Source organism: Pyrus communis, chromosome 3 (genome assembly GCF_041283825.1).
Source record: "Pyrus communis isolate YQ-2024b chromosome 3, ASM4128382v1, whole genome shotgun sequence".
NCBI lineage: Eukaryota > Viridiplantae > Streptophyta > Magnoliopsida > Rosales > Rosaceae > Pyrus > Pyrus communis.
In genome coordinates, this window is record NC_142567.1 from 9498289 (window position 1) to 9600445 (window position 102157).

General features: G+C 37.0%; 5 protein-coding genes, 2 long non-coding RNA genes and 4 pseudogenes across 32 annotated transcripts; 5 read left to right on the top strand and 6 right to left on the bottom strand.

Annotated features, from left to right (window-relative positions):
• Positions 1-10261: 10261 nt before the first annotated feature.
• LOC137715748 (uncharacterized) lies at positions 10262-11909 on the bottom strand. The gene is made up of 2 exons (XR_015960640.1): positions 11707-11909; positions 10262-10878 (listed from the first exon to the last, which is right to left on the bottom strand). It is a non-coding gene; the product is annotated as an uncharacterized LOC137715748 (long non-coding RNA).
• Positions 11910-26754: 14845 nt separating this feature from the next.
• On the top strand, positions 26755-30411 carry LOC137715533 (inactive beta-amylase 4, chloroplastic-like; annotated as a pseudogene).
• On the bottom strand, positions 30400-34944 carry LOC137715744 (uncharacterized). Of its 3 annotated transcripts, XM_088690934.1 has the most exons (6): positions 34806-34944; positions 34086-34583; positions 33831-33902; positions 33093-33452; positions 31009-33009; positions 30400-30912 (listed from the first exon to the last, which is right to left on the bottom strand). In XM_088690934.1, exons 2-6 carry the CDS (start codon positions 34384-34386, stop codon positions 30542-30544), a joined length of 3105 nt encoding a protein of 1034 aa, XP_088547060.1. In that variant the 5' UTR covers positions 34387-34583; positions 34806-34944; the 3' UTR covers positions 30400-30541. The 3 variants fall into 3 exon arrangements, with proteins under 3 accessions (XP_088547060.1, XP_088547058.1, XP_088547061.1); XM_088690932.1 differs by lacking the exon at positions 34806-34944 and having other exon boundaries at positions 34086-34784; XM_088690935.1 differs by lacking the exon at positions 34806-34944 and having other exon boundaries at positions 33093-33509; positions 34086-34784.
• A 2576-nt stretch (positions 34945-37520) lies between these two features.
• LOC137714445 (inactive beta-amylase 4, chloroplastic-like) lies at positions 37521-42202 on the top strand (annotated as a pseudogene).
• A 1033-nt stretch (positions 42203-43235) lies between these two features.
• Positions 43236-47607, top strand: LOC137714732 (inactive beta-amylase 4, chloroplastic-like; annotated as a pseudogene).
• A 53-nt stretch (positions 47608-47660) lies between these two features.
• On the bottom strand, positions 47661-65262 carry LOC137714730 (uncharacterized). Of its 23 annotated transcripts, none has more exons than XM_088690938.1 (22): positions 64959-65262; positions 63246-63395; positions 63026-63090; positions 62629-62764; positions 61926-62030; positions 60988-61236; positions 60774-60817; positions 59887-60294; positions 58572-59069; positions 58322-58393; positions 57849-57920; positions 56501-56860; positions 56327-56398; positions 54983-55342; positions 54808-54879; positions 53463-53822; positions 53288-53359; positions 51950-52309; positions 51775-51846; positions 50423-50782; positions 48326-50326; positions 47661-48229 (listed from the first exon to the last, which is right to left on the bottom strand). In XM_088690938.1, exons 8-22 carry the CDS (start codon positions 59909-59911, stop codon positions 47853-47855), a joined length of 5133 nt encoding a protein of 1710 aa, XP_088547064.1. In that variant the 5' UTR covers positions 59912-60294; positions 60774-60817; positions 60988-61236; positions 61926-62030; positions 62629-62764; positions 63026-63090; positions 63246-63395; positions 64959-65262; the 3' UTR covers positions 47661-47852. The 23 variants fall into 23 exon arrangements, with proteins under 23 accessions (XP_088547064.1, XP_088547069.1, XP_088547081.1 ...); XM_088690943.1 differs by lacking the exon at positions 64959-65262 and having other exon boundaries at positions 60988-61082; positions 61182-61236; positions 63246-63556; XM_088690955.1 differs by lacking the exon at positions 64959-65262 and adding an exon at positions 59367-59528 and having other exon boundaries at positions 59891-60294; positions 63246-63556.
• Positions 65263-65745: 483 nt separating this feature from the next.
• On the bottom strand, positions 65746-68571 carry LOC148697907 (uncharacterized). The gene is made up of 3 exons (XR_015960666.1): positions 68152-68571; positions 67031-67557; positions 65746-66924 (listed from the first exon to the last, which is right to left on the bottom strand). It is a non-coding gene; the product is annotated as an uncharacterized LOC148697907 (long non-coding RNA).
• A 9373-nt stretch (positions 68572-77944) lies between these two features.
• On the top strand, positions 77945-83310 carry LOC148697908 (uncharacterized). The gene is made up of 8 exons (XM_088690327.1): positions 77945-78275; positions 78578-78861; positions 78979-80270; positions 80900-81159; positions 81569-81688; positions 81771-81848; positions 81930-83102; positions 83201-83310. Exons 1-3 carry the CDS (start codon positions 77945-77947, stop codon positions 79885-79887), a joined length of 1524 nt encoding a protein of 507 aa, XP_088546453.1. The 3' UTR covers positions 79888-80270; positions 80900-81159; positions 81569-81688; positions 81771-81848; positions 81930-83102; positions 83201-83310.
• LOC148697909 (inactive beta-amylase 4, chloroplastic-like) lies at positions 79954-82982 on the top strand. The gene is made up of 6 exons (XM_088690328.1): positions 79954-80270; positions 80900-80986; positions 81569-81688; positions 81771-81848; positions 81930-82029; positions 82866-82982. Exons 1-6 carry the CDS (start codon positions 79954-79956, stop codon positions 82980-82982), a joined length of 819 nt encoding a protein of 272 aa, XP_088546454.1.
• Positions 83291-87704, bottom strand: LOC137714111 (uncharacterized). Of its 2 annotated transcripts, XM_088690962.1 has the most exons (6): positions 87572-87704; positions 86862-87359; positions 86638-86709; positions 85997-86356; positions 83900-85900; positions 83291-83803 (listed from the first exon to the last, which is right to left on the bottom strand). In XM_088690962.1, exons 2-6 carry the CDS (start codon positions 87160-87162, stop codon positions 83433-83435), a joined length of 3105 nt encoding a protein of 1034 aa, XP_088547088.1. In that variant the 5' UTR covers positions 87163-87359; positions 87572-87704; the 3' UTR covers positions 83291-83432. The 2 variants fall into 2 exon arrangements, with proteins under 2 accessions (XP_088547088.1, XP_088547087.1); XM_088690961.1 differs by lacking the exon at positions 87572-87704 and having other exon boundaries at positions 86862-87520.
• Positions 87705-95005: 7301 nt separating this feature from the next.
• Positions 95006-99011, bottom strand: LOC137714731 (uncharacterized; annotated as a pseudogene).
• Positions 99012-102157: the final 3146 nt, after the last annotated feature.

Here is a 102157-nt window from a genome sequence, read left to right on the forward strand (position 1 = left end):
AAACGTCTTAGGTTGAGATTACATATACAAGGTTGTTATGTTTACATAATGAGTTGTTGATGACTACATACACATTGAAAATTTAGCTTATGCATTTGTGTCCGATGAGGAAGTGGGGTTTTTTTTTCCTTTCTTTTTGTTTTTTTTTTTTTGTTTTTTTTTTTGTTTTTGTGGTTTTAGTGAGTAAGAAGCAACGAGAGAAGGAAATCTATCAAATTTCAAATTTTTGCACTTTGCGTGTTCTTATAAGAAGGAAATCGATCAGCTGTTCCCGTTTTATCTTCCAACTCTCTACTTTGCAATTGTATTTTGTTGTCATTCCATTTAATCTTAGTTCCTGTTGGAAGACTATAAATAAATTCAAAATGACATGTGTACCTTTTATGTGGAAGCTTGAATCTCAACATGCTTCTACAAACACGAACAACTGCTCTGACCCTTTGTGCATGTATAGAACCTTGCAGGTCGTCGGGTTGGCTATGGTATGTCGAGTTGCCCCTTGGTTTTCTCTTCCCAAGACCTAGAGCCGAAAGTGATAGCTCTAAAGACCTAACTAGAATATTTGAACTGTGGAAAAGCTTTTGTTTCTTATATTTTCTCTCTTCCCCAAAGCTTTCTTATATAATGGTTGGGAAGAGTGTACAAAGACTGAAAAGCCCATGAAAATCCCAAGTATATTCTAATATGAATATCTCTTAAGATAATTAGGAGGTTAATATCCTCATGTGGGTGGAATATTCTTTGATATTTATTTATCCCATAAGATAAATCCTACATCTCCCACTCACCCACATAAGGTGTGGCATAGTCTCAATCAACACAGTTAGTTCACATCCATTCTAGTATATCTCCTCATACAGGAAATGGAACGCACGACCTCACGAGAAAGAACGTACATAACCAGGAGCACTACCATTAAGCTTTCACTAAACTAACAACAATGCATCACTCGGAAGTTTATCGCTTTGTACCCCAGACTATTTGTCACACAAGTTGACATTCCTTATCCCATGTTAAAAACAATGTCATGTCTCACAAGTATAATGTATCCATGTCTTATGTTTGACAACAAATATCAAAAGATGTCGCGCATCTAATGAATCACATGACATGGTGTTATCTTCGAACTGTCTTCCTTAAGCTCTCATGTCAGTCTAATTTGATTTAACTACTTGCCTAGACACGCCTCTTGGGACAATAGCTAACTTGACCACCTTAGATAAACACGCTAAAGTAACGATCATTAAACCTCATCTTTCTAACGTAGACTTTAGTTCAAAGGGCATAAAGGGTGGAATTGTATAGATTCCTTATGGTTCACATAGTGATTAAAACAAGGACTAATTCATCATTCCCACTATCAGTTGGTTATAGCACATACAGTATGATTTGTATGCTATGGTGTATCCTCATTTCAATAAGTGTGTCACATGTCCATTGGAGATACACCATACGGATCTTAGTCTAGTCACTACACAAGCGCCTAACCTGAGTCTTCCAGCCTAGTCACCATCTCGACACCCACCTAGATACTCATATGTGGCTTTACAAGCTTCAACATGAAACAAATCTCATGTTCGACTTATGTTAAGTCTCATCTTAGACATTTCTAAGGCGATGTTTACCTTGTGCATATTGGTACGTTCAACATACATATGTCCGGTCTCGTAGTCTAATGCATTGAGGACACAAATGTCTCATTCTACTCGCTATCTCAGTGCCAGGGTGAATCGTTCGCGTGAAAAACTGATTCTAGCTTGGTGACACTCGTAAAGATGTGTAAACAATCATTTCAAAAATAAATATGCAATGAAAAACTTCAATGCCTTTTTATTCAATAATAATGTCAAATACAAAGAAAAACACATCAAACCCTACATAAACCCATTTTCTTTACATGAGTCAGAAACCAGTTTCTAATTATGGGTTTAGTCATGGGATCAGCGAGCATATTGCTGGTCGAGATATATTTCAACACCAATTCACCCTTGGTAACCTTGTTCTTAAAAAAAATGATATCATGTATCTATGTGCTTAGATTTGCCATGATACTTAGGATCTTTATTGTATGCTAAGGCTGAAGTACTATCACAGCAGACACGTACAACTTCTTGAGCATAAGCCGAAACTCCCATCTGTCGTAGAAACCTCCTAAGCCAAACAGCTTCTTGAACAGCTGATCCAAGGGCAACATATTCTAACTCCATTGTGGACAAAGCAATAGAAGTTTGCTTATTTCTACACGAAGAAACAATTCCACCTCTAAGGACAAAAGCATAACCTAAGGTGGACTTGCGTTCATCTATATCGCTTGCCCAGTTTGCATCACTATATCCTTTCAACTTTAAATCCCCTTCTTAGTAACATAGGGCTAAATCTTTTGTTCCTTGCAGGTATCTTATAATCCTCTCGATGGCTTGCCAGTGAGCTTGTCCAAGATTACTTTGATAGCGGCTTACCATGCCCATGGCATGGCATATGTCCGGACGCGTGTAAAGCATCGTATACATTAGACTTCCTATTACTGAGGCATATGGGACGTTTGTTATTTGTTCTTTCTCTTTCTTAGTCTTTGGACACTGTTCTAAGGACAATATCACGCCTCTTTCCATGGGAGTGTCCATGGGTTTGGAGTTCTCCATCTTAAATCGTTCAAGTACCTTCTTAATGTAAGTCTTTTGAGATCTTAACTCCAAGCACATAATGTGCTTCACCTATATCTATCATCTCAAAATGGGATGACAACCACGCTTTCGTGGTTTCTATGGAGGTTTTGTCATTTTTTGCTATTAGGATGTCGTCAACATACAAAGAAAGTATGAGAATACTTTTCCCAGATTTCTTAAGATACACACAGTGGTCTTCCTTAATCATCTCAAAACCAAATGAAGTGATTGAATTATGGAATCTAATGTTCCACTGTCTAGATGCTTGCTTGAGGCCATATATGGAATGTTTTAGGCGACAAACTTTGTGCTCTTGTCCTTTAACCTCGAAGCTTAGAGGTTGATCCATGTATATCTCCTCGTCTAGTTCTCCATTGAGAAATGTTGTCTAAACATCCATTTGGTAAAGTTCCAAATCTAGTTGAGCAACAATAGCTAAAATAAGGCGAATAAAGGCAAACCTCACCATTGGGGAGAATGTCTCTTCATAGTCTACACTCAATTGATGAGTGTATCCTTTCGCCACAAGGCGTGCCTTATATTTGTCAATTGAACCATCCACCTTGTGTTTGATTTTTAAAACCCACTTGTTTCCAATGGTTTTATGCCCAGGCGAAAGGTCAACTAACCCCCAAACAATATTTTTGTCTATGGAGCTCATCTCTTCCTCCATTGCAGTTATGCATTTTTCTTTGACCATTGAAGACAACGCTTCTTTGTAAGAAGAAGGTTTGTCTTCCTCTGAAGGTATGCAAATGTTAGCCTCCTTATCAACCTCAAAATGACATTTGGGAATGTGGCCTCACTTGCTTCTTCGAACTATGTGACCTTGAATTTCAAAGGGTACGCTCCCATCATTGGGTGTATTCTCTTGAGTGTTTATGGATACATTACTCCCACTGGGTTGTGTACTCCCGCTTGGATCAAGTCTTCCTACATCATATTCAGCGACCATCGGATTGGAAATTAATTCCCCTATTTCGTTTAAAGATGTTACGAGTTCTTCATCTTTCTCCAACTCATGGAGATCAAGGTCTTTAATAGTATCGCCAAGTTTTGGGAATTCATTCTCTAAGAATTCCACATCACGTGAATCAATCTCAGTTTTCCCTCCATCTGGATGTTCACCATACATCACATAACCTTTGGCGTTTTCACAATATCTTATAAAGATATGTTTGTTTGCTCTAGGACCCAACTTTCCAAACTTATGTGATTGATTATGAACAAATCCAGCCCAACCCCAAGGACACAAATTACCCAGATTGGGTTTTACATCATTCCAAAGTTCGTATAGGGTTAAGGGAACTGTCTTTGAAGGCACACGGTTAAGTATATACGTCACAGTCTTTGAGGGAGATTTGCCTGCGCCATCATAGACCTGACCATATCTAATAAAGTTCTGTTTCTCCTTTCAGCAACACCATTTTGTTGTGGCATGTAAGGAACAGAAAGCTGTCTGCGTATCCCCTTATTTTCACAAAAAAACTTGAATTGGTCAAACAAATACTCGCGTCTATGATCAATGCGAAGAGCTTTTACAGTCTTCCCTTTTTGATTCTCAACCTCAGCTACGAAGCATTTGGAACAATCTAAAGCTTCATAGCGATGAACGATCAAGTACACATAACCATTATTGTGTGTAATCGTCTATCAAAGTCAGAAAATAAGAGGCGCCATGACGAGCCTTCACACTCATTGGTCCACAGATGTCAGAGTGGATTAACTCTAATGGTTGAGTAGCTCGAACAACCTTTCCAAAAGGCTTTCTAAAAGCTTTGCCAGCTAAACAAGGCTCACATACATGCAGATTGACATTAGTAAATAACCCCAATAAGCCTTCTCTAACTAACCTTGTCATTCTATCTTACCCTATATGCCCTAGTCTAACATGCCATGTTTCAGAATTAACATGTTTAATAACAGTTACTAAAGAAGTAGAAGAACAAGAATCAATTAAATCCAAGTAAACAAAATCGTTCTTTATTGAACCATATCCAATTTCAACTTAATCCAAATAGATCACAAGTCTAGACGGGCTTAAGTAAAAACAATATCCTTCGTATAAAAGTGCAGTAAATTAAATTGCATTCCAAGGGCGTGAAAACATCATGCAGAAGTAGTTGACACCCAGTACTTAGTTGAAGTCGATACGAACCAACTCCCAAAGCTTCTGTATGACTTCCTTCACCCACGTATACCTAATGTGACTTTACTGGAAAGCATGGATAATTTTTGAACCATCTTTTATCTCGCATCACATGCTTGGTTGCTCATGTGTCTACAATCCAATTGTCAGATGTGTGAGCAACATGTATATGAAAACATACACAAACAATGACAGATTTAGGGTTAAGGATTACCCTTCTATTCGGCTCAGTGCAATTACGTGCGAAGTGTCCATTCTTTTTACAGTTAAAACATGTTGACTTGGATTCGTCTTTCTTGCCACGTTTACCTCTGTGGGCCTTGATCTTATTAGAATTAGGAGCAAGCTTTGCATCCTTTTTCTTAGACTTGGTCTTACCATTTCCTTTGAACTAGTTACGCTTTTTGGACCCACCTTGAGTAAAAAAGGCAATACTCTGGGTCGCCACTCGGCGTTCACCTTCCAGTTTAACAAGACGTGAGATGTCATGAAAGTTCTTAATCTGATCATTGTGTGTCATGATCTGTTTAAGGGCATCCCACGAATCTATGAGGGACCTAATCAAAGCTTGGACTTGTTGTTCATCAGTGAAGATACTCCTAGCAGCTTTTAAATCTCATATCATGCTAGACATCTTCCTAAGATGTTTAGATATAAAGTGCTTAGGATCCATCCTATAAACCTCAAACTTCAACACTAGACTTCTCAACCTTGTAGTTGAGGTTCCACCAAAAGCAAATTTCAACTGGTCCCACATCTCCTTGGCGGTCAAGTACCCTTCATACTCATCAATAAGATAATCATGCATCCTGCTTAACATAGTAAAGCGCGCACTTCGATCTTTCTTGAACCGAGATTCATAAGACCTTACACTAGCCGTATGCTAAGTCGCAGTGGTTCCATCTCTCTCAAGATCAGGCTCATCCTCCGAAGCCTCCAAAGGCTCCAAGAGCTCTTGTTCATTGAAAAGATATTGGATCTTCCTATGCCATATATCATAGTTGGTTCCAACCATCTTTTCTCCTTTAGTCAAATCAGCAACAACATTTTTGGCAGCCATTTCTTTCTACTAGGGTGAAATAATTTTAACATTATTAATTACACATCCTATATTTATTTATTTCAAAAACTCATTAGAAAATATTTCACTTTTTCTCCTAGGTTGAAATTGAAAAATCCGCTAAGTCGCTCGTAATTACCATTCAATTCTAAGAGTCAAGGTCATATTTTCTAATTATTTTCGAAATAAATCTTATTTAAACATTATTATGTTTTAAGCTTATCCATTTTTCATGCAACATCCAATTGAGTGCACAACGATTAGGGTTTTTAGACAATGGGCTCGACATGTGGGCCTCTGTAAGTGCAGCCAGGTTAAATCCGGGAGGGGTGGTAGCGCGAAGCTTTTAAAAACCGAACCTATTTGACACCCAAAGTGTCTCCTTAAAGATTTTTCCTAGACACCACATCAAATAAGAGATGACCATTAGTGAACCCCAGTCTAATGAACCACCTACATATCCATCACAGTAGCCAATGTCTTCCTCTCTTTTAGCAATATGCAACTCCCTAATCTGCAAACAATAATTTGGAATCTTGAGATGAATTGACTTCAACAAGGTTTGAAGGTTGCATTTTTCATAAAATTTAAAAACTAAAAGCAACAACAGTATTAATAAGTGAGCACTCACCAAAAAATAAAGGAATGGAAAAAAAGTTGATATTAGCACTGCTACAAAACGATCATCAAACAATAGATCAGGGTTAAAACATTTATAAAAAAAGTTAGAAGATGGTGCAGATATAAACATTACTTAACAAAATTGATAAATGATTTCGAGTGTGACAAAGCAATCAAATTACAGGATCAGCTCTTCTGCCTTCAAACACGCTCATCAACACCATATTAAATTTCACATTTTTAGGCGAGGGCAAACTACCAGAAACGAAAAGGATTTATACCTTTTATCAAAGATCTACAATCTTGGTTCCTCCGCCATTGTTGTTTCTCCAGTCTGGGTTTCCGCTTCAGAAATTTGTTGTCGCATAGCCAAAAATTAGACAAAATAAGCTTTGGTTCAGAACTTACTCACTCTCTGCAGACATGGGTTCCTCCTCAATTTTTGTCATCCTCCTCTTTCTGCGATCTCTCTATCTGTCTCTCTCCTTGTCTCTGTGCAATCGTTCTCTCTCTCTCTCTCTCTCTCTTTCTGCGTTCTTCCCTCTGTGCAAGCCCATACTCACCAACGCCCTCAATCAACTCTCTCTCCCTTCTCAGTCCGTGAATCCCTGTGCATCAATAATCTGAAAACCCAGTTCGATTTTTCATTGCTCGGATGTAGAAAATTGAGGAATGAAAGAACAAATTTAGGTTAGGACTAAAGTTGAGAGAGATGGAGAGTTGGGAGAAAGGGAGAGTCTGAAAGAGAGTGAAAGAGAAAGAGTTAGAGAGAGGTTGAGTATGACAGAGATGAGGGGAAAACACGAGATGGGATTACCAATCTCTGAAATCACTCGCCCTACCCACAAATCCCTGAAATCACTCATCTGAACGTGCAACAGAGCATGGTCCCATCGACCCCATTCCGGTTCAGAAACACAGGAAATGAAAGTTCCCCTCTAACCAATGCTTGTTCAATCACCGACACCAACAATTGATTTGAGGAGAAAAAATCAACCCTAACCCCCTTTTTGGCAGCCTCACTCTTCCCTCTCCCTTCCGCTCCCTGTCATCCCACGCCTCTCTCCCACAAATCCTCCCATATATCTCTCTCTCAGCCTAATCCGTGACTTTTGGCTGAAGCACAGCCACACCAAATTTAGATCAAACCCTAATTCCAGAATAATGATAAAAATCGACAAAAAAATATATACAAATGGCACGATACCATTGATTCGAGTTCTGGTAAGGAGTGCGACGGCGAGGGGTAGGCGAGGTGTGTGATGATGAGTCGCCGAATCGACTTTGTCGTTGAAGAGCTCTGGAGCAAAATGGGTTTGTCGTCGAAGATATCTCTGGAACAAAATAGGGTTTGCTTCCATCCCCCCACCCTTTCTACGATGGTCGACATGTGCACGGCTGAAGGGTAGCAATTTGGTAAATAAATCGAAATTTTCAATCTGAAACAGAAGAGGCGGTGGCATTTTTGTAAATAACTCAAAATCCACCCCATGTCACTGTTCACATGAATAGTGCAATCTCCCCTCATACTTTAGACTAAAATAACGAGAAAATATACCCGCTCGTTGCTTTGGGAATTGAATATATTAGTTGCAACAGACATGAATAGTTTATACCAATGTTTTAAAAGGCTCGCCTCAGGACGCACCTAGACGCCCTATGAGGATGGGCTTCAGGGTTGCCGTCTCTGTTTTGAGGGTGTGGGCAGAAGACACCGGAAGGCGTCGCCGAAGCCTCCTAGGCAGCGGAGGGTGTCGCAAGGGTTTCTTTTTTTTTTTTTTGTTTTTAACTCCCAAACCCAAATTTTGGGTAGGCTTTTAACTGCCTCATACCTCTTCCTTGCACTATCGTTCTCTACCTTTTTTTTTTTTTTTTTTTTCTGATTTTAATTTTTTTATATAATGGATGTGGCTGTCTGCGTGCATTGTTATATGTGTGCTCATTGTGCTTTTCATCCTCTATTTATATATATATATATATATATATGTATGTATGTATATATATGTGTATATGTATATATGTATGTATGTATATGTGTATATGTATTTATCGCCCACGCCTCACGCTTTTAATGCATTGGTTTCTACATAAGCAACTAAAAAGATGTAGCACCTAAGAATCAATGAACAATTGGGACATCTTACTCATATGTGAGTCTCAATCCCTATTTCAAATCCCTATAGAACAAAAGTCCTATTTCTTCTTCAAATTGAATCGACATCATTGATCAAGCAATTAAACATTCCTACTAGCAAATAATTGACCCAAGAGTTGAGCAGATATATAGGGATTGGAAAAAGGGGACGCAATTATACTATATAATTTAACAAAAGTAAAGGTCAACACAACTCTTCAAATTAAACTATATATCTAATTTTGCCAGAAAACTTTGTAAAATTGATAGTTTACCTGATATAAGCACTTAATTTTCCTATTTAAAACAGTTTACCCATTCATAAGTAAAATATAGCTTAAGCTTAATTTATTAACAGCTTAATGCAGTTCAAAAGTATTTTCTGTTGTGGCGAGAAGGAGATACTACAGCCAACCCGCCTTAACTTTTTACTTTTTCCATATGCATATGTACAGTTTACCTGCACCCTCATACCATGTGTCTTGAGCTGTTATCTATCCTCCACTAGCAGCATTTTCGCTCTTTTCTCTTCCTTGCACTATCGTTCTCTACCTTTTTTTTTTTTTTTTTTTTTTTCTGATTTTAATTTTTTTATATAATGGATGTGGCTGTCTGCGTGCATTGTTATATGTGTGCTCATTGTGCTTTTCATCCTCTATTTATATATATATATATATATATGTATGTATGTATATATATGTGTATATGTATATATGTATGTATATATATGTGTATATGTATTTATCGCCCACGCCTCACGCTTTTAATGCATTGGTTTCTACATAAGCAACTAAAAAGATGTAGCACCTAAGAATCAATGAACAATTGGGACATCTTACTCATATGTGAGTCTCAATCCCTATTTCAAATCCCTATAGAACAAAAGTCCTATTTCTTCTTCAAATTGAATCGACATCATTGATCAAGCAATTAAACATTCCTACTAGCAAATAATTGACCCAAGAGTTGAGCAGATATATAGGGATTGGAAAAAGGGGACGCAATTATACTATATAATTTAACAAAAGTAAAGGTCAACACAACTCTTCAAATTAAACTATATATCTAATTTTGCCAGAAAACTTTGTAAAATTGATAGTTTACCTGATATAAGCACTTAATTTTCCTATTTAAAACAGTTTACCCATTCATAAGTAAAATATAGCTTAAGCTTAATTTATTAACAGCTTAATGCAGTTCAAAAGTATTTTCTGTTGTGGCGAGAAGGAGATACTACAGCCAACCCGCCTTAACTTTTTACTTTTTCCATATGCATATGTACAGTTTACCTGCACCCTCATACCATGTGTCTTGAGCTGTTATCTATCCTCCACTAGCAGCATTTTCGCTCTTTTCTCTTCCTTGCACTATCGTTCTCTACCTTTTTTTTTTTTTTTTTTTTTCTGATTTTAATTTTTTTATATAATGGATGTGGCTGTCTGCGTGCATTGTTATATGTGTGCTCATTGTGCTTTTCATCCTCTATTTATATATATATATATATGTATGTATGTATATATATGTGTATATGTATATATGTATGTATATATATGTGTATATGTATTTATCGCCCACGCCTCACGCTTTTAATGCATTGGTTTCTACATAAGCAACTAAAAAGATGTAGCACCTAAGAATCAATGAACAATTGGGACATCTTACTCATATGTGAGTCTCAATCCCTATTTCAAATCCCTATAGAACAAAAGTCCTATTTCTTCTTCAAATTGAATCGACATCATTGATCAAGCAATTAAACATTCCTACTAGCAAATAATTGACCCAAGAGTTGAGCAGATATATAGGGATTGGAAAAAGGGGACGCAATTATACTATATAATTTAACAAAAGTAAAGGTCAACACAACTCTTCAAATTAAACTATATATCTAATTTTGCCAGAAAACTTTGTAAAATTGATAGTTTACCTGATATAAGCACTTAATTTTCCTATTTAAAACAGTTTACCCATTCATAAGTAAAATATAGCTTAAGCTTAATTTATTAACAGCTTAATGCAGTTCAAAAGTATTTTCTGTTGTGGCGAGAAGGAGATACTACAGCCAACCCGCCTTAACTTTTTACTTTTTCCATATGCATATGTACAGTTTACCTGCACCCTCATACCATGTGTCTTGAGCTGTTATCTATCCTCCACTAGCAGCATTTTCGCTCTTTTGCACAGGAACCTCGACAACAAACGATTTCATCTGTCACCGGTTAATGGAGATGTCTTCTGCAAGACTGGACTACAAAGAGGGAGAAAAACAGTATTAGGAAAACACATTATACTCAAAATCATCACACTAAAGATATTTTCAAACAAATCACAATCCATTACACAAAGTGCATCCAACTCCAAGGCAAGACTAAGCAAACACACAAACGGTATAAAAAACCCAATAAAAGTAGAAGTGTAACAATATTGTTATGCATCTGGATTTATTCTCACAGATCACAAATATAAGAATTTGATGATCTTGTTACTCAAGCTCCAAGGAAAAATGAAATAAAATTCAATGGTTAAAATTAATCCTTATGTAAATGAATTCCCCAAATCTATATCATTCAAGTACAACGAAATTCAATGGTTTCAACCAAACAAAAAAATTTAAAAAAAAGTACATATATCCTGATTGACTTGAGTTCAGGATATTCTTGTACAACGTAATTGAAATTTGTGCAAGAGATTCCATGAAAACATAAAATACAAACAAAACTTAATTAAAAGTAGAAAGAAAAACTTGGACATGAGAACCGAAACTAATATTTGTAAGGGGTATAATTTACTCCCATTATCATACTTTCTTTCTCTCACTGTCACAATCCCACCCACCGAATCGAAGATCCGCACGAATAGGTGACATCCTCACTCACAATTTTTCTCTTCTCTCCCTATTGTATAAACACATTGTACCATAAAATGGCTTTACATTAGAGAGGGAGCGAGGGAAGAAAGAGAGTGCAGAGAGAAAGCGCACAGAGTCATAAATCTTGAAACATCCCAACGTTACAAAAGCAGTAGTACAAAGTGAGCACCAATGATACCGCACCAGTACAAAGAGCATATCATTCACCAGCTAATCTAGCTTGAAATGATAGGGAAAGAACCTTGACTGAGATCTTCAATCCACTGAGACAGCCCAAATGAATAGAAAAAAACAAAATTAATAAACACGAGGACAAAGAACTTGAGAAGTAGAAACAAACTTATATGCACAAAAATTTTGTGCAAGTAAACAAACATCCAGTTGTACTGAGACTTGAATGATCCATGTTTTCTAATATAAGTTAAACCCAACCATGAATTTACAAAAAATTTAGGTAGAATTATTAACATAACTCAGAGAAGAAGAAAAAAAAAAACCTCAACCTTGCATTTAAATTTCTCACATCACTTAAACCCGACAAATTTAACTAATTAGATTCATTCACAAAATAGATTTTAACATAACCTCAAAGAGTTTCTTCTAACCAAGTAAACCATTACTCAACAAAAAACATGTAGACAAAGCTCTTATCAAAATCACAATATTGTAATGAACAGGAACTTCAAAATAATCTCAGAAGTAGCATCTCAAAGCAAAAATGTCAAAATCTTATCCTTTTTCTCAATTTTCCGTTCAAGGGAAACCCAACCTAAATTTAAGGTAAAAGATTTGACAAACTAAAAAAATGTAAAATTACGAAATTATCTGACCCTTTTTTTAAATCACAGAATAAACATTTTTCATCATCGTCACAATCATTTTGGGGAACCAAATCTCAAGAAATATAAATATCATCCTATTTAGTTCACTTCTTCATAAGGAATAAAAGAACTCGAAACGTATTCAAGGTAGAGCAAGCAAAGGATTTAGAAGATAAAGACCCTTTTTTAGCAACATCTAATTTAAGCATTAGTCTATACTGCATGAATACAATATATGATACTACCAAACAAAGGAGTTGAAGTGGAGAATGAAACACATAGAGACCGATTAACAGAATAAGAATCATTTACCCTTCCCTATGCAAAAAACATAACCAAAATCCCAACCTTCTCAGAAAACTACAGTCATTTTTACAAATTTCCATGAGCCAACACTGGAAAATGAAAATGACAAAGCAACATAGAAGGAGGCGGACAAAAGAAATCAAAGAATCGAACACTCTTCATTAGCAAAATCGTTTGAGAAATCAGACGAAAATAAGCCAAAGAAAAAAAAAAATCAAATCTTAAAAGGACCTTGTTCCGGAAAGGAAGGATGTCGAGGCTAGTGGGAAGCTCCACCGATTCCGCCATATTTGCAATTTGTAGAGAGAGGAAAGAAGGAGAAAAGGAAAGGAGAGTTAGAGGAGGTAGAGAACACAGACATAACCAAATAAGTGCCTAAACCAAAAACCAAAAAAAATAAACACTTAAACACAGAATAATGGATGTCGTTGTAGACCATTTTAATGAAACGAATAAATATTGAGAAGTACTAACTGTCAAACTAACCTGACGAACTTCTCTTGCTGAAAATTCATGACCACAACTTATTTTCAACAGAATCTCCAAACGGAAAGTTAACCTCTGAACGTTTGAATTACCCGAAGAACTTCCTCATGCACCACCAAATTCCGAAAAGCAGTCCTTTGACAATGATTCAAAGTGAAATAAAGTGAATTCAACATAGAAACTTCTGTAATTTCACAACATGTTTCCTAAAATTACTCGCCTATAGAGTACTGTCAAACCCACTTATAAAAATCGATTGCCCCAACTAAAATTCAACATGAACACAGAGAGATTAAATGGTTAATACCAAAATCTTGCCCCAACTGTAATTGATAACCTGCCCCCTTCCAGTTTAAACTTTATAGGATGCTTTTCTTTAACCCTAGTTCTTGTCAATCAGTGAAGAGTAATAACACATACAGATAGGTCTGGCAAACGGATCGTGTCTATTGTGTTCGTGTCGTTTTCTTGTAACACCTGTTATTTTAACGGGTCGTGTCGTGTCACACCCATTATCTTAACGGGTCCTTAACAGATCGGGTCACTTTACCCAACGACTCGTTATGACCCGCTATGACCCATTAAGAAAAATGTTTTTTTTCTTAAATTTGCACATACCACACATTACCACATAAATATTACTTCAAATCATTAAAACACATTTTTCGTTTAAGTACTACATCTACACTTGAAAATAAGAGCCTAATAAACAAACATTCATACACTACTAATCTATTACAAAATATCAAATGTGCAAGGATAAGCAAAATGAAAGAGTTTTTGTTTTCAAGGTTGTGAAGCCTTTCTCAAAAGTTTAAACCTTACCAATGGAACTCAAAAGCTTGCATGTTATTCCTTTTACAAAATCCTCAATTTTCATCGATCATCATGACATAAGATTTTGTGGTATCCACTAGTGTAAATATTTTAAATTGAAGATCGAATTCATCTCTGAATGTTTGTTTTTTGCGATTTTTGGCGTATGCAATCATGAAACATATACAAACAAGTTTGACGGTTGGATCATTGAAATTATTTTCATAGAATGCGTATCTCATCAAAACGATAGATTCACTAACACTTGGAGTTTATTTATACTTTTATTAAGTATAACATAAGATTTTTTGGTATCTACTAGGGTAAATATTTTAAATTGAACATCGAATTCATTTATTGTATTCATATAGGGTCAATGACTGTAGCTGTTAAAATAATCAAAATCGGAGTTAAAATAATCGTTAAATCGTGATTTTTCGTTGATAACCGTTGAAAAGTTTTGTCTCATTACTTGATCTCTGAATGTTTGTTTTTTGAAATTTTTGGCGTATACGATCTCGAAGTATATACAAACATGTTTGACGGTTGGATCGTTGAAACTAGTTTCATAGAATGCGTATCCCATCAAAACAATAGATTCACTAACATTTAAGAGTTTATTCATACTTTCATTAAGTATAACATAAGATTTTGTGGTATCCACTTCTGTAAATATTTTAAATTGAAGATCGAGTTCAGTTATTGTATTTGTATAGAGTCAAGGAGTGTAGATGTAAAAAAATCATTAAAATCGGAGTTAAAATATCCGTTAAATCGTGATTTTTCATTGATAACCGTCGAAAGGTTTTATCCCTTTACTTGATCTCTGAATGTTTCTATTTTGCGAGTTTTAGCGTATACGATCTTGAAGCATATACAAACAAGTTTGACGGTTGGATCGTTGAAATTAATTTCGTAGAATGCGTAACCCATTAAAATGATAGATTCACTAACACTTGAGTTTATTCATACTTTCATTAAATATAACATAAGATTTTGAAGTATCCACTAGTGTAAATATTTTAAATTGAAGATCGAGTTCATTCATTGTATTCACATAGGGTTAAGGAGCGTGGCTGTAAAATATCATCAAAATCGGAGTTAAAATAACCATTAAATCGTGATTTTTCAATGATAATCGTCGAAAACTTTTGTCCAGTTACTTGATCACTGAATATTTGTTTTTTGCAAATGTTTGACAATTGGATCGTTGAAATTAGTTTCATAGAATGCGTATCCCATTAAAATAATAAATTCACTAACACTTCAAAGTTTATTCATACTTTCATTAAATATAACATAAGATTTTGTGGTATCCATTAGTGTAAATATTTTAAATTGAAGATCGACCCGGGCTCTACCAACATATTTCTCAAATAGAAGCATGGTAGCATGATTGACAAAATACTTTTCGATAGCATAATAACAATGAGTGGTCTCATCTGTAGCATAACTCTACAAACGCTCAAACTTTTTTAATACGCATGTACAAATTTGAAACATAAGCACCAACCTCTGTGGCAATAGCACAATTCAGAACTCCTCCATTCAGTAATTGGAGAAGATGCACATCATCAACTACTACGAGTTCCCCAACTCTCAGAGTCCCTGTTTTAACAAAAAACAACCATTTTCACCTGCAGGGATCAAACACGTCTGTAAACATCCAGACACCAACAAAGTGTCAAATGCTAAGAAACATATCAACCTTCATGACTTAGGTAACGTTTGTTCAGCTTTTAATTTTGGAAAGAACAAAAACCCCAAAAAGAACGAAACAATTATTAGACTTGTTATAAAAAAAGGAGTTGGGGTAAAGAGAACTCTCCTTCAGTTAGAGCTGTCATCTACAATAAATGGGGATTTAAAACTTGGTGACTTCGGCTTGGTGACTTGAACAAGGTGCATGCAGCCATCAATCGTCCAGACCAAGGGATCATATGAGACAGATTCCAACTATGAAATAATAGTTGCATGTTCAATCCCAGTATATGCATAAAGAACATCCTCCATACCCAATGACATAGATTGTATTTAGTTTTATGTCAAGAGCCTAAACGTTGATCGAACCGAGGCATAGCTTTTTACTGGTCAGGAATGAAGTGCATAACTTGTTATAATACGGAACCTTAACACAATGTATGTTGGTAGCATAGGGGATAACATGAAATGACCGAGGCAGAGAGTTTCCCTGTTGAAACCGTTACCACCGTAGAGCTTGCTTGATACAGTCCTCTTAGGGGCTGCAGAGAATTGGAAAAGGCAGAACAAAACGCAAGCTTGGAATAAAGAGAAGCTTGACAACTAACTCTATTGTAGTAATTTCGTTCAAATCAGACTTGTCTTCCAGCATTCCAAGTACAAGTTATTTATACAATAAAAGGAACATAAACTAGTACATGAAATAAACAGCGAAACCCAATAGACATAGCAGTTTTCAACATTATTAACCTTCTTAATCTTGGAATCTGATGGGTTTTGTAACCACCCTCCTAGGACGTTCCTCGGCAATAGAATATTCATTAGATGATGCCCCTTTAGACTTTAATTCTATGTGAGACTCCTCAGATGACCCTTCATCATTGCCAGTCCCAAGGCACAAGGGTATGCAACCACTAACACTGAGACCGAACTGTAATGCCAGCTCAAATTTATCCATGCCTTTTGGTATCCAGTTTTCAGGGGAAAGGCCAAATTCTCCAAGCCATGTCAAAAATGCTACAATGACAACCTGATGTAAGAAAGAAAAAAGAATCGACTATGCAATTGAAATATTGTCAATATAAGCGGTGTACTAGGTGGAAAAAAAAAAAAAACCAAAAAAGTTATTGGACAAAAAGAAAAGGAAAGAAGCCAAAGACATATAGGAAATGAAATGACCAGAAACTTTACAAGATGATAAGAAGAAAAGCAAACCCTAGAAATAGGCTGCTGATCTTTTAAATGAAGAACGGCATTTTCATTAAGAAAAATCATCTCCTGCTGACAGTCAGATGCAGCTCAATGCTTTGAATAATTGTCCATATCCAATTTTCAGTTTTAGATTGCCCTTTGGTAAAAGTATGAAGGAAAAAAGCACATAAAACTTCACTCGCTGAAAAAAAGTACTCATTAATTTATCTTACACGAAGCAGTAATGCGATATGGAAAGTTTGCGTATTAAAAAAAAAAAAAACCCACTGTTGGAACAAAAAACTTTGAATCTGGTGAGCTAGTTTCTGAACAAGTGCTCTGGTAAGCTGTGGAGCTTCAACAAGTAGAGCTATTTGGGACAGTGCAGTCTCCGAACCAACATACAATGTGCTGGTTAGTAAACTAGGGACAATTATGGAGTATAAGTGGAAAATTAAAATAAGGACAATTAAGAAACTGCAGTAAGTTCTTTATCATGCAAGACATGGCTTGACTAGTGGTAGGTTGCTCCGTCATGCAGATGATATTCTTGCAAAGGCAGCTAACATTCTGAAGAAATATCAAGAAACTAAGCAAACTTGTATTCTATTGGCGGCTAAAATTGGTGGTACCAGACGTATCTATTCTACCAAGTTCACATGCTAAATATCTTATTGCAGCTGCTTAGAAATGATGGATGGTGATAACCTGGCATCCTATCTTGGCAGCCCAGAAGGATTACTCCAACAAGTACGGGGCCTCTTGATAAATAATGCTTCCTTAGCTTGTTGCTTTGTTGCCACTTATTTTGAACTTACTTAGCAACACCCCCACAAAGCCGCCTCCTCGCCAACCCTCTCCAGCTTCTTCTCCGACCACTTCTCCTGCAACTCCTCCGGCATTCCGTCCGAGCCCTCCGACTCAGTACCCCAACTCCTTCGGCGGCGACCCCACCCACGTCTCTCCGGCGTCCCCTCCCACATCGATTTCTCCAGCGAAGAGCCCGTCCAAGAGTGTGCCTCCACCGGCTCAATCACCGGCGCCCCCTACGCCCACCGTTGCCTCTCCGGCCAAAACTCCGGTCAGCACTCCTAAGAAAAGTCCGGTCGGTGCTTCGCCAGTTGCAGAGGGTCCTGAGATTGCAGCGACCCCATCGTTACCAGTGGGCATTCCTTTGAGTTATGCAACGCCGGCAGGATCCCCGGGAAAGTTCCCATCAAGCGGTAGCCCACCGATTCCGGCGCCGGCGAGTCTGTCACCGGATAGTTCTGCCCAGGGACCATCAAGCGATGAATCGTCTGCTTCGGGTTTGAATGCGGGTCGGGTTGTTTTGAGCGGGCTGTCTATCTGGGTTGCTTTGGCTCTCCAAATCAATCCACTTCATTTCCCGTTCTCAAGAAAAGATATATATAATTTTATTAATTAGTGTTGAAAATAATAGTGGGTAATGAATGCCCACATAGAAACTGAAGACATTGGGTAGATTTTTAATGCCCATAAAATTAATCTTGACTTGGGAGATGAAGAAAGATTATATTGTCAAAGATGTGTGCTTGGAGTTGCTCTATAAATAAAGCACTCCGTATGCTTCAATATAGAGCAGAGAAAGAAAGAGAGGAAGAGGAGAGGAGAGAATAAATAAAGTTATCTTTGTACTCCTATTATTCCAAATTATAATGAAACCACCACTGTTGCCCGAGGACGTACTCCAGTCACACTGACTGTAGAGGAACCTCGTAAATTTTGTGTCTTATTTTATTTATTCCACTACACACACACCGTCGATTTTACAACACGTTATCAGCACGAGAAACTCTCATACCAGTGGAAAGCACAACGCCATAAATCTGGGGAAGCACTATCTACCTCTCACCTCTGTCATCTAAAATCTCACAGAATAAAAGGTATGTCCATTTTTCGTCTCTCCCACTGAGCCAGAAGCGTCCCACCGAATTCCTGTGAGAATTGAAATTTACGAATTGAAGTCGTCACGAGATGAGAAAACTCGTACTGACAACTGGTTTCCAGAGATCCAGAAGAATCTCATCAGACTTGGAAACCCAGATCACGTTGTTTTCGACGGATCTTGAGAACTCCCACGAATACTTGGTTGTTTGAGATGGTGATGGCAAGAATGAATCCACGCAGGTCTCCCTCTCTTGTACCTTCGTCAACCCCACTGTCATCTATGTCTCTGTAGGGAGGTTCTTACTTAATGATGCCATTTTTCCTGGGTCATGCAAGAACAACGCCAGTCTCTAATTGCCTTTTGGATTGAATTGAATTTGGGCAACCTTCACAACTACCCAGCTGGCCCTGCGTTTCGAGACTGGCAAAGACAGAGAAGGAAGAAAAATAATAGAAAATAGGGATTGATGGAATGGTAAGGCACATGTGAAGAAGAAAAAAAAGGTGTTGACTGCACCCTAAGAAAAAAATATATAAAAGGATTTGAATGGTGCATGACACCATTTGGTCAACATAATATAAATGGTTTCTATTGGTGCATGGCACCATGCTACAGAAATAAGAAAAGAAACAATAATAATGTTTGAATAAGTGCTGACAAAAGAAAGAAAAATAATAAATAAAAGAACGTATGATACTTCTTGTTATTTATGTGAATTGGTGTTGGTTTAAAACCCTTTCACAAGTTCTATTTAAAGCAATTTATTTATCATAGACGGTTTTACTGCCTACTGTTTTAAGTTTTGATTTATGTGAATGGTGCTGAATTAAAGCCCTTGTCACAAGCTTTATTTACTTAAATGCAATTTATTCATTATGGCTGGAATTACCGCCTATTGCTTTAATTTATTTATTGTATTTCTTTTTGTTACGATGAGTACATACAGAACCTGAAGTTCCTTGATCAAATTAGAACCTAAAATAAAAATGATTGGACCTGAAGTTCCATCAAACAAAAAGATCGGGCATGAAGTCCATTGATCCTCAAGATCAGAACATAAAGTTCCTTGATGAGTACCTTAAGTTTGAAGAGCCAAAGTGCCTCAACTTAATTGCAATAAAAGCCATAAGAGTCTCAGTCTTCAGACTATTAAATAAGGACCAGAAGTTCCTTATGTCCATACTCAAAAATGGTTTAGCAGAAGCATTTATTAAGCGGATAAAATAGATTACCCGCGCTCTGCTCACGAAAACAAAATTGCCAGTTTTTACATGGGTACATGCTATTTTGCATGATGCATTATTGATTTGGTTGAGACCTGTTGACAACCATCAATACTTCTCAGTGCAACTCGTGTTTGGGCATTAACCAAACATTACACATTTACGAGTTTTTAGTTATCTATGTGCCTATTGCACTGCCACAACATACTGAAATGAGGCATCATCGTGGATTAAGTATTGATGTTGAACACCATTTATCGTTCAATATTTATAACCCTTGACTGGGGATATATTTACCGTGTGGTTTGTAGACTGTCATTTTGATAAGACAATTTTCCCGCCGTTAGGGGGAGAAAATAACTTTGTTCTAGAAAAACGATGAACAAATATCATTCCAAAAGAATGATGCAAAAAAACCGTTTCATAAGAACGAAGAGAATTTGTCTTATTTTGATTCACAAAGCAATCAATGTGAAAATGAAGTAAGAATAATTGAATAATGCAACGATATGCAAATCAAATGCCAGATGCATTTAATGATGTAACGAAAGTGATGAAATCACATATACTTGCTGTAACTGTGCCAACAAGAATTAATGTCCCTGTTGGACAAAATAATATGGCAGCAAATGATTTATCTGTTGCATGCCTGAAGCGTGGCAGACCCTCAAACTCAAAAGGTTCAGTCATTTGAAAGAAGAAGAATATGGCATTACTAAACTATTGCATTCCCGAAGCATAACTGTTACATGCCGGAAGCATGACAGTCGCCGCATGGATACCCGTCCCAGAAAGGACAGTCCGCGGACATGGGAATGTTGATGTCTTATGCATGAAGCATGATAGACTTATAGGTTCCAATGACTCAACTCCTGGAAGTGGAGATTAAAATCCCAGCTTTATAACGCTCAAGAAGAGGTTATGATCTGCATTCTCTAAATTATAACTATCCTGTAAGAGATAGTGTAATGCCCTTAATGAGGTAATGGATATCCCAAAAGAAATGAAAAGCTTTTATGCATGCGCATGCACATGAGAATATGGGATCACAGATTGATGATAACCAATGGTAATTTTGGTTTTTACAAATAGCTACTAAATTCATCAATGAGTTGTGGTGATATTGAGTCCCGTTCTTTTTCCATCAACAAAATTATGGGCCAAAATGGATAAAGGCAAATCCATTACAATTTTGTAAGAACGTGGAGAAATAGACCTATATACTTGGATACAATACAAATAGCCAAAAGATGTTGAACCTAGAATGTTACATATGGGCATTTGTAATACCATGAAATACACTCACATGATATGACACAAGGTTGTAAAGGAGTTCATATAAATGGAGAATTATATATGAAGGGTTATGAGTCGCCCATATCATATTTCCATAAGTAAATCCCTCAAATATACATGGAAGCAAATTGCTCTGTATAAATTCTAAAGGAAAATGTGTCATGAAGTGTAGAAAATCCCTGAAGGATTCAAATTGCTTGAAGAAAGCCCTGGAAGGGTAAAGCATAAAATATGTACTCAATACCAATGGATGGTATAAATTGCCTTAGTGAGTACTTTCAATTATGATATTGTTGTAATATACTAAAATCTCTTGCAAGAGTTGATGATATTAAATTGGGACTCCTGAAGAGTCAAGAAAGATTATAAAGTGTTGAGAGAAATATTGTATCGAACTGCAGAATCGAACAATATGACAACACGAATCTTATCCATGATATTTATGATATTAAAGAATCATATGGATTGAAGAGTATGAGTTGAATACTCAAATGATTTAGACACTAAGAATGATCATTTATCTTCGCGAGAGTAAAGATAAATTGATATTTGGTTCAGAAATACCACATCTTAGTGAAGTATATGCTTTATTGTATTTAACACAATACACCGAATGAAATAAAGCTTATATATTAATATCTCCGAGAAATTACATACACATGAGTTAAAACAAACAAATAGGAGGGAACCTTCACAAAGGTTGCTCATGTGAAGCCTCAGTACTCGGAAGTACCCCAAAAGGGGGAGACACCAGAGGTTGATTATTTGGAGTCTCAATACCTGGTGGAACTCTAGACAGCTGAGACAATGGATGTCTTTGGAATAAAGACTCGAACCCCCGATTATCATTTTGAGTCCGACCTTCGGATTCTAGTAGCTGGTCGAGCTTTCTTTTCATGCTCGTAGAGTAATTATTTGCAAGCATGTGTAACACTCTATTCTCATGCTTGAGCCCTCTAATCTCTTGTTTAAGACTTGCCACCTCAGCCATTAATGATTGAACTTGGTGAATTCGAGCAAGTAGGCGTTGACCCATATTAGATATAGAGCCTGCACATTGAACACTGAGAGCCAATGAGTCTTGAACGGCCGCTTCATCAGACCGGTTTGAAAGGATTCTGTTATCCTTTGGAGTGAGAAGATTCTTGGCTACCACTGTAGCGGTTATGTTATTCTTCATCACAGAGTCCCCAACCGTAAGAGGACCATGAGAAGATGAAAAGGACGGGTGCCATATGTTATCTTGACGCTTCTCATTTGTATCACTCCTGAGACTCAAATCTAAGCAAATGTTAGATGGGCAATCCATTTTCAGAAATGATGAAGGAAGTCAGATAAAATCTCAGAAGTGCAAGAAAGGAAAATTTCTGCAGGCAACAATTTTCTGAGTGTTTCTGAACAAAATTGATATCTCTATAAAATGAGGGGCAACAGGACCACTTATTCAAAAATCGAAGAGACACCGATTTTCGAATTTCAAAAGCTGGATTTCCTTGCATGACGTCTGTCAACATTTCTCAGACGCAATCTCAGCTCTTGGATATCACGTGCAACTTTGTCAAAGATCTTTGATAAAGTTGAAAACGCGTGAATCTTATTGTTCTAATTACACCACAATTGCTGACAAGAGTAAAGGCACAACACTACTATCTGCTATTGGGAAATCCCTATTTATGTCAACCTCTGTCCTCCATGGCAAGGCAGAACTGAAAAATATCTAACTCTTCCTCATCTCCGAGAATGCATCTTTCACTCAGTTTTCTTCCTCTCCGAGAATACCTCCACAAACAAGTCACACCAGAGCAAGAGTATCTCATATCATCAGGGACGAGAGCAAGAGTATCTCATATCATGCAATCTCCCTGTCCTTTTCTTCGCCCTTGTTCTTACCTGCCAAGACAAGGACAAAGAAAGCAATATGTCGGAACCTCCACTTAAACTTTCGCGGCCACCAAGAAGTGATGGTCCATTCAAATGCAAGGTTTGCATTTAACTCCTGCATCGGTGAGCAACTACTACAAGAGAAGATGCCACACATGCATGGGGAAAAACTAAGGAACATACCACTTCTGCAAAGGGAGCAAGTAAGACAAGTGAAAATGATACATTGAAGCATATGGAGACAAGCACAACAAACACATGTCAGTTCATCCCCGACAAAGTCTAAGATCACTTGTCACATGAAGCTCCTCATGGTCCAATTTCATTCAAGATCAAGCCTAGACGGCCTTTGAAGAAATCATAAGTTCGATTCAAGATCAAGTGTCCCCCACCCTTGAATCAAATTCAGACCTTTGGAGGAAGTCTAGCAGAAGACCCTCCAACCCAGTTCAAGAACAAGTCTGTGGAAAGTTAACAACAAGTAAAACACCTCATTCGGCAACTATCACCGCTAAGAGACTAAAGCAGCAGGATTAATGATCAGCCTAAAGAACCACTGTTACCCGAGGACGTACTCCAGTCACACTAACTGTAAAGGAACCTCGTAAATTTTGTGTCTTGTTTTATTTATTCCATTGCACACACACTGTCGATTTTACAACAATTAGGACTTAATTCTTTTTTTTTTTTTTTTGCTCTGTGCTGATTACTCATTAGTGTACTTACTATTATTTTCTATTGAATGATAAATATTCGTTTATTATCAGTATTTATTTACTCCTTAATTTGTTTTGATTTAGTATGTGTGTGTGTATATATATATATATATATATATTTTTTTTTTTTTTTGTCTATAGGATGGAATTTTTTTTTATTTTTTTTGGGTCAAATAGATGGAAATTTATTATAGTTGCATCAGTTATAAAAATAGTAAGAAAAATCCGAGCCAGTCTCATTCCAAAGGAACTCACCACCATGCTTGGTAGAAAACGATGTCAACCCGCGAGCAGCAAATTAACCTTCTTGTGGAACGAACCGGAACTTAACAAAATCAAAATGCATAGCTAAAGAATCAACATCAAACATCACCCCTTCTAATATTGCATCCGGTTCCATTTGTCTATTAATCATACGAATCAACAATATTTTGTTTGCTTTGCATAAGTTCTATAGGACGAAATAAATATATCTAGAGAAAATCAATACAAATTAAGAAATTGAGGGTGTGGAAAACATTTTCCTACTTTCTTAGTGCACTATAGATGCCTTTACAGTTGCTACGACTAAGGCTCTAACCTATTTAGTCCGGCTTCTCTAATGCAATGATATTTCAAGTTAATCATTTATTTTTATGTGAAGAAAGTATTACACATATGACCCAACAGACTATTGTGCGTAATTGAATTTGAGAAAGGGCTTAATGTGGTGAACAAAATTTTGGAATGGTGTTCAATATTCAGGCACAAATGGTGAATAAATGGTCCATCCATATGGATTTTCAGAACAAAAACAACTGAAAAAAGCAGACATAAAAAGCAGATTTCTCCCCAAGAATTTGGCAACTTCATCCTCCTCCTCTTGCAGCACCTTGTATTTGCATTGCTCCCCAAAACCCACTACAAGGCCTCAGTTTCACTCAAGTGTTCCTTCAGTTGGATTTACAAGCTTTCATAGTCCCCGATGTTGTATTTCCGTAAAGCATAACACATTGGTGAATGTAAGATTAATTAATTGGAGGTGTGAGTTGAATGTTGGTGATATATTGTATGAATAATGATTGAACTTAATGATACATGTATGCGTAGAGACGATTTTCGTATCAAACTGAATGTTTAGGAAAATGTGATTGATCAAGTACATATAGAAGGAATTCGTTTTTGTAGAACGTGTAAGTTGTTCGAAGAAATAAGATTGTAATATCAAAGAGTTCATTCAACTAAGTCGTTGTGTGGGAGCTCTATGCAGCCCTTGGAATGTTAATCTCTAGAGTTTCGTTCGTAGAATGCTTCTGCCCTACTTTTTCTAATGTTTCCCTTTGCTTTCACATGAATATACAAATTTCCAACACTTTTGCTGATATTACTTCTGCTTTTAAGTGAATTGTTAATTTCTTTTATGTATAAGAATATGAACCTCCTAGTCGTATAAATTGGATTTTCCTCTTCATAATCCTCTTCATAATTCGACATTTTTCGTCAGGCAAATTCCGCTGAAATGAGTTCAAAACTTGCAAAACTTGGGTTGGCAGATGTTCTCGCTTATGGTCTGTTTGATGCGGTTACATATATCGCCTTTTTCGTCCTTGCATTTCTCGGGTACAAGAAAAGTACTGGGAACAATCCAGCAGCTAATATAAAGGCACTTTTAGGGGTAGCAAATGCTCAATTGTCTTTTGAACTCTTTTATGAATTTCATTTGGATGGGAATGGTTAGGTGACATTACTTGTTACACCAGAAAAGGTCTGGTTTTGGTAGAAAAGCTTAACTGCAAAAACATATTTGAAAGGTTTCGTTTAGCTACTGAGAAAGTTGGGGAGGGGTCAAACGTCTTAGGTTGAGATTACATATACAATGGTGTTACGTTTACATAATGAGTTGTTGATGACTACATACACATTGACAATTTAGCTTATGCCTTCGTGTCCGATGAGGGAGTGGTTTATTTATTTATTTATTTATTTTATTTTTTTCCTTTCTTTTTTTTTTTCTTTTTTTTAGTGGTTTTAGTGAGTAAGAAGTAACGAGAGAAGGAAATTGATCAAATTTCAAATTTTTGCACTTTGCTTGTTCTTATAAGAAGGAAATTGATCAGTTGTTCCCATTTTATCTTCCAACTCTCTACTTTGCAATTGTATTTTGGTGTCATTCCATTTTAATCTTAGTTCCTGTTGGAAGACTATAAATAAATTCGAAAGGATGTGTGTACCTTTTATGCGGAAGTTTGAATCTCAACACGCTCCTACAAACACGAATAACTGCTCTAACCCTCCGTGCACGTCTAGAACCTTGCTGGTCGTCGGGTTGGCTACAGTATGTCGAGTTGCCCCTTGGTTTTTGCCTCCCAAGACCTAGAGCCGAAAGTGATAGCTCTAACGACCTAACAAGAATATTTGAATTGTGGAAAAGTTTGTGTTTCTTATATTTTCTCTTTTCCCCAAAACTTCCTTATATAGTGGTTGGGGAGAGTGCACAAAGACTAAAAAACCCATGAAAATCCCAAGTATATTCTAATATGAATATCTCTTGAATTTCGTCTAATTATCACACAAATAATTACGAGGTTAATATCCTCATGTGGGTAGAATATCCTTTGATATTTATTTATCCCATAAGATAAATTCTACAATTCCATTCAAATGAAGACATTTGAAGAACCTAACGTAAAACATCCGTACAAGAAAAATGTAGATTAGCAACGCCAAGAAAATCATCTACGAGAGTTGATCTCACACAATTACGGTTTTTTTCCGTTTTCTTTTGAGTTGCATGGTCTGTTTGGTTCCTGAGAAAACGCAGGAAAATTTATAAAATTTTTGAGCTTCTGTAGAGTTTACTGAAGTGAATACCTGACTAGGTTCAAGGGTTGCTAATAAATTCAAAACAATGAAATTTAGACGCAAATGCTTTTAATCGATTTGACGAGAAGTTTCTGAGCTAGTTTATTGCTTTTGAATGTTCAAATTGGATGGTATAAATGTGTCTGTGTGATAATTAGATGATTTGGTGCTTGCCATCTTCCCGAGATAAGAGAATTCCCATATATGTGGTGATGCCTGTCGATGCCTTCTGCAGTGATGGTACGGAGCGTCCAAGGATTAGGACGTAAGTTTTATTATGACTTTCTGTTGATGAGGCTATGATGCATTTTCATTCTTAATTTAATTGTTATACTCTTTTAAACGACGGAGTATGATTAGCTACAAGGGTGCAGCAAACTATTTTGATCTCTTCGCAAATCAAGTTATATAAACGTACGTTTCAACATGTTTCAAAATTTATTTATTTTTAATTCAGTTTCCTTTCAAGTGAGACAGAAACTCCTTACATGTTGCTCGATTTATTGTTGTTTCAGAATCAAGGCCTTAATTGTGGCTCTAGAAGCTCTCAAGTTGGCAGGTGTCCACGGAATCGCAAAGTGTAGAGCATTTGGTGGCGAATCGTAGAGTGTTTCTCTCCTCTTGCATATGATTGATCTCTATATGAAGAGCTTTTCGAACTGATTTCTGACACAGGTTAGGTTTGAAGTTGCATGTTGCCTTGTCTTTTCACTCAAACGTTAACTCTTCTTCTAGCAGAAAATGGGGTGTAACTCTTGCACTTTGGATCATAGAGGTTTGTCTTCTTTGACATTTTGAAATCCCATTTGAAGTTATTAGTCTAGTACAATGCACATGGCTGTATTGGAACGCTTAACCCATTTGCATGACTAGAGATAATATCAATGTTTCTTCAGTTTCGTGCTCTGCAACATGCTATGGTACTGTGTTCCCCATTAGCATACTTGATTTTAGCTTTGATGTGCTTAAAAAGTTTATCAATGCAAAGGGATGTGGGGTATTGTTGGAACTTGTGTTATGTGGGACTGCCAGTCCCACATCGCCCATACACCCTTCACACTAACTCTTTATAAGTGAGTTCACTCACTTGTAGTTTGAATTGAATTGGGCCAAACACATGGACCTTAGGCCTTAGATTTGGAGGGTTTGGGTGTATATATTAAATGTCAAAGATGGGCCTTGGTGCTCGGATGGACGAAAAACACAAGTTACGTTTTTGATTTTTTGGATTCAGTTTTTTCCGAAGGGATAAAACTGATTGAACAGTTATGTTCAGTTTTTAAATTGATTGAACAGTTGCATTCGGTTTTCTTTTTAAAAAAAACTGATAAACATGAACGGTTGGATAAGTTCAAATTATGCCATTATATATATGGCAATAAAAATCAGAAACTAGAATCAATTTTTTCCATATTCATTCCTCCATATTTCGCTGAGAACCACACAACCAATTCGCTAAGAATCCAAGTTCGAGTGCAAGAACTTGGATTAGATAGTTGTATCCTGCAAGATAGACGTCCATTGAACTGCTGCACTGAAGTAGGGACGAATTTCTGTCTTAGGAGATTGCTTCTGCAAGCCTCTATCTTCAAGAAACAAGTCAGTGATTTGTGATTTTATATATAATCTCATTACGTGTTTATGTTTTAATATATTGTATTTGTCGTTGAGTTTTTTATATTTGAAATAAAACTGTGCAAATTGTTATATAATATACACTTGACATTTGATTGGTTCTAACAATAAAAACTATAGTTTGGCCTTAATGAAACACCTATCAGTTTGAATCTTGAATCTAGATAAAGAAGTTGACCTTTTTTTTTTTCCTCCCAGATTGGTGATCAGAATAAGCATATATATTATTGGGACCAAAATGGATGGATTTTCCAATGATGATTATCTTACACTGGGAGTTGACCATGTTCCTCTCTTTTGCGGATGGACTGCCCTCCATTGTTATGAAGATTTTATGTCAAGTTTTGCTAAGAAATTTGAATTCTTAATTGGAACTGTAATAGAAGAAATTAGTGTTGGTCTTGGTCCTTCTGGTGAACTTAGGTATGTTACAGTTACACTAGAAGTACGAGCATGTAGCCAGTCCAATGATTTCTTGTGCAACATTGTTACATTGCTCACACAGATATCCTACACATCCTTTTGGTGATCGTAGATGGAAGTATCCTGGAATCGGTGAATTCCAGTGCTATTTTGAGTACATGTATGTTAAAAATCTTTCATTCCTCTGATGGAAATTTAGTTGCTATTGAATTTTTACTATTTACAACCTCGTTCCTTTTAGGATTGGTGACCTAAAGATGGCTGCACGCAAGGAAGGAAAACCTCAGTGGGAAGAGAAGGGACCACAAAAGGCTGGCTGTTACAACAGTCTCCCATCTGAAGTTCTTTTCTTTGGAGAGGGAGAGGAAAGCCTTCTTTCTGATTATGGGTGTTTTTTCCTTGAATGAAACTGATGAAAGCAGCTTGCTTAATTATTTCCCATGAAAAATTTCTGCATACCTAAAGCCTAGTGTAACTTGCATGACATAATTGCTTTTATCGTTTTGTTCATGCACATTTCATCCTCGAACTACCACTTAGAATAAAATGCAAACGCTGAATTGAAGTTGTGTTTCTTTAGCCATGCAACATTTCTGTGTAGGTGCATGTAAATAGTATGGGCTTGCAATATATATTTTCAATCTTTACTGGAACTTTTCTTATAACTAACTCTATTTGCTTCTAGGGGTTGTACTTGCAGACTGTTTGCTACTTAAATCTTAACTACTCTTACGCAACATGATTAAAAAGTAGATATGTTTTAATGATTTAAAATGAAGTCATGACAAGGGAACGGGTTTTTAAGAAACTGCACCAAGTTAATGCGATTTGATTTAGAATGAAAATGCATTGATGCTTGTCTTCTAGAGAGAGAAAAAAAATCAACATAGGATGTACTGGTTTGTAAACTAAGGACAATTATGGAGTATAAGTGGAAAATTAAATTATATTATGGTTCTTTATCATGCAATACTTGGCATTACATGATTAAACTTATTGGAAAACACTATGGAGCTTAGGATATCTGACAGTGGCTTGACTCATTGTAGTAAGTTCTTTATCATGCAATACATGGCTTGACTTGTTGTATGAATGGTACAATGGTAGGTTGCTCCATCATGCAGATGATATTCTTGCAAAGGCAGCTAACATTCTGAAGAAATATCGAGAAAACAAGCAAACTTCAATTGTATTGGAGGCTAAAATTGGTGGAATATATTGGTGGTATCAGGCGACAGCACACCCTGTTGAGCTTATAGCAGGATACTACAACACTGCTGTTAGAGATGGTTATGATCCTGTTGCTTCACTTTTGTCTCGTCATGGAGCTGCTTTGCATGTTCGTAAGATTCTAAGTTTTAAGAATGAATGATAAGATCTTTAGGGCTGAAAATTGGAGTAACTTCGTTCCTTTTGTTAAAGAGATGAGCACAAATTGGCAAAGCAGCCAAAAAACCCAACTTACCGGTAAGTTTATTGAACTACCTAGAGGAGCAGCCTCATTGCCTTGAGCTGGAATAACTTACTGATATTTTGACTGAAATAACCTTGTGTTCCCATGACAGGCGTTCTTGAGCTGGAAGTGTAAATTTTTTGAAATGGATTTGGTTGGCTGTAGAAACTGCATGCTTTACTACCAAATATGGGAAGAATAATTGGAATTGCAATTTTTGTACTACTGGTCTCATTGCATTGACAAATCCAGGTACGACATTTCAATTTTAGGAATATTGTCATATTCTCATATAGAAAACAACAATAAGAAAATGGATCCGAAAATATAGAGAACAAAAAGAACTAAGAGTTCATTCCTCCACAGTCCTTCATATACTTAGTCTTGATTTTGGTGAGTGTGATTGCAGCATCTTTCATGTTAATCCTCTCTCCCGGCAATGCTGCAGAGCAAGCTAAAGCTAATCTCATAACAGATAATAAGCAATCCCTTCTGCTCACGAAATCACCATCTTCCTCCACCCCAAGTATATCGGCTTCCACAACTTCACCTATTGCAGCATCTGGAAATAATGAATCTGCAATCCATTGCTTTAAATCCATTTCCCCAACAAACATCTCGTCTGTTGGCTTCCTTTTTGTGAATGTCTCCATGAGTACAATACCAAAACTATACACATCCCCTCTAGTCGAAACGCTACCTTCCATCCCATACTCTGCAAAATTTGTAGTGAATTTAGTTAGTACATGATAAAAAGAAAACTATAACTCCTAATAAGGCCAACATATACAAAATTGAGAAAATACATCACCTGGAGCCATATATCCAACTGTGGCTAGGGTCATGGTTTCTGTCATCGAATCTCCATCGCCGATGAGTCTTGCAATGCCAAAATCAGCAACATGTGCAACCATATCATCATCTAGTAGTATATTGCTTGGTTTCACATCACAATGAACGATAGGTATTGAGTAATCGTGATGAAGATATTCTAGTGCCAATGCAACATCTTTCGTTATGTCTAACCTCTGTATGATAGTCATGGAGCAGTTTGGAGAATACAACCAGTTTTCGAGGCTTCCATTAGGCATCAATTGAAGTATCAGGGCTTTGAAATCAAGTTCATCACAGCAACTTATGATTTTAATAAGATTCCGGTGGCGGATATTGCTTAGCATTTCACATTCCTTATCAAAACTCTTGAATGCCCCTTCTAGCTGTAAATTGAAAACCTTGACGGCGATATCTATCCCGTCTGAAAGTGTTCCTCTGTATACTGAACCAAAACCCCCTGTGCCTAATAAGTTACTCTCATGAAATCCATTTGTTGCCCTTACAAGTTCTAGGCGCGAAACTCTTCTCCAAAGAACTTGATGTAGCGAGGCAGTTTCTCGTACAACTTCGACATTTCTTTTCTTGTGTAGTATCAAAATCAATGCAGCGGCCACTAGGAGTATTACTGATATGACCCCTGAGATGATATATTTAGCTTTCCTCCAATTTGGCTTAACTTTTGTTCTATTTTTGCACAATGGAACATGGAGTCGGGAAGCACCGCAGAGTGCACCGTTTGATACAAATGAATCAGCAGAGAAGTTTTCGAAAGGCCCGCTGGTTGGAATTTCTCCTTGGAGTTTGTTGAAAGACAAATTCAAATGCTTGAGATACAAGAGTGCTTCTAATGACTTTGGGATCTCTCCAGATAGATTGTTTTGGGACAAATCCAAGAATTCTAGGCTTAGCAAGGTTTTAAATGAATTGGGAATAGGGCCTTCTAAATAATTGTTTGCCAAGGACAAATTAATCATATTTTGAAGACCACCAATGCTATCGGGAATGTTTCCGGAGAAATGGTTATGTGATAAATCCATATCCACCACATCTCTCAACTTTCCGATATCTTCTGAGAATGGTCCATCGAGAGAATTGGATGACAAGTTTAGATGCAATATATACTTGAGTTCCCACAAGGAAGATGGTATTTTAGAAGTTAACAAATTGGACCCTAAGGATAGACTTCTTAGAGCTATTGACAAAGTACCCAAGCAGGAAGGAATAGAACCAGAGAGAAGATTACCATCCAAACGTAACTCGGCTAGGTTGTTTAGTTGACAGAGTTGATGTGGGATATGTCCTCGCAGTACGTTATTCTTCAAATACAAAGCTTGGAGATTTTGTAACCTTTGTATTGAAGTTGGAATTACTCCACTCAACTGATTGTTTCCTAGGTCTAATGCAATCAAGTTGCTCAAGTTGCCAATATCAACGGGAATGTTACCCCTAATGTTGGAAATGCTTAAATCAATAGTTAGGGGTGATGTAGAGAGGTTCCCACGAGAAGGTGGAATCGTGGTGTTTAGTGGATTATCTGCCAAGTATAACTCTGTCAAATTTCTAAGATTAAACAAGCAAGAGAGAATGCTTGCTGCTTGTGGAGTAGAAGCATCAATCGTCAAATGATTTGAGGTCAAGACAAGCGACTTGAGGTTTTTCAAGGAACAGAGTGTGATAGGAAGAGACCCGGTAAATGAGTTTACACTCATGTCTAGGAATTCTAGCTTGGAAGCATTGGAGAGGTTAGGGAGTAGTCCGGCCACGAGGTTATTTGTGCCTACACCTAGGAATTCTAGGTTTGGAACGTTATGGCCTATGTTTGTTGGGAGGCTACCTGAGAGCCGATTAATTGAAAGCGCTATTTGTCTTATCCTGGAGCTATTGAAGAGTTTGGATGGGATGACCCCATTGAGATTATTACTGACCAGTGACAAAATCTCTAACTGTGGAAGATCACAAAGCTCATCCGGTATTGTACCTGTCACAATTTTTAACTTTGTAACTTCAGTTTAACTAAAAACTAAAAGCGAAATGATTGTAAAACGCCCCCAAATTTATTACCTTGAAAATTATTGTCGTAAAGAAAAAGCATGTTTAAGTAGGTCAAATTGCCAAGACTTTTGGGTATGCTTCCACGGAAATTGTTAGACGCTAATGAGATTTCACGAAGCTCTTTGCATTGCCACAGTTTGGAGGGAATCGCACCGTCAAGCTGGTTTTGAACCAAATTAATTCGTCGAATACTCGAAAGATGCTCACACATATTGTCCGGAAGACTGCCACTCATGTTGTTTCCGAATAGAGTGAAGGCAGTCAAAGAAGATATGTTGAGGACAGGCAAAAAAGCAGAGCCTTTAAGGGCATTGTACTGCACAAACAACTCTTCCAGCTGACCTAAACTGCCTATCTCGTTCGGAAGTTCTATAAAATCAATCGGGTATATTGTTAAAATCATGTATACATTTATAGGAGCAGCTTCTTAGTGGGAATCCCTTTGTACCGTAGCAAAAGTGGGATACATTCTAAGGACCATGTACTCACTATATAGGATCTCTTTTTTACTCTAGAATACGAGAGTCTTACACGGTAAATATACGATCCTACGATAATCCTCATCTCAGTTTTTGCTGAAGTTGAACGAGATCCCAGCTAAGAAGGGGCCTCTGTGTGTGTGTGTGTGTGTGTGTGTGTATGTATGTATGTATGTATGTATGTATGTATGTATGTATGTATGTATGTATGTATGTATATGTTCGTGTGTGTGTGCGTGTGTAACAAAACCTAAGTCATACAGTATACCTTCGAACTTGTTGTCGTTAAGGTATATGCCCTTCACCATTGTTAAGTTGCCTATTTCTCTGGGTATGCTACCTGTTAAATATGTGCATGCACACCAACAAAAAAGAAAGATAAAAAAAATGAGATGATTGTTATTCATCTTATATATAGATGTTAAAATGAAACAACGACGTTAAAATGTAATCATGAAGCAAGCAACACTAATTTATAAGGAAAACTAATGAGAAGTTCCCTTTAATGGTGGTATGTACGTACCTGATAGCTGGTTCCTGCTCAAGCTAATTATTTCGAGTGCAGATAAGTTGAAGATAGCAGCGGGTATGAAACCAAAGAAGCCATTACCGAGCAATATGAAGGTTTGAAGTTTAGGGAAGGACCCAAACCACGAAGGAATAGTTCCCATAAAGTTGTTGTTTCCAAAGTTAATCGTCTTCAACCGGCGCAAACGAGACAATTCTTGGGGTAGTGGACCATGAAAACTATTATTCCTAAGGCCCAACTCAACGAGAAATGAGAGGTTTCCTAGATGCGGAGGAATAACCCCGACAAGACCCATGTATGAGAGATTTAAGGCCGTGACTCTGTGGTGGCGAGCACCGCAGGTTACGCCAACCCATTTGCAAATGTCGGAATTGGAGGCAGAGGACCAGTTGGCGGTCAAGATGTTTTGAGGGTCACTAGTGATGTGAGCTTTGAAAGCAAGAAGCGCAGACTGATCTGTGCTGAAATTGGTATAAGCTATTGCTAATGCACCTGCAGTAAAGTAATTAGCCATAATCATGGTATAGATATAACACAAGCAATGTATCATCGACAACATTTTGACAGTAGGAAATGACTTCTCTCCTCCATATGTACACAGTGCATATATACTCTCCTTAATTCTATTAGCTTTCGTCTTTCGTCTTTAATTCGATAGAAAACTTGAACTCATTACATTCACATAAAATAGGGAAATAAGTTGCGTTACCAAACCTTGTGCACGACTTAGATTTGCCCAGCTTCCACGTTGAAGTGAGGAGACTTAGGCTAGTCGAAAGAAGACTTGTGATTTGGATTTTTTTTTCAATCAAACACACACCATTCATTTTTTTCGCTGATAGTCTAAGCCCGGCTTCTACGTCGAAGTGAGGTGACTAGACTAGTCGAACGAAGACTTTTGACTTTTGCATATCAAACACACACCATTCAAGTCTAAGCCCGGCTTCTACGTCGAAGTGAGGTGACTAGACTAGTCGAACGAAGACTTTTGACTTTTGCATATCAAACACACACCATTCATTTTTTTCGCTGAGAGTCTAAGCCCGGCTTCTACGTCGAAGTGAGGTGACTAGACTAGTCGAACGAAGACTTTTGACTTTTGCATATCAAACACACACCATTCATTTTTTGCGCTGATAGTCTAAGCCCGGCTTCTACGTCGAAGTGAGGTGACTAGACTAGTCGAACGAAGACTTTTGACTTTTGCATATCAAACACACACCATTCATTTTTGGCTTATTTTTGGCTATATCTTAGAACTCGATTTTAATCTCATTTTATTTCCTGGAACTCAATAGTCGTCACTTTACTTTCTAAAACTCAAAATTTGCTCCAATTTGCCCCCTGAAACTCAATTTTGATCTCATTTTGCCTCTTAAAACTCAAAAGTTGTCTCTATAAATCTCTAAATTCGTTCCACATTACCTTAGGTCTGTTAATTTCTTATGTGAGTTTGATTTGGGTGCACCAGGCTAATAAATTTTTTTTTTATTTTTTTCATTTTGTCAATTTTATTTTTTTTTATTTTTTACTTTCCGATTGTTGGATGGTAACATGCACTAGAGATTTATAACTAAATTTATTGCATATGAAACATAGTTTTATTGGGAGTTGAATCCCACATTTGTTTCAAGAGGCGACTTATAAGTGTAAGAGAGAAGAGAGAGTCCACGAATCAAAGTGGAACGAATTTTGAGTTTCAAGAATAAAGCTATAACTTTTGAGTTACATGGGCAAAATGAGATCATAATCAAATTTTAGAGGGTGTAACTAAAAATAAGCCTCCATTTTTTGCTGATAGCTTAGCTAGGTGAGGAAGAATGGTGACGACAGTGGGACCAATGTAAGTGAGATTCAAGGACATGACTAGAAGGTGGCGTACACCGTAAGTAACACCAACGCAGTTGCAACTTGGAAGTGAGCAATCAGCGGTAAGGATGTCATCTTCATTCACCTTTACTTTGGGTGAATCATCATCATGACCAAGCATCATCATTGAAATTTAACAATATTGGTAATGTTGGAACTTGTGAAACTTGTGGGATCTTTAGTCCCACATCGCCCATTCCTCTTTTGAAGATCCACTTTATAAGTGTGTTCCCACACTTATGGTTTGAAAGAAATTGGGCCAAAGCCATAGACCTTGGGCTTTAGACTTGGAGGGTTTGGGTGCATATATTAAATGTCAAAGATTGACCTTGGGCCACACTTGTGAAAGATATTCCATTATGGCCCAAGCCTGTGACTGCAATATGTATACATTGTGACAACATGGCTGCACAAGATCGAGCCAAAAACGCTGAATATAGTGGGAAGTCGAGACATATAAGGCGACGACATAAGACCATTAGACAGCTACTCAAGAATGGAACTATTTCCATTGATTATATTAAATCTAAGGAGAATATTGCCGATCCTTTGACAAAAGGCCTATCCAAGGATCAAGTGGCATTTACACCGAGGGGAATGGGTTTAAAGCCAACTCAATGAGTTATAACTTAACGGAAACCTAACCTAGCTAATTGGAGATCCCATGGTCTAGGTTTAATAGGCAAACTAGTTGAGGAAAAATCAAAGTAAGAAACACACGATCTTTACTCATTCCTATGATGGAAAACAATGTGTTGCTATAAGACGAAAAGGGTGAATAACTATTCTTAATAATGCTAATATCTTATGGTTGAGATGAATAGAACATGATATTCTTTATTAGCATTACCTATATAAGATTGATGTGGGGTCGCATCTTTGAGAATTGGTATGGCTACAATTTTCTAAAGGTCTCATGAAATCAGGATATGTTCAGGACCAAAATGAACACAACCGTATGAATTGAAGTGTGTCAAGATGTGTTATGTGTGATACTTATTGTTTCGATTTACTACTAAGAATGATCAGTTCAAGATATTAAATTCACTGCTTCATTAACTAAATCTGATAAAAACTCACTAGAGAAGGTTCAAGTCCAAAAGACACCTATCCCAATGCGTATCATATCTCAGTTCTCTGGAAAAACATTACTATTTTCGTTAGTATCTTATTTTCTATTCAAATGCGGGGTATTGCTAGAGTTTGAATAGAAAATGTGGGGTATTGTTGGAACTTGTGAAACTTGTGGGATCTTTAGTCCCACATTGCCTATTCCTCTTTTGAAGATCCACTTTATAAGTGTGTTCCCACACTTATGGTTTGAAAGAAATTGGGCTAAAGCCATGGACCTTGGGCCTTAGACTTGTAGGGTTTGGGTACATATATTAAATGTCAAGGATTGGCCTTGGGTTTTTGATTCCCACACAAGTATCATTTTTACGTTTTTGATTTTTGCATTCAGTTTTTTCCGAAAGGATAAAACTAAACATGTGAACAGTTACAACCGTTCTTAAAGATAAACATGAACGGCTTTAACTACTCCATTAATCCATTATAAATATGGCCGTAAGATCAGAAATTGAAGAACAATTCCATCTCTTCTTTTTCCATACTTCACAGAGAAACACCACAACCAATTTGCCAAGAATCCAAGTTCGAGTGCAAGAACTTGAAGTAGATAGTTGTATCATGTAAGATAGACGTCCATTGAACTACTGCACTAATGTAGGGGCGAATTTCTGTCTTAGGAGATTGCTACTGCAAGCCTCTATCTTCCTAACCAAGTCAGTGTTTTGTGATTTATTATTCAATTTTATTAATTGTGAGATATATTGTATCTTTATGAAATTTCTATTCGAAATAAACTATACAATTGTTATATATTATATACTTGACATTTGATTGGTCATAACTTGTGCTACACAGCTAGTCATGCCAAATGTGGAATTGCAGTCTTCAGTTCGCACTCATCAAAACAAACAATATACCTTGATCAGCAGGCTCAATATATTTGGATCCGGAGGGGATCCGGTTTCATCTCTACAATGCCCTTACAAAAGTATACTAAAGTTCTTTTTTTTTTTTTTTGATAATTATTTCGTTTTTAGTTTTTTATTTTTAGGCTTTCATTTTTTGAAAACTGAAAACTTGTTCTATAACTACTTTTACTTTTCAAAATAATGAAAACTAAAAACTAAAGGCTGTTGTAGGCCTATTTGATTAAACAATCTAGGGTTTAGAGAGAGAGAAGGGGCCGTCTATGGTTAGAGAGAAGAGAAAGTGATTTAATTGTGAGGTGTGTTTGATTCACCCCATTGTGCCTTTATTTATAGTACTAGGATAGGTAAAAACCTTTCCCTTTAGGATTACAACATTTAATAGGTAATCTACTCCTAATAGGAATATAAGATACATTCCTAGATTCCCTAGGATTTACACAATCACATTCATATTCTAAATATCCATGCAATATCCATTCAAATTACAATCCATAATTCAAAACAAACCAAAACCAAACAAATTATTCCAAATACTTGGAAAAATTGTTCAAAAATTAAATCATAAACCTAGAAAATAAGGGGGTAGGGGCTGGCCACTCCTAGTGGGTTCGGCCACTAAGGGTAAACACCCTAAAAACATGTCTAATTCATTCATCCATAGGCGTTGACACCTCCCTGAAAATCCGATATCTCCATTGATGTAGTTGCATCTTCCGGATGATCCACATGTATAAAGTTAGACTCACGATGGGAATGATACTTGGCAATAGCCTCAGGGGAAGCTCGGCATACGTGTGACCAATGATCCCTTGATCCACAGTGATAACACATGTCGAGTTCAGTAGAAACAGGCTGAACGGGAGCTTTGCCCTTGTTCTTGAAGTTTGGGGCCTTAGGGGCGAGTGGTGGACGCTGCTGGCCAGAAACAGTATTCTTAGGTTTATCTCACACAATTACGTTTTTTTTCCATTTTTTTTGAGTTGCACGGTCTGTTTGGTTCATCAGAAAACGCAGGAAATTTTTTAAAGTTTTTGAGCTTCTGTAGGGTTTACTGAAGTGAATACTTGACTAGGTTCAGTTGGGCTGCTGATAAATTCAAACAATGAAATTTAGACGCGAATGCTTTTAATTGATTTGAAGAGAAGTTTCTGAGCTAGTTTATTGCTTTTGAATGTTCAAATTGGATCCTATAAATGTGTTTGAGTGATGATTAGATGATTTGTTGCTTGCAGTACGGATGCATGAGAGAATTCGAGGTCCTCGATATTGTCATCATCCCTAGATAAGAGAATTCCCACACATGTGATGATGCCTGCTGATGCTTTCTGCATTGATGGTATGGGGTGTCCAAGGATTAGGAAGTAAGTTTTATTATGACTTTCTGTTGATAAGGCTATGATGCATTTTCATTCTTAATTTAATTGTTATACTCTTTTAAACGACAGAGTGTGATTAGCTACAAGGTTGCAGCTAACTATTTTGATCTCTTCCCAATTCAAGTTATATACACGTACGTTTCAAAATGGTTCTAAATTTATTTATTTATAATTTAGTTTCCTTTCAAGTGAGACAGAATCTCCTTATATATTGCTCGATTTATTGTTGTTTCAGAATCAAGGCCTTAACTGTAGCTCTGAAAGCACTCAAGTTGGCAGGTGTCCACAGAATTGCAGTTGAGGTTTGGTGGGGAATCGTAGAGCGTTTCTCTCCTCTTGCATATGATTGGTCTCTATGTGAAGGGCTTTTCAAACTGATTTCTGACTCAGGTTTGAAGTTGCATGTTGCCTTGTTTTTTCACTCAAACGTTAACTCTTATTCTAGCAGAAAAAGGGTGTAACTCTTCCGCTTTGGATCATAGAGGTTTGTTTTCTCTGCAATTTTGAAATCCTATTTGACTGTTTGGCCTTTTATTGGTAAAGTGCACGTGGCTGTATTGGAATGCTTAAATTACCCGGTCTGTCGTGAAAACATAAGAAACATAACCTATTTGGATAACTAGAGATAATATCAATATTTCTTTAGTTTCCTGCTCTGTAACATGCTATGGTACTGTGTTCCCCATTAACATACTTCATTTTAGCTTTGATGTGCATAAAAAGTTTATCTTTGCAAAGGGATGTGATAGAAAAACGATAGTTTGGTCCTCATTACACACCCATCAGTTTGAATCCTGAATTTAGATAAAGAAGTTGACCTCTTCTGTTTTTTTTTCTTCCCAGATTGGTGATCAGAATAAGCATATATAGTATCGGGACCAAAATGGATTTTCAAAGGATGATTATCTTACACTCGGAGATGACCATGTTCCTCACTTTTGCGGCCAGACTGCACTCCAATGTTATGAAGATTTCTTGTCAAGTTTTGCTAAGAAATTTGAATCCTTAATTGGAACTGTGATAGAAGAAATTAGTGTTGGTCTTGGTCCTTCTGGTGGACTTAAGTATGTTACTGTTACACTAGAACCACAAGTATGAAGCCAATCCAATGATTTCTTATGCAACATTCTTACCTTGCTCACACATATATCATGCACATCCTTTTGGTGATGGTAGATGGAAGTTTCCTGGAATCGGTGAATTCCAGTGCTATGACAAGTGTATGTGTGCTAAAAATCTTCCATTCCTGTGACAGAAATTTGGTTGCTATTGAACTTTTCCTATTTACAATGTTGTTCGTTTTAGGATGGGCGACCTAAAGATGGTTGCAGGCAAGGAAGGAAAGCCTCAATGGGGAGAGAAGGGACCACAAAATGCTGGCTGTTATAACAGTCTCCCATCTGAAGTTCCTTTCTTTGAAGATGGAGAGGAAAACATTCTTTCAGATTATGGGTGTTTTTTCCCTGTATGAAACTGATGGAAGCAGCTTGCTTTATTATTTCCCATGAAAAATTCCTGCATAACTGAAGCCTAGTGTAAATTGCACGAAATCATTGTTTGTATTTCATCCTCGAACAACCACATTGTTTCTTTAGCCTGGAAACACTTCTGTGTAGGTGCCTGTAAATAACATGGGCCTGCAATATATATTTTCAATCTTTAGTGGAACTTTTCTTATAACTAACTCTATTTGCTTTTAGGGGTTATACTTGCAGACTGTTTGCTACTGGAGTCTTAAATATTCTTACGCAACATGGTTAAAAGTAGATATGTTTTAATGATTTAATATAAAGTCATGACAATGGAATGGGTTCTTAAGAAATTGCACTAAGTTAGATGCAATTTGATTAAGAATGAAATGCATTGATGCTTGTCTTCTGGAAAGAAAAAAAAAATCATCATAGGATGTACTGGTTAGTAAACTAAGGACAATTATGGATGTATAAGTGGAAATTTAAATCATTTATGGTTCTTTATCATGCAATACTTGGCATAACATAATTAAACTTATTGGAAAACAATGTGAAGCTTAGGAGATCTGACAGTGGCTTGACTTGTTGTAGGAATGGTACAGTGGTCGGTTGCTCCATTATGCAGATGATATTCTTACAAAGGTAGCTAACATTCTGAAGAAATATCAAGAATAGGAGCAAACTTCTATTCTATTGGCAGCTAAAATTGGTGGTACCAGACGAGAGCACACCCTGCTGAATTGATAGCTTGATACTACAACAGTGCTCTTAGAGATGGTTATGATCATGTTGCTTCAATTTTGCCTCGTCATGAAGCTGCTTTGCTTGTTTCGTAAGATTCCAAGTTTTAAGGTTCTGACTGGAATTTTGTTCATTGTCTAACCTGATAATTAGGGTTGCTTACACATTCACTTGATTTCAAATGTATCTATTCTACCATGTTCACGTACTAAATATTTTAAGGAAAACTAATGAAAAATGATTGAAAACTTTGAGTTTTAACGATAAGGACAAAATAAAAGGTAAAGTGATTGGTACGAGAATTGACTTTTAGTGTAAAAATGTGGTTTTTCGTTAAAGTGAACAGTACCGGGAGCTTTTTGTTAAAGTTCTCAATATTTTATTGCAGCATCTTAGCAATGATGGATGGTGATAACCCAGCATCCTATCTTTGCAGTTCAGAAGGATTACTCCAACAGGTACGAGGCCTATTAATTAATAAATCTTCCTTAGCTTGTTGCTTTGTTGGTACATTTTTTTAACTTACTTTAGAAATTTTATCTGTATAATTCAAGCTTTTAAGTTAGGTAGGACTAACCCATGCAGATGTGCTTGTCACAGCAGGTCATGCAGGGTCTCTAGGTTCAACATGGGCTTGGAACGGGCCAATATGAGCTTTTTCAATATTACAGATATTGGGTATTTTTGATCTATTTTTTAGGCTTCTTTTAGTATCTTATAATTCATTCTGAAGTAAATCTTTAGTTTTAATTGGGTTGTCTTGCCCATATATTAAAGAAGAAGCATATGACAAGTTGATCAATAACCATATTTCTGTTTTATTGAAGTTTGGAATACAATTGATAATTTGATATTACTAAGCAACAAAAATAGAATTGCATCCGTATATTAGTGTCGTACTACTTTAGATTGACATGGTCTGTCCATTTACACCGGTGGGTGGTGCTAGTGCCTAGTGGTGGCTTCTGTTGTCTACAATTCTATCAGTCAATTGGTTTCTTCAATAAAATGTCTGGCCTTATGCTTTGTTTATTGGGTATATATCATATTATACAATTCCAATGTAGTCTAACATGATTCGATTTGCACCAGATATGGAGTGTTTCAAAGAAAAGGGTACAGTTGATCAGGAGAAATACCAATGAAGGATTTGACAAGGTAAGTTCTTCCTTTCCTCAAGAACAAAAGCAAATTTCAGCTACCATCTATTTCTATTAGACATATATTGGATATTGCAAATGTCTTATAACTAGAAACACATGGCTTCTTCTTTTGCCCATTCTGTGTTGTGTGTTCACACGTCTGCATTTCTCTTGCACGTTGGTTTAAGCAAATACATACTAACTATTACCATTCCCAGGCCGAAGATGTAAGATCATTTACATATTTCAAGATGTAAGATCATTCCCAGGCCGAAGATGTAATTTTGAGTGGTGATATCCACTCCTTTTTACCTTTCACACACCTTTATTATTTTCCGGCTGTCGATCAATTGAGACAGTCAAATGACATAAATTAATAAGTGATGTGTGAGAAGTAGAAATAAGCATGTCAAGAGGCCACAAAACTAAACAGATACCCAAAAATACCACAACACACAAAGTCAGTCAGTACATTTCAGTTGCAAATGAAAATTATAAACACTAGGATTTGCTCTCTCTATCGCTGAGAGATTCTCTGTTATTGATGGCAATGGCAGACAATGGCAGTCGTCTGCAAATGCACAACAGCGAGGAGGAGCTTCTTCTGCTTCAGAGAAGTCAGTTTCGACAACAAGCCCGACCGCAGAAACCTCCTCCGAAACGTTTTAACCCTTCCCGTCTTTAAAAAAGGCCTCTTCACTCACTGCAGCCAATCCCTTGCCAGAAACAGTATTCTCAGGTTTATCTCACACAATTACGGCTTTTCTGTTTTCTTTTGAGTTGCACGGTCTGTTTGGTTCCCCAAAATACGCAGGAAATTTTTTAAGGTTTTTGAGCTTCTGTAGGGTTTACTGAAGTGAATACTTGACTAGGTTCAGTTCGGTTGCTGATAAATTCAAACAATGAAATTTTGACGCGAATGCTTTTAATTGATTTGAAGAGAAGTTTCTGGGCTAGTTTATTGCTTTTGAATGTTCAAATTGGATCCTATAAATGTGTCTGTGTGATAATTAGATGATTTGTTGCTTGCAGTATGGATGCATGAGAGAATTTGAGGTCCTCGATAATGTCATCATCCCTAGATAAGAGAATTCCCATATATGTGATGATGCCTGTTGATGCCTTCTGCATTGATGGTACGGGGCGTCCAAGGATTAGGAAGTAAGTTTTATTATGACTTTTTGTTGATGAGGCTACGATGCATTTTCATTCTTAATTTAATTGTTATACTCTTTTAAACGACGGAGTATGATTAGCTACAAGATTGCAGCTAACTTCTTTGATCTCTTCCCAATTCAAGTTATATACACGTACGTTTCAAAATGGTTCTAAATTTATTTATTTTTAATTTAGTTTCCTTTTAAGTGAGACAGAATCTCCTTATATATTGCTCGATTTATTGTTGTTTCAGAATCAAGGCCTTAACTGTAGCTCTGAAAGCACTCAAGTTAGCAGGTGTCCACAGAATTGCAGTTGAGGTTTGGTGGGGAATCGTAGAGCATTTCTCTCCTCTTACCAATGTATTAAAAGCGTGGGGCGTGGAGAGGTGTCCGAGGGATAGCCCAGCCTAGGCGTGAGGCGTGAGGTGAAGCCTCATGGGACCTAAATTTTTTAATATATACACTGAGCATACACATATATTATATTAAAAAAGAAAAAGATTATTAATCAATAATCACATTGAGCACACACATATATTATAAATACATATACACACATATATATATATATACACATATTATATATATATATATATATATATATATATATATATATATAAAATAGAGGATGAAAAGCGCAAGGAGCACACATATAATAATGCACGTAGACGGCACACACATCCTTTATATAAAAAATAAAAATCAGAAAACAAGGCAGAGAGATGATAGTGCAAGGAAGAGGTATGAAGTAGTTAAAACCCTACCCAAAATTTGGGTTTGGGAGTATTTAAAAAAATAAATAAATAAATAAACAAAAATCCCTTGAGGCGCGCCTAGGCGGCTCCGGCAACGCCTTCCAACGCCTTCCACCCACTCCCTCAAAACAGAGGTGGCAACCCTCAAGCCCAGCTTCACAGGGCGCCTAGGTAGGCCCTGAGGCGAGCCTTTTAAAACATTTCCTCTTACATATGATTGGTCTCTATATTAAGGCCTTTTCAAACTGATTTTTTACTCAGGTTTGAAGTTGTATGGTGCCTTGTCTTTTCACTCAAATGTTAAAACTTCTTCCAGCAGAAAATGGAGTGTAACTCTTTTGCTTTGGATCATAGAGGTTTGTTTTCTCTGCAATTTTGAAATCCCATTTGACTGTTTGGCCTTTTATTGGTAAAGTGCACATGGCTGTACTGGAATGCTTAATTTACCCAGTCATACTCTGTTGTGACAACATAAGAAACATAACCCATTTGGCTGACTAGAGATAGTATCAACTTTTCTTCAGTATCCTGCTCTGCAACATGCTATGGTCCTATGTTCCCCATTAGCATACTTGATTTTAGCTTTGATGTGCATAAAAAGTTTATCTTTGCAAAGGGATGTAACAGAAAAACGATAGTTTGGCCTTCATTACATGCCCATCGGTTTGAATCCTGAATTTAGATAAAGAAGTTGACCTCTTCTGTTTTTTTTCCTCCCAGATTGGTGATCAGAATAAGCATAAATATTATCGGGACCAAAATGGATTTTCCAATGATGATTATCTTACACTCGGAATTGACCATGTTCCTTTCTTTTGCGGCCGGACTGCTCTCCAATGTTATGAAGATTTCTTGTCAAGTTTTGCTAAGAAATTTGAATCCTTAATTGGAGCTGTGACAGAAGAAATTAGTGTTGGTCTTGGTCCTTCTGGTGGACTTAAGTATGTTACTGTTACACTAGAACCACAAGCATGAAGCCAGTCCAATGATTTCTTACGCAACATTGTTACATTGCTCACACATATATCCTGCACATTCTTTTGGTGAAGGTAGATGGAAGTTTCCTGGAATTGGTGAATTCCAGTGCTATGACAAGTGCATGTATGCTAAAAATCTTTCATTCCTGTGACAGAAATTTGGTTGCTATTGAACTTTTCCTATTTACAGCTTTGCTCCTTCTAGGATGGGCGACCTAAAGATGGCTTCACGCGAGGAAGGAAAGCCTCAATGGGGAGAGAATGGACCACAAAATGTCGGCTGTTACAACAGTCTCCCATATGAAGTTCCATTCTTTGAAGAAGGAGAAGAAAGCATTCTTTCTGATTATGGGTGTTTTTTCCTTTTATGAAACTGATGGAAGCAGCTTGCTTTATTATTTCCCATGAAAAATTTCTGCATAACTGAAGCCTAGTGTAAATTGCACGAAATCATTATTTGTATTTCATCCTCGAACTACCACATTGTTTCTTTAGCCAGGAGACACTTTTGTGTAGGTGCCTGTAAACAATATGGGCCTGCAATATATATTTTCAATCATTAGTGGAACTTTTCTTATAACTAACTCTATTTGCTTCTAGGGGTTATACTTGCAGACTGTTTGCTACAGGAGTCTTAAATACTCTTATGCAACATGATTAAAAGTAGATATGTTTTAATGATTTAATATGAAGTCATGACAATGGAATGGGTTCTTAAGAAACTGCACTAAGTTAGGTGCAATTTGATTAAGAGTGAAATGCATTGATGCTTGTCTTCTGGAAATCAAAAAAAAAAATCATCATAGGATGCACTGGTTAGTAAACTAAGGACAATTATGGATGTATAAGTGGAAATTTAAATCATGTATGGTTCTTTATCATGCAATACTTGGCATAACATAATTAAACTTATTGGAAAACAATGTGGAGCTTAGGAGATCTGACAGTGGCTTGACTTGTTGTAGGAATGGTACAGTGGTAGGTTGCTCCATCATGCAGATGATATTCTTACAAGGGCAGCTAACATTCTGAAGAAATATCAAGAATAGAAGCAAACTTCTATTCTATTGGCAGCTAAAATTGGTGGTACTAGACGAGAGCACACCCTGCTGAATTGATAGCTTGATACTACAACAGTGCTCTTAGAGATGGTTATGATCATGTTGCTTCAATTTTGTCTCGTCATGGAGCTACTTTGCATGTTTCGTAAGATTCTAAGTTTTAAGGTTCTGACTGGAATTTTGTTCATTATCTAACCTGATAATTAGGGTTACTTACACATTCTACCATGTTCACGTACTAAATATTTTAAGGAAAACTAATGAAAATGGATTGAAAACTTTGAATTTTAACGATAAGATCAAAATAAAGGGTAAAATGAATAGTACCAGGAGCTTTTCATTATAGTTCCCAATATTTTATTGCAGCAGCTTAGCAATGATGGATGGTGATAACCCAGCATCCTATCTTTGCAGTTCAGAAGGATTACTCCAACAGGTACAATCCAGAAGGACTACTCCAACAGGTACGAGGCCTGTTAATTAATAACGCTTCCTTAGCTTGTTGCTTTGTTGGTACTTTTTTTTTAACTTTAGAAATTTTATCTATATTGCAAATGTCTTATAACTAGAAACACATGGCTTCTTCTTTTGCCCATTTTGTGTTGTGTGTTCACACATCTGCATTTCTCTTGCACGTTGGTTTAAGCAAATACATACTAACTATTACCATTCCCAGGCCGAAGATGTAAGATCATTTACATATTTCAAAATGAATAATAAGATATTTAGGGCTGAAAATTGGAGTAATTTCGTTCCTTTTGTTAAAAAGATGAGCACAAATTGGTGAAGCAGCCAAAAATTCCAACTTAAATAGTAAATTTATTGATCTAGAGTAGCAGCCTCACTGCCCTATAATTTTTTGTCAAGGGCATGTGTAGAAGTTTAGAAGTTTGTCACTTCCTGATTTATTGACTGAAATAACTTTGTGTTTCCATGACAGGTGTTCTTGACCTGGAAGTGTAAATTTTTGAAACGGATTTGGTTGGCCATAGAAACTAAATGCTTTACCATCAAAATATGAGAAGAATAATTGGAATTGCAATCTTGGTACTACTGGTCACATTGCCTAGTCAAATACAGGTACAACATTTCAATTTAAGGAATATCCACATACTGTCATATCCGTCACCATACGAAACTAATGTAGGCTTTGCAGATAGAAAACAACAATAAGAAAATGGATCCGAAAATATAGAGAACAAAAAGAACTAAGAGTTTACTCCTTCACAATCCTTCAAATACCTAGTCTTGATTTTGGTGAGTGTGATTGCAGCATCTTTCATGTTAATTCTCTCTCTCGGCAATGCTGCAGTGCAAGCTAAAGCTAATCTCATAACGGATGATAAGCAATCCCTCCTACTCACGAAATCATCATCTTCCTCTGTCTCTGTCCCAAGTATATCGGCATCCACAACTCCATCTATAGCAGCATCTAGAAATAATGAATCTGCAATCCATTGCTTTAAATTCATTTCCCCAACAAACATCTCATCCGTTGGCTTCCTTTTTGTGAATGTCTCTATGAGTACAATACCAAAACTATACACATCCCCACTCATCGAAATGCTTCCTTCGATCCCGAACTCTGCAAAATTTGTATGTTAATTTAGTTATTTATGATAAAAAGGAAATTATAACTCCTAATAAGACCAACATATACAAAATTGAAAAAATACATCACCTGGAGCCATATATCCAACTGTGGCTAGGGTCATGCTTTCTGTCATCGAATCTCCACCGCTAACGAGTCTTGCAATGCCAAAATCAGCAACATGTGCAACCATATCATCATCTAGTAGTATATTGCTTGGTTTCACATCACAATGAACGATAGGTATCGAGTAACCATGATGAAGATATTCTAGTGCCAATGCAACATCTTTCATTATGTCCAACCTCTGCAGGATATTCATGGAGCGTTTTGGAGAATACAACCACTGTTCGAGGCTTCCATTAGGCATCAATTGAAGTACCAGGGCTTTGAAATCAAGTTCATCGCAACAACTTATGATTTTAATAAGATTCCGATGACGGATATTGCTTAGCATTTCACATTCCTTATCAAAACTCTTGAATGCCCCTTCTAGCTGTAAATTGAAAACCTTGACGGCGATATGTATCCTGTCTGACAGTGTTCCTCTGTATACTGAGCTAAACCCCCCTGTGCCTAGTAAGTTACTCTCGTGAAATCCATTTGTTGCCTTTACAAGTTCTAGGCGCGAAACTCTTCTCCAAAGAACTTGATGTAGCAAGGCAGTTTCTCTTACAACTTCAACATTCCTTTTCCTACATAGTATCAGAATCAATGCAGCAGCCACTAGCAGTATTACTGACATGACCCCTGAGATGATACATATAGCTTTCCTCCAATTGGGCTTAACTTCTGTTTTATATTTGCACAATGGAACGTGGAGTCGGGAAGCACCACAGAGTGCACCATTTGATACAAATGAATCAACAGAGAAGTTTCCGAAAGGCCCACCGGTTGGAATTTCTCCTTGGAGTTTGTTGAAAGACAAATTCAGATGCTTGAGATACAAGAGTGCTTCCAATGACTTTGGGATCTCTCCAGATAGATTGTTTTTGGACAAATCCAAGAATTCTAGGCTTAGCAAGGTTTTAAATGAATTGGGAATAGGGCCTTCTAAATAATTGTTTGCCAAGGACAAATTAATCATATTTTGAAGACCACCAATGCTACTGGGAATGTTTCCAGAGAAATGGTTATTTGACAAGTCCATATTCAGCACATCTTTCAACTTTCCGATGTCTTCCGAGAGTGGTCCAACTAGATAATTGGATGACAAGTTTAGGTGCAATATATACTTGAGTTCCCACAAGGAAGATGGTACTTTAGAAGTTAACGAATTGGACCCTAAAAATAGACCTCTTAGAGCTACTGCCAAAGTACCCAAGCAGGAAGGAATAGAACCAAATAGACGATTACCACCCAAACTTAACTCGGCTAGGTTGTCTAGTTGACAGAGTTCATCTGGGATATGTCCTCGCAGTTCGTTATTATCCAAATACAAACCTTGGAGATTTTGTAGCCTTTGTATTGAAGTTGGAATTGCTCCCCTCAACTGATTGTTTCCCAGGCTTAATGATATCAAGCTGCTCAAGTTGCCAATATCAACTGGAATGTTACCCCTGATGTTGGAATTTCTTAAACCAAGATATAGGAGTGACGTAGAGAGATTCCTGTGAGAAGCTGGAATCATAGTGTTTAGTGGATTGTTTTCTAATAATAATCTTGTCAAATTTCTAAGATTAAACAAGCAAGAGAGAGTGCTTGCTGCTTGTGGAGTAGAAGCATTAATCGTCAGATTATTTGAGAACAAGAAAAGAAATTCAAGGTTTTCCAAGGAACAGAGCGTGCTAGGAAGAGGGCCGGTATATGAGTTTAGACTCATGTCTAACCGCCTGAGCTTGGAAGCATTGGAGAGGTTAGGGAGTAGTCCGCCCATGAGGTTATTTCTTGCTACATAAAGGACTTCTAGGTTTGGAGCTTTAAGACCTATGTTTGCTGGGAGGCTACCTGAGAGCTGATTAAAAGAAAGCCCTATTCCTCTTATCATGGAGTTATTGAAGAGTTTGGATGGGATGACGCCATTGAGATTATTAAATAACAGTTCCAAAATCTCTAATTGCGGAAGATCACCAATCTCATCCGGTATTGTACCTGTCACAATTTCAGCACGTTTGCATTAAATTTTTAACTTCAGTTTAACTAAAAACTAAAAACGAAATGATTATCAAATAGTCCTAAATATACTACCTGTTAAATTATTGTCATTAAAATAAATCTTGGTTAAGTAGGTCAAATTGCCAAGACAATTGGGTATGCTTCCACGGAATTTGTTATACTCTAAATTCAGTTCACGAAGCTCTTTGCATTGCCACAGTTTGGAGGGAATAAGACCGTCAAACTGGTTTCGACCCAAATTAAATATTCGAATACTCGGAAGATGCTCACATATGTTGTCCGGAAGATTGCCACTCATGTTGTTTCCATATAGAGCCAAAGTAGTCAAAGAAGATATGTTGAGGACAGGCACAAGAGCAGAGCCTTTTAGGGCATTGAACTGCACATACAACTCCTCCAGCTGGCCTAAACTGCTCATCTCGTTTGGAAGTTCTATAAATCAATCAGTATATATTGTTAAAATCATGTAAACATATACACGAGTTGCTTCTTACTGGGAGTCCCATTCTACCGTAGCAAAAGAGGGATAACATTATAAGGACCAAGCGCTCACTATATAGGTTCTCTTTTTGCTCCAGCATAAGAGGGGTCTTACACAATAAATATATGATTCCTATGATAGTTATAGTTCTCTTATTGTATTTTTATTAAAGTGGAACGAGATTCCTGCAAAGAAGGGGCTCGTATCTAAACTACTTAGTACCTATTAATAGAACTTTGCTCTCAACCAAAACTACATGAAATTACAATTTTAAACCCCACACTTAAATTGCACAAAAATAAAAAAAACTATGGGTAATTTAGTAATTACATGAACATAAATTTTGTTGTTATTTAGGGCAACCACACAGCCAGGTCACCAAAGCATGCCATATTTAAAAATAAAAAATAAAATAAAATAGTAAATAAAAAACATGCCTACTTTAGAAGAAACTGCTCATCATTTTCCTAATTTTTATAAGGGGTGTGCTATTCACGCACCCATTTTTACTTCTCACACACTCCTTGTTCATTTATATCCATTGATCTTCTTCATTTCATCCGATCCGACGGCCGAAAATTAGAAGAGTGTGAAAAGTAAAAAAAGGTGTGTGGATATCACACCCCTTTTTATAATTGATTTATTTTTTAGGAAAACTAATGAAAAATGTTTGAAAACTTTGAGTTTTAACGATAAGGACAAAATAAAAAGTAAATTGAATAGTACCATGATTGACTTTTTAGTGTAAAAATATGGTTTTTAGTTAAAGTAAACAGTATCGTGAGCTTTTCGTTAAAACTCCCTTATTTTTTTAGAATTTAAAAAACTAATCACACTTCATAGTAAAAAAAAAAAAAAAAAAACAAAATGAAATGAAATTATTCAGAGTGTGTGTGGGCATCTATGAGTATACATGTGACAAAACCTAAGTCATACAGCATACCTTCGAACTTGTTGTCCTTAAGGCTTATGACCTTCACCATTGTTAAGTTGCCTATTTCCCTGGGTATGCTACCTGTTAAATATGTGCATGCATTCCAACAAAAAAGAAGGAAAAAAAAATGAGATGATTGTTATACATCTTATGTATAGATGTTAAAATGAAACAAAGATGTTACCTGTTAATTTATTGTTACCAAGATAAATCTTGGTTAAGTAGGTCAAATTGCCAAGACTTTTGGGTATGCTTCCACGGAAATTGTTATACCCTAAATTCAGTTCACGAAGCTCTTTGCATTGCCACAGTTTGGAGGGAATAAGACCGTCAAACTGGTTTCGACCCAAATTAAATATTCGAATACTCGGAAGATGCTCACATATATTGTCCGGAAGATTGCCACTCATGTTGTTTCCATATAGAGCCAAAGTAGTCAAAGAAGATATGTTGAGGACAGGCACAAGAGCAGAGCCTTTTAGGGCATTGGACTGCACATACAACTCCTCCAGCTGGCCTAAACTGCTCATCTCGTTTGGAAGTTCTATAAATCAATCAGTATATATTGTTAAAATCATGTAAACATATATACGAGTTGCTTCTTACTGGGAGTCCCATTCTACCGTAGCAAAAGAGGGATAACATTATAAGGACCAAGCGCTCACTATATAGGTTCTCTTTTTGCTCCAGCATAAGAGGGGTCTTACACAATAAATATATGATTCCTATGATAGTTATAGTTCTCTTATTGTATTTTTATTAAAGTGGAACGAGATTCCTGCAAAGAAGGGGCTCGTATCTAAACTACTTAGTACCTATTAATAGAACTTTGCTCTCAACCAAAACTACATGAAATTACAATTTTAAACCCCACACGTAAATTGCACAAAAATAAAAAACTATGGGTAATTTAGTAATTACATGAACATAAATTTTGTTGTTATTTAGGGCAACCTCACAGCCAGGTCACCAAAGCATGCCATATTTAAAAATAAAATAGTAAATAAAAAACATGCCTACTTTAGAAGAAACTGCTCATCATTTTCCTAATTTTTATAAGGGGTGTGCTATTCACGCACCCATTTTTACTTCTCACACACCCCTTGTTCATTTATATCCATTGATCTTCTTCATTTCATCCGATCGGACGGCCGAAAATTAGAAGAGTGTGTGAAAAGTAAAAAAGGGTATGTGGATATCACACCCCTTTTTATAATTGATTTATTTTTTAGGAAAACTAATGAAAAATGTTTGAAAACTTTGAGTTTTAACGATAAGGACAAAATAAAAAGTAAATTGAATAGTACCATGATTGATTTTTTAGTGTAAAAATGTGGTTTTTCGTTAAAGTAAACAGTATCGTGAGTTTTTCGTTAAAACTCCCTTATTTTTTTAGAATTTAAAAAACTAATCACACTTCATAGTAAAAAAAAAAAAAAAAACAAAATGAAATGAAATTATTCAGAGTGTGTGTGGGCATCTATGAGTATACATGTGACAAAACCTAAGTCATACAGCATACCTTCGAACTTGTTGTCCTTAAGGCTTATGACCTTCACCATTGTTAAGTTGCCTATTTCCCTGGGTATGCTACCTGTTAAATATGTGCATGCATTCCAACAAAAAAGAAGGAAAAAAAAATGAGATGATTGTTATACATCTTATGTATAGATGTTAAAATGAAACAAAGATGTTACCTGTTAATTTATTGTTACCAAGATAAATCTTGGTTAAGTAGGTCAAATTGCCAAGACTTTTGGGTATGCTTCCACGAAAATTGTTATACCCTAAATTCAGTTCACGAAGCTCTTTGCATTGCCACAGTTTGGAGGGAATAAGACCGTCAAACTGGTTTCGACCCAAATTAAATATTCGAATACTCGGAAGATGCTCACATATATTGTCCGGAAGATTGCCACTCATGTTGTTTCCATATAGAGACAAAGTAGTCAAAGAAGATATGTTGAGGACAAGCACAAGAGCAGAGCCTTTTAGGGCATTGAACTGCACATACAACTCCTCCAGCTGGCCTAAACTGCTCATCTCGTTTGGAAGTTCTATAAATCAATCAGTATATATTGTTAAAATCATGTAAACATATATACGAGTTGCTTCTTACTGGGAGTCCCATTCTACCGTAGCAAAAGAGGGATACCATTATAAGGACCAAGCGCTCACTATATAGGTTCTCTTTTTTCTCCAGCATAAGAGGGGTCTTACACAATAAATATATGATTCCTATGATAGTTATAGTTCTCTTATTGTATTTTTATTAAAGTGGAACGAGATTCCTGCAAAGAAGGGGCTCATATCTAAACTACTTAGTACCTATTAATAGAACTTTGCTCTCAACCAAAACTACATGAAATTACAATTTTAAACCCCACACTTAAATTGCACAAAAATAAAAAACTATGGGTAATTTAGTAATTACATGAACATAAATTTTGTTGTTGTTTAGGGCAACCTCACAGCCAGGTCACCAAAGCATGCCATATTTAAAAATAAAAAATAAAATAAAATAGTAAATAAAAAACATGCCTACTTTAGAAGAAACTGCTCATCATTTTCCTAATTTTTATAAGGGGTGTGCTATTCACGCACCCATTTTTACTTCTCACACACCCCTTGTTCATTTATATCCATTGATCTTCTTCATTTCATCCGATCCGACGGCCGAAAATTAGAAGAGTGTGTGAAAAGTAAAAAAGGGTGTGTGGATATCACACCCCTTTTTATAATTGATTTATTTTTTAGGAAAACTAATGAAAAATGTTTGAAAACTTTGAGTTTTAACGATAAGGACAAAATAAAAAGTAAATTGAATAGTACCATGATTGACTTTTTAGTGTAAAAATGTGGTTTTTCGTTAAAGTAAACAGTATCGTGAGCTTTTCGTTAAAACTCCCTTATTTTTTTAGAATTTAAAAAACTAATCACACTTCATAGTAAAAAAAAAAAACAAAATGAAATGAAATTATTCAGAGTGTGTGTGGGCATCTATGAGTATACATGTGACAAAACCTAAGTCATACAGCATACCTTCGAACTTGTTGAACCTAAGGCTTATGACCTTCACCATTGTTAAGTTGCCTATTTCCCTGGGTATGCTACCTGTTAAATATGTGCATGCATTCCAACAAAAAAGAAGGAAAAAAAAATGAGATGATTGTTATACATCTTATGTATAGATGTTAAAATGAAACAAAGATGTTACCTGTTAATTTATTGTTACCAAGATAAATCTTGGTTAAGTAGGTCAAATTGCCAAGACTTTTGGGTATGCTTCCACGGAAATTGTTATACCCTAAATTCAGTTCACGAAGCTCTTTGCATTGCCACAGTTTGGAGGGAATAAGACCGTCAAACTGGTTTCGACCCAAATTAAATATTCGAATACTCGGAAGATGCTCACATATATTGTCCGGAAGATTGCCACTCATGTTGTTTCCATATAGAGACAAAGTAGTCAAAGAAGATATGTTGAGGACAGGCACAAGAGCAGAGCCTTTTAGGGCATTGAACTGCACATACAACTCCTCCAGCTGGCCTAAACTGCTCATCTCGTTTGGAAGTTCTATAAATCAATCAGTATATATTGTTAAAATCATGTAAACATATATACGAGTTGCTTCTTACTGGGAGTCCCATTCTACCGTAGCAAAAGAGGGATAACATTATAAGGACCAAGCGCTCACTATATAGGTTCTCTTTTTGCTCCAGCATAAGAGGGGTCTTACACAATAAATATATGATTCCTATGATAGTTATAGTTCTCTTATTGTATTTTTATTAAAGTGGAACGAGATTCCTGCAAAGAAGGGGCTCGTATCTAAACTACTTAGTACCTATTAATAGAACTTTGCTCTCAACCAAAACTACATGAAATTACAATTTTAAACCCCACACCAAAATTGCACAAAAATAAAAAACTATGGGTAATTTAGTAATTACATGAACATAAATTTTGTTGTTATTTAGGGCAACCTCACAGCCAGGTCACCAAAGCATGCCATATTTAAAAATAAAAAATAAAATAAAATAGTAAATAAAAAACATGCCTACTGTAGAAGAAACTGCTCATCATTTTTCTAATTTTTATAAGGGGTGTGCTATTCACGCACCCATTTTTACTTCTCACACACCCCTTGTTCATTTATATCCATTGATCTTCTTCATTTCATCCGATCCGACGGCCGAAAATTAGAAGAGTGTGTGAAAAGTAAAAAAGGGTGTGGATATCACACCCCTTTTTATAATTGATTTATTTTTTAGGAAAACTAATGAAAAATATTTGAAAACTTTGAGTTTTAACGATAAGGACAAAATAAAAAGTAAATTGAATAGTACCATGATTGACTTTTTAGTGTAAAAATGTGGTTTTTCGTTAAAGTAAACAGTATCGTGAGCTTTTCGTTAAAACTCCCTTATTTTTTTAGAATTTAAAAAACTAATCACACTTCATAGTAAAAAAAAAAAAACAAAATGAAATGAAATTATTCAGAGTGTGTGTGGGCATCTATGAGTATACATGTGACAAAACCTAAGTCATACAGCATACCTTCGAACTTGTTGAACCTAAGGCTTATGACCTTCACCATTGTTAAGTTGCCTATTTCCCTGGGTATGCTACCTGTTAAATATGTGCATGCATTCCAACAAAAAAGAAGGAAAAAAAATGAGATGATTGTTATACATCTGATGTATAGATGTTAAAATGAAACAAAGATGTTACCTGTTAATTTATTGTTACCAAGATAAATCTTGGTTAAGTAGGTCAAATTGCCAAGACTTTTGGGTATGCTTCCACGGAAATTGTTATACCCTAAATTCAGTTCACGAAGCTCTTTGCATTGCCACAGTTTGGAGGGAATAAGACTGTCAAACTGGTTTCGACCCAAATTAAATATTCGAATACTCGGAAGATGCTCACATATATTGTCCGGAAGATTGCCACTCATGTTGTTTCCATATAGAGCCAAAGTAGTCAAAGAAGATATGTTGAGGACAGGCACAAGAGCAGAGCCTTTTAGGGCATTGGACTGCACATACAACTCCTCCAGCTGGCCTAAACTGCTCATCTCGTTTGGAAGTTCTATAAATCAATCAGTATATATTGTTAAAATCATGTAAACATATATACGAGTTGCTTCTTACTGGGAGTCCCATTCTACCGTAGCAAAAGAGGGACAACATTATAAGGACCAAGTGCTCACTATATAGGTTCTCTTTTTGCTCCAGCATAAGAGGGTCTTACACAATAAATATATGATTCCTATGATAGTTATAGTTCTCTTATTGTATTTTTATTAAAGTGGAACGAGATTCTTGCTAAGAAGGGGCTCGTATCTAAACTACTTAGTACCTATTAATAGAACTTTGCTCTCAACCAAAACTACATGAAATTACAATTTTAAACCCCACACCAAAATTGCACAAAAATAAAAAAACTATGGGTAATTTAGTAATTACATGAACATAAATTTTGTTGTTATTTAGGGCAACCTCACAGCCAGGTCACCAAAGCATGCCATATTTAAAAATAAAAAATAAAATAAAATAGTAAATAAAAAACATGCCTACTTTAGAAGAAACTGGTCATCATTTTCCTAATTTTTATAAGGGGTGTGCTATTCACGCACTCATTTTTACTTCTCACACATCCCTTGTTCATTTATGTCCATTGATTATCTTCATTTCATCCTATCCGATGGCCGAAAATTAGAAGAGTGTGTGAAAAGTAAAAAAAGGTGTGTGGATATCACACCCCTTTTTATAATTGATTTATTTTTTAGGAAAACTAATGAAAAATGTTTGAAAACTTTGAGTTTTAACGATAAGGACAAAATAAAAAGTAAATTGAATAGTACCATGATTGACTTTTTAGTGTAAAAATGTGGTTTTTCGTTAAAGTAAACAGTATCGTGAGCTTTTCGTTAAAACTCCCTTATTTTTTTAGAATTTAAAAAACTAATCACACTTCATAGTAAAAAAAAAAAAAAACAAAATGAAATGAAATTATTCATAGTGTGTGTGGGCATCTATGAGTATACATGTGACAAAACCTAAGTCATACAGCATACCTTCGAACTTGTTGTCCTTAAGGCTTATGACCTTCACCATTGTTAAGTTGCCTATTTCTCTGGGTATGCTACCTGTTAAATATGTGCATGCATTCCAACAAAAAAGAAGGAAAAAAAAAATGAGATGATTGTTATACATCTTATGTATGGATGTTAAAATGAAACAACTCCTCCAGCTGACCTAAACTGCCTATCTCGTTCGGAAGTTCTATAAAATAAATCCGTATATATATTAAAATCATGTATAGACATAGGAGCAGCTTAGTAGTAGAAATCCCGTTGTACTGTAGCAAAAGGGGGATAACATTATAAGGACCATGTACTCACTATATAGGGCCTCTTTTTTGCTCCCGAATACGAGGGTCTTACACAGTAAATATATGATCCTACGATAGTTCTCTCATCTCATTTTTTGCTAAAGTGGAACGAGATCCCTGCTATAGATGTAATAAAACCTAAGTCATACAGTATACCTTCAAACTTGTTGTCGTCAAGGTATATGCCCTTCACCATTGTTAAGTTGCCGATTTCTTTGGGTATGCTACCTGTTAAATATGTGCATGCATTCCAACAAAAAGGAAGGTAAAAAAAAAACAAACGAGATGATTGTTATACATCTTATATATAGATGTTAAAATGAAACAAAGTTGTTAAAATGTAATCATGAAGCAAGCAACATTAATTTATATTCCTAGGTGGTTGGTAATGGTGGTACGTACGTACCTGATAGTTGGTTCCTTCTCAGATTAATTATTTCGAGTCCAGATAAGTTGAAGATAGCAGCGGGTATGAAACCAGAGAAGCCATTACCGTACAATTTGATGGTTTGAAGTTTAGGAAAGGACCCAAACCACGAAGGAATGGTTCCCATAAAGCTGTTGTTTCCAAAGTTAATCGCCTTCAACCGGCGCAAACGGGATAGTTCTTGCGGTAGGGGACCATGAAAGCTATTATTCTTAAGGCCCAACTCAACGAGAAATGAGAGGTTGCCTAGATGCGGAGGAATAACTCCGGCAAGACCCATGTGCGAGAGATTTAACGCCGTGACTCTGTGGTGGCCAGCACCACAGCTAACGCCAACCCAGTTGCAAATGTCGAAATTGGAGGCAGACGACCAGTTGGCGGTCAAGATGTTTTGAGGATCACTAGTGATGTGAGCCTTGAGAGTAAGAAGCGCAGACTGATCTGTGCTGAAATTGGTATGAGATATTGCTGATGCACCTGTAGTTAAGTAATTAGCCATAATCATCATATAGATATAACACAAGCAGTGTATCATTGACAACATTTTTGATAGTAGGAAACGACTTCTCTCCTTAATTGTAGTAGTTTTCGTCTTTCGGTTTAAATTCGATCGAAAACTAGAACTCATTACATTCACATAAATAGGGAAGCAAGTAGGTGTTACCAAGACTTGTGAACGACTTAGACTTGCCCGGCTTCTACGTCAAGGTGGGAGACTTAGACTAGTCGAACGAAGACGTGTGATTTGGATTTTTGAACATATCAAACACGCACCATTCATTTTTTGCTGATAGCTTGAAGGTGACGTACGCCGTAACACCTACCAACTGCAACTTGGAAGTGCGCAATCAGTGATAAGGATGTTTTGGTCTGTGGGGGTGATATTTGGTAATTGGTGCTGCTAGCCGACGAGTTCTGTCCATTTTGTGGGCACAGCTGGAGATGCCCAAATGTGGAATTTTAGGCTTCAGTTCACCCTCAAAACAAACAACACCATAAATTTCAAGATTGATATTTAATGATGACTGCATTTTGATTCTTCCGGACGAAACGTTTTCAACGACGTTTACATATAATCAAGCTCTAGTTGAACACTCTTCGGATTCGAAAATCATCTAAACTTGGCTAATTAGTTTTTCTGAACAGAACAAAGCAAAGATGATACGCAAATTGTCAAAGAATTACGGTCTTATGCTTCTAAATTATTAATCACGATCGCATGTACACATTCATTGCAGCAATAACGGAGAAGGGAAGTAATAACCAGAGGTTGAAAACTAGTTCAGATACGTACATACACTATCATGCAGACTTGCCATTGGAGATGCTCTGAATATGCAAGGGCTTCTTATATGACTGCAGAAAGGGAGAACACACCACGCTTAGAGATGAAGCAGGCATGCACCTGCAAGCCATGGTGGTAATCGAATTCCAGTTAAAGGGAACAAAACTCCAGCCGCCACCGGCATGCTGAGGATATTGTAGCCCAGGGCCCAGACATAATTCAATCAAATTCGAGACATGGTCTTTCTAGAGAGATCAATGGCTGTAACTACATCTTCCAAGTTGCTCTTCATCAGAACTATAAGCAGCTTCTATAGCTACGTCGGTGCCAGCACCAATTGCCATGCCAACATCTCCTGCAACCATAGCCGGAGTCATTAATTCCATCTCCCATCATTGCCACTGCCATTCGTTTCATCTGCATCCAAATCCACTTTAACAAGTCAGAAAACACTATGTTAGATAGATAACTCACATATCAAGTCAGAAACAAACTTAACATAGAAAAATGAGTTTGAAGATTTCTATAAGACATTATTTTACCCTAGATAAGTCATTTGAAATATAATTTAGTAATCCTCAATCTGCGTTCAAAACCAGAACAAAATTACTTGTGGAGCTGGGTAATTGTAATCCAATCACACCACCCCTGTAACTATTACATAATCGTACCTGTAATTCTTTGATTCTATCAGCTTTTCCTAGTGGATCCGTCTCAGCATACACCTTATCAATGCCAACCTCCATCGCACTGGCTGCCGCTGTAGCCCAGTTATCACCAGTAACCATGATGCTTGTAATGTTTATTGAGTGAAGATAAGAGATGACTTGTGCAGCCTCCGGACCAACCTGGACATTATCATGTTCTGAAACATACTTGTCAACCTCAGGACCAACCTGGACATTATTTTCCCACATGAGCCTCACCAATCACCATTTACCTACATATTTCTCAAATAGAAGCATGTTAGCATGATTGACAAAAAAAATTTACAATAGCATAGTCACAATGAGTTGTCTCATCTGTAACTTAACTGTACAAACACAAATTTTTTAATGCAAGCACGCAAAATAAACGTTTCATGTACAAATTTGAATCATAAGCACCAACCTCTGTGACAATAGACACAGCACAGAACTCCTCCATTGAGTAATTGGAGAAGAGCACCGCATTGACTACTACGGGTTTCCCAACTGCCAGAGTCCCTGTTTCATAAAAAACAACCGTTTTCGCTGGCATGGATCAAACACGTCCGTAAACGTCCAGACACCAACAAAGTGTCAAATACTAAGAAACGTATCAACCTTCATGAATTAGGTACCGTTTGTTCAGCTTTTAATTTTGGAAAGAACATAAACCCTAAAAAGGACGAAACAATTATTAGCCTTGTTATAAAAAAAAAGGAGTTGGGGTAGAGAGAACTCTCCTTCAATGAGAGCTGTCATCTACAAGAAATGGGGAGTTAAAACTTGGCGAGTACGGCTTGGTGACATGGACAAGGTGCATACAGCCATCAATCGTCCAGAACCAAAGGGTCATATGAGACAGATTCCAACTATAAAATGATAGTTGCACGTTCAATCCCAATATATGCAGGAAGTACATCCTCCATACCCAATGACACAGATTGCATTTAGTTTTATGTCAAGAGCCTAAACGTTGATTGAACCAAGGCAGAGCGTTTTACTGGTCAGGAATGAAGTACATAACTTGTAATCATACGGAACATTAACATAATGTATGGTGGTAGCATAGGGGATAAAATGAAATGACCAGAACAATATGAGGAGAGCAACTTCATAATGGAGGAAAAACAAGAAAAAAAAACTACACTTGCACCCTCAAGACACATAGAGAATGTATCTAATCAGAAATTGTTTTTTCCTAAACCACAACAAACAGGTTTTCGACGTCCTCGGAAGGAAAAGTAGGAACAAGTATAATGAAGCAACTAAACAAACCAGCAAAAACAACATGAAAATAAAACGCATAGAAACCAGATTCTAAATTAAAAAAGAAATTTGTTTCCAAGCATAAGGTGGTCTTACCTTATAAGCCTTTTCGAGTACACTAGCAAAAATGCCCGCGCTCCGCTGCGGGGACTTCTAGAAGTATGATCCTGTACCATCTGATTTCTTTTGCTATTCCTAGTTCTTTTTGGCATCATGTGCAAAATCAAATTGATAGATAGGAACAAAAAATGAAAACACCTGCATAAATTAAATTTTCCATCACCCTATATTATAATTAAATAAAACAAAACACAATAATCATCTCACAATTACAGAAGCAAGGACTTTAAAATGCCCCAATTATTTAACAACTACTATGCATAATTCTTAAAAAATGAGTATAAAATTAACCTCTTTTGAAAAACGAAGGAAAAGATGAAAGCTTAAGTCAGGGAATATAACTATGTTGAACTCAATTATTTGACATTAATTACACAAACCCAATTCCATATATATAGCCAGACAGAAGCTTTATCCTAGAGAGAAACCATGCCCAAATGATTATATAATCTCCAGACTGACTGTGAATTCAGAGCATGAAAGGGAAGTGAGTTCCTTGGTTCCCACATTGTAGAGACTAAATCTCAAAACTTTGCCAAGCATTACAGGAAACCATGGAAAGAATAAAAATGACAACAAAGATTGCAAAACATTTAACCACAGGTGGTGTTTATATGCCCACTGAGAGAAAAAAGCTTCTGCAAGTGAAAAAACGTATTTATATAAAACAGGCAAGTACCATCTGAAAGAGCCTCTTGTATCCATTCCAATTATCCTTATGTCTACCATATCCCTCTACAATTCCCCACCACCAATCAACCATAACGGATTTCAATACCCTTAGCTGCTTTAGTAGACCATCTAGTGACACCTAACTGCCACCAAAATAAAAGACATGATCAAGACCATACAGATTACAGACTAAGCTTAAAAACAACTGTTATCTATTAAGCAAAACTTGAACTCCTTGACATGGCAACCTCTTAATCCAGGATGTAGAGTAGAAAAGCAAAATTATTGACAAACCGAAAAATAACAACTTAACTTGCATAGTAAACGAATATTAGTAAAGTTACAGAACTCAATGGATTACATATACCAGTAAAAAAGCGAAACATCAGTGTTTGGGAAGTTACCTTATTTGAAATGTCAGGAGCATCTGGTGTACATACAGGGTAGACAGTTCTTGAAAAAATCAGGGCTACAAAATAAAATAAAAATAAAATTCAAAAGAAATCAAAACTATTAATCCTAATAACTGTTTAGTAAAGGATAAAACAATCTTTCCATCAAACAAATTTGAGAAACAAAAAGAGGGAAATAAATTTAAGTTGAATAGAGGTGACAACTGCCTACCCAGAAATCCAAACGAAATCCCCAAAAATTCACGCCCCCAAAACCATACAAATCACCAGAGTTGAAAACCAGCGCTACACTGGCATCATCCACACAGTGACGAACTCTGATCATTGTCACTGATCTCCATCTCCTTCCAAAGCCAAAACCCTTTTAAGAAAAAGAGGGTAATGAATATGATAAAGCCAGTAATGAATGGAATAACCCAATTTCTATCGCCAATCACCCTTGCTGAGTGAAGATTCACATACTTCCTCATATTTGCTTATGGGTTCCTATCCAACAAAATTTCGACTTAGTACCCAAAAACTGTATCAGCTCACGAACACAGAGAGGTTTTGTAATAGCCTGTTTTAAAATTTTAGGTTAATTTACAAGTTTGCCATAGAATTGGGTTTGTTCACTCGGCCCAAATTCTTGGGCTTTGTTAAGCTTCACTACCGGAAAGCAGTGTCGGACAGCTTTACTAGCCACTGCTAGTGTTGGTGTGAGATGTTATAGAGTTTCTTCTCCGGCATAACTCGGAGTCGTACAACTTCACCTTCGGGTGATGAGGCCTACCATGTTTCTTCACTGGCGTAACCCAGTATCGTACAGCTTCACCTTTGGGTGATGGACAGGTATTGCCTTCGGGCGACCATGATACCCGTAAAGAGTATAATTTTATTGAGAGTTATGGATTTGCCTTTGGGCAGAGGTTTTACAGATTTACCTTCGGGTGGTTTTACTACCATCTTCGAATATCATTTTACACATATATGTTTTCCTAATGAATGCACAACATGCTAGGGTTTTTAGGAAATCTACTATGTAGTATTATATATGTTTTCAAAACAAGGGGTTATTATGTTCACATTAAAATGGTTTTTGGTATTACTAGTATTAATATAGATTATGGTCCACTCACATTTTCTGTTTTGTGCCCTCTTAGGATTTAGATTCGAGGCACAGGATCCCGGCATCAGGACACTTCGGCGTAGTTATTCTCGAGTATTCTCAGTATATGTATCATTTTTGGGTTGGCATAGTTTCCTAGTAATTTTCCCACATTATTCTTAATAGATGTACGCTCTGAATACGTTTATGCTTTGCTATAATTGTTCTAATTGCATATTTGTTTTAATTGTATGCATGTTTAAAATGACTTCGTCACCCTCGGGTGTTGGCCAACACATGCCTACCCTGATATTTAGGGATATCGGGGTTGGGGTGTGTCAGGTTTATCAAATTCAAAGCAAAACCCACATATATTCTGAAGATTCTAGAGTTAAAAAAGGAGCAAGGAGGGAGGCAGATTGTCTGCCCTCCTAGTTGTGGTGCCCTTTCATGCCCCTTATTTGTGTGATCACAGTTAAGTCACGTCAACATTTTATATTAATTTTTTAATAGAGATAATAAGACATAAAGTAATAAAAATATAAAATATTAATGTGGCTTAACCGTGATCGTACAAAATAAGAGGGCATGGAAGGGCACCACAACTAGAAGGGTAGACAATCTGCCTCCGAGCAAGGAGGTTCGGTTACGGAACCCAAAACACTACTTTAATGAGCAAATGAATATCTAAACCGGGGTTTACAATTTTCAGCAATAAAAAACATGTCTTTCGATTGAAGTTGCATAAATTACAGAACTTTGGGATTAAGGACGAACAAAATGCCCAAATTCCAATCAAGAAAAATAAAAAAAATTGTATGTAAATTTAAGCTTTACCTGTAGATCGGCAGCAGCAAAAGCATACTGGATCCAACGGGAGCCACGTATAAGAACTGGATGCCCAGCCTTTGACACGTTATCAAGTGAGTTTAAGGATCTGGGCTTTGTGTTTGCCGTTGAATTTTGGAATGATCTGGAGAAATTTGGGTTTTAGGGTTCCAAGGATTTGAGTGAACCGAAATTGATTTGGATGAGCAACTTTTAGTTTCAATTCGTGGTGGAGCAAGGATGAAGAGGTGGAGGAGGAAGGAATGAAAAACTTAACTTCTAAAGTTTCAAGTGCTCAACAAATTTCGAACAATGTATGTTTCAATGCTTAAAAAAAAAAAGGACATGCATCAAAGACTTTTAGGTGGAAAAAATGTGCATTGGCTGAAATGGAGATAATTAGGATTTAAAATGTTAAAAATTTTCTTTTTGGCTCACTAATTAGATGAAAAAGTGAGATTGTATGAACAATTTTACACCCAGAAACATAAACTACACAGAATCACAACTGATCTAACAATGAGAAAGTATATAAGACAATACACTATCAATAGGCTAAAACACTCTTTTAATTGATCTAACAATAGCCTAATAGGATTAACTAAACCATTAGAGACTGCAACAATGAGAAAGTCTGAAGATTAAAGTTCTAGTTGAATATCTTTGAACCCCTAGGTGTTGGAAACATTTTTAGTAAATTTGTTCAAGAAAATATAGAAACTCATGATGCAATTCCATTGTCTGGGATAGCACGTATTTACCTACAATCCAACCTCAAGCTATCATTTTTCATAAGTTTATTCTTTTTGTTAAGTACACTGGAATTTATAAAACAATTTTAGAAAAACTCGAGTCTAGATAATGGACTTTTGTTCCAGTTTAAAAATTTTTGACTTGTGTTCTAAGCAACATAATGTATTCACATTTCAATTGTCAAGGGCATCGCAATAATCCCCGACTGAAGATATTAAAAATCAGTACTTCTTCTCCAAGTTTTCATTCAGTTTATTTCACTTGTCCATCGGAATTTTATTCAAAGAAGATTAAATAAGAGCATGCCAAAGATTAAAACCCCTCATTTCAAGCTTTGCTAATGCACCGCTCTGTTTGGTTTTCTTCTCCATAGACTAGACTGAGCGAGGAGTCAAGTTCCCCAGTGCACCATCAATCTCCCGTTCGAGCGCCATCACCACCTCACTCGCCACTCCGGCGAGGCACCACCTTGCCACCACCCTCATGTCTCACTCCCTCTCTACACTCTCCCTATTTCCTTCACCTCTTTCTCTCGATACTGTGCTCGCTGCACAGAAACAGCAAGGCGACCACCGTAGCCATTTTTCACAGCGAACTACGCCGTCACGAAACCATCACCATTAATCTCGCCACCTAGGCGAGTTTTACCATACTCGAACCCACCCTCTGCAAAATGCCTTCAAACCTTCTAATTTCAATTCTTGCATTTCTTGTATGGTATCCATGTCTTGCACATTCAAGTACTTATATACCAACTGAGAATAACAATATAAATCCCACACCCACCTCTTTTTCGCCACTTGAAAAAATCACCTAAAAACCACATTAACCACCATAGTTTAAGAATCCAGACATGGCTCCAAATTTCAATCTAATTAATTAAATTACAGAGGATTCTACCTACCTCATGAAAACAAATATGTTCAGTTAAAGAAATTCCCTAATCACTGCAGTGCATCTTAAACTACTTCTTAACTATGTCAGCCATACCAATCTAATAAAAAATCCATGTTTCAATCGATTCTTATTAATTCCAACTCCAAGTATTTCAGCATCTAGATTATCGAAAAATCGTAACAAAACAAAACTCAATCTTGGTGCTAAAGCACACTTCGTTAACCTCACCTTCCTCAAGTCCATGATTCCTGCCATGAGATCTTTCTCTTAATCCAAACTCGGCTTCAGATGCAAGATCAAAATAACGAAGCGTTCAGTTCCATTTCTACGCACAGCAAATTGAAAATTGAAATATGTTATAATTTACTCGGAATCTTCATTTGTATTATGAAAGCATATAAACAGATACATTTGAAAACTCATAAAGCTACCTAATTAAGTTAAAAAGTCGCTAATTAAGATCAGGTGCCAGTGCATCCAGTGAGCCTTCCAAGGAAAGATGGCCCCGTGGACTTAGACCTTGAAAACTGAGGCTTGTTTTGCCTTGTAATTGTATGATCTGTAGCATTCTTATGGATTGGAATTGTATGATCAGTAGTATCCTTATGGATTCCCAGATGAATCCTCAAAATTTTGTTCTCATCCGTTCGCTTATGCACATGGGACAAAAGCCACTCAATTGTTTCACACTTCTCCTTGTTTTCTCAGCTCACGCTGCATATTTCGTGAATGAGTTCCGAGATCTTTTCATGCAACATTTTATCTTTTTCAACCACATTACCATCAGATTCTACACCATTATCAATACTCTCTTTTTCCATATATTCTTCAAAAGTACCAAACCAACCTTTTTTAGGACAGACTAGCATTTGTTTGTTTTGATGGCTCTGAATTTTGTTTCCGTTTTCTCTTTTGTGGTGGTCTGATCAAGATGCACTCCAAAAACTAATTGGAGTGCCTACACAGATGAACAACGCATAAAAATCAAAAATAAAAAACAACAGCAGAGATAAAAAACAATGACAATAATTCTAAAGAAATTTAAATCAAACGCTTAAGACTAAGCCATGGTTTGGTATTGAGGTGATTTTAAAAAAAATGGGTATCAAAAAGAGTTGGGAACTTTTTTATGTGTGGTAAACTTTCAACTTCAATTTTTTCCCACAATTTTGGGTGAAAAAAAAGCCAAAAAACTGAAGCAGCAAAATGCAGCTTTGAAAAATCGCCTTTTCAACTTTTGCGCAAACCTCTTTTCTAAGAGGCGTTTAGCGCTTTAATGAAACTTTCATGACTAAAATGACCCCCATTTACAATCACACAAGATGCTTTTATGATCTTCCATTTTTTTTAGCTAAGCTGTTTCGAAATCCGTGAGAGTCGAGGCGGTGATGCAGCAGGCAAGATTGCACCAACCCTCTCTGTCCACGGCGGTGCCAGATGCCTCTCTCGATAGTGATATCCAGTCTACCTCCGATGGTAATATCCCCACAACCCAATTGAACTAACAAAATCCCAGATGGAATTACCAACAATCCGAAGCTCGAACACTCACTTTCCATGCTGAGACTAGATATTTTTTGAGGTTGTTCAAGATCATGAGGCCATACTTCAAGACTTGGAGCGGTGGACCTTGAGCTTTTGGACCAAGCAAAGCTATCCCAAGCCCTTCCTCCATTATCGAACTGGTTTTTGAACCTGCGATCTGACCCGCCAACGAACCATCTAGCATAGAGGAAATTTATTTTAAGATTTCAATTGAGAAAGAAAGATATCGCATGGAGAGAGGAAGATTAACAGGAAAGAAAATGTGAAATGGGTTGAAGCGGCAGAAAGGACGAGAACGGGAAGGACGAGGGTTTGAGAAAGAAAATGTGAAATGGGTTGGAGCGATGGAAAGGACGAGAACGGGAAAGAAAAGAGAGCCATGTGAGAGAAAGAGGGTTTGAGAGATGTTTCTAGAAAAATGTGGATTGATTTTAATTATGATAATAAAACATAAAAAGATAGGGATTTTAAATAATAAACTAGTTTAATTTTTTTATAAAATAACCATTAGCGTTGGAGACGCTTAAGATAAAGAGTAATAGTTGTATAGTAAATAGATATTATAAATGTTGGATTATATGTTGAATGTTAGATTATAATTTCTTGTTAAAAGTTGGATTGTATGTTTAAGATAAAATTTATAAATATTTTTCTTTTAAAAATAAAGTATATTTAGTAATTCACCTTTATTTGTTAAGAAAATTAAATTCATGACACATCTAGTATTATATCATTTTTGTTCATTTCACATAGTCACAGCCGTTTTACATAAAAGTTTACCAAACACTATAATACTGCTTATTTTTCCAAAATCACTTTTACAAAAAAGTTTACCAAACATTCTGCTACTTTATTTCACAGCTGCTTATCCTCAGAGCACAGCAAAAGTAGTTTTTTTTTTCAAAGCACAACAATATCAAACCAGCCCTAACTCATAAGAAGCTTTATGAGTTAATTTTTTGGGCAAAAAATATTCTATTAATGCATTCTCATACAAAAAAATTCTTTAAATACTGATTTCATGCAATCCAAGAGCTAAGTGCTTAAATCAGAAAAAATTCTTTAACCAGATACTCTTATATAGCATTGCAGCTAAATTTTTCTTGAACCCTGACGAATATCACTGTAAAATTATCCCAAATATATCTCAGAGATTGTAGAGATTCAGACAATCAATAATGAGACAGCCAGGATGTTCTTTATTCGTTTGTCCTCCATACTCTACCCTAATCTTCTTAGGATTTTAGTTAAACAACTTGCTCCTGTAACAGCAATAGTAAAGCATAAATATTCATGAACACTCATCACCAATATTATGAATAATAACCTACTAAAATTTGGTGATGATCCAACGGTTGGATCGTCGATTCAAATAATGACCAAGTGGCGGACCTTAGCGAAATTGTACCCAAACAATGAAATTTTGTTAATTGGACTTCACATATGGAATTAGGGAATCCAAATTAGCCTAGGATGGCCAGGTGTGGTCTCGACCCACATGCGCTGCCGCACAAAGCAGTCGGCCGCCCCAACTAGCCGGAAAAAATCAACTATTTCTAAAAATTCTCAAATTTTATAGAAATGAAGATCTCAATGAGTAGAGAAAATTTTATACCTATGGCTAAGTCCAATTTGGCCGGGAAAAGCCCCAATTTAGCTCAAACGCACCAGAAACCCTAAGGTGGGTGTTCTGCGATTCTCTTTCCTCGGTGTTCCAACACCCCTACCACTGGTTGGGTCTTGTTCTTGGGTCCAAGGGAAGTTGATTAAGGTGGTGGTGGGTGGTGCAACTCGCTGGAATGGAGGAATCGCCGTCAAGCACCTTCGGTGCTCCAGTGAAGTTCCTCGCGGGTTAGGACTTAAAAACCCTCAAATTAGGAGGAGATGGTAGAGAGGAGGTGGTGGAGTAGGTTGCAGATGATGGATGTGTGAATTTCAACTGAAAAATGATGGAGGTTGGTTGGAATTTTGGCCGAATCGAAATTGGGTTCATGGTATGCACGGGTTGAAAGGGAGATAACCTTAACTTTCTCTCTTTCCTAACTATTCAATTGGAATTTTGAGAGATTTTAATGGATTTATAAATCTAGGGATTTTTATGAAGTTTAATTGATTAGTAGAGATTCCATATAAAATTTTGATTCAATTCCCTCAAAATATCATGGGGAAGGTGTGATTTGTGGATTCTTATAATATACTACGAAATCTCACCAATTTCCTCTCAAACGTCTTAGATTGAGATTACATATACAAGGGTGTTAGGCCATCTTCAACCAAGGCCTGGCCAGAGGGCTTGTTTTGGCCCTCTGGCCCTCCAAGAAATAAATATATTTAATGAATAGTACATGGTCATATTTGTTTCCGTCTCCAACCGAGGGTCAAAGGGTCATAAGGCTTGTTTTAGCCCTATTACAAAAAACCATCTCCAACCGATGGCCAAAAAGCCATAGGGCCAAACATAATTTATTATTTAAAAACTACAACTTAAATTCAAGTCCAACGGCTAAGTGACGTCAGTTAGCCATTGGTAGCTGACATCATGCTGACGTCAGCTAGCCGTTGGATTTGAATTTTTCTTTTGCTATAAATAGGGTGGATATTGGGCTATAATTCACACAACTTTGAATTCAATCTCTTTCAATTCAAGTTTACAATGAATTCCCCTTCGGATTCCAACTGGGGGGTCCTCATCCAATTCCAAATTGGAAGCAAAATGGGCGCAAATGGGACGAGAAGATGAGGAGTCTAATGAAGAAGTTCAAGTAAGGCGCAACAAACAAAACAGAGTAACAGCCATGGTGTGTCAGCCAACTGAGGAACAACCTCAATGGGGTGGCTTTATTGCTGGTCGCTCACAAACCATGAAACAGAGCAATGTCGCATACCAATCTGATGAACAACTACTTCAACCCCAACTCGGTGTACACAAAAGAGGATTTCAGACGTTGCTTCCGGATGAGGCGTCATGTCTTTGAGCGTTCACTTCGTGATGTCCAGCAGGTCAATCCATACTTTCGACGAAAGCGGGATGAAGCAGGCCGCCCTGCTTTCTCACCTCATCAGAAGGTTACTATTGCACTCCGAATGATGGCCTATGGCACCCCAGCTGATTCGATAAATGAAACCCATGGTATGTCTGAGTCTACATGCCTTGATACTCTTGAACAATTCTGTGTCACAATTGTTCAGGTTTATAAAGACAAGTACCTTCGTGAGCCAAAGACATGGCTTCATCTGCATGACCAAGAAGATTCAAATAGGTTAAGAAGGCTCGTGTAAGAATAATGATTTTTCTTACAAGACATGGCTTGACTAGTGGTAGGTTGCTTCTTCATGCAGATGATATTCTTGCAAATGCAGCTAACATTCTGAAGAAATATCAAGAAAATAAGCAAACTTGTATTCTATTGGCGGCTAAAATTGGTGGAATATATTGGTGGTACCAGACGATAGCACAACCCGCTGAACTTACAACTGGATACTGCAACACTGCTCATAAGATGTATCTATTCTACCAAGTTCACATGCTAAATATCTTATTACAGCTGCTTAGAAATGATGGATAGTGATAACCTGGCATCCTGTCTTGGCAGCCCAGAAGGATTACTCCAACAAGTACGGGGCCTCTTGATAAATAATGCTTCCTTAGCTTGTTGCTTTGTTGCCACTTATTTTGAACTTACTTAGGGCTGGTTTGGTATTGCTGTGCTTTGAAAAAAAGCTGCTTCTGCTGTGCTGTGAGAATAAGCAACTGTGAAACAAAGCAGCAGAGTGTTTGGTAAACATTTTTGTAAAAGTGCTTTTGAAAAAAAAAAAACAGTATTATAGTGTTTGGTAAACTTTTATGTAAAACAGATGTGAAAAAAAGCCAGTTTTTCAAAGCTGGGTTTTGCAGCTTCTTGTTTTTGGCTTTTTTTAACCCAAAACTGTGAAAAAAAGCTGAAGCTGAATGTTTACCAAACACAAAAACAGCTCCCAGCTTTTTTTGATACCAGGTTTTTTCAGAATCACCTCAGTACCAAACCAGGCCTTAGCAACACCCCCACAAAGTTGCCGCCTCTGCAACCCTCTCCTGCTTCTTCTCCGACCACTTCTCCTGCAACTCTTCCTGTATCCCCTCCGAGCCCTCCGACTCAGTCACCGCCTTCGCCTTATCCCAAGGCCTCTCCGCCAACTTCCCCGCCGACCTCAACTCCTTCAGTGGCGACCCCACCCACGTCTCTCCGGCGTCCCCTCCCACATCGATTTCTCCAGCGAAGAGCCCGTCCAAGAGTGTGCCTCCACCGGCGCCCCCTACGCCCACCGTTGCCTCTCCGGCCAAAACTCCGGTGAGCGCTCCTAAGAAAAGTTTGGTCGGTGCTTCGCCAGTTGCAGAGGGTCCTGAGATTGCAACGACACCATCGTTACCAGTGGGAATTCATTCGAGTTCTGCAATGCCATCAGGATCATCGGGAATGTTCCCATCAAGCCGTAACCCACCGATTCCGGCGCCGGCAAGTCTGTCACCAGATAGTGCTGCCCAGGGTCCATCAACCGATGAATCGTCTGCTTCGGGTTTGAATGTGGGTCGGGTTGTTTTGAGCGGGCTGTCTATCTGGGTTGCTTTGGCTCTCCAAATCAATCCACTTCATTTCCCGTTCTCAAGAAAAGATATATATAATTTTATTAATTAGGACTTAATTCTTTTTTTTTCTTTTTGCCCTGTACTGATTACTCATTAGGGTGCTTAATATCATTTTCTATTAAATGATAAATATATAGAAAATGATAAATATTCGTTTATTATCAGTATTTATTTACGTCTTAATTTGTTTTGATTTAGTACGTGTGTGTGTGTGTGTGTGTATATATATTTTTTTTTGGTCGAAAAGATGAAAATTTATTAAAGTTGTATTAGTTGTAAAAATAGTATGAAAAATCCGGGCCTATCTCATTCCAAAGGAACTCACCACCATGCTTGTTAGCAGACGAAGTCACCTCCGTGAGCAACAAAGTAACCTTCTTGCGGAACAAACCCGAACTTAACAAAATCAGAATGCATAGCTAAAGAATCAACATCAAACATCACCCATTCTAATATTGCATCCGGTTCCATTTGTCTATTAATCATACAAATCAACAATATTTTGTTTGCTTTGCATAAGTTCTATAGGACGAAATAAATATATCTAAAGAAAATCAATACAAATTAAGAATTTGAGGGTGTGGAAAACATTTTCCTACTTTTCTTAGTGCATTGTAAATGCCTTTACAGTTGCTACGACTAGGGCTCTAACCTATTTAGTCCGGCTTCTCTAATGCAATGATATCTCAAGTTAATCATGTATTTTTATGTGAAGAAAGTATTACATATGTGACCTGATAGACTATTGTGCGTAATTGAATTTGAGGAAGGGCTTAATGTGGGGTGAACAAAATTTTGGAATGGTGTTCAGTATTCAGACACAAATGGTGAATAAATGGTCCATCCATATGGATTTTCAGAACAAAAACAACTGAAAAAAGCAGATATAAAAAGCAGATTTCCCCCCAAGAATTTGGCAACTTCATCCTCCTCCTCTTGCAGCTCCTTGTATTTGCATTTCTCCCCAAAACCCACTGCTAAGCCTCAGTTTCACTCAAGTGTTCCTTCAGTTAGATTTACAAGCTTTCATAGTCTCCGATATTGTATTTCCATAAAGCATAGCACATTGGTGAATGCAAGATTAATTAATTGGAGGAGTGAGTTGAATGTTTAGGAACATGTGATTGATCAAGTACATATAGAAGGAAATCGTGTTCGTAGAACGTGTAAGTTGTACCAAGAAAGCAGATTGTAATATCAAAGAGTTCATTCAACTAAGTCGTTGTGTGGGAGCTCTATGCAGCCCTTGGAATGTTAATCTCCAGAGTTTCGTTCGTAGAATGTTTCTGCCCTACTTTTTCTAATGTTTCCCTTTGCTTTCATATGAATATACAAATTTCCAACACTTTTGCTGATATTACTTCTCCTTTTAAGTGAATTGTTAATTTCTTGTATGTATAAGAATATGAACCTCCTAGTCGTATAAATTGGATTTTCCACTTCATAATCCTCTTCATAATTCGACATTTTTCGTCAGGCAAATTCCGCTGAAATGAGTTCAAAACTTGCAAAACTTGGGTTGGCATATGTTCTCGCTTATGGTCTGTTTGATGCGGTTACATATACCGCCTTTTTTGTCCTTGCATTTCTTGGGTACAAGAAAGGTACTAGGAACAATCCAGCAGCTAATATGAAGGCACTTTAAGGGGTAGCAAATGCTCAATTTTCTTTTGCACTCTTTTATGAATTTCATCTGGATGGGAATGGTTAGGTGACATTACTTGTTACACCAGAAAAGGTTTGGCTTTGGTATAAAAGCTTAACTGCAAAAACATATTTGAAAGGTTTCGTTTAGCTACTGAGAAAGTTGGGGAAGGGTCAAACGTCTTAGGTTGAGATTACATATACAAGGGTGTTACGGTTACATAATGAGTTGTTAATGACTACATACACATTGAGAATTTAGCTTATGCCTTCGTGTCCGATGAGGGAGTGGGTTTTTTTTTTTTTTTTTTTTTTCCCCTTCTATTTTTAGTGGTTTTAGTGAGTAAGAAGTAACGAGAGAAGGAAATCGATCAATTTTCAAATTTTTGCACTTTGCTTGTTCTTATAAGAAGGAAATCGATCAGTTGTTCCCATTTTATCTTCCAACTCTCTACTTTGCAATTATATTTTGGTGTCAGTCCATTTTAATCTTAGTTCCTGTTGGAAGACTATAAATAAATTCGAAAGGATGTGTGTACCTTTTATGCAGAAGCTTGAATCTCAACACGCTCCTACAAACACAAACAACTGATCTAACCCTCCGTGCACGTCTAGAACCTTTCTGGTCATCGGGTTGGCTATGGTATGTCGAGTTGCCCCTTGGTTTTTGCCTCCCAAGACCTAGAGCTGAAAGTGATAGCTCTAAAGACCTAACTAGAATATTTGAACAGTGGAAAAGTTTGTGTTTCTTATATTTTCTCTCTTCCCCAAAACCTCCTTATATAGTGGTTAGGAAGAGTGTACAAAGACTAAAAAACCCATGAAAATCCTAAGTATATTCTAATATGAATATCTCTTGATTTTCATCTAATTATCACACAAATAATTAGGAGGTTAATATCCTCATGTGGGTGAAGTATCCTTTGATATTTATTTATCCCATAAGATAAATTCTACAGTTCTATTCAAATGAAGACATTTGAAGAACCTAACGTAAAACATCCGTACAAACAAAACGCAGCTTAGCAACGCCAAGAAAATCATCTACGAGAGTTGATCCGATCCAGGCAGGCCGCATGTGGGGTTATTGAAGACAAAGCTGCCGAAATCCATGTTAAAACTTCAATTTGGCAACTAATGAGCAACACAATTCCACTCCTTGATAACAAAGTGACAGCAAACACCTCTGTCAATAAAACCTCCTTGTCCCAAATTGGCAGAGAACTCTACCCACACCAATCTTGAACCATCAACATTAAGCTTATACCAACGAATATCAGGAGGTTCCCAAGCAATGGAAGCAGCCTTCTCTTAGGTTTATGGGGGAGAACCAACTCAAGCTTTCACCCAGCTCTCGACTTTTTGCGTGTTTACTAACAAGCATGGAATCTAAAGTGCTAGTTGATTCGTAACTTAATGCTTGAAAATCAGGAATCAAATCAAAATGTTTATTTTTTATTGATAACATATTTGCAAATTTGGTTTAAAAATTTGGTTACCTAATATTATCCTAATATAAATATCTTTTGACAAATAAAAAATACATGCAAAGATAATTTGGGTTTGTGATATCCAAACATTCATTTTTACCTTTCACACACCTCTATTGTTTCCTGGCTGTCGATAAATTGAAATAGTCAAATGATATAAATTAATAAATTATAAAGTGATGTGTAAGAAATAAAAATAAGTACGTGAAGGGGCCACAAAATTAAACAGATACCGAAAAAATACCACAGCGCACACGGTCAGTCGGTACATTTCAGTTGCAAATGAAAAATACAAACACTGGGATCTGCTTTCTCTATCGCTGAGAGATTCTTTGTGATCGATGGCAATGGCGGACAGTAGCTGTTATGAACTTAGGATTTAGTGATTGGCTTAATCACTATTAGGAGTTTAATATTGAATTTGTTAGGCTTAGTGAGGTCAGATAGAAATGCCACTTGGCATTAAAAGAGTAAAGTCGCTGAGCTCTTGAATTGTAGCATATCAGAATTTACAAGAGAAATACAAACTCAAAAAAAATATAAGGGGTTTTAATGAAAAGTTCATACTATTATTTACTTTAACAAAAATTTATATTTTTACATTAAAAAGTTAAACCTATGCTATTTACTTTATTTTTTATTTTATACGTTAAAACTTAAAATTTTCAAGAGGTTTTGATTAGTTTCCCAAAAATATATTGGAGACCTGCTCCCTTCGACTTCATCCTCTCCGTTTGCCATTACAATTGCTGCTTGCAGGTTGAATAGGTATCAGCCATCTTGTTCCTGGTTCCCTCATCTCGTTCCGCGTTAGACTCCCTTGAAGCTTCGATGCGCGCTGATCTCCGTGCAGCTCTGGATTCTACCCTCGCAGACATCTGCAAGGCTGTGGATTCTAAACTCACAGAAATCCGCCGTGAATTTGGTCTGTTATGCCATGACTTGGCTCTCGGTGCTGGGGAAGGTTCCTATTCAGCCCCGATGTTGTCCGATGCCGCTGCATCCATCGATCTCGGTCACAAAACACTTCAAAGAGTTGGACAGCCCGATGGAGATGGCAGCCCACTGCGAATCTCCTCGGTAATACCCATCGATTCCGTTCCACCGTTGCTCTCTTCTTCACCATTGTTGCGAGCAATGGCAATTTCTCCTGTCAAGGCACATTTGAAAGAGTCGTTGGCATCGACAATTCATACCAGTGTGCAAGGTTTTGTTTCTCCTCTGAGGAACGCATAAACCACCAAACTTGCAGTCCCCTTTCCACTTGCAGACCAACACGTCAATGATTCCATTAACCTTGCGGAGTATAGAGTTTACAGGAGCTTCAACTCAGGGATTATATGCCTCTATATGCTGCCCTCAACGCATACGAACACCACGAAGCGTCGACATGAGGTATTGACATCCTTGCTTTCCAATTTTACAAATAGGACAAATGGTATTGGATTTTGCAGTTTATTCTGGCATATTATACTGGTGTTATTATGATCATGCATGAAGACTTCTTGACTGATAAATGTGGATGGGTTAATTGGTATCTTGTGGGAAAATTTGTGAAGAAAGATTTTTATGCATTGGAACTGTTTGAGAAAATGTCTGAGAAGGGTAGTGTAGACAAAATGGAAATATCTCACTGGAGAGACCTCTCCAGCTTCGAGATCACTAATTATATATGGAATCCCTCTGGTTGCACAATTATTGTTGAGCTTTTAGTAAGTACATTTGAAGGAATCTCTCTTACTTTTCACCAATATGCTACAAGTGGACCACAAATTGGGAATGAGCTTTCCCAATTTAAAAATGTGGAGTTCGATCATGTTGCGAAGGAAATTGAGAATGTGGTTGTCAGATGGATATCACTACCCAACTGCTTCAATCTTAATTCTCTTGTTTGAAGAAATGACGACGAGACGTCCTTATGATTTGGTGCCAGTTTCTTCGGCCACCGAAGTATATTTGACAAATGAAATTAGCAAGATGTCAGGCTCAGGAATTTTTCCCGCCCTACAAACCCGGTGCTGTCTCAGGAAATTGCTTGCTACATGGGTCTTGAACTTGGATGGATTATGATAAAAGGCTTTGCTGATGAAGAGATATATGTTCAGTTGCATGAGAGTGTAAGAGGGTCTGGTGTATATCTTGTGCAACTCACATGTCCTCCTGCAAATGAAAATTTTATTCTTGTCATGAGTGGTGCTTGTCGGCTGACTGTGGGTAGGAGGATCCATGAGTATATGTTGAAGGTGGGATTAACGAGGAATTCACAGGTTACGAATGCACAGCTGGATCTTTATGCAAAGAGTGAAAACAATATCATTATTGGGATATCTTATAATGCCATAAAGATAGCAATAAAGCCTTGGATCAATTTTGGTACACCACCATGTACTGCTGTCGAGCTATTTTTCCTTGACTAATCTTGAGGTGTGTTTGTCAGTGCCATTTTCCCATGCCTGGGTATACTTGAAGACCATATATACCTTGTTGAACCTAAACTTGTCAAGGTCTTGCAACATTAATAATGTCATGACTATTCCAGACTTTGCTTATACTTACAGCTTATTAAATTTCCTCATTTTGGGAACATCTTTCTATTCTACAATTGAGACCTCCTCAGTGCTTTCAAGTTGTGCGAGGCAACCAAAATTTACTGTGCACTGGTGGGTATCCTTCAGCCTTCACTCCTACATACTCAACATTACTTATTGGGATTGAACCTCACTCCAAGAGAGTCAAGGTTACACGGGAAGTTCAGTCGGATGTCCTTCATGGAGCTATCATAGGTGCGAATAAAAAACATAGGTGCGAATCATGTTCACGGGTTCATACCATCCCTGTCCAGTGGGTTGTATCCGTGCAACTTCACCAGCATGCTTCTCCCAAACCCACAATTTTCTATCTGGAGCAGCTGATCGTGAAGCATGGTGGTGCTGCTAGTGCCATAGAGAATAAAGCATTGGTGATTGAGAGTTTGCGAAGGGGGGTGAATCAGCAACAAAACCGTAGGATTAATTACAGGCAATCAAGGCTTCGTTCTGTTATGAAGTCCTCTGCAAAAGAAATTGCTTTTCATTAGCATTTTCAACATGCACTACAAGGTGGAATTGACAAGCTTGCGGGTGTTATTGGCCTTAGTTTTGGTCCTAGGGGAAGGAATGTTGTATTGGATGAGTGTGGTAGTCCTAAAGTTGTGAATGAGGGAGTCAAATTTGGCAGAGCTATTGAGTTACCGCATGACATTGGAACTGTTGGTGAAGCTCGAATTAGAGAGGTTTTCAGCAAGACCAATGACTCTGAGGGTGACAGAACAACGAATACATTGAAAAAAGGGAGTGAATGCACTAAGGGTACCTATTTGGATTTAGCATGCTCTCTCGAAGGTCACCTGGAAAGCAATTTTGGTGCTTTGGCTATTGATTTACATGCTGATTTCTCTCTGTTGTTCACTAGTAAATTTGATTTTTGGCCTGTTTGGGATCCGGGAGATACATCGGCTAAAGCTGTCAAGTTGATACTTTGTTTTCAGTACAAGGACAGCAAGCGAATGGGTGCTTTTGTGAATCTATTTTTCCGAAGGGAACTACAATTGAAAAGTTTTGATGTTGAACAGAGGGCAGTGGTTGTAGTTGAATTGCAAACATGCCTTTTCACAAGTGTGGCGCTGCAAGTTCTTATGCTTCATAATTGGTGGTCTTATGCTTCTTCCTTAGCTCCCAAAGTTGAGCCTTCCACCACCTTGCTACTGAGCACCAAAGAAGTTCTAGTGCAGAAACTCTCCCCACAAGCAATATTGGCTCAGCTGAAGTCTCGCCTTCCTTCCAAGAACAACAAATTCACACTTCGGTTGCAAGGCTCCTTAATTGAATTTCACTGCAAACAGTTCCAGATTTCAATTGCTAATCCTAACCTTGAGGACAAGGTCGTTTTTCAAGGGAAGGGCAATGTTATGAACTTAGGATTTAGTGATTGGCTTAATCACTATTAGGAGTTTAATATTGGATTTGTTAGGCTTATTGCTGTTATTTAGTGAAGTCTGTTAGAAATGCCAGAAATGTCAGCTGGCATTAAAAGTGTAAAGTCTATAAAAGGAGCTGAGCTCTTGAATTGGAGCAGATCAGAATTTACAAGAGAAATATATTGGAGCTATGCTCCCTTCTACTTGAGCATCTCCATTTGCCATTACCATTGCTGCTTGCAAGTCGTCTGCAAATGCACAACAGCGAGGAGGAGCTTCTGCTTCAGAGTAGTCAGTTTCAACGACAAGCCCGACCACCGAAACCTACTCCGAAACGTTTCGACCCTTTTTGTGTTTAAAAAAGGCCTCTTCACTCGTTGCAGCCCATCGCTTGCCGGAAACAGTATTCTCAGGTTTATCTCACACAATTACGGTTTTTTTCCGTTTTCTTTTGAATTGCACGGTCTGTTTAGTTCCTGAGAAAACGCAGGAAAATTTATAAAATTTTTAAGCTTCTGTAGAGTTTACTGAAGTGAATACTTGACTAGGTTTAGTTGGGTTGCTGATAAATTCAAAACAATGAAATTTAGACGTGAATGCTTTTAATCGATTTGACGAGAAGTTTCTGAGCTAGTTTATTGCTTTTGAATGTTCAAATTGGATGGTATAAATGTGTCTGTGTGATAATTAGATGATTTGGTGCTTGCCATCTTCCCGAGATAAGAGAATTCCCATATATGTGGTGATTCCTGTCGATGCCTTCTGCAGTGATGGTACGGGGCGTCCAAGGATTAGGACGTAAGTTTTATTATGACTTTCTGTTGATGAAGCTATGATGCATTTTCATTCTTAATTTAATTGTTATACTCTTTTAAACGACGGAGTATGATTAGCTACAAGGTTGTAGCTAACTATTTTGATCTCTTTGCAAATCAAGTTATATAAACGTACGTTTCAACATGTTTCAAAATTTATTTATTTTTAATTCAGTTTCCTTTCAATTGAAACTCCTTACATGTTGCTCGATTTATTGTTGTTTCAGAATCAAGGCCTTAACTGTAGCTCTAGAAGCTCTCAAGTTGGTAGGTGTCCACGGAATCGTAGAGCGTAGAGCATTTGGTGGGGAATCGTAGAGTGTTTCTCTCCTCTTGCATATGATTGGTCTCTATATGAAGAGCTTTTCAAACTGATTTCTGACTCAGGTTAGGTTTGAAGTTGCATGTTGCCTTGTCTTTTCACTCAAACGTTAACTCTTCTTCTAGCAGAAAAGAGGGTGTAACTCTTCCACTTTGGATCATAGAGGTTTGTCTTTGACATTTTGAAATCCCATTTGAAGTTATTAGTCTGGTACAATGCACATGGCTGTATTGGAACGCTTAACCCATTTGCATGACTAGAGATAGTATCAATGTTTCTTCAGTTTCGTGCTCTGCAACATGCTATGGTACTGTGTTCCCCATTAGCATACTTGATTTTAGCTTTGATGTGCTTAAAAAATTCAATGCAAAGGAATGTGAACTAAAAACTATAGTTTGGCCTTCATGACACACGTATCAGTTTGAATCTTGAATCTAGATAAAGAAGTTGACCTCTTCTTTTTTTCCTCCCAGATTGGTGATCAGAATAAGCATATATATTATTGGGACCAAAATGGATTTTCCAATGATGATTATCTTACACTGGGAGTTGACCATGTTCCTCTCTTTTGCAGACGGACTGCCCTCCATTGTTATGAAGATTTCATGTCAAGTTTTGCTAAGAAATTTGAATTCTTAATTGGAACTGTAATAGAAGAAATTAGTGTTGGTCTTGGTCCTTCTGGTGAACTTAGGTATGTTACAGTTACACTAAAAGTGCGAATATGAAGCCAGTCCAATGATTTCTTATGCAACATTGTTACATTGCTCACACAGATATCCTGCACATCCTTTTGGTGATGGTAGATGGAAGTTTCCTGGAATCGGTGAATTCCAGTGCTATGAGAAGTACATGTATGTTAAAAATCTTTCATTCCTCTGACGGAAATTTAGTTCCCATTGAATTTTTACTATTTACAACCTTGTTCCTTTTAGGATGGGTGACCTAAAGATGGCTGCACGCAAGGAAGGAAAACCTCAGTGGGAAGAGAAGGGACCACAAAAGGATGGCTGTTACAACAGTCTCCCATCTGAAGTTCCTTTCTTTGGAGAGGGAGAGGAAAGCTTTCTTTCTGATTATGGGTGTTTTTTCCTTGAATGAAACTGATGAAAGCAGCTTGCTTAATTATTTCCCATGAAAAATTTCTGCATAGCTAAAGCCTAGTGTAACTTGCATGACATAATTGCTTTTATCGTTCTGTTCATGCACATTTCATCCTCGAACTACCACTTAGAATAAAATGCAAACGCTGAATTGAAGTTGTGTTTCTTTAGCCATGCAACATTTCTGTGTAGGTGCATGTAAATAGTATGGGCCTGCAGTATATATTTTCAATCTTTACTGGAACTTTTCTTATAACGAACTCTATTTGCTTCTAGGGGTTGTACTTGCAGACTATTTGCTACTTAAATCTTAACTACTCTTAGGCAACATGATTAAAAAGTAGATATATTTTAAGGATTAAATATGAAGTCATAACAAGGGAACGGGTTTTTAAGAAACTGCACTAGGTTAATGCAATTTGATTAAGAATGAAAATGCATTGATGCTTGTCTTCTAGAGAGAAAAAAAAAATCAACATAGGATGTACTGGTTAGTAAACTAAGGACAATTATGGAGTATAAGTGGAAAATTAAATTATTTTATGGTTCTTTATCATGCAATACTTGGCATTACATGATTAAACTTATTGGAAAACACTATGGAGCTTAGGAGATCTGACAGTGGCTTGACTCATTGTAGGAATGGTACAGTGGTAGGTTGCTCCATCATGCAGATGATATTCTTGCAAGGGCGGCTAACATTCTGAAGAAATATCAGGAAAACAAGCAAACTTCAATTGTATTGGCGGCTAAAATTGGTGGTATCAGGCGATAGCACACCCTGCTGAACTTACAGCAGGATACTACAACACTGCTGTGAGATATGGTTATGATCCTGTTACTTCACTTTTGTCTCGTCATGGAGCTGCTTTGCATGTTCCATAAGATTCTAAGTTTTAAGAATGAATGATAAGATCTTTAGGGCTGAAAATTGGAGTAACTTCGTTCCTTTTGTTAAAAAGATGAGCACAAATTGGTAAAGCAGCAAAAAAACCCAACTTATCGGTAAGTTTATTGAACTACCTAGAGGAGCAGCCTCACTGCCTTGAGCTGGAATAACTTCCTGATATTTTGACTGAAATAACCTTTTGTTCCCATGACAGGCGTTCTTGAGCTGGAAGTGTAAATTTTTTGAAATGGATTTGGTTGGCTGTAGAAACTGCATGCTTTACTACCAAATATGGGAAGAATAATTGGAATTGCAATTTTGGTACTACTGGTCTCATTGCATTGACAAATCCAGATACGACATTTCAATTTTAGGAATATCGTCATATTCTCATATAGAAAACAACAATAAGAAAATGGAACCGAAAATATAGAGAACAAAAAGAACTAAGAGTTCATTCCTCCACAGTCCTTCAAATACTTAGTCTTGATTTTGGTGAGTGTGATTGTGGCATCTTTCATGTTAATCCTCTCTCCTGGCAATGCTGCAGAGCAAGCTAAAGCTAATCTCATAACGGATAATAAGCAATCCTTTCTGCTCACGAAATCACGATCTTCCTCCACCCCAAGTATAGCGGCATCCACAACTTCACCTATTGCAGCATCCGGAAATAATGAATTTGCAATCCATTGCTTTAAATCCATTTCCCCAACAAACATCTCGTCTGTTGGCTTTCTTTTTGTGAATGTCTCCATGAGTACAATACCAAAACTATACGCATCCCCTCTAGTTGAAACGCTACCTTCCATCCCATACTCTACAAAATTTGTATGTGAATTTAGTTATACATGATAAAAAGAAAATTATAACTCCTAATAAGGCCAGCATATACAAAATTGAGAAAATACATCACCTGGAGCCATATATCCAACTGTGGCTAGGGTCATGGTTTCTGTCATCGAATCTCCACCGCTAATGAGTCTTGCAATGCCAAAATCAGCAACATGTGCAACCATATCATCATCTAGTAGTATATTGCTTGGTTTCACATCACAATGAACGATAGGTATCGAGTAACCGTGATGAAGATATTCTAGTGCCAATGCAACATCTTTCATTATGTCTAACCTCTGCAGGATAGTCATGGAGCGGTTTGGAGAATACAACCAATTTTCGAGGCTTCCATTAGGCATCAATTGAAGTATCAGGGCTTTGAAATCAAGTTCATCGCAGCAACTTATGATTTTAATAAGATTCCGGTGACGGATATTGCTTAGCATTTCACATTCCTTATCAAAACTCTTGAATGCCCCTTCTAGCTGTAAATTGAAAACCTTGACGGCGATGTCTATCCTGTCTGAAAGTGTTCCTCTGTATACTGAGCCAAAACCCCCCGTGCCTAGTAAGTTACTCTCATGAAATCCATTTGTTGCCCTTACAAGTTCTAGGCGCGAAACTCTTCTCCAAAGAACTTGATGTAGCGAGGCAGTTTCTCGTACAACTTCGACATTCCTTTTCTTGCATAGTATCAAAATCAATGCAGCTGCCGCTAAGAGTATTACTGATATGACCCCTGAGATGATATATTTAGCTTTCCTCCAATTTGGCTTAACTTTTGTTCTATTTTTGCACAGTGGAACATGGAGTCGGGAAGCACCACAGAGTGCACCGTTTGATACAAATGAATCAGCAGAGAAATTTCCGAAAGGCCCGCCGGTTGGAATTTCTCCTTGGAGTTTGTTGAAAGACAAATTCAGATGCTTAAGATACAAGAGTGCTTCCAATGACTTTGGGATCTCTCCGGATAGATTGTTTTTGGACAAATCCAAGAATTCTAGGCTTAGCAAGGTTTTAAATGAACTGGGAATAGGGCCTTCTAAATAATTGTTTGCCAAGGACAAATTAATCATATTTTGAAGACCACCAATGCTACCGGGAATGTTTCCGGAGAAATGATTATTTGATAAATCCATAGCCACCACATCTTTCAACTTTTCGATGTCTTCTGAGAGCGGTCCAACTAGAGAATTGGATGACAAGTTTAGGTACAATATATACTTGAGTTCCCACAAGGAAGATGGTATTTTAGAAGTTAACAAATTGGACCCTAATGATAGACCTCTTAGAGCTACTACCAAAGTACCCAAGCAGGAAGGAATAGAACCGGAGAGCCGATTACCACCCAAATCTAACTCGGCTAGGTTGTTTAGTTGGCAGAGTTCATACGGGATATGTCCTCGCAGTACGTTGTCATTCAAATACAAAGCTTGGAGATTTTGTAGCCTTTGTATTGAAGTTGGAATTGCTCCACTCAACGGATTGTTTTCTAGGTCTAATGTTATCAAGCTGCTCAAGTTGCCAATATCAACGGGAATGTTACCCCTGATGTTGGAAAAGCTTAAATCAACTTTTAGGAGTGACGTAGAGATATTCCCACGAGAAGCTGGAATCGTGGTGTTTAGTGGATTATCTTGCAAGTTCAAAATTTTCAAATTTCTAAGATTAAACAAGCAAGATAGAGTGCTTACTGCTTGTGGAGTAGAAGCATTAATCGTCAAATGATTCAAGGACAAGTAAAGACGCTCGAGGTTTTTCAAGGAACATAGTGTGGTAGGAAGAAACCCGGTAAATGAGTTTTCGCCCATGTCTAGCTCCCTGAGCTTGGAAGCATTGGAGAGGTTAGGGAGTAGTCCGGCCATGAGGTTATTTCTGGCTACATAAAGGAGTTCTAGGTTTGGAACATTAAGACCTATGTTTGTTGGGAGGCCACTTGAGAGCTGATTAATAGAAAGCCCTATTTCTCTTATCATGGAGTTATTGAAGAGTTTGAATGGGATGACGCCATTGAGATTATTCATCTCTAGTGACAAATTCTCTAACTGTGGAAGATCACCAATCTCATCTGGTATTGTACCTGTCACAATTTCAGCACGTTTGAATTAACTTTATAACTTCAGTTTAACTAAAAACTAAAGACAAATTGATTATGAAACTCCCCCAAATTTATTACCTGTTAAATTATTCTCACCAAGAAAAATGTTGCTTAAGTAGGTCAAATTGCCAAGACTTTTGGGTATGCTTCCATGGAAATTGTTAGACGCTAATAAAATTTGACGAAGCTCTTTGCATTGCCACAGTTTGGAGGGAATAAGACCGTCAAGCTGGTTTTCTGCCAAATTAATTCGTCGAATATGCGAAAGATGCTCACACATATTGTCCGGAAGACTGCCGCTCATGTTGTTTCCGAATAGAGTGAAAGCAGTCAAAGAAGATATGTTGAGGGCAGGCACAAAAGCAGAGCCTTTTAGGGCATTGAACTGCACAAACAACTCTTCCAGCTGACCTAAACTGCCTATCTCGTTCGGAAGTTCTATAAAACCAAACCGTGTATATTGTTAAACTCATGTATACATATATGGCAGCAGCTTCTTAGTGGGAATCCTGTTGTACCGTAGCAAAAGTGGGATACATTCTAAGGACCATGTACTCACTATATAGGACCTCTTTTTTGCTCAAGAATACGAGGGTCTTACACAGTAAATATACGGTCCTACGATAGTCCTCTCATCTCATTTTTTGCTGAAGTTGAACAAGATCCCAGCTAAGAAAGGGCTTATATATATGTAACAAAACCTAAGTCATACAGTATACCTTCGAACTTGTTGTGGTCAAGGTATATGACCTTCACCATTGTTAAGTTGCCGATTTCTCTGGGTATGCTACCTGATAAATATGTGCATGCATGCCATAAAAAAGAAGGGAAAAAAAACAAACGAGATGATTGTTATACATTTTATAATATAGATGTTAAATGTAATGAAGCAAGAAACGCTAATTTATATGCCTAGGTGGTTGGAATGGTGCTACGTACGTACCTGATAGTTGGTTGCTGCTCAAATCAATTCTTTCGAGGGCAGATAAGTTGAAGATAGAAGCGGGTATGAAACCAGAGAAGCCATTTCCGGCCAATCTGAAGGTTTGAAGTTTAGGGAAGGACCCAAACCATGAAGGAATGGTTCCCATAAAGTTGTTGTTTAGAAAGTCAATCGCCTTCAAACGGCGCAAATGAGACAGTTCTTGGGGTAGGGGACCATGAAAACTATTATTCTCAAGGCCCAACTCAACGAGAAATGAGAGGTTGCCTAGATGCGGAGGAATAACCCCGGCAAGACCCATGTACAAGAGATTTAAGGCCGTGACTCTGTGGTGGCGAGCACTGCAGGTAACGCCAACCCAGTTGCAAATGTCGGAATTGGAGGCAGAGGACCAGTTGGCGGTCAAGATGTTTTGAGGGTCACTAGTGATGTGAGCTTTGAGAGCAAGAAGAGCAGACTGATCTGTGCTGAAATTGGTATGAGCTATTCCTAATGCACCTGCAGTCAAGTAATTAGCCATAATTATCATATAGATATAACACAAGCAGTGTATCATCGACAACATTCTCGACAGTAGGAAACAACTTCTCTCCATACACAGTATATATATATACTCTCCTTAATTGTAGTAGTTTTCGTCTTTCGGTTTTATTCGATTGGAAACTTGAACTCATTACATTCACATAAATAGGGAAACAAGATGGTGTTACCAAGACTTGTGCACGACTTAGGCTTGCCCGGCTTTTACGTCGAGACCTGCATTGCCCGGCTTCTACGTCAAAGTGAGGAGACTTAGACTTCGAACGAAGACTTGTGATTTGGAATTTTTACATATCAAACACACCATTCATTTTTTGCTCGGCTTCTACGTCGAAGTGAGGAGACTTAGACTTCGAACGAAGACTTGTGATTTGGATTTTTTACATATCAAACACACCATTCATTTTTTGTTGATAGCTTAGCTACAGGGACAAAGTGAGGTCAAAATCAAGTTTAAGGGACCTGTAAAAATAAGCCTTGACTTCTTGCTGATAGCTTAGCTAGGCGAGAAGGAATGGTGACTGCAGTGAGACCGATGTAAGTGAGATTCAAGGGCAACTTGGAAGTGAGACTAGAAGGTTCCAACTTGGAAGTGGGCAATCAATGGTAAGGATGTCATCTTCATTCGCCTTTACTTTTACTTTCGGTGAAACATCATGATGACCAAACATCATCTTTGAAATTTAACAATATTGGTAATTTGTGCTGCACAGCTGGAGATGCCCAAATGTGGAATTGTAGTCTTCAGTTCACACTCGATCAAAACAAACAACATAGAATTGTGATCTCTACAATGCATTAAAAAAAGTATGTTCAAATTTCTTGTTTTTTTGATAATTAAATACTTGTTTGATAACTATTTCATTTTAGTTTTTATTTTTCGGTGCTTGTTTTTTTGAAAACTGAAAATTTGTTTTGTAACTACTTTTAATTTTTTTTTTAAATTAAAATTGAAAAATAAAGGCTAAACATCGAAAACTTAAGAAAGTAGTTAACAAAGAAGTTTACAATTTTCAATTTTAATAAAAAGTGAAAAAAAAAATTGAAAATGAAATGGATATCAAATGGCCTGTAATTAAATGGTCATTGAAACTGAATGTCTCAAATCAATATGAGTCTTCCGTCATAATATTTTTCCATTTCAGGCAAACCTAGCACGAACAACGAACCAAAAAGCTACAAGCTTGAAGCTTGAATCCCAATTTATTCATTTACTTCTTCTTCTTCTTTTTCTTCTTTTTTTATTTTTTATTTTTAAGTTTTTAATTATATAAAACTAAAAATTGTTTTCTATTATTTAAATATTTTTAAATTCACATAGTAATATTTAATTAGATTTGTGGGACCTAATTATTTGCCACATTAACAAATAACAGATTTTTAACGAAATTGTGACAGAATAACCACATTGATTTGAAGGTTTCAAGTTTAGAGAGGGACCATGAAAACTATTATTCTCAAGGCGCAACTCAACGAGAAATGAGAGGTTGCCTAGATGCGGAGGAATAACTCCGGCAAGACCCATGTACGAGAGATTTAAGGCCGTGACTCTGGTGGCGAGCACCGCAGGTAACGCCAACCCAGTTGCAAATGTCGGAATTGGAGGCAGAGGACCAGTTGGCGGTCAAGATGTTTTGAGGGTCACTAGTGATGTGAGCTTTGAGAGCAAGAAGCGCAGATTATCTGTGCTGAAATTGGTATGAGCTATTGCTAATGCACCTGCAATAAAGTAATTAGCCATAATCATCATATAGATAGAACACAAGCAGCGTATTATCGACAACATTTTGAAATGACTTCTCTCCTCCATATGTACGCAGTGTATATATACTCTCCTTAATTGTATTAGCTTTCGTCTTTCATCTTTAATTCGATAGAAAACTTGGAACTCATTACATTCACATAAAATAGGGAAACAGGTTATGTTACCAAACCTTGTGCACGACTTAGACTTGCCCGGCTTCTACGTCGAAGTGAGGAGACTTAGATTAGTCGAACGAAGACTTGTGATCTGGATTTTTTACATATCAAACACACACCGTTCATTTTTAGCTGATAGCTTAGCTAGATGAGGAAGAATAGTCTAAGTCCGGCTTCTAAGTCGAAGTGAGGAGACTTAGACTAGCCGAAAGAAGACTTGTGATTTGGATTTTTTTCAATCAAACAGACACCATTCATTTTTTTGCTTGTGATTTGGACTTGCCCTGCTTCTATGTCGAAGTGAGGCGACTAGACTAGTCGAACGAAGACTTTTGATTTGGACTTTTTGCATATCAAACACACACTATTCATTTTTGGCTTATTTTTTGCTATGCCCTGGAGCTTGATTTTAATCTATTTTTTGCTTTCTGGAGCTCAATAGTCGTCACTTTATTATCTAAAACTCAAAATTCGCTCAAATTTGACCCCTGAAACTCGATTTTGATCTCATTTCACCTCTTGAAACTCAAAAGTTATCTCTATAAATGTCTAAATTCGCTCCACATTACCTTAGATCTGTTAAATTCTTATGTGAGTTTGATTTGGGTGCATCATGCTAATCAATTTATTTATTTTCATTTTGTCAAATTTTTTTTTTTCTAAACTTAATACTTTCCGATTGTTGGATGGTAGCCCATACTAGAGATTTATAACCAAATTTATTGCATATGAAGCATAGTTTTATTGGATATTGGATCCTACATATGTTTCAGTAGGTGACCTATGAGTGTAAGAGAAAAGAGAAAGTCCATGAATCAAAGTACAACGAATTTTGAATTTCAAGAACACAACTTACAAGTGAGCAATTAGTGGTTTGAATGTTTTGGTCTGTGGCGGTCATACTGGTAATTTGTGCTGCTAGCCGACTGAGTGCTATCCATTTTGTGTGCACAGATGGACATGCCCAAATGTGGAATTGCAGTCTTCAGTTCACACTCATCAAGATAAACAACGTAGAATTGTGATCCCTACAAGACTACAATGCACTTACAAAAGTATATTAAAGTTTCTTATTATTATTTTTTTTTTAAATGAATGAGTCGTTTGATAACTATTTCATTTTTAGTTTTTATTTTTAAACTTTCAGTTTTTGAAAACTGAAAATTTGTTCCGTAGTTGCTTTCAGTTTTCAAAATAATGAAAACTGAAAACTAAGAGTTAAATTTTGAAAACTCAAGGAAGTAGTTTCCAAAGAAGTTTACAATTTTCAATTTTAATAAAAAGTGACGGTGTGGATTCGAACCCCGTCGGTAGCTAATCTAACATCTAATCTAACAAAATCTATCGTTTGACAAAAAAACAAGGTGAAAAAAAAAAACTAAATGACAATTTTGACTCACTTGAATGACAAATTCTTATGTCTAGCTCGGCTTAACCCAAGCCTTATAACCGTTCAAATAGAGTACCATTAAAATTAAGAGTAATGTGTTAATTTAGTCCATGAATATTAATTGTGTGAAAAACCTTGAGGTAACGTTAAGGGCATATGAGTGAGAAAAAGTGTGAAATCCCATCCTCGGAATTTCATTATTTATTACATATCTCATAATTTAAATTTGTATTTTACGTTTACGTTATCTTTATTAGTTAATTTCAATTCCGTAAATTTTGGGAATTAAATTGAATAGTTATCGGGTTTGAATTTTTGTAATTAATGTTTAAAATTTGTTGACCTTGCGTGGTCACAATTAATGTTCTTAAATAGATTTCAAAATCACGAGTGCACAGATGAAAGCCATTTGAGAATCGAGATTATAACGAAAAAATTACAGACGTTCAGATTCGTGTTTTTTAAAGTGAATTCCCAACTTGTGGGAGGGCTGACCAATCAGATTCAAGGCAAAGAAGCCAAGTGAGTGAAATAGAAGAAAGGAGGGGAAAGGAGGGGGAGAGAGGGCACGAGATTAGCTGTCCGTTTCTCTTTGCCGACCCGACCCAGTTTTGCTCGTCTTTTCCGACGATTTTCGTCGGTTTTTTCGGCGAACCATGTCCAACAAACACCTGGAATCAACTTCCTAGCCTTCCCTCTACCATTTCCACCCAAAATTAAAGGAAATTTAGGTGTAGTTTGGTGAAAAACCCACCATGGGTGCCGCGGGAAACCTTGCCAAGATTCACCATTTGTGAAACGATTTCATTCAATTACCACCACCATTACACTCTCCTTGAACCCAGGAACAAAGCCCAAACAACCTTGGAGGTGTTGGAGCAAGTATGGTGGTCGAATCGAAGCACACCCAATTCTAGGGTTCCAGCAGTTCGTGGGCGATTTCAGGCGTTTTCCGGCCGAATTGGACTTCGGCCCAAGTATGAAAATTTCTCCCCTAATTGAGATCTACTTGCTTGTAAAATTTGAGAATTTTTTGAAATAGTTGGATTTTTCGGCGAGTTGGGACGGCCGGCCGTCACGTGTGGTGGCACGTGGGCCGAGACCCCACCTGCTCTTCTTAGACTAATTTGGATACTCTGATTCCATATGTGAAGTTCGATTGACGAAATCTCGTCGTATGACTATAGTTTGGATAGAGACTGCCACTTGGACATGAAATGAATTGATGATCCGACTGTTGGATCGTCACCAAACTTTAATACGCTATATTATGTAACATTTGAGGACATTGGAAATTTACGGATCGGGAATCTGGCAAATGAATATTCTCAAATTAGATTTGTAAGTTCGTAAAAATAAAATGTTGACCGCCACTTGAATTCATGACTGGCGGAGATTCGACCATTGGATTGTAATGAAATTTTAGTATGTTGTTCTAGAAGCATAATGTGGACTTTGGGAAGTTACGGATCTAAAATCCTATGTGCAGATCTTCTGGATCAAATTACATAGTGTTGTGGACCCTACTGTTGACCGAGAGTTGACTTTTGGTCAACATGTCTTGAAACGTTCTAAATATTAAATTAGTACTACGGGAGACTAAATGAAGTTTAGGGGACCTACATTGGTTAGAGACTGACTTGAATATATGTGATATGGTTATTATCTTAATTTCTTATATTAGTATCATTTGTGAAAATGACTTGGTTTTATAAATGTGATTTCTATTGAAATGTGATTTTTTTATATACACCCATAGACCTATGTTTATTAAACATGATTTAGCTTGTGTACGGATGATGATTGTGATATGTATGAGTTTAATTATCTTTTTAGTATTGTGAATGATAAGTATGATAATGTTATGACAATGTGATCTTAGAATCCTATTAGAAGTATTATGTAGAACTTATATGCTTGTGTGACATATTAGTTGGTGGCCATGAGAAGTTGACGGTGTGGGTGACTACGTTGTAACTCATAGGGGTTGAGGTATGGGTAGATTGTGTGCTGAACTGATTGCACCAAGTAGCAGTGGTACTTAGATGGTCCTGTTTGGTATATCCACGATGGGGGACCATACGTACTTCAGAGGTGATCATGCTTGGTATATCCACGATGGGTGATCACTGCCTGCACGATTATACTATGTTTATGGTCTTGCTTGGTATATCCATGATGCGGGACTATACGCATTCTAGGAGTGATCATACTTGGTATATCCGCGATGGGTGATCACTGCCTATGTTATTAAACTATGCATATGGTTTTGCTTGATATATTCGTGATGGGGGACCATATGTATTCAGGGGTGATCATACTTGGTGTATCTGCGATAGGTGATCACTGGCTGCACGATGAGATTATGCCTATGGTTCTGCTTGGTATATCCGCGATGGAAGACCATACGCTTTCTAGAAGTGATGTGGATTAGTTGTATTTGGTACATTTCGATAGGCGATCATATTTTGGTTGGATTATGTTGAGCGGTCCGGAATCCCCTTTGGTGTCTTGATTCCGTTGAGTGGTCCGGAACCTGATGTTGATAGATTTCGTTGAGTGGTCCGAAATCGCATCATTTGACTTGTTGGTTCCTCGGATTCGATTTCAGCTTTAAAGATGTAGGCTTCGGCCAAACTGTGTCACTCTGGCCCTGCTTTTTGATGTATTGTATGTGTTATTGATTGGTGTGATTATTGGATGGTGTCAAAAAGTATATGTGTGTGTGAATGGCAAGATGGCTAGAGATTATTATTGTGTTTTGTTGAATGTTCCTTGAGTTGCTGCATGCCTGAATTGTGGTAGTATGTCGAGACCTAGTGGTTTATGTGACGAATGTTTTGAGTGTGGTGAATGACGAACTACGAATGGCTTGATCCCTGTTGAGGGTACGTAGGCAGTCTAACAAGCAAGTTAGATGCAGCCATAAAGTATATAGAAAATTATAACGCAATTTGAATCTTGAGTTGTGCTTTATCCATATTCCGGATGCGGGGTATGTGAGATATACGGGTATTTGGTGACGTCACATGTCGATCCTAGACGTATGTCGGGATCAGGGCGTGACAAAAAGACAGTATTTCCCCTAAAGAGTGGGTGGCTAATCTAACATCTAATCAAACAAAATCTATCATTTAACAAAAAAAAAGATGAAAAAAATACTGAATGACAATTTTGACTCACTTAAATGACAAATTCGATACTAAATTATTATGTCTGGCTCGGCTTAACCCAAGCCCCATAACTGTTCAAATAGAGTACCATTAAAATTAAGAGTAATGTGTTAATATAGTCCATGAATATTAACGTACTATGGTACTGCATTCCCCATTAGCATACTTGATTTTAGATTTGATGTTCTTAAAAAGTTTATCAATGCAAAGGGATGTGAAAGGAAAACTATAGTTTGGCCTTCATTACACACCTATCAGTTTGAATCTTGAATCTAGATAAAGAAGTTAACCTCTTCTTTTTTTCCTCCCAGATTGGTGATCAGAATAAGCATAATATTATTGGGACCAAAATGGATTTTCCAATGATGATTATCTTACACTGGGAGTTGACCATGTTCCTCTCTTTAGCAGACGGACTGCCCTCCATTGTTATGAAGATTTCATGTCAAGTTTTGCTAAGAAATTTGAATTCTTAATCGGAACTGTAATAAAAGAAATTAGTGTTGGTCTTGGTCCTTCTGGTGAACTTAAGTATGTTACAGTTACACTAGAACTACGAGTATGAAGCTAGTCCAATGATTTCTTATGCAACATTTTTACATTGCTCACACAGATATCCTACACATCCTTTTGGTGATGGTAGATGGAAGTTTCCTGGAATCAGTGAATTCCACTGCTATGAGAAGTACATGTATGTTAAAAATCTTTCATTCCTCTGACGGAAATTTGGTTGCTATTGAATTTTTACTATTTACAACCTTGTTCCTTTTAGGATGGGTGACCTAAAGATGGTTGCACGCAAGGAAGGAAAACCTCAGTGGGAAGAGAAGGGACCACAAAAGGATGGCTGTTACAACAGTCTCCCATCTGAAGTTCCTTTCTTTGGAGAGGGAGAGGAAAGCTTTCTTTCTGATTATGGGTGTTTTTTCCTTGTATGAAATTGATGAAAGCAACTGGCTTAATTATTTCCCATGAAAAATTTCTGCATAGCTAAAGCCTAGTGTAACTTGCATGACATAATTGCTTTTATCATTCTGTTCATGCACATTTGCATGACACAATTGAAGTTGTGTTTCTTTAGCCATAGAAACTGAATGCTTTACTACCAAATATGGGAAGAATAATTGGAATTGCAATTTTGGTACCACTGGTCTCATTGCATTGACAAATCCAGGTACGAAATTTCAATTTTAGGAATATCGTCATATTGTCATATCCGTCACTATGAGAAAATATTGTAGTCTTTGTAGATTGAAAACAACAGTAAGAAAATGGATCCGAAAATATAGAGAACAAAAAGAACTAAGAGTTCACTCCTCCACAGTCCTTTAAATACTTAGTCGTGATTTTGGTGAGTGTGATTGCGGCATCTTTCATGTTAATCCTCTCTCCTGGAAATCCTGCATAGCAAACTAAAGCTAATCTCATAACGGATGATAAGCAATCCCTCCTACTCACGAAATCACCATCTTCATCTGCCCTAAGTATATCGGCATCCATAAGTTCACCTATTGCAGCATCTGGAAATAATAAATCTACAATCCATTGCTTTAAATCCATTTCCCCAACAAACATCTCATGTGTTGGCTTCTTTTGTGTAAATGTCTCCATGAGTACAATACCAAAACTATACACATTCCCACTTGTCAAAACGCTTCCTTCCATCCCAAACTCTGCAAAATTTGTATGTGATTTTAGTTATATATGATAAAAAGAAAATTATAACTCCTAATAAGACCAACATATACAAATTTGAGAAAATACATCACCTGGAGCCATATATCCAACTGTGGCTAAGGTCATGGTTCTATCATCGAATCTCCATAACCGATGAGTCTTGCAATGCCAAAATCAGCAACATGTGCAACGATATCATCATCTAGTAGTATATTGCTTGGTTTCACATCACAATGAACGATTGGTATCGAGTAACCATGATGAAGATATTCTAGTGCCAATGCAACATCTTTCATTATGTCTAACCTCTGCAAGATAGTCATGAAGCGGTTTGGAGAATACAACCAGTTTTTTAGGCTTCCATTAGGCATCAATTGAAGTATCAGGGCTTTGAAATCAAGTTCATCGCATCAACTTATGATTTTAATTAGATTCCAGTGACGGATATTGCTTAGTATTTCACATTCCTTATCAAAACTCTTGAATGCCCCTTCTAGCTGTAAATTGAAAACCTTGACAGCAATATCTATCCTGTCTAAAAGTGTTCCTCTGTATACTGAGCCGAAACCCCCCGTGCCTCGGAAGTTACTCTCATGAAATCCATTTGTTGCCCTTACAAGTTCTAGGCGCAAAACTCTTCTCCAAAGAACTTGATGTAGCGAGGAAGTTTCTCTAACAACTTCGACGTTCCTTTTCTTGCATAGTATCAGAATCAATGCAGCGGCCGCTAGGAGTATTACTAATATGGCCCCTAAGATGATATATTTAGCTTTCCTCCAATTTAGCTTGACTTTTGTTCTATTTTTGCATAATGGAACATGGAGTCGGGAAGCACTGCAGAATGCACCATTTGTTACAAATGAATCAGCAGAGAAGTTTCCAAAAGGCCTGCCAGTTGGAATTTCTCCTTGGAGTTTGTTGTAAGACAAATTCAGATGCTTGAGATACAAGAGTGCTTCCAATGACATTGGGATCACTCCAAATAGATTGTTTTTTGGACAAATCCAAGAATTCTAGGCTAAGCAAGGTTTTAAATGAACTAGGAATAGGGCCTTCTAAATAATTGTTTGCCAAGGAGAAGCTAATCATATTTTGAAGACCACCATTGCTACCGGGAATGTTTCTGGAGAAATGGTTATTTGATAAATCCATATCCACCACATCTCTCAACTTTCCGATATCTTCTGAGAGTGGTCCAACTAGAGAATTGGATGACAAGTCTAGGTGCAATATATACTTAAGTTCCCACAACGAAGATGGTATTTTAGAAGTTAACAAATTGGACCCTAATGATAGAACCAGAGAGCCGATTACCACCCAAACGTAACTCGGCTAGGTTTTTTAGTTGACAGAGTTCATATGGGATATGTCCTTGCAGTTCATTATCATTCAAATACAAACCTTGGAGATTTTGTAGCCTTTGTATTGAAGTTGGAATTGCTCCACTCAACTGATTGTTTCCCAGGTCTAACTCTATCAAGCTGCTCAAGTTGCCAATATCAATAAGAATGCTACCCTTGATGTTGGAAATTCTTAAATAAACATATAGGAGTGACGTAGGGAGATTCCCGCGAGAAGCTGGAATCATGGTGTTTAGTGGATTATCTGACAAGTCTAAATCTGTCAAATTTCTAAGATTAAACAAGCAAGAGAGAGTGTTTGCTGCTTGTGGAACAAGGAAAGAAACCCGGTAAATGAGTTTTGACCCATGTTTTGCTGACTGAGCTTGGAAGCATTGGAACGTTAAGAACGTTAAGACCTATGTTTGGAACGTTAAGACCTATTTTTCTTATCGTGGAGAGATTGAAGAGTTTGGATGGGACGACGCCATTGAGATTATTGATCTCCAGTCCCAAAATCTCTAACTTTGGAAGATCACCAATCTCATCAGGTATTGTACCTGTCACAATTTTAGCACGTTTGCATTAACTTTGTAACTTCAATTTAAATAAAAACTAAAAACGAAATGATTGTAAAACGCCCCCAAATTTATTAAGTTATTGTGGTACAGAAAAATCTTGCTTAAGTCGGTCAAATTGCCAAGACTTTTGGGTATGCTTCCACGGAAATTGTTATACTCAAGTATGATTTCACAAAGCTCTTTGCATTGCCATAGTTTGGAGGGAATAAGACCGTCAAATTGGTTTTGACCCAAACTAATTTGTCGAACACTCGAAAGATGCTCACACATATTGTTCAGAAGACTGCCACTCATGTTGTTCTCGAATAGAGTCAAAGTAGTCAAAGAAGATATGTTGAGGACAGGCACAAAAGCAGAGCCTTTTAGGGCATTGTACTGCACAAACAACTCCTCCAGCTGACCTAAACTACCTATCTCGTTTGGAAGTTCTATAAAATCAATCCGTGTATATTGTTAAAATCATGTATACATATATAGGAGTAGCTTCTTAGTAGGAATCCTGTTGTACATTAGCAAAAGTGGGATACATTCTAAGGACCGTGTACTCACTATATAGGACCTCTTTTTTGCTCTAGAATACGAGGGTCTTACACGGTAAATATACGATCCTACAATAGTCCTCTCATCTCATTTTTTGCTGAAGTTGAACAAGAGCCCAGCTACGAAGGGGCTTGTGTATGTGTGTATATATATGTGTAACAAAACCTAAGTCATACAGTATACCTTCGAACTTGTTGTCGTCAAGGTATATGCCCTTCACCATTGTTAAGTTGCCGATTTCTCTGGGTATGCTACCTGTTAAATATGTACATGCATGCCAACAAAAAAGAAGAGGAAAAAACAAACGAGATGATTGTTATACATTTTATAATATAGATGTTAAAATGTAACAAAGATGTTAAATGTAATGAAGCAAGCAACACTAACTTATATGCCTATGTGGTTGGTAATGGTGCTACGTACGAACCTGATAGTTTGGTTCCAGCTCAGGTTAATTGTTTCGAGTGCAGATAAGTTGAAGATAGCAGCAGGTATGAAACCAGAGAAGTCATTACCCAACAATTTGAAGGTTTGAAGTTTAGGGAAGGACCCAAAACACGAAGGAATGGTTCCCATAAAGTTGTTGTATCCAAAGTTAATCGTCTTCAACCGGTGCAAATGAGACAGTTCTTGGGGTAGGGGACCATGAAAACTATTATTCTTAAGGCCCAACTCAACGAGAAATGAGAGGTTGCCTAGATGCGGAGGAATAACCCCTGCAAGACCCATGTACGAGAGATTTAAGGCCATGACTCTGTGATAGTGAGCACCGCAGGTAACACCAACCCAGTTGCAAATGTCGGAATTGGAGGCAGAGGATCGGCTGTCAAGATGTTTTGAGGGTCGGTAGTGATGTGAGCTTTGAGAGCAAGAAGCGCTGACTGATCTGTGCTGAAATTGGTATGGGCTATTGCTAATGCACTTGCAGTTAAGTAACTAGCCATAATCATCATAAAGATATAACATAAGCAGTAGTGTATCATCGACAACATTTTCGACAATAGGAAATGACTTCTCTCCTCCGTATATACACACTACGTATATGCTCTCCTTAATTGTAGTAGTTTTCGTCTTTCGGCTTTAATTCAAGAGAAAACTTGTACTCATTACATTCACATAATATAGGGAAACAAGTTGGTGTTACCAAGACTTATGCACGACTTAGACTTGCCCGGCTTCGACGTTGAAGTAAGGAGGACTTAGACCTAACTTATTCCACTAAAGTTCCACTGTCTGGTGTGCACTAATTGCTCTACCAACTTAAACTGTATTTGATCCCATATAATCTCTCTCTACACTCAACTTAAACTTTAAATGTGAATTATCTTTTATATCCTATTAGTTAATTACCATTAAGTACAAGATGAAATTAGTAAAACTAAAATTTATTAATAAACCCACAACCAATAATCAAACCCTAACATAGAGAAAAACAAGCTCTTTTTGAACAATGATCAAACTAAAGTATGAATCGATTTATCCAAGTTTGATTTCAATTTTTTTTAGGATATAGGACAAAATCAGCGCCTTTTCCAAATTATAATAATTAGTAGAAACATATATGGGATTTTAAATTTTAAAGTCTAGCTACTTGTGTGAATGTCACGCTTTCTTTTCGTTTCATTCATGAAGGGTGGAGGCCATACTTTACTTGTAGTTTTGATGGCAGTGCATAGTAGCAATATAGCGACTATCTTGAATTTGAAGGTGTTGAGTTCCTTCTATCTAGTGAAACAAATGTATAGTCTCCAAAAGCTTCCCCTTCTTCCTCTTGTTTCAATCAATACTATTTTTTCATAATTTAATTCAGTTGTTGGATGTTTAAAGTATTTTAATTTCATGAAAATATAGGAACTTGAGGTTCAAGTAGGCATAGAGTAGGCATAGAAAATATGCCTTCATTTTTAGAGGTGAATTTTTTCTCTTGATTATCATAACATAATCTTGTTTTGATTATGTGATTATTAGGTACCCTTATAGTCATGCAATGTGTGCCTCTACTTCTCTGCAAATTGGTGTAGGCATTGGAAGGCTATTACCCCTCAGCTGGTGAGACTTTATGAAATGCTTAGAGTGGAAGACAGAGTTTGAGATAATCTTCGTTTCCTTCAATTGTGATGAGGAAAAATTCAATGAACACTTCAAGTGAATGTTGTGGCTGGCAGTGTCGTTCGATGCTAATCTTTCATAAAAGATTAAGTGATGTGTACTGCTTAGAAGAAGTGGCAGAATATTGATTTTGAGTTTTTATTTTCTAAATAGGTGTAAAGATCCATTTATAGAAAACTTCATTTTAATCCTTAAACAAGATTAGTGTTAGACTATAACCATGTGTAAGATTAAAATCCAATTTTAGTCCCTAGTACATTTAATCATCTCATTTATTGGTTATATTTTGATGTTTTATTTATCTTTTTATTTTTATTTTAATGTATTAGTTACATTTAAATTTAATTTTTATTTCATTCATCATAATATATTTTAATGTCCACATTTAGGCAACTAATTTTTTTTTATAATATATATTCCGATAACAATTTTGTATGCTTCATTTAGGTACATTAATACATTTGAATATTTCGGTATATCCATCGATATAAATATATAGGTACATTAATTCAATATAATGCATTTCGGTACGTACATTTTGGTACACATATTTGAGTATTGACTTTTAGGTACATTAATTCAATATACTATATTTCGGTACGTACATTTTGATACATACATTTCGGTATTGACATTTAGGTACATTAATTCAATATAATACATTTCGGTACATATATTTAGGTTCATTATAATATATTTTGGTACAATCATGTAGGTACAAATATTTTGGTACAAAAAAAGTCAATTTTATATATTTCGGCACAGTCATTTCTGTACACTTATGTATTTATATATTTTTGTATCACAAATTTCTTTTAATATTTTCTCATTTATGTTCATTTATAATTAAAGAACTAAATATGTGCATATTAATAAAATTAAAATTTAATGTGGAGAGATTAAATAAAAATGCACATTGAATAACAAAAATTGAATATGAATTTTGATAAAAGTACACTTCAAGGGATTAAATTGAATATGTAATCTAGCACCAGGTTTTTTAAAAATTTTTAATCTTTTGCAAGGACTAATGTTAAAAACCCCATAAAATATATATTGAATTGGGTTTGTGAGGGTAGTTTAGGTAGTAAATTGGGTCTAAAAAGATATTGTTAGTTTAATTAAAAGTAATAATTTTAGTAGCCCGCCCACCAAATAATTCATGATTCCGTTATTACTACCAACTCCACTAATTGCTTTCTCTACTATCAGCACTTACTGTTCCACCACCCATCAGCACTAATTTCTCCACTAATGTAGGCAAATGATTACATTACAAGAAACCCAAAACTGATACTTTCTTAATAATATGTGCTGCTAGACGACGAGTTCTATCCATTTTGTGTAAGTAGTTGGAGATGCCCATATGTGGAATTGTAGTCTTCAGTTCACACTTGACACATTTCGACTCGGAATGTCTATCTGGACTTCGAATCGAGTTGTGCTGGCCAACATCAGAAGGGTGGCGAAGCCAGAGAGTATAGTGATGTAAAAAATGTGAATAAATTTAAAACTAAAAGTGGCTAAATGTATGAGTGTGCTTGTGAGCGGGAATGAACTCATTCCACACGTGATGTCAGAGCATAAGTAAAGTACAATAAAGGTAGGATAAGAATTATACCGTCAAAGGTAATCACCTATTCCAAACTTTGCCAAGAATCCTAGTTCACACGAAAGCTCAGCTACTAAAACCTGGAGGGGCGAAAAACAAAGGTGAGTGGGCCTAAAAATAAGCTTTCTAAAAACCTTTTCGAAAACATAATAACCCCTCACCGTAAAATAAGTATAGTTTCCAAAATATACATACTACGTATAGTGTAAAAATACTTATCGTAGCCTGCAATAGTGTGAAAATACTTATAGTTTCCAAAATATACATATTTCGTAAATAAATGGCTAACGTTCAATATCATGTAACCTCGCATAAACTAACATATCATAACAAGTGTTCATCGACATATGTTGACACGAGTTCATGCAGAGATATTCTGACATGCACAAGATTGGGTGTAATAATGATTTACGC

What these genes read in the sequence shown, in the direction of transcription:
- LOC137715744 (XM_088690935.1), bottom strand. Translation starts at nt 34,650, where the DNA reads ATGTTGTCGATGATACATTGCTTGTGTTATATCTATACCATGATTATG. An exon ending in TAACGACAACAAGTTCGAAG is followed by an intron (nt 33,510 to 33,830) that starts GTATACTGTATG and finishes ATTCCCACTAAG; the next exon opens with AAGCTGCTCCTATAAATGTA. An exon ending in TTACGACAATAATTTTCAAG is followed by an intron (nt 33,010 to 33,092) that starts GTAATAAATTTG and finishes AAATTGTGACAG; the next exon opens with GTACAATACCGGATGAGCTT.
- LOC148697908 (XM_088690327.1), top strand. Translation starts at nt 77,945, where the DNA reads ATGGGTCTTGAACTTGGATGGATTATGATAAAAGGCTTTGCTGATGAA. An exon ending in AAAGCCTTGGATCAATTTTG is followed by an intron (nt 78,276 to 78,577) that starts GTACACCACCAT and finishes GGTATCCTTCAG; the next exon opens with CCTTCACTCCTACATACTCA. An exon ending in CCATAGAGAATAAAGCATTG is followed by an intron (nt 78,862 to 78,978) that starts GTGATTGAGAGT and finishes GCTTTTCATTAG; the next exon opens with CATTTTCAACATGCACTACA.
- LOC137714111 (XM_088690961.1), bottom strand. Translation starts at nt 87,456, where the DNA reads ATGGAGAGAAGTTGTTTCCTACTGTCGAGAATGTTGTCGATGATACAC. An exon ending in GAGCAGCAACCAACTATCAG is followed by an intron (nt 86,710 to 86,861) that starts GTACGTACGTAG and finishes CATATTTATCAG; the next exon opens with GTAGCATACCCAGAGAAATC. An exon ending in AGTTGGATATATGGCTCCAG is followed by an intron (nt 83,804 to 83,899) that starts GTGATGTATTTT and finishes CAAATTTTGTAG; the next exon opens with AGTATGGGATGGAAGGTAGC.
- LOC137714730 (XM_088690936.1), bottom strand. Translation starts at nt 59,220, where the DNA reads ATGAGTTCTAGTTTTCGATCGAATTTAAACCGAAAGACGAAAACTACT. An exon ending in TGGTAACAATAAATTAACAG is followed by an intron (nt 56,399 to 56,500) that starts GTAACATCTTTG and finishes CATATTTAACAG; the next exon opens with GTAGCATACCCAGGGAAATA. An exon ending in AGTTGGATATATGGCTCCAG is followed by an intron (nt 48,230 to 48,325) that starts GTGATGTATTTT and finishes CAAATTTTGCAG; the next exon opens with AGTTCGGGATCGAAGGAAGC.
- LOC148697909 (XM_088690328.1), top strand. Translation starts at nt 79,954, where the DNA reads ATGTCAGCTGGCATTAAAAGTGTAAAGTCTATAAAAGGAGCTGAGCTC. An exon ending in GGTCCTTCTGGTGAACTTAG is followed by an intron (nt 81,689 to 81,770) that starts GTATGTTACAGT and finishes TTGCTCACACAG; the next exon opens with ATATCCTGCACATCCTTTTG. An exon ending in ACAACAGTCTCCCATCTGAA is followed by an intron (nt 82,030 to 82,865) that starts GTTCCTTTCTTT and finishes TGGTGGTATCAG; the next exon opens with GCGATAGCACACCCTGCTGA.